Genomic DNA, 144,179 nt, shown 5'->3' with positions numbered 1-144,179 from the left:
TCAGCCTCCCAAGTAGCTGGGATTACAGGTGCCCGCCACCGTGCCCTGCTAGTTTTTGTGTCTTTAGTAGAAATAGGGTTTCGCCATGTTGCCCAGGCTGGTCTCAAACTCCTGGGCTCAAGCGATCCACCCATGTCAGCCTACTAAAGTGCTGGGATAACAGGCATGAGCCACCGCGCCTGGCCTAGTTAGCCTAAGTTTAGCAAATGCCTAGTTACTTTTCCCTTTTAATTTCTCACTTTGTTCTACAGAGAAGGCATAATTGAGGGAGCAAAGTGTTACAAAAATGCATTATGAGCTGAGCTATGAATGGGCAGTAGAATGTTGAACCTAAATTTTGCAGACAGCAAGTGTTATGCAGAGAGAGGCTAAACAAATGGTGACAATGGAAGGGAGAAAGGAAAAGGGGTTGCCCAAGGGGAAATCTCAGAGGCCCTGACTTGCTGGAGAACCTGCCTACCAGCAGAGACACTGAAAAAAAATGTTTGGGTGGCCACTTGTTTACTGCTGTAGGTGGTTGGCTGTCATGCCAGGGGATTGGGTACTCCCAGCTTCTTCAACCAAGAGGGCTGAGCAAGGCAGTTATAGGCTAGCACAAAGGAAGGGGACTGCAACTGGCTATTAGAGAAGTAACTTCTAACTTTAGGGCAGACAAAGGTGAGACCAATATTTTCCTAGAGGTAGGGACTGTAATCCACAATCCTAGAGGGAATGTCAATGCTGAAAACCCCAGAGCATCTGCCGGGGCAGCCAAAAATACCAAAACCCGGAGTACCTGAGTTTCAGCCAGCGGGGGTCTCCTCACCAAATACTGAGAACCCCACAGAGGCTGGACATGGTGGCTCATGCCTGTAATCCCAGCACTTTGGGAGGCCAAGATGGGTGAATCACCTGAGTTCAGGAGTTCAAGACCAGCCTCGCCAACATAGTGAAACCCCTTCTCTACTAAAAATACAAAAATTTGCTGGGCCTGGTGGTGCATGCCTGTAGTCCCAGCTACTCGGGAGGCTGAGGCAGAAGAATCACTTGAACCTGGGAGGCATAGGTAGCAGCAAGCCAAGATCATGCCACTGCACTCCAGCCTGGGTGACAGTAAGGCTCGGTCTCAAAAGAAAAAAAAAAAAAAAAACTGAAAACAAAACATATATTTTAGGACTGAAAATGACTGGTGGAGCAATAAAATGGAGTCAGAGGAGAAAGAACTGGGGGAAGATGTGGCAAGGATGTGCTTCAAAGCACTCAAACAACAGGGGACTTTTAACTGACCACTTATCCAAAGACTTTTACTTCCTATCTTACCTGATATTAGGGGGTGAGGTAGGGGAACACAAGGAACATTCACTTATCCTCAAGAGTCAAAATGGCTCTGACCGATCTTTCATATGGGACCCAGGTGAAAGTATCTCCAGATTTCCTCAGCTTAGGTGGGCTCAGCTGTCACATGGGGGACCAGGATGGGGCTGGTAACCCACCAGCCTGCTGGTTGGAGCAGTGGGTCCCAAATGAGGCAGCAGCATTATGACCACTTACACATCCACTTGGCTCCACCTGTCAGGGAAAATGGTGGCTCTGGAAAGAACCTCTGGTTACTGTTATAGCTCTGTGCTCTTTATTGTTAGAGCTCTTGCAGCCTCAGTCACAGACTGCTTTGCCATCTCTCCATTCACCTTCTCACCAATCGCCATCTCTCACTGGTCTCTTGCTGTCTTGCTGACTACCATCTCTCATCATCTCTTGCCAATCACCACTTCTCTGCTGATCACTGATCATCTCTTTTGTCTCGCTGTCTTCATGCTGATTGCCTCTTTCTCCACTGTCTCTGCTGTCTTCATCCCATCTAGGTTGCCAGATGATGCAGGACAGGTGAGCCCCCAAATTGGGGCTTAGATCAGGAGGGTCTTTTTTTAAATTTCTTTTTGCTTGTTTCATAAAATGTGTGAATCAATGGTTCTCAGCTTAATTCAGGAACGAATTCAAAGGTGAGCTAGTGGTGTTAGACAGCAGCTTTTATTGAAGCAGTAATGTACAGCAGCAGCAGACGTACTGCTGCTTTGCAGAGCAGGGCTAACCAATAGGCAGCACGTCCAGGGTAGTACCTCAGAATCTGTTCTGCAGCCATATTTATACCCACTTTTAATTATACTCAAATTAAAGGGCAGATTATGCAGAAATTTCTAGAGAAAGGGTGGTAACTTCCTGGTCATCAGATTATTGCCATGGAAAGGGGTAGCAATGGTAAACTGACATGGCACATTGCTGAGCATGTCCTACAGAGACGTGCTTTTGCCTCTACTCTGTTTTGGCTAATTCTCAATCTGGTCTGGTGTCAGCCCCACTTCTGGAGTCGAGTGAAGGCTCCTACCTCAGGAAGACCTAGATTCTTCAACAAATAAATGGCATTTATAAACATTCAGAGGAGAAAGGGGAACTACAGATTAAAAGACACTGAATAGACTTATCAACCAAATGTAATGGTAATGGTAAACCTTATTTGGACCCTGATAAGAACAAAACACTTGCAAAAAGACATATTTGAGACAATTGGGAAAATTAAAACACAATGATATTCAAGAATTACTGTCAATTTAGTTGTCATAATGATACTATGGTTATGTTTTTGAAAAGTCCTTATTTGTTAGAAATTCATGCTGAAGTACTTGTCCTTGTAAGCTGATATAATGTCTGGGATTTTGCTTTACAATACTCAGAAAATAAAAGAGGAAGAAAAAAAGAAAACACCACAAACATGATAATTGTTGAAGTTAGGTGAGACACATATGGGAGTTTGTCATAATATTCTTTCTGCACTTACATATGTCTGACATTGTCCATAGTAATTTTCTTTTAAATTTAAAAAATCCTACCTTCCTTCAGTCCTGAATAATTCAGTCCAAAAACCATTAGGTGGGGCCACAGGAGATGGAGGAGGAGGTGGCAGTCCAGCCTAGAATGAATTAGGACCCCAAGTCAAGTGAGGAGAGTGTCACATGGGTGACAGGAGGAAACTATGGTAGGAAAATTGACACATACATTACTACATCTATTCCACAGACCTCATTCCAATTTCACCAAGTTGTAACATTTGAGGTCGGAGCCCAACTGAGATAAGTGAGAAGGCATGGGGAAATTGATTATATATAGGAAAGATTGATCAAATAATCAGTTACAGTCATCCTTTGGTATCCTTGGGGGATTGGCTCCAGGACTCTCTCAGGTACCAAAATCTGAGGATGCTCTTTTCCCTAATATGAAATGGAAGAGTATAGTATTTGCATGTAACCTATACCCAGTATACTTTAAGTAGCTTCCAGATGTACTTATAATATCTAATACAATGTAAATGCCATGTAAATATTTGTTACAATGTATTTCTCTATTTGCATTATCTTTTTCATCATTGTCAAGAAAAAAAAAAAAAACCTTTTTATCTGAGGACTGCAAGCCCCTTTAAATGATCAGACCCAGAGAAGCACTGATATGCAATAGCACTCATGTCACACTCCCCTCTTGAGCTGAATAATTTCCTCTTGAAGGCACTTGCTTATGTGGGCTCTGCATAACTGTCCTCATTTTGGCTTAAGTGATCTCTTTAAAATAGTATTTTGTGCCTCAGCTTCTTCCTGTTAGGTCGACATTGTATTGTTATTTTCAATTTGTTTATTTTAAATGTTTTTTTTATCTGTAATTGGTTGAACCCAAGATACAGACAGCCCACTGGTCATATTAGCATCCAGGTTTCTCACTGTCAGAGAAGGGAGTTACAAACAAAAAAATAAAAGGCCAAAATGAATCCTGCAGTATTGGATTAAAATTAAAGGTGTCGGTGTGAACTCAATGTTCTACTATCTGTAGTTACTTACAGAAATAAATATAGACATAGGTATGTAGGTGTGTGTCATATATATACACACACACACACACATACACTCACACATAAGTAATTCCCACATGAGCCACAGGTCTCTTGGAAATGTTGTCCAAAAGACCACCAGAATGGCTAAATAGTAGAAAAGAGGGCTTTATTGGTTATACTAGTTTTCAAACTGGGAAGAGATCATCTCATGCGTGGACCAAAGATACCCTCTTCTAGGAGGGAAAGGACAGGTTGGGCTTTATGCTTCACAGTGTATGACAATAAAGTCATACATATTCAGCAGGTTTGGGGGAAAGCTGGATATATTTATGAGGGGAGCAGAGTTCATGTGCGGTAAGTAAACATAGATGCAACATACATCCTATGTTCACTTTGGGGTGGCGTGGGGTGGGTAGCATTAAAATGAGGGAGAACTTGGCTCTTCATGTCTAAAGGTGAACTATAGGACACAAAGACAGTTTATATGCAGCCCCTATGAGCTGGCTGAAACTGGCTTAACGTCTACAATTGCTAATCAGAAAATAATGCTTGTAAGGCTGGTCTTCTATTCAGTCGGAGTTGTAGTGCTCTAGGTTATAAATTGGAGTTGGGATTTGCCTGATAGCTCCTGTTATTAGGGCGTTTAGTAAGAATATGACTTTTCTTGTAGCCATCGGAATTTAGAAATTTGCTTTACCAGCAAGGCCCTGAACCATCGAACATAAGCAGGTATACATGAACACATGCAGCTAAGGTTAAGATTGTTTCTTAACTTTAAGGTTCATCTTAGTTGATAGAGGTGTGTCTATTTTGGTCTCTCAGATCACAGAGACAAGACTCTAAAAAGATGACAGCTTTTTAGCACTGATCAGGGTCGGTGTATCTCAGCCTTTCACTGACAAAAATCTCTTTTCCTTCTCCTAAATCAGAAGAGTCAAGGAGAGGCATTTCCAACTCTTGGAGCTACTGTGGGTTTGAGCATCACAACAAACAACACAAACTATTTGGGAGAGGCTCTTCCTAAGAATATCTCTTCTCCCCACTCCTCTCACTCCCATGTAAGACATTGTCCATTACCAATAGAATTGATAAAGGGCCTAAAAATTTGAAGAAAGGTAACAAAAGCCAGTCATCAAGACACTAAAGGTAAGGTGCTCCTTATAGGAAAAAAATAATAACAATAATAGGAGATCATTATTACATCATGCTTACTCCATGCAAGGTACTATTTTAGGGGCTTTACGTATATTCATTTAATCCTCGTAGACACAATCCTCACAGCCTTATCTAATGGGTTAGGTGATATACATTATCTCCATTTACAAAGATGTAAAATGCAGCACAGAGTGGTTACAGATTGGCCAGAAGTCACACAGTTAGCAGGACCCAATCTGACAGGCCAACTCTAAAATCCAGGCTCCTGACCAGTAATGCCAACAGTAATTTAAAGGGCTTTTAATACTGAACTTGTCTCTAAGAGCAGCAAAGATTTAAAGGCTCTCATTTTTTAAGGCCTGTGACTATAACCCAAGAATCCCGTCTCCTAACAAATTAAGGCACCAACCCAGAGAAGGGAACCCCAGTCCACAACACGGCCCTGAACAAAAAAGCTCTTCTAGTGAGCCCTCTGTGGAGACCACGGCCCAAAGGCTTCCTGGGAAGACAGGGTTCAGGGAATTGGGGAGGGTCGGAGGCAGGAGGAAATTGGTGAGGGAGGGATTCCCCCCCACCACACACACACACACACACACACACACACACACACAAACACACACACCCTAAGAACTGCATGACAGGTCAGAGAAGAGCAACCGAAGGAGGCGTGACCGCACATCTATAAACAGATTCCGCGTGAGCCCACGTCTGTAAGCGGGTTCCCAACCGGCTTCTGCCATAGACCACACTGACAGTGTCGGAAACTAACAAACCATACACACAGGACGGAACACAAAGGCCACTTCCGTTCCTCTCTAGCCACCTACCTGACAGACTCTGTGGTTTGCCAGCCCCCAACGCGTCTTCTTCCCTCCAGTGTCGCTGTTAAAATGACTTTTAAACATGATTCTTTCAGCAAAGGGAGAAAAGGATCAGAGATATGTCTATATTTTGCTAGATTTTTGTGAAGATAGAAGAGATTGATAAGACTTTAATATATATTTGTTTCGATCTTGTATATTCAGAAGAAACCCCCGAGAGATACATTACATTAATAACGGTGGTTATCTATGAGGGATACATTAAATTAATAATGGTGATTACCTATGAGGATTAGAAACTGGGTAGACTAGGGGACATAGGTAGGAGAAAGAATGATTACTGTATACTTTTAAATATATTTTGAGGTGATTGCATTATCTAATTAAAACAAAGAATGATTACACCTTTTAATATATTTTGATGTAAATGAGTGCATTATTTAATTAAAACATTCAATATAAATGAATAAACCATGCTTTAAAAAATGTGTTGTAGTTTTTGCACAGAAAGCCCAAGATAATCTAACACTTGAATTATTTTGATTAGTAAGAGAGTTTAGCAAGGTTGCTGGATGAGAAACATCAGTATTCACAATTGCTCTTCTGGTCTACCAACAAGAGTTTGAAAATGTAATTTTTAAAAGACAGTAACTACAGGAGCAATGAAATAAAAAGACACCTTAACGAAAACATAAAATTTTATTAAGAAAAGGATAAATAATGGCGGTACATACCATGTTTATGCATAGGAAAATCCAATATGGGAACGATTTCATTCCTTCCTAATTGATACACAAATTAAATGTAATGCTAATCAAAATCCCAGTGAGCCGTTCCATGGAATTTGACTAGCTGATCCTAGACTCATAAGGAAGAACAAAAGAGTGAAAAAGACCCAAGGAATTTTTTGAGCAAACAAAGGAGGTGCTGTAACTTGCCCTACCTGATATTAGGATTTATTATATATGTACAGTAGTTAGGTAGTTAAGCCAGTGTGGCATTAGCACAATTATAGACAAGTAGACCAATAGAACAGAACTAAAGGCTGAGAAGCAATTAGGCATGTATGGATGCTTGATATGTAACAGAAGTAGCATTAAAACTCAGTGGGAAAAGAAAGGGCTACTTGATAAAAGATATCCACATAGAAAAAAAAAAGTTTGGTTCATACATGCACAACAATTAATTTCTATGAAGATTTATAAGTCAAAAAGCAAAACTGGCCAGGTGTGGTGGCTCATGCTTGTAATCCTGGCACTTTGGGAGGCCGAGGTGACTAGATTGCTTGAGCTCATGAGTTTGAGACCAGCCACAGCAACATGGCAAAACCCCATCTCTACAAAAAAGGAAAAAATTAGCCAGGTGCAGTGGTGTGCACCTATAATCCCAGCTACTTGGGAAGCTGAGGCAGGAGGATCCCTTAAGCCCAGGAGTTTGAGGTTGCTGTGAGCTATGATTGCACCATTACATTCCAGCCTGGATGACAGAGTGATACCCTTTCTCAAAAAAAAATTTAAATAGAAAAATCTTGACACTTTCAGAAGAAAATTAGAGTATTTCTTTATGATCTTAAGTAAAGCAGGAATTCTTTTAAAATCCATAGCACATACTGTGAAGGAAAAAAATTAGTAAATTTGACCTCATTAAAATTTAAAGCTATATCAAAAGACACCAGAAACGTGGAAAAACCAAAAGACTGAAAGAAGATATGTGCAACCCATATAATCAACAAAGATCAATAGCCAGAACATATAATGAACTTCTATGTATGAACAAGAAAAAAGCCAACAATCAAACAGAAAAAAATAACAAGGAATACACACAGGCAATTCACAGAGGAGGAATCTTAAATGGCCAATTAACATAAGCAAAGATCCTTAACCTTGTTATTAGAAAAGGCAAATTTTAAGCCAGTTCATACCTATACCTTAGCAAAACATAAAAGTGTTTCAATAATATTTGCTAGCAAATGTGTGAAAAAACTCTTACACAGCTGATGGGTGTATAAATTCATACATTTATCTTAAAAAGCGATTTCAAAATATTTGGTAAAGTTGAAAATGATATACATATTACACATTAGGACTCAATAAGCTTTAAATTATTTAACCTTTTACAGAACAAGAATGTTGAATTACTCTTCTGGGCTGGACACTATTTTAGGTGTTCAGGATACAACAGTGGCAAAAAGGACAAAGGTCTCTGCCCTCATAGTGTTAATATTCCAGTGGAGATTGACAATAGAATAAACCATAAGCAGAATGCACACATAAACTTTAATAGAAAGTTATGAGAATGATGGTTTAAAAAAAGAAAATCAGGATACAAGATTTTTTTTTTTAAACCAGTCTATTCCTCAGACTGTTTATGCAGCTGGTGACCTTGAAAGATAATGTCTTCCCTTGTACAATTACCAGGCTTACTCAACCCCTTGCTATAAAAGCTACAGATTCCCTAAGCTCAGGCTTCTCTGGATGCAACACAAACCCACTGTGTGCATAGCATCCATCTGGGCCCATCATGTCACCTTCTTGAGACTTGGTGGCAGTGGCAACTGATGCAAATATGATAGCTGCTTGATATCTATGAGTAACAAATAGCAGACTTGCTATCTATGGGAAATAGACTGGTAAAAAATGATCAGGGACTTACATCTTTGGCACATACAGCAAGATGCGCAGAAGCACAAAAGGCCCAAAGGGGACTGTCTCTCCTAATAAGGTTTTTTTGGTTTTGTTTTTTATAGAGATGGAGTCTAGCTATGTTTCCAAGACTAGTCTCAAACTCCTGGCCTCAAGTGATACTCCTGCTTCAGTCTCCCAAAGTGCTGGAATACAGGCATGAGCCACTGGGCCTAGACTATCCTAATTGGGAAAAAAATAACAATTATAACTTTGAAATAGTAGGACTGTTTGGGGTGGGTTATTAATGCAATAGAAAAAGGCACTGAAATTCTGAAGGCAGTGTAAAAGTCACAGGGCCTCCTTGTAATCATAAAATTATTTTGTTTCTGACTTAGGCAATTTGTGTTATATGCTAGATTCCAATAACAGGCTAAGCTAGTGCCTTGTTAGTAGAGTAAAATTGAATCTCAGACCCCCAAAACCTAAGATTGCACCACCAGTTCTTGTTGAAGCCCCTCTGGTCTTGCTTGTTCTTGTGTCCATTACTCTGATGATGCATACACATATATTTCACAATTGGGAGCACTATTTATGAATTTTCCTTACACTCGTTCACTCCCTTTCAGTCTTATGATGATAGAGCTTGCATGCCTAACTATTTTTTTATAATTATAATTCCCTTAAGGCATAAACATGTACAGGGATAGTAGGCCAGTACTCACTATAGACATATTTTAACTTCTGCACAGCTTTTGCCCCTTGAGTAGTAGTTGCCTTGTTTATAAACTGCTCATCTGCTTTTTTCCACTCTTGTCTTTTACTCATCTCTCACGTCTCATCCAATTAATCAGGAAATCCATTAGAACTACTTTCCCAATATATCCACAAACTAAATCACTTCTCACCATCTCCACTGCTACCGCTGTTTTTCGTTACCATTATATGTTCCCGGAATTACTGCAGTAGCCCGCTACTGAGTTTTCTTGCTTGCACGTTTGTCTCTCATATGGTTTATTCTCAACACAACAACTACAGTGATCATTTTAAACCCCAAGCCAGATCTTAACTTTCCTCTATCGAAAAATATCAAATGGTTTCTCATTTACTCAGAATAAAAACCAAAGTTCTTACAGTAGTTTTTGAACCCCTATATAACCTGGCTACTTGCCTCCTCTCTGACCAGATTTTCCATTGCTCTCCCTCATTCACTTTGCTCCAGCTACAGCCAGTGAGCTGTTCCTTGAATGCTAGACATACTCTCGCCTCAGAGCTTTAGCAGTTGCTGTTTGCTCTTCCTGGGATTCTATGCTCCCGATAACCACATGACTGGCTCTCTCACCTCCTTCAGGTTATCAGTGAGGTCTTCCTCATCACTCTATTTAAAATTTTCACCCCCTGTTGCCTGATGGAAGTCCCTGTCCTCTTTTCCATAGTACTTGTTACCACCTATGTACTTTTTTTTAGTTGTTTGTTAATTGGCCGACATCCCATAGAAGTTATGTGAGTGTGAATGCAGGAATTTTTTCTGCTGTTTTGTTTATTGTTCTAATACTGACGGCTCCAATACTGCACATGGTACACACAAGGTAAACATTTGTTGAATGAATTAATAAGAAATTTGAGTTGATCAATGAATGATCACCTCAACACAAATCCACTTCATTCACATTCCACATTCCACATTCTCATAACACCCCAGCCAGTTCTTTTTTGAACTGACTCTCATTCTGTACTTTTCCCTCTTTTCCTTATCCTACATATATGCTTACTGCCTTTTTGCCAGTGTTTCCTCTTTTGGCCACTGGCACCACATCTTTCTCCTTTCTCATGTTCTCCTCATATTATGCCGTCTTCATATACTTTTCAGATAAACACAAACCTCATACTCATATTTTATTAGGAAGATTTTTCTCTCCTATGATAAGCCCCTTCTTTTCATTGGATTATTGTTTCCAATGGTAAGGTGAAGACTGAGAAAAGGACATGCTCCAGTTAAGGAAATTACAGAAAACAGAATTATATGGGAAGGTATGTGGAACACTCAATGGGAGCATGTACCAGGATTCTGAGTGTGGAAAAAAAATGGATCAGATTAGAACATCAGCAGGTGACTTTTACATTTAAAAAAATGACACAAATCTAATGAATTTGGGAAAAGCTTCGTCCAATACAAGCCTCATTTACGACTACAGAATTCACCTGGGAGAGAAAATTCTTAAATGTGAAGTGGACAGAGAAGTTTTCTCTTCATGATTGGTATTCTGTTATCACCAGAAAATACACTCTGGATTTAGACCTTAAAAATGTGATTAGTGTGGGAATGCTTTCAGTGGGGTTGTCAGTTTTGTTCTGTATCAGAGACTCCACAGTAGAGATACATCTTATCCATGTAAAGAATGGGGAAAGGCCTCCATGAAGAGGTCAAGCGTCATTCAACATCAGAGTGTTCTCAACAGGGAACTCTGTCTTTTAGAAAAAAGATGTCTAGATGTCTTCTAGACATCTACATGTCTTCTACAAAAACTCAGGTGTCGAAGCACTGAAAATGAACAGAAGATGAGCTAATACCAGAGGCTCCAAAATGCAGGCACTACAACCTACTACTGAAGAGGAGAGTTAAATTCCATACCTCTGAGGCAGTTTCTTGGGAATAAAACTTTCTTTTTACATTTTTTTTTTTTTTTTTTTTTTTGTGATAGAGTCTCACTCTGCTTCTCAGGCTAGAGTGTAGTGGTGTGATCATGGCTCACTGCAGCCTTGACTTCCTGAGCTCAGGCAATCCTCCCACCTCAGCCTCCCAAGTAACTGAGACTACAGGCACATCCCACCATGCCCACCTAATTTTTAAATTTTTTGTAGAGATGGGATCTCACTATGTTGTCCAGGACGGTCTCAAACTCCTGGACTCAAATGACCCTCCCACCTCGGCCTCCCAAAATGCTGAGATTACAGGCGTGAGCCACTGCACCCAGCCTTGAATCAAAGTTTCTAGAAAGCCAATTTTAAACTTCCTAGAAAGCCCATAATTAAACTTTCTAGAAATGTTTCTAGAAATCCCATAATTAAATTTGCTGAGGAGCAAACTATTCGTTGTTGGTGTTTAAACCCTACACAATTGATTATGGGTGTTAAGAGCTTCTGCCTTTTCCCACAGCTTCTCATCCTTTTTTCATTCATATTTTCTGCCACTTGTGTTCATGACATTCATCATTATATTGAATATTACACAAGATCTTTGATTAAACACTGAGGTCTCTAAAAGTCCCACAAGGGGTACATTTCTTCTTGTCTTGTGCTTAAAAGTATAAAAACTTAATTCTGACACATCCTAATATTATGATCAAATTAATTGTCCAAGTAACAGTTGAGATGTTGGCTATAAATGTTAGAGGGCATCTGATCCTTCTAGGGATCAGAACAACATAGAAGGAAACAATTCTCCCAATTCCACAGAAACTTTAAAGATGTCTAATTTTCAGGTATTTTTGACTCACTTAGTACCAATCATAGAGATCTTACCAAACTGTTACAATACAAGCTGGATATTGTTCCAACAATCCACAGCATATTTTTTCTAGTTCTGTATGTTCCTTGTGGGACTATAGATGACTCATGGAATTTCCTTTATATGTTAAATGGGGGAAAAATGGGATGATCTTTTGTCTATCACTTATCTTTAAACAGTGCTGGAAGAAGGATAAGGCAAGAGAGGAATTTAGGCCACAAAATTTAAGAGAGTGGGTTCATCCTTACACTTTGTGCCCTCAGTGCCTCTTTTGCCACACTCTAGCCCCAGCCCTGTGTTTAATTAACATTAGAGTTCATTAAAACCTTTTATATTTATCTCTTTGATCCTTACAACAGCTGCGAAATGGCTTTGCTAAGAGTTTACACATATCCCTTGACACCTGATTCTTTTTTTTTTTTTTTTTTTTTTTGAGACGGAGTCTCGCTCTGTCGCCCAGGCTGGAGTACAGTGGCCGGATCTCAGCTCACTGCAAGCTCCGCCTCCTGGGTTCACACCATTCTCCTGCCTCAGCCTCCCGAGTAGCTGGGACTACAGGCGCCCGCCACCTCGCCCAGCTAGTTTTTTGGTTTTTTTTGTTTGTTTGTTTGTTTTTTTTTTTTAGTAGAGACGGGGTTTCACTGTGTTAGCCAGGATGGTCTCGATCTCCTGACCCCGCGATCCACCCGCCTCGGCCTCCCAAAGTGCTGGGATTACAGGCTTGAGCCACCGTGCCCGGCGACACCTGAGTCTTAACTTGCATTACCACTTTCTCTCTTGAAAACTTTGTATTTAAATAACATTGTTTCTAAGTGAAAGGGTTCTTAATTAATTATTACATAATCTGCTCATCTGTGTATGTTTATTTCATACCAGATACAAAGTAGTTATAGAATCTACAAAATAAATGAAAAATGTAGTCCTCGACCTTGTGATGCCTAGAAATTTGCCAGAGAAAAGGGCAAGATTTAAAAATACAGGAAATAACACTAGAAAGTGCAGAGAACTTGAATATGACTTTTGAATTGGGTGGTGGTAAAAGAACATGGAGTTTAGAGTCATAATGTGTTTGTCTCCTCCATCCAATGTAGATTTAGGTGAACTTGGGCATATCCAATGAGATAACCCTTGTAAAAACACTTTAAAATGTAAATCAGAATGTTGAACAAATGTTAGCTGTTTTTACTTATTATCCAAATCATGAATGAGGTTATTTAAAAATGGAAAGAATTTTATGTGGTAGAGTTCGTGTTCTTCCTGAATAGGTTTGGTGTTTTTCTTTTGTTTTTATTTTGAAACAGAGTCTCACTGTGTCACCCAGGCTGGAATGCAGTGGTGTGATCTCGGCTCACTGCAACCTCCACCTCCCGGGTTCAAGTGGATTGAACCTCAGCCTCCCAAGTAGCTGGGATTACAGGTGCCTACCAACACACCCAGCTGAGTTTTGTACTTTTAGTAGAGGCGGAGTTTCGCCATGTTGGCCAGGCTGGTCTCAAACTCCTGACCTCAGGTGATCCACCCACCTTGGCTTCCCAAAGTGTTGGGATTACAGGCGTGAGCCATCGCACCCAGCCGGTTTATTGTTTTTCAAAAGTAGTGTACTACTAGTAATGCTAAGATTCCTGGTGGGAGCCTTGAAACTTATCCTATTAATATCTACTGTTTAAAAAAAGTGACCTATTCATGCAATTAAAATTAGCGTCAAGGCTCGTCAGCTTTACTTTCTTTTCCTTTCTCTGTATTAGGCCCTGATATGCACTTTTCCTCAATTTTGCTAATTCTAATGTCATGCCTTGACTTCATCCCCACTGGACAAGGAATATTTGATTGATAATGGGTTCTCATCTATGAGCATAAGCTTCCTCTCCCACACCTTTCTTACAGCTATTCTCACTTGTTGCTCACCCCACTGCTTCTCCTGGTTCAGGAGTTCAACATCGAGACTGTTCTTCCCTCTCTTTCCAGTGCTCCTCCATACTCAGGCATCTCTGATAGCTTTACACACCTCTATTAAATTCTGGGTTGATGAAAAGGCCCAAAGTAAACATGTGAGCTGGATGGGAATTTGGACTGTCTTAAATGACTTGTTTCTCAACATATGTAGACTTGCATTTTGCCCCTGAGTCTGCTACATCCAGTGCAATTAGGAGACTGAGGGTAGAGTGAACTGCAAGGGAATGGCATACAAGGGACCATTTATTTATCATGGTGTTTCTCTTAGGTGGAACAATTACATTGGCTTCATCTACTTACTGTTCTCTTCCCTAGGTCATTCCACTCTAGGCAATATGCAGGCCTAGAACTAAGGTAAGACAAGTGAGGCTTGCCTTGGGTGGAAAATTTAACAAAATGCCAAACTTATTAGTTAAGATAAATAATATTTTAATAAATCAAAATTAATGCAATGAATCCATGATAAGCAAAATATCAAAATTATAAAGTTGGAATCATTATTACTGGATTTTTTATTTTGCTTCAGGTCTCAATATAGCTAGGCAAAGCACCATTACTAATCCTGTCTTTATTTAAACTTTTGGTATTTTGTTTGAAACAGGTCTTACTACTGAACATCCTGCTGGATCAAAGCCTTTGCATTTGTGTTCCCTCCACTGGAATGCCGTTCCTGTATATCAGCAAGGGTAGCTCCCTCATTTCCTGTAGATTTTGATTCAAAGGACACTTTCTTGGTAAGATCTTCCTTGTCCATGCCACCTAAAGTTTTTATCATTACCTGCCGCCGCCCCACACATATGTACTTCATATTTATTTTCGCATTTCAAAAATTTTTCCAATATTTACTACTATCTTACATTTTATTTCAATTGTTTTGGTTTAATGGCAGAGATTTTTATTTTGTTCACCACTATATCTTCAGTGCTTATAAGTGTGCCTCCACAAAGAACACACATTTGCATGGATGCACACAAGTGAACAGATGGAGAACAGCAGGCAGCTGGTAGTATTATGGGGAGGTGATAAAGGCAACATCTGGAGCAAGCTTGTCCAAGGCATGCAGCCCAGGATGGCATTGAATGCAGTCCAATACAAATTCGTAAACTTTCTTAAAACATTATGAGATTTTGTGTGTGTATGATTTTTTCTTTTTATTTTTAATTTTTTTTTTCACCTAACCCTAACCCTAATCCTCTAACCCTAACCCTAACCCTACATTTTTTTTCTTTTAGCTCATCAACTATCATTAGTGTTAGTGTATTTTATGTGTGGCCCAAGACAATGTCTTCTTCCAATGTGGCCCAGGGAAGCCAAAAGATTGGATACCCCTGTTCTAGAGCTTTACTGCCTAATACAGTAGCCATTAGGCACACGTGACTATAGAGCACTTAAAATGTGGCTCATCTAAACTGAATGAGCTGTAACTACAAAATACACACTGGATTTTGTAGACTTAGTAGTTTTTGTTGTTGTTAAATACATAATATGTTAATAATGTTTTACACTGACTATATGTTGAAATGATTACATTTGGGGTCTATTGAGTTAAATAAAATATATTGTAATAAGTTAATTTTATTGATTTTTACCTTTTTAAATGTGGTGACTGAAAAAAATGTAAAATTACGTGTGCAGTCGCAATTGTAATTGACATTGTATTTCTGTTGGACAGCGTTGGGCAGAGTTATTCAACATTCCTAGAGAAACCTGGAAAATGGCTTAGGTGGCTCATCACTGCGGAAGATGGATAAGCTGCGGTTGCAGATCTTTTGTGGTTTGTGAAGGGTCGACGAGGCTCTGAGGACTTGCCTCTCAGCAGAAGCTGAGGCCCGGGGCTCTAGGGAGCCAGGATGCCAGGAGGGACCCTGGACAGGGACTTTGCGGAAGGGGGACCTCTGCCTCGGGGTTCGGTGGACAGTCGGCCTGAGAAATCCCCACCTCCTGCCCACCCGCGGCCCATTTCCTTTCCTGGAGTTGGGATCCTACTCTGCAGTCCGATGACTCCTGGTGCTTGGGAAACTTTGAGTTACAGGCACGGCTAGACAGAGCCGGTTTCAGAAGTCTGGCTTCTTCGACCGCCCCTGGCAGGAAAGGAACTTAAAGGAAAGAATCAAATTTCTTTTGTTTGTCTATCCAGGAACCAGGGTCATCCTGGAGAATCCATCCTGGTACAGGCTGATTTTATCTAAATCAAGATATTTTATCTAAAGCAAGAATGTTGAGATTTGGAGGTAGGATAAGTGAAAGATGATGAAAAGTGTATTCTTGTGGATTGCAGAATTATGACAAAGCTCCATCCAGCATCTCAGAGTTGTAAAGATGAACTGAGGTAACTTCTGAAAAGTGACTACACACACAGTGCTTCAAAGCTGTCAATTTCAGTATCCCACAGGACACTGTGTTTGACTACCAAATGTCCGGTCCCCTATTCTGTCATGTTAAGAGATTCTTTGTTTTGTTTTTTTTTTTCTGGATAACAATGTGCCCACTTAAAAATATTTACCTCTCCAAACACTTGAAGATAGAGGAAGCCTTTTGACCCAGTTCTAGACAATGAGATGAAAGCAAAAGCACTGAATGGAGTTTTTAGGAAAACTATATAATTTGTCACCAAAAAAGAAAAAAAGAATGACTCAACCAGCCCATACCTTTGGCCCTTCTTTCTTCCTAGAATTTAGAGAGGAATCCCTTGGTAGAATAGCCATCTTTTCATGAGGAGGCAACCATGAAGATGAAAGCCATTTGCTGGAGGCAGAAAGTTATTGAAAAATATTGAAGCAGAAAGAGAAGAAACATGGAACATTCATGATGTCATGAAGCTGTTATAATCACTTTGAACTGTCCCTAAGAAGACACAAATTTTGGCAAGGTATGGTGGCTCACGCCTGTAATCCCAGCACTTCGGGAGTCTGAGGTGGGCGGATAACCTGAGGTCAGGAGTTTGAAACCAGCCTGGCCAACATGGTGAAACCCTGTCTCAACTAAAAATACAAAAAATTAGCTGGGTGTGGTGGCCGGCGCCTGTAATCCCAGCTACTCAGGAGGCTAAGGCAGGAGAATCGCTTGAACCTGGGAGGCAGAGGTTGCAATGAGTTGAGATTGTACCACTACACTCCAGCCTGGGCGACAGAGCAAGGCTCCATCTCAAAAAAAAAAAAAAAAAAAAAAAGAAAGAAAGAAAAAGACACAAATTTTAAACTGGTTGGCTACTCCTTGTATTGAAACTTTCTCAGTAAGTTTATCTGAGTGATTCATGTTCATTGGGATACCATTTCAGTAATGATCAGGTCACTAGCAAGGACTTTTTAGAAAAAGTATAAAAATAAATGTGGAAATGTCAATGATTTGAAAGTCTTTTAAAGGAGGCATATATTACTCCAAGTTCTTTCTTAGTCTTTGCCAAAATACCCAATTTTTGCCCAGTTTTAATCACTGAACAGACAAAATATTTATGCAGTTTTAAAAATTTTTTAATAGATTTAGTGGGTACAAGTGCACTTTTGTTACATGGATATATTGCATAGTGAAGTCTGGGCTTTTACTGTACCCATCACCTTAATAGTGAACATTGTACCCAATAGCTAATTTTTTTTTTTTTTTTTTTTTTCTTGAGGCAGAGTCTCACTCTGTTGCCCAGGCTGGAATGCACAGTCACAATCATTGCTCACTGCAGCCTTGACCTCCTGGTCTCTAGTAATCCTCCCACCTCAGCCTCTCAAGTAGCTGAGACCACGGTTGCATGCCACCACACCTGGCTGATTTTTTATTTTTGCAGCAATGGGGTCTTTCCATGTTGCCCAGGCTGGTCTTAAAATCCTGGACTCAAGCAATCTGCCTCAGCTTCCCAAAGTGCTGGGATTATAGGTTGAGCCAGTGTGCCTCGCCCCAATAGGTAATTTTTCAACCTTCACCCTCCTGCCACCCTCCCACCATTTGGAGTCTCCAATGTCTATTATTCACCTCTGTACATCCATATGTACCCATGGTTTAGCTCTCCCTTATAACTGAGAATATGTGGTATTTGACTTTCTGTTTCTTAGTTATTTCATTTAGGATAATGGCCTACAGCTCCATCCATGTTGCTGCAAAAGACATAATTTCATTCATTTTTATGGCTGATGTAGTATTTTTATTTTTACCTAACCTTATGCTATAAACACTATCCCATGTCAGTTTTTAATTTTTGCTTTTGTTTTAGGTGCTTCAAAATGGTTCTCATTAGTGAATGTCTCATATTGACATAAAGCAAAATATTGCCTTTATTTATTTATTTATTTTTTTGTGTGTGGGTAAAGGTCACTAAATATATGTGTAAAGGCAGTCTGAAGTAATTTGGAAAGGGACTGAATTCCAGTTTGTCTCCAGAACTCTATAAATTTGCTTACCAGAAATTTCTTTCTTTCTTTCTTTCTTTTTTTTTTTTTTTGAGATGGAGTCTCGAGCTCTGTCACCCAGGCTGAAGTGCACTGGCACAAACTCGGCTCACCACCACCTCCGTCTCCCAGGTTCAATCGATTCTCCTGCCTCAGCCTCCCAAGTAGCTGGGACTATAGGCATGTACCACCACACCCAGCTAATTGTTGTACTTTTAGTAGAGACAAGGTTTCACCCTGTTGGCCAGGCTGGTCTGGAACTCTTGACCTCAAGTGATCCACCTGCCTCCACCTCCCAAAGTGCTAGGGTTACAGGCATGAGCCACCATGCCCAGCCAGGAATTTCTTAATAATAAGTATAGATTGGGACAAACTAATGTTAAGTGCCTCCTGGTGTAATGCAATAAGAAATATATAATATCGCCTATGTGATCAGCCAACAGGATTACCTTGAATTCCATCTTGAAGAAACCATCAGATAAATTTCAATTGTGAGATATTTAAAAAATCACCCTGGACTCTTCAAAACTATGTCAAGAAATTTAAAAAAAAGTTAAGGGGACTGTCTTAGTCCCTTTGGACTACTATATCAAAATACTATAAACCAGGTGGCTTATAAACAACAGAAATTTATTTCTTGCAGGTTTGAAGGCTGAGAGGTCCAAGATCAAGGTGCAGGCAGATTTGGGGTCCATTAAGGGCCGGCCCTCTGGTTCACAGATGATACCTTCTAGCTGTGTCCTTACATGGTGGAAGGGGCAAGGCAGCTCTCTGTGGCCTCTTTCATAAGGGTACTAATCCCACTCATGAGGGACCTGCTCTCATGACCTAATCACCTCCCAAAAGCCCCACATCCTAATATCATCACATTGGTGATTAGATTTCAATATATGAATTATGAAGGGACACAAACATTCAGACCAGGCAGAGAAACTGTTCTAGATTAAGGAGACTATAGTGTTATGATAAATGTTATGCATGATCCTTGAATGGATTCTAGATTTCAAAACACATACAAAATACCCAATCCCACCTCAAGGACATTTTTGGAACAACTGAAGAACTTTGAACATACCTTCTATGTTTTGAGGGTAAGGATGATATTGTGATTATGAAGGAAAATGTCCTTTTTATGCATTCATGACTGAAATAGTTAGAGGTGAAGCATTATAATGTCTGCAATTTTCTTTCAATTGAGTAAGAAACAAAATCTTAACAACTAGTGAATCTAGATAAATGATATATGGGTGTTTGAACTTTTCTGTGGTTTGAAAGTTTTTAAAATAAAAATTGGGTGCTGGGCATGGTGGCTTATGCCTGTAATGCTAGCACTTTTGGAGGCTGGATCGGAGGGTCACTTGAGCCCAGGAGTTTGAGACCAGCCTGGGCAACATCTCTCTAGAGACAGGGTCCAGCTTTACAAAAAATTAAAAAATGAGTTGGGCATGGTGGCACACACTGTGGTTGCAGGTACTCGGGAGGCTGAGATGGAAGGATCACTTAAGCCCAGGAGGTCAAGGGTACAGTGAGCCATGATAGTGCTACTCCACTTTAGCATGGGCAACAGAGTAAGATCCTATCTCAAAAAATAATAAAAATAAAAACTAGAGGAAAGATTTGTGAAAAACAATTTTGAGAAATTTTAAGAAAGATAGTAAAATGTTACCTGTGAGAACAATTCCATTTTAGCTGAGCATTCAACATCTGGTACTTAATGATTAAAATGTATTGTTATTTCAAAAACTGTCCCTATTTTCTTAAAGTTCTTCAAATATATTTCTATGCTCTATACAAATGAATATTTGCTCATCTATAAATAAAATTTAGGAAATAAAAGCCCATCCTCCCATTAAAAAGCTATGGTAGGCATTTATTTTTATCCCTATAAGCATACTTTTTGCACCACTGCTTTTTCTGCTAAGTCAGGGGTTAACAAACTGCTGCCTACAGACCAAAATTGCCCCATGGCCTGTTTTTTAATGGTCTGAGTGAGGAATTATTTTTGTATTTTTTAATGTCTGGGGGAAAATCAAAAGAATAATAAAATTTAGTAACATGAAAATCATATGAAATTCACTTCAGTGTCTATAAATAAAGTTTTGTTGGAACACAGCCATGTTCATTCACTTACATATTGTCTATGGCTACCTTTGACCTACAAGCGCAGAATCCTAATTAAGCGAAATGTTATTCATCCAAAAAACAATTTCATTCTTCCCGTTAGAAAATATGCATTACAGAGGTTCCAAGATGGCCGAATAGGAACAGCTCCAGTCTACAGCTCCCAGTGTGAGTGACACAGAAGACGGGTGATTTCTGCATTTCCAACTGAGGTACCGGGTTCATCTCACTGGGGCTTGTCAGACAGTGGGTGCAGCCCATGGAACAGGGCGGGGCATTGCCTCACCCAGGAAGCACAAGGGGTCAGGGAATTCCTTTTCCTAGCCAAGGGAAGCCATGACAGATGGTACCTGAAAATCAGGACACTCCCACCCTAATACTGCACTTTTCCAAAGGTCTTAGCAAACGGCACACCAGGAGATTATATCCCGTGCCTGGCTCAGAGGGTCCCAAGCCCACAGAGCCTTGCTCACTGCTAGCACAGCAGTCTGAGATCTAACTGCAAGGCAGCAGTGAGGCTGGGGGAGGGGCGTCTGCCATTGCTGAGGCTTAAGTAGGTAAACAAAGCAGCCAGGAAGCTCGAACTGGGTGGAGCCCACCACAGCTCAAGGAGGCCTGCCTGCCTCTGTAGACTCCACCTGTGGGGGCAGGGCATAGCTGAACCAAAAGCAGCAGAAACTTCTGCACACTTAAACGTCCCTGTCTGACAGCTTTGAAGAGAGTGGTGGTTCTCCCAGCATGGAGTTTGAGATCTGAGAACAGACAGACTGCCTCCTCAAGTGGGTCGCTGACCCCCGAGTAGCCTAACTGGGAGACACTTCCCAGTAGGGGCCGACTGACACCTCATACAGCTGGGTGACCCTCTGAGATGAAGCTTCCAGAGGAAGGATCAGGCAGCAACATTTGCCGTTCTGCAATATTTGCTGTTCTGCAGCCTCCGCTGGTGATACCCAGGCAAACAGGGTCAGGAGTGGACCTCCAGCAAACTCCAACAGACCTGCAGTGGAGGGTCCTGACTGTTAGAAGGAAAACTAACAAACAGAAAGGACATCCACACCAAAACCCCATCTGTACGTCACCATCATCAAAGACCAAAGGTAGATAAAACCACAAAGATGGGGAGAAACCAGAGCAGAAAAGCTGAAAATTCCAAAAATCAGAGCACCTCTTGTCCTCTAGAGGAATGCAGCTCCTCGCCAGCAATGGAACAAAGCTAGACGGAGCATGACTTTGACCAGTTGACAGAAGAAGGCTTCAGATGATCGGTAATAACCAACATCTCCGAGCTAAAGGAAGATGTTCGAACCCATCGCAAAGAAGCTAAAAACCTTGAACAAGATTAGACGAATGGCTAACTAGAATAAACAATGTAGAGAAGACCTTAAATGACCTGCTGGAGCTGAAAACCATGGCACGAGAACTACGTGATGCATGCACAAGCTTCAGTAGCTGATTTGATCAAGTGGAAGAAAGGGTATCAGTGATTAAAGATCAAATGAATGAAATGAAGCAAGAAGAGAAGTTTAGAGAAAACAGAGTAAAAAGAAATGAACAAAGCCTCCAAGAAATACAGGACTATGTGAAAAGACCAAATCTACATCTGGTTGGTGTACCTGAAAGTGACAGGGAGAATGGAACCAAGTTGGAAAATACTCTTCAGGATATTTTCCAGGAGAATTTCCCCAACCTGGCAAGGCAGGCCAACATTCAAATTCAGAAAATACAGAGTATGCCACAAAGATACTCCTCGAGAAGAGCAACTCCAAGACACATACTTGTCAGATTCACCAGAGTTGAAATGAAGGAAAAAATGTTAAGGGCAGCCAGACAGAAAGGTCGGGTTACCCACAAAGAGAAGCCCATCAGACTAAGAGCAGATCTCTTGGCAGAAACTCTACAAGCCAGAAGAGAGTGGGGGCCAATATTCAACATTCTTAAAGAAAAGAATTTTCAACCCAGAATTTCATATCCAGCCAAACTAAGTTTCATAAGTGAAGGAGAAATAAAATCCTTTACACAAAAGCAAATGCTTAGAGATTTTGTCACCACCAGGCTGCCCTACAAGAGATCCTGAAGGAAGCACTAAACATGCAAAGGAACAATCAGTACCAGCCATTGCAAAAACATGCCCAAATGTAAAGTCCATCAATGCTAGGAAGAAACTGCATCAACTAACGGGCAAAATAACCAGCTAATATCATAATGACAGGATCAAGTTCACATACAACAATATTAACCTTAAATGGACATGGACTAAATGGTCCAATTAAAAGAAACAAACTGGCAAATTGGATAAAGAGTCAAGACCCATCAGTGTGCTGTATTCAGGAGACCCATCTCACATGCAGAGACACACATAGGCTCAAAATAAAGGGATGAAGGAAGATCTACCAAGCAAATGGAAAACAAAAAAAAAGGAGGGGTTGCAATCCTAGTCTCTGATAAAACAGACTTTAAACCAACAAAGATCAAAAGAGACAAAGAAGGCCATTACATAATGGTAAAGGGATCAATTCAACAAGAAGAGCTGACTAGCCTAAATATATATGCACCCAATACAAGAGCACCTAGATTCATAAAGCAAGTCCTTAGAAAGCTACAAAGAGACTTAGCCTCCCACACAATAATAATGGGAGACTTTAACACCCCACTGTCAACATTAGACAGATCCATGAGACAGAAAGTTAACAAGGATATCCAGGAATTGAACTCAGTTCTGCACCAAGTGGACCCAATAGACATCTATAGAACTCTCCACCCCGAACCAACAGAATATATATTCTTCTCAGCACCACGTCGCACTTATTCCAAAATTGACCACATAATTGGAAGTAAAGCACACCTCAGCAAATGTAAAAGAACAGAAATTACAGCAAATTGTCTCTCAGACCACAGTGCAATCAAACTAGAACTCAGGATTAAGAAACTCACTCAAAACTGCTCAATTACATGGAAATTGAACAACCTGCTCCTGAATGACAACGGGGTATATAACGAAATGAAGGCAGAAATAATGATGTTCTTTGAAACCAATGAGAACAAAGACACAACATATCAGAATCTCTGGGACACATTTAAAGCAGTGTGTAGAGGGAAGTTTATAGCACTAAATGCCCACAAGAGAAAGCAGGACAGGTCTAAAACTGACACCCTAACATCACAATTAAAAGAACTAGAAAAGCAAGAGCAAACACATTCAAAAGCTAGCAGAAGACAAGAAATAACTAAGATCAGAGCAGAACTGAGGGAGATAGAGACACAAAAAACCCTTCAAAAAATCAATGAATCCAGGAGGTGGTTTTTTGAAAAGATCAACAAAATTGATAGACCACTAGCAAGACTAATAAGGAAAAAAAGAGAGAAGAATCAAATAGACACAATAAAAAATGATAAAGGGGATATCACCACCGATCCCACAGAAATACAAACTACCATCAGAGAATACGATAAACACCTCTATGCAAATAAACTAGAATATCTATAAGAAATGGATAAATTCCTGGACACATATACGCTCTCAAAATTAAACTAGGAAAAAGTTGAATCCCTGAATAGAACAATAACAGGCTCTAAAATTGCAGCAATAACCAAAGTCCAGGACCAGATGGATTCACAATCGAATTCTACCAGAGGTACAAGGAGGAGCTGGTACCATTCCTTCTGAAACTATTCCAATCAATACAAAAAGAGGGAATCCTCCCTAACTCATTTTACGAGGCCAGCATCATCCTTATACCAAAGCAGAGACACAACAAGAAAAGAGAATTTTAGACTAATATCCCTGATGAACATCGACGCAAAACTCATCAATAAAATACTGGCAAATCGAATCCAGCAGCACATCAAAAAGCTTATCCACCACAATCAAGTTGGCGTCATCCTTGGGATGCAAGGCTGGTTCAACATACGCAAATCAATAAACGTAATCCATCATATAAACAGAGCCAAAGACAAAAACCACATGAATATCTCAATAGATGCAGAAAAGGCCTTTAACAAAATTCAACAGCCCTTCATGCTAAAAACTCTCAATAAATTCGGTATTGATGGGATGTGTCTCAAAATAATAAGAGCTATTTATGACAAACCCACAGCCAATATCATACTGAATGGGCAAAACTGGAAACATTCCCTTTGAAAACTGGGACAAGACAGGGATGCCCTCTCTCACCACTCCTATTCAACATAGTGTTGGAAGTTCTGACTGGGGCAATCAGGCAGGAGAAAGAAATAAAGAGTATTCAATTAGGAAAAGAGGAAGTCAAATTGTCCCTGTTTGCAGATGATGACATGATTGTATATTTAGAAAACCCCATCATCTCAGCCCAAAATCTCCTTAAGCTGATAAGCAACTTCAGCAAAGTCTCAGGATACAAAATCAATGTGCAAAAATCACAAGCATTCTTATACACCAGTAACAGACAAACAGAGAGCCAAATCATGAGTGAACTCCCATTCACAATTGCTTCAAAGAAAATAAAATACCTAGGAATCCAACTTACAAGGGATGTGAAGGATCTCTTCAAGGAGAACTACAAATCACTGCTCAGTGAAATAAAAGAGGACACAAACAAATGGAAGAACATTCCATGCTCATGGATAGGAAGAATCAATATCATGAAAATGGCCATACTGCCCAAGGTAATTTACAGATTCAATGCCATCCCCATCAAGTTACCAATGAGTTTCTTCACAGAATTGGAAAAAACTGCTTTAAAGTTCATATGGAACCAAAAAAGAGCCCGCATTGCCAAGACAATCCTAAGTCAAAAGAACAAAGCTGGAGGCATCACACTAGCTGACTTCAAACTATACTACAGGGCTACAGTAACCAATACAGCATGGTACTGGTACCAAAACAGAGATATAGACCAATGGAACAGAACACAGCCCTCAGAAATAATACCACACATCTACAGCCATCTGATCTTTGACAAACCTGACAAAAACAAGAAATGGGGAAAGGATTCCCTATTTAATAAATGGTGCTGGGAAAACTGGCTAGCCATATGTAGAAAGCTGAAACTGGATCCCTTCCTTACACCTTAGACACAAATTAATTCAAGATGGATTAAAGACTTAAATGTTAGACCTAAAACCATAAAAACCCGAGAAGAAAACCTAGGCAATACCATTCCGGACATAGACATGGGCAAGGACTTCATGATTAAAACACCAAAAGCAATGGCAACACAAGCCAAAATAGAAAAATAGGATCTAATTAAACTAAAGAGCTTCTGCAGAGCAAAAGAAACTACCATCAGAGTGAACAGGCAACCTACAGAATGGGAGAACATTTTTGCAATTTACCCATCTGACAAAGGGCTAATATCCAGAATCTACAAAGAACTTAAATTTACAAGAAAAAATCAAACGACCCCATCAAAAAGTGGGCAAAGGATATGAACAGACACTTCTCAAAAGAAGACATTTATCCCCCCAACAGACACAAGAAAAAATGCTCATCATCACTGGCCATTAGAGAAATGCAAATCAAAACCACAATGAGATACCATCTCACATCAGTTAGAATGGTGATCATTAAAAAGTCAGGAAACAATAGGTGCTGGAGAGGATGTGGAGAAATAGGAACACTTTTACACTGTTGGTGGGACTGTAAACTAGTTCAACCATTGTGGAAAACAGTGTGGTGATTCCTCAAGGATCTAGAACTAGAAATACCATTTGACCCAGCCATCCCATTACTGGGTATATATGCAAAGGATTATAAATCATGCTGCTATAAAGACACATGCACACGTATGTTTATTGTGGCACTATTCACAATAGCAAAGACTTGGAACCAACCCAAATGTCCATCAGTGATAGACTGGATTAAGAAAACATGGCACATATACACAATGGAATACTATACAGCCATGAAAAAGGATGAGTTCATGTCCTTTGTAGGGACCTGGATGAAGCTGGAAACCATCATTCTGAGCAAACTATTGCAAGAACTGAAAACCAAACACCGCATGTTCTCATTCGTAGGTGGGAATTGAACAATGAGAACACTTGGACACAGGGTGGTGAACATCTCACACTGGGGCCTGTCATGGGGTCAGGGGAGGGGGGAGGGATACCATTAGGAGATATACGTAATGTAAATGATGAGTTAAGGGGTGCAGCACACCAACATGGCACAGGTATACATATGTAAGAAATCTGCACGTTGTGAACATGTACCCTAGAACTTAAAGCATAATTTAAAAAAAGAAAATATGCATTACAAAATTATTCTCAATTACAGTTTGAATAATAATATAATTATATTGCATCAATGCAAATGTCCTTTTTCTTTTGTTATATGTATGTAATATACACCATGGAATACTACACAGCTATAAAAAGGGAATGAGATCATGTCCTTTTCAGGGACACAGATGAAGCTAGAAGTCATTATCCTCAGCAAACTAACACAGGAACAGAAAACCAAACACTGCATGTTCTCATAAGGGGGAGTTGAACAATGAGAACACAAGACAGAGGGAGGGGAACAACACACACCAGGACCTGTGGAGGGTGGAGGAGGGGAGGGAGAGCAGCAGAACAAATAGCTAATGCATGTGGGGCTTAAAACTAAATGATGAGTTGATAGGTGCAGCAAACCACCATGGCATGTGTATACCTATGTAACAAACCTACGTTTTCTACACATGTATCCCAGAACTTAAAATTTAAAAAAAAGTTATCTATTCCCTGGAAAAATTGAACAAATTGTTGATTATACTTTATCCTTTAAAATAAATGTACTTTTTGTTTTTTAAAAAAGTATGTAATAATATCCTCAATTTTGCCTCTTGGCCCACAATGCCTAAAATATTTATTATTGGCCTTTTGCAGAAAAGGGTTGCCAGTCCCTAGTCTAGGTCATAACTTTTCTAAAGATCAAAAATATATTCTAACTTTAATTTTCCTGTGTGCTACCTGAAAGAAGTATTTCATCAATCAGCTTGTTAATTCAAGTCTACATCAGATATGAAATGGCTTAAATTTACAATTATCCAAGTAAGACATATCCATTTCATTGGCCTATCGAGTAGTTTATAACTCCAAAAGAAAATTTTCTTTACTTACACAAACTCTATCGTACTCACTCTATCCATATATTTTCACTATACATGTGACCATTCACATATAATACTCACAATACTCCCTGCTGTTTACCAGTTCCTAAATTTATGCATGGAACCAATTCTTATCCCCTTCAATCAAATTTACTAAAATTCTACTTAGAGCAAATGATATAATTTGGTCTTATACAATTTAATTTCCCTGATTTTGTTGTTTAGAGTTCTAGCATCAGGAAGACATCATTCTTAAGTTTTGACCTGGCTGTCAAACAACTGAGCAGATCAACTTAATTAGAGAGAACCAAGATGATGTTAATGCCTATTTACATTTTAAGATGAGGGATAAATGATCTTGCATAAAATGTTTGTCATTTCTGAGAGTGAGATATAATGTGTATTGAGAAAGTGGTTTCCAAACTACAGTTTCTGAAGAAATCTCCCTAGATAGAAAGATATCTGTCTACAAGATCGAGTGGGATGCTTCTGTGTGTTTCTAGGGTGGAAAAGTCCGTGAATTTAATAATTAAAATCATGACTCTGGGCCGGGCATGGTGGCTCACACCTGTAATTCCAGCACTTTGGAAGGCTGAGGTGGAAGGATCGCTTGAACTCAGGAGTTTGAGATCAGTCTCAGAAACAAAGTGACCATCTCTACAGATAATTATTAAAAAATCAACCTGGTGTGGTGGCAGGCACCTGCAGTCCCAGCTCCTCAGGAGGCTGAGTTGGGAGGATCACTTGAACCCGGGAAGTCAAGTCGGCCCTGAGCCATGATAGTGCCGCTGCACCCCAACCTGGGCGACAGAGTGAGATCCTGTCTCAAAAAAAAAAAAAAAAAAAAAAGTACAACTCTGGCCTGGCCTTCACCTAGCTTAGAGGGTGAGCTCAAACTGATTCCAAAAGAAGTTCTGCTTCTTGCTTCCAGTGGTAACAAGGGGGGTTGGGAAGTGATTAAATATATTTCCTCCACGAAGAGGGTGGACAACTTCCTTTTTTAGGACGGAAAAAATGAGGAGCGTAGGTAGTAGGGATCTTTCACAGAGGGGTAAAGTTAAGGAGGCAGAAATGAAAGGGAAGAACAAAGGGTGATAAGCAAAATGGTAAAAGGCGAAATCGAAAAAGAGAAGTGGCTGTTCCAACAGCAGAGGGAATCACTGACGCAAATTCGTCCCTTTATGTTCCCACACGGCTTAAGTTGGGGAATATAAGCCCTAAAAACAGGTGCGCCTTAATCCTACCCACCTCCCACAAGAAGCCTTCACGCAGCCAAAGCCCGCGCCTCACAGCACAAGCGCGGATTCTTTTTCCGACTGGTAACTGACAGGAAGCGGAAGGCGTGCATGGGAGGCCGATTCTAGTGCGCCTGCGTGGCCGCGAATCTCCAGCTAACGTCTGTGTCAGTAGTAACCGCCTACCGTTGAGGCGCGGCTCATGCCCCCAGTATCCCGGTCCAGCTAGTCCGAGGACATCCTGGGCTCTCGGAGGCGGCGACGCAGCTCCTCAGGGAGCCCACCATCCCCGCGGAGCAGATGTTCTTCTGGGGATGGCCGTTCCCGTTCTCACTCCCGCGGCCATGAGGGCCTCAGGCCTCCTTGGAGTGAATCGGAGGTGGGCGCTCTTTACCCCTTTAGTCGCTCTGGGTCGCGAGAGCGGCCCCCAGGGTTCCGCAACTACGCCTACCCGTCCTGTTCGTCGACCTCGTATAGCGGATATCGCCACCATCACCGCTACTATGCAGAAGAACGGCAGTGGGCGGAAGACTACGAGAAGGAGAAGGAAGAGAACTATCGGCAGAGGAGGCTGAAGGAGAGAGAGAGGATTGGGGAATTGGGAGCGCCTGAGGTGTGGGGGCCGTCTCCAAAATTCCCTGAGCCAGATTCTGACGAACATAACCCAGTTGGGGATGAAGAAGAGGTAATGAATCAGAAAAGCAGCAGTTCAGATTCCAATTTGGAAGAACACAGGAAAGAGAAGACCAGTCGTTCAAGAAACAAGAAAACAAGAAATAAAAAGTCGTCTAAAAGAAAACATAGGAAGTATTCTGTTAGTAACAGTAACTCAGACTCTGACACAAATTCTAACTCTAATGATGATAAGAAGAGAGTTAAAGCCAAGAAGAAAGAGAAGAAAAAGAAACACAAAACAAAAAAATACAAGAAAATGAAGAATAAGAAGACCAAGAAAGAATCCAGTGACTCAAGCTGTAAAGACTCAGAAGAGTTGTCAGAAGATACCTGGATGGAGCAGCCAAATATGGCAGATACTATGGATTTAATAGGGCCAGAAGCACCTATAATACATACCTCTCAAGATGAGAAACCTTTAAATTATGGCCATGCTTTGCTCCCCGGTGAAGGTGCAGCTATGGCTGAGTATGTAAAAGCTGGAAAGCGAATCCCACGAAGAGGTGAAATTGGGTTGACAAGTGAAGAGATCGCTTCTTTTGAATGCTCAGGTTATGTCATGAGTGGCAGCAGGCATCGCAGAATGGAGGCTGTACGACTGCGTAAGGAGAACCAGATCTACAGTGCTGATGAGAAGAGAGCTCTTGCATCCTTTAACCAAGAAGAGAGACGAAAGAGAGAAAATAAGATTTTAGCCAGTTTCCGAGAGATGGTGTACAAAAAGACAAAAGGGAAAGATGACAAGTAAGAACTTGTTTGTTGTGCAGCAGGACTTTTAACAAAGTTTTATATGACCGAAAGTGTTAAAAGGCTTTGCAGTGCTACTGTACTTACCATATTACTAAGTCCCTCAGGAAAAGCTTCTTTTGAGATACCTTTAGCAGCTTATTTTTTGTTATTTTAACTTTAAAAAGTAATATGTGCACATGGTTTTAAAAATATTCAACCATTACAGGAGGATAGTTCATAAAAAGTAAATATTTCACTTTAACCCCTGACACCTTTCCCCCAAAAAATATCTTTGTGGCGTCTTATATACAGAATATACATTCTGTGCTTATACAAGGGTATATGTTGCAGCATAAAGGTTAACAGCTATTAAAGTTTTTTTCGCCTGTTACTCCGTTTTGCCATTCATTTGTCCCAGGGGAACCAAAAGAAGCCCAGAAAGAACAAAGGATTCAACCAAGTGTATACCTCTACTTTCAGTTAACAGACTGGCTTGGAAAATAGAAAAGATTTAGTGGCTCTTAACAAAGGAAAAGTCTAGACGAAGGATGGATTTTCTGCATGGCTTTAACTGGACTTTGGCTTTCTTCTCCACTTTTTTTTCCAAGGGTCATTTTCCTTGGGCTGGTTTCCCTTATATAACAAAAGGGCTGCCAAGGCTCTTGAGTTTGGTTATCTTTTTTCTGGTCCACCTCTGAAGAGAGAACATTTCTTAGTTGCCAATCCGAGCAAGAATCCAGAGATTCACCATAATGGGATAAGCTTGGGTCACATGCCCACTCAAAACAAGTGTTGTTGCTTAGGAAATAGAATGGCTTATCTCTGGAGTCATAGACCAGTTGTAGAGGAATGGATTCTTGACTGAAAATCAGGGTTATTTTGGGCAAGGGGAATAGACAACCAAGAAATGCCTACTACAGTTTCGAATGATTTTTTAAAAACATAATGAAAGTACATGTGCTAAAAGTGAAAATTTTCTTGAAGAAAAGCTTGGCTTTGACTATTAGCCAAATTCTGATTTAAGAGGATATAAGGTTTATTCATAAAAAGAGATACAAAAGATGATGATCAGAGCGCTTGAGTAGATTAGGGCCACCTAGACTAGCAAGAGAAAGAGAAAATGATAAGGTATACAGAAGAAGACCCAGGCATGATGGCTTGCCCGTAATCCCAGCACTTTCAGAGGCTGAGGTGGGAGAATTGCTTACATCTAGGAGTTCAAGAACAACCTGAATAACATAGCGAGACCTACAGCGAGACCTACTCTCACACGTACACACACACACGCAAAGATGTTAGGTTGTGAAGGGAAGGCAAGGGTTAAAGAAAGATATACACACAGAGGTCAGTTCAACAGGAAATGCAGGCTTTATGTCCAGCATAACACCCACAGAGGTGGGGAAGCAGCCTAATGCCAGTGTCCACCACTGCTTACAGGCTGGGGTACTTATAGGCCTAGGTGGGAGGGGTCTGGGCAGTATGGCTTGCTGCTACATACTGCTATGTGTTGATAAGACGTTCCCATAATGAGGCAGTTTGGCTCTTGTTCCCGCAGAATGTGATGTTCCTTGCACTTTTTCCCAGCAGAATATGATAAAAGGCAGGCTATTTCTCACAGCCCGAACCCCCAGGGAATGTTTTACTTTGATCAAGGCCTGCGAAATTGTGGGAGACTTACAACATGATGCAATTTGAACTAACGAGAGAGAGAACTAGAAGAAGAATAAGGTAGTTGGCACAACTCATGAGGAGACCAGGTCAGGAGGGACCACAAGGACAGGAGAATTAGCATCGAGAGACTGGCTAGCACCAGTCTTGGGACTAATACTGATTAGCCCCCAGAGACATGAAGGTGAGGAAATGGGGTTCTAGAATCTGACAGGGCAGTGCGATGTGGAAGGGCATCTTTACCCTTCCACAGGATGTGACATGGCTGACACTGGACCACACCACCTTGAGATTTTTGCCAAAGGGGGTTGTGGCATATTGGTGATAGACATGCTGTTACATGTGCATATTTCAATTTTTGGAACAAACTGTACCACATTATACACAAGGATTGACGCCTTGCTCTTTTCAATTAATACATCCTGGAGATGTTTTATATCAATACATATGAATCTTCCTTTCTTTTAAATAACCTTATAGTATTCCATTATATGAAAGCACCATATTTTGTTGGATGGTTAAGATGTTTTTCTATATTTTGCTATCACAGAGCACTATAGTGAAAGCCTCTGTGGATATGTAACAGTATATCTGTAGCATATTCATCTGAAAATAGATGAATATTAGCTCAAAAAGAATCCTGTTGGTCATCTAGAAATGCTAACCTCAAAATAGAAGTATTGAAACAAAGGGAAAATATCAGGTGCTTCCTACGTATTAGGCACTATGGCTGGTACTGGGGATAAACCAAGAAACAAGTTAGACTTGCTCCTTGCCATCATAGAATTTTACATTTTACTGAGGGAGACAGACTTATAAAAGCCAATAGACAAAAATTACAAATTACAGTATGATGTGAAGAAAGTAAGGGGCTAGAGACAGTATTGAGAGGAACTTTTTTGACATAGTGGTCAAGGAAAGTCTAAGAATGTCACATTTAAGCTCTGTGTGCTTTTAATAGATACTGCAACACCACCTTCTGTGTTTACACACTCACCAACATCATTGTATTTTCGAACCTTTTGATCTTTCCCAATCTAAGGTAAAAATGGCGTTTCATTTTTATTTATTGTTAAGAGTAAGGTAGAGTATCTTTTCATAGATGTATTTATGAGTCTTTTGAAATTCTTTTGTGTGTATGTGAACTGCTCCCCTGATAACCTTTGTCCATTCTTCTATAGCGTTGTTGGTCTTTTTTTCTTACTGATCATAAAAACTCTTTAATAAATAAATTAGATCTTTATCAAATATCTTGCAAATGTATCTCCGTGTTATTTACCTTTGACTTGTTTTTCTGGGAGACACTTGACTATAATGCCCTTTAAAGTCTAAAAAGATTTTCTAACAGTGGTCAAATATCTTTATCTTTCTCGCTTGGAAGAAGATGCAGCCGAGAAACTGTGACTTCTAAGTAAGCCAAGGTAAGATTGGTGAGCTTCTTTCCCAGAAAGATAAAATAAACACCATGCAACAAATAGTATATCTAATGCCTACAGTGGAATACTCATGATAGCTTTTTTGCTGTAGTTATGCTTAACTTGCCATTTAATGTTGCTATTAGAGAGGGACTTGGCCAATAAATCTGCCTTAAAAGAGATTTCAAGAGTTGGAATTTGACTGCAGATCACTGTTGTCTCAGGGGAGATAATAAAAAGGGTTACAACTTTTCCTTTGAAGTAGTTTTGCCCAGAGTATGTAGTTATGGACTGTGAAATAGAAGAAAAATAGCACAACAAAAATTTTGTATTATGTTTACATTTCAAGAAACCATCAGAATCACTTTATTACTTCACTCTGCTCAAGCAGGAAATTGAACAGATCAAATAACTTGTCTTAGCCACTAGAGTTACACTGAGTTTTATTCAGTGCTGAGAAACAGCCTAAGAAAGCAAACTAGTGAGGCTACTGCTGATTTACAATTGACACATTTTATGAAATAGCATTAATGTTCTTGTAGACCATTATTAGATGACTTTATGGAATTATCAAAAGTAGTGTTTCACAAAATATAAAAATCTCCCACTGGCATAAGGGGTCTAATGTGTATTTCATGTTTGTTTGTTTTAAAGTTCTATAGTACAGGGGAAGGTGTTTCTTAACCTTAGCTACCAGCAATTTAGAGAGTCAGATATTATAGATTTAGCAAAATTGCTCTTTTTATTTTTAGCCTAATGAATTCAGCTAGATTTTAATCTGAATTTATGGGGGATATGTCTAAGATTTCACCATCAAATATAAGAGATGTTTTTGGTATATTCGGGATGTATTTATTTTTGCCTTATAAAGGAATCATCCATCTATTTATTTTTTATTAGGAATTTCTGCTTTTAGTCAGAAACATATGTTGAGTTTTATGAAATGACATTGTAGCATTTGTGGAGATTATATGATTTTTCTTTATCAGCCTACTAATATGGGTGACTTAAAGTTATAGGTTTCCTAATATTGAACTATAAATTTGTTAGATTCATTTGTAGGCTTTGATTGTTTAGAACAATCACGGGACAAATTAAAATTTAAAACCTCAGAGTAATGAATGAGACCTTCCTGTATAGGTACAAGGAGAGAGAAGAGCAGGAAGCATCATTACCAGAAGATAAGAACTGTAAATCTTATGCTGCAGCATGGTGGCATGACTTGTAGTGCAATAGCATCTCTACTGATGATATGGAAAAGAAAGTTCTTATCTTGAATATCCTATGAATGGATCTGGTAGAAACGTGATCACTATAGTTTACAAAAATGAGGATAATCCTAGAAAATGAAAACCTCAAGTTTGAAAATTGATTTGTATTTTAGTATTTTGTCTCTCCTGGTGATAATAGTGTTTTGAGCTATTGTCACCTTATCTACCCCTACCCCTCCCAAAAGATACAAACAGACTGTTTAAATGAAAAATGCACACCTTGTAAATTTTAAAAAACTCTTCTTTGTCTAGCTACTTTAAAGGTTTTGGTTTTCATGGGATATCCAGTGCAATGCCAATAATGTCAGCCTTGATAATAAAAGTGACAGATTTAAGAAACTAGTCATGGTAGGGAATTTTAGAGGGGCAGTAAATAGGATATAGTATTTACTTTCTATTTAAATTAAATTTTCTTTATCCCTTATATAATTTTTTAAAAAGTCCTTTTCTAGATATTAAAAAATAAGATATATGAGTTTTCCCTTCAAGAAAGAATATTGACTTCTAATTAGTAACACATTTATATTGACTAGATTTGTTGGCCTAATGAAAAGTTTTAAAGTAAACATATTTAATTTTTACTTTAAAAATATGCTTTCAAAGATACATTCAGACACCTAAGAAGAAAAGATAACTGCTTGTGATAATGAAACTGATAGCTTTTTCTTTTCTATTATGATAATTTCAATGCTTGAAACACTGAATAAATTACATGTCATAGTACAATGGTTTGTATATTTAATGATATTTCAAAGCTTCTATCAACTGATCAGTTAAACAGAAAAGTTTGTTCAGAGTTTTTAAAGAGGTTTTTTTTTTTTCTTTCTTCCAACTTTTAGGTTCAGTGGGTACATGTGCAGGTTTATTACATGAATAAAGTGCATACTGGTGGGGTTTAGTGTACAAATGATTTCGTCATCCAGGTGGTAGCATGGTATCTTATAGGTAACTTTTCAAGCTTCACCTTCCTGTCACCCTCCACCTTTAAGAAGTCCTTGTATCTGTTGTTCCCCTGTTTGTGTTCATGTCTACTCAATGTTTAGCACCCACTTAGAAGTAAGAACATGCAGTATTTGGTTTTCTGTTCCTGTGTTAATTGGCTTAGGATAAATGGCCTCCAGCTGCATCCATGTTGCTATAAAGGACATGATCTCATTCTTATGGCTGCATGATATTCCATGGTGTATGTACCACATTTTCTTTATCCAGTCCACCATTGATGGGCATCTAGGTTGATTCCATGTCTCTGCTATTGTGAAAAGTGCTGTGATGAACATACGAATGCATGGGTCTTTATGGTAGAACAGTTTATATTGCTCTGGGTATACACCCAATAATGGAATTGCTGGGTCAAATGAGAGCTCTGTTTTAAGTTCTTTAAGATATTTCCAAATTGCTTTCCACAGTGACAGAACTAATTTACATTTCCACCAGCAATGTATAAGCACTCAAAGAGTTTATCTTCTTCAAAACTATAAAAACCCATTTGTGATACTGTGGGAAGAGAGACTATTTCTGTTCTCTGTTGTAGAATTTATTTTGATAAAGTGGTATCTGTTGCTTTTATTCCCCCTAAAACTTACATTCATTGCAAAGTGTTGTTGATTTATTTTCTCTCACAGTAATAGACTTAATTTCTTATTACCTTAAACCTTTCAATCCAAACATATGTCCATTGTTTAGTTTAATTTTCGAAGTACTTTGACAACTATTTTTGCCATTGTGTTTGATGAATTTTTAAATTGGGAAAAAATGGCGAAGTGTGTGTGTTTTATTTATGTGAGCAAAGTGAAAATGTTGGTTGGTTGTATCACTCAACGGAGCTGGCCTGTTTTTACATGAATAAAATAAACATTGGCTTTAAAATGAGAAAGAAGAAAAAAAAAAAAAAAACCAGCAATCTCAGCTCACAACGAAATGACCCTCCCAGCTATGCTCAGCAGGCAATACCCATGTTAGTCTCCTCCTGCTATGCTCGAACAGTGGCACCATAGAGCCACGGTCCTCCAGCGTTCCTAGAGCGGAGAAGAAAGGCCTCCGAAGAGCTAGAGCTGACCCTCGGTGATGCGCTAAGATGGTGTTTCAGAGCGTTTGGCTCCTCTGAGGCCCCTTGGCCAGGTGAGCGGACCCTGGAGCTGGGCGGAACTGAGGCTTAGGGGCCGAGGGAGCCGCTGGTTCTCAGCGGGTGCAGAGAACCTTCCCTCTACCGAGGGGGCGGGGTTCGTGGCAGAGATATCCGCCCTGGGGCCTGTGAGAGTGATGAAGCTGTGGATCTAGTTAACCGAGTACAACCTTCTGCAGCATATTTTTCATCCACTGAGCGCAATTTTAAGTAGGTATTAAATGTAGGCGTCACCGAGAAGATTAGTAATATTTGAGCAGAAATCTGAAGGAGGTGGGTGGAAAGACCTAAGTGGCTTTTGCGGACAGGAACTTTCTAGGTAGAGGGAATAGCAAGTGCAAAAGATCCTAAAGCAAGAACTTGCTTGGCATATTTGAGGAATAACGGGGAGACCAGAGTGGTTGGAGCAGTGAACAAAGGTGACCTTTGTAGGGAATGATGTCAGAGAGATTGGGGTATGGAGAGGAAAAGTGTAGAGTAAATGATAATCGTATCGTGTAAGGAATTTTGTCTTGGTGAGGGTTTTTGGAGGATTTTGAGCAGAAGAAAACATGATCTGACTTACGTTTTAAAGCATCTTTACGTGGAGACTCATGATGATAATAGACTGTAAGTGGGCAAGAATGGAATCAAGAAAATTTAAAAGTTAAGAGTAATTTTTTTAAAATTCCAAGTAATTCAGGTGGGAGATAAGGATATCTTGAGCCAGTGGTCAGATTATTGATCTGCTTTGAAAATAGAGCCAATAATATTTGCTACTGGGTCAGATGTAGGGTGTGACAGTAAGAGAGAAGGCAAATATAAATTCAAGGTTTTGGGCCTGTGGGTACAAGAGATACTGGAGGAAAGATCTCAGGTTTAGCTTTGATACCTTGTGTAAATTCTTCAACTCTCCCCGTCTCAATTTCCTTCTCTGCACGATGAAATTAGGAATAGTATCTTCTTTATAGGGTTGTGTGAGAGTTAAATAATTAATATATGTGAAACATGTAATATAGTTGTCCTGGCTCATTGTTTTATTATGCTGAGACATGAAGTGTGAGTGGGCATTAACAAGAAGAAAATTGGAGGGTTGGAGGGTGGTCCAAGCAGAAGGAATAAGCTGTGGAAGGGCCAATGAGCAAGAAAGAGTATTGCAAATTTGAGGAAATAAAGTAGTTCATTAGATCAAAAAACAATTTAAACCATATTAAATGTTTTGAACTTAAGCCTAAGGGTAATAATCAGCCATTATATGTAACAGGCATAGCAGGGATATAATAATACTTCATATCCTCCTTAGAATGATCACTGTTTGTGTGTGGAAAATAGATTAATGTGTAGTCCAGTCTGTTTGTCACAGTAGTCTGGGTAGAAGATGATGGCAAAGGGGATGAGAAGTGGATTGATTTGAGAAATATTTAAGCAATAGAATCAATAGAACTTGATTGATCAGATACATGAGATATGAAAGGAGGAAGGAATGGTCAGTTTTCTGGCTCAAATAGCTGGGTAGATGGAGCTCCTCCCAAAACAGTTTATCAAATTATTATATATTTTGTTTGATATATTTAATCACATTATAGAAATGGACTCACCACTAATTCAGCATCATATGTGGCCAGTAATCCCAGTACTTTGGGAGGCTGAGGAATGTGGATCACTTGAGGTCAGGATTTCGAGACCAGCCTGTCCAACATGGTAAAACACTGTCTCTGCTAAAAATACAAAAATTAGCTGGGTGTCGTGGCAGGCACTTGTAATCCCAGCTACTTGGGAGGCTGAGGGAGGAGAATCACTTGAACCCGGGAGGCAGAGGTTGCAGTGAGCCAAGATCGCACCGCTGCACTCCAGCCGGGGCAACAGAGGAAGACTCCGTTTCAAAGAAAAAAAAAACACACACACACATCATACTCTATATATACATATCAACATCATACCACATATTTATTTATATACCAATACTGATATACATATCAGTATATATATATATATGTATGTGGCATAGATATATTTATATACTGATATTGGTAAGATACCTCTATAGATGTAATAATACGAATACAGGTATATATACATAAATAGTAATATGAATTATATGTATATATACACACACACACACAAATGCCTGTATTTGTATCATGCATAACTAGGGTATCTATATTGGTAAAGATAGCTAGAGATCTAGAAAGAGATTTACTATAGGGAATTAGCATAGGTCATTATGGAGGCTGGCAAGTCCCAGTATCTTCAGAGTGAGTTTTCAAGCTGGAGACCCAGGAGAGCAAATGGTTTAGTTCCAGCTCAAGCCCAAACGCTAAGAACCAGGAGAGCTGATGGTGTAGTTCCTGTCTGAAGGCCATAGGCTTGAGATTCAGGAAGAGCTGTTTTAGTTCCAAGTCTGATGGCAAGAAGAAAGCTGATGATTCAGTTTGAAGCATTTTAGACAGGAAGAATTCTCTTACTCAGGGGTGAGTCAGCCTTTTTGTTCTTGTCAGACTTTTAACTGCTTGGATGAGGCCCACCAGCATTATGGAGGGCAGTCTGTTTTAGTCTACAGTCTACCAGTTTAAATGTTAATCTGATTTCAAAAACACCCTCACAGAAACATCCAGAATAATGTTCGACCAAATATCTGAGCACCCTGTGGCCCAGGTAAGTTGAGACATGAAATTAACCATTATAATACCAACCTTTTATTTTCTGGCTAATAATCATCACTTTTTTTTGAGACAGAGTCTCACTCTGTCACCCAGGCTGGAGTGTAGTGGTGTGATCTTGGCTCACTGCAACCTCTGCCTCCCGGGTTCAAGTTATTCTCCTACCTCAGCCTGTGAGTAGCTGGCACTACAGGCCTGTGCCACCATGCCCAGCTAATTTTTGTATTTTTAGTAGACACAGGGTTTCACTGATAATCATCACTTTCTTGGACTTTTTTACTTATATTAAGAATACTAGAAATTGGCTTTTTAAAGTTTAAGTTCATTTTGACTAAGAAAAATAATTATCAGCTGGGAAGTGTTACTATGTACACATTCAGGAATATGTAACAGCAAACTATTTGAAGGCTAAGCCACTGATTAAGTGAGCCTTCCCCCGTTCTGCCACTTACCATATGCACATTGATTCAAAGGCATGTATCAGCAGCTGACAGATAGTATTTCACTGATCTATAGGGACACTCAAGCATAGTCAAAATCAAGAATGCTAAATCTCCACATACCAGGGGCCTGCCGCAAAGGATGATAGGGAATTGTCTGAGTTCATTTTTGACATGTTGGATTTGAGAGGCTTCTGTAGGGTATCCTGGTCCCAAATAGGCAGAAGGAAATTCAAGTGTGACACACTTGAGATGTCTGACCTGAAGAATAAGGAAATCATCAGCATAAGGACAGTAACTGAAGTCGCAAACATATTTATACTCTACATTAGCCCTTTCTAGTTTCTGCCCTATCTCTCTTGTTCCATTCAGTGTATTACTTTTTTGAAATTTGTCATTTATGCTCACTCTCTCCATTTTCTCATTTCCTACGGCAGGCTAGCTATTCTTACTACCAAAATTACCTTCACAGAGGTCACTAATGACATCTTTGTTTTTGAATCAAGTTTCTATGCCAGGTCTTAGATTAATCCACCATCGTATAGCATTTCACACTCTTGAACACTGTGTTCATATCATTTCCCTTATAAATCAATGAATTCCTCCATTCTTTAGAATTATCTCATTTACCTCAAAACTTCTGTGAATTAGGTATTATCTTCATTTTACAAATGAGTGAACTAAGTCCAAAAGGATAAGTAACTTGCCCCAGGTCACAGCATGTAAGTGACAGGGCTGTATTGGAACCCAGGCCTGTCTAAGGCCCAGGGTCTTTCCACCATTCCACATTTGCAGAAATAGACCTCCTTGACCTTCTGGATACTACTGTCTTTTTTCTCCTCCTACCTTTCCAGTTCCATCTCACTTCTCTTTCTTACGTGTAGATGTTTCCCAGGATTCCGGCTCCATATAACGTTTTCCCGGCCATAACTAACTACTACACTGAACAGCCAACAGCTTTATGCTGTCTTTTTCTCTGTCTGAAAAAACTTTCCCTATTTCCTTGTCTGATTTTCACTTTTTTCTTTTCTTGTCTTTTTTCTTTTCTTTTTCTTTCTTTCATTCTTTTTCTGTCTTTTCTTCCTTTTTTAATATAGGTCTTGGGGTTGCTATGGTTGCCCAGGCTGAACTCAAACTCCTGGGCTCAAGCAGTTCTCTCTCCTGAGCTTCCCGAGTAGCTGGGATTACAGGCATGTGCCACCATGCCCGGTGTCACTATGTTGCCCAGGCTGGACTCAAACTCCTGGGCTTAAGCAGTCTTCCCACCTCAGCCTCCCAAAGTGCTGAAATGGAAATGTGAGTCACAGTGGCTAGCCTCAGTTATTTTGAGGGCTGCAAAATGGTGATTTTTCAAATCTATTATTCCTTCTACATTAGAGGATATTCTGTAAGATAATTTTTTCCTTCTGTATATATGTTTAGAAATGATTGTTTCAGAGAGAAAAAAATGGGTAATAGGAAATGTATAAACCCAAGAAAATGTTACTGTTCTTGTTAGCGGTACTATTACTGTTTCTATCCTTCTTGCTACTATATTTTTAGGAGTATCTCTGAAGATACAGTCCAAAGAAAGTTCTCCAAAACAAGGAGAGCAGTCTGAAGCTGGGGATGGCGACAGCACTGGTGAGTGCCCATTCCCTGGCTCCCCTGAATCTGAAGAAGGAGGGGCTTCGGGTAGTGAGGGAGGATCACTACTCTACTTGGGAACAGGGATTCAAGCTGCAAGGAAGCAGTAAAGGCCTTGGACAGGAGCCATTGTGCAAACAATTCAGGCAGTTGCGTTATGAAGAGACCACAGGACCTCGAGAAGCACTAAGTCGGCTCCGGGAGCTTTGTCAACAGTGGTTACAGCCGGCGACCCATACCAAGGAGCAGATCCTGGAGCTGCTGGTGCTGGTGCAGTTTCTGACCATCCTGCCTAAGGAGCTCCAGGCCTGGGTGTAGGAGCATCACCCAGAGAGCAGGGAGGACATGGTGGTGGTTCTGGAGGATTTGCAGCTGGATCTTGGAGAAACAGGACAACAGGTGGTAAGGGTCAGATGTGCTCTTTTTCAGGAATGCAGAAATTGAGATCTCTGGCCAGACAGGTGGACGTGGGCTCATCAGCGGAAGGAGAATTACTAAGCTTTGATTCAGTTTTTTTCCAGTCTAGCTGTTCACTTCTATAGGTCTTCCCTCAACCTTACCTGGCCCTTGCTGGGAGAAAACAATGTGTGCCAGATTCCCCATCTTCTTTTCTTTGCCCCTCTGGGGTTTCTCTTTGTTCTCTTTCTTAACATGTAGGTGTTTTTCTGAACAGCAGTTTCCTAAACCCACCTATATCTAATTATGCCTCCATATACCTAATTGTCTCTAGGATCCAGACCAGGCAAAGGAACAAAAACTACTTGTGGAGGAGATGGCCCCTCTGAGAGGAGTGCAGGAACAGCGAGTTCCGCCTGAGCGTGAAGTTACAAAGCCCAAGAAAGAGAAGGGTAAGAACTGGATTGCATCTGCTGTGTGTGAGATGTGGTGGATTGTGCCTTTCCCTCTGAGGTTCTGGTTAGCACCCTTGTCTTTTGTTTTTTGCTTTTGTTTTGAGTTAGGTTTACTGAAGCATAATTTACATGTAGTAAAATTCACTCTTTTTAGATGTACAGGTCAATGAGTTTTCACAAATGTGAAATAATTATGGTCTAATCAGAACCACTATCAAGAGATAAGAGATGTCTATCACCCCAAATATTTTAGTTGAACAAAATAGCAAGGAAAGGGTACAAAGGGAACCTGGACCTTCACTTTGCTCTTCTTCCTCTTACTGTAGGGGTGAATGAAAAAAGTAGTGCTAGGCCAGCTACTTGGGAAGCTAAGGGAGAAGGATGTCTTGAGCCCAGTTCAAGGCTGCAGTGAGCAATGATTCCGCCACTGCACTTCAGTCTGGGCAACATCTCTTAAAAAAAACAAGTAGTGGCCAGGCATGGTGGCTCTTGCCTGTAAACCCAGCACTTTGGGAAGCCAAGGCAGGTGGATTACAAGGTCAGGAGTTCAAGACCAGCCTGGCCAAGATGGTGAAACCCCATCTCTATTAAAAATACAAAAATTAGCCAGGTGTGGTGGCGGGTGCCTGTAATCCCAGCTACTTGGGAGGCTGAGGCAGAGAATTGCTTGAACCCGGGAGGCAGATGTTGCAGTGAGCCGAGATCATACCAGTGCACTTCAGCCTGGGTGACACAGCGAGACTCTGTCTCAAAAAAAAAAAAAAAAAGTAGTGCTCATTTCTTAATCAAGGCAAAGAAAGCCATTTTAAAAAAATTTCCTTCAAATTATTGTAAATGACCACTATCTTTCATTTCTAAATGTCACCTGGATTTTTTTTTTCTATATTTTCTTTTTTATTGTTGTTTTTCTATTGAGACAGGGTCTTGCTCTGTCTTCAGGCTGGAGTGCAATGGTACAGTCATAGCTCACTATAACCTTGACCTTCCAGTCTCAAGTGATCCTCTCACCTCAGCCTCCCAAGTAGCTGGCACTACAGGTGTGTGTGCCACCACATCTGGCTTTTTATTATAATTATTTGTAGAGACAGGGTCTCCATATATTGCGCTGGCTGGTCTCGCACTCCTGTCTTAAGTATTTCTCCCATTTGGGCCTCTCACAGTGCTGGCATTATAGGTGCAAGCCACCTCGTTCAGCCTCCTTTCTTTTCTTTGTCACTGAAATTCTTCCTAATTTTTGCTCCTTACATTTTTTCATTTCTTTTTTTTTTTTTTCTGTTGTAGAACTGATTACATTATATTGTAGTTTCTAGTTTGCTTCTCTTTTTCTCTTGCCAGACTAAAAGGGAAGGGTTTTGTTTTGTTTCCTGAGTCCCTGGCCTAGCATAGACCCTCAATAAATGTCTATTTGATGAATGGCCGGTTTCATATCTAAAACCATGCTTTACATTCTACCTATTCCTCTGTTCAATTTCCAAGTCACCTTCAAAGTTACCTTTCTTCTGGGAACATTCTGAATAAAGTAGCTGAAAGAAAGGGGCCTAACTTTTCTCAATAGCCTTGTAGAAATGAATTTGTACCATGTAATCAGTGATGGGTGTATAATTTAAATACAAAAAGTAAATGTGGCTGCCGTGGTGGTTCATACTTGTAATCCCAGTACTTTGGGAAGTCAAAGTGGGAGGATTGCTTGAAGCCAGATGTTTGAGACCAGCCTGGGCAACATAGTGAAACCCCGTCTCTACAAAAAATAAATAAATAAATAAATAAATACATGATTAGCTAGGTGTGGTGGCATGCAGCTGTAGTCCTAGCCGCTTGGGAGGCTGAGGCAAGAGGATTGCTTGAGCCCAGGAGTTCAAGACTGCATTGAGCTATGTGATTGCACCACTGTACTCCAGCCTTGGCAACAGAGCAAGACCAGGTCTCAAAAAAAGTGAATGTAACATCAGTAGACTCTTGAAAATGTTCCTTACCCCCTGGATCTGTTGAAAATGTTATTTTATATTCAAAATTCAGGGTTTTTTTGGTTTCATCCTCTCTTGCTTTTTTTAAGTTGTATATGTGATTATGTCATTACTGGAAGAGTCTTATTCCTTTCCCTTAATCTCTCATTCCTGCCCCCTGCCCCCGTGTAGGACTGAATACTTCATTCTGTCGTAGAGGGTCTTTGTACACAGTACATTATTACTTTATTTAATTTCTTCACTCCCCACCTGTGACCTTCCTTTCTCTGATATCTCCTTACTAATCCCTTCACTTTCACTTTTCCTTTTGGCTGTCATCTACTCTCTCCTTTTTAATTATCTGCTGAATTAACTTGCTCACACTGATTAACCCTCTTTTGTTTGTTATTAGTGCTGCTTAGAGTCTCTTTCTTCTATTTTCTCCATCCAGCTTTCCTTCTACTCTCTCATTCTGACTTTGCGTCCCCAGTCACGCTCCCAGACTTTAAGGAGTTATCCTTAGCTACAAGAAAAACTGGTAAATAAAAATATAAAATGAAACAAAACAAAAACCTTGACATTCTTCTCACCCGTCTGCTTGTGTATCTGAGCTTAAGTTTTCTCTATTTTCATTTAATTTCACCCTTAGGACACAGGCCATTTATTTAGTAAACATTTGTTTAATGTCTGTTATGTACCAGGCTCTGTGCTAGAGAAAACAAAGTCTGCTCTGCATGTGCTTACAGTCTCTTGGGGCATTGTGTATCAGGGGTGCAGGGAGAGAGATAGACATGAATAAATTATCACAGCGTTGAGATAAAAACTCTGTTGAACCACACAGGAGAGCAGTTACTGTTGTCCAAGGAGATTAGGAAAGCCGAAGGTATTTTTTGTGAACTTCATGTTATTGTCATGGTCTTATGGTGCAATATTCTTTCTTTATTGATGAGGACGCAGAGCCCAGATAATTTACCTTACTTTTTAAAGATTACACAGTTAGTGATAAAATTGGCACCACATCTACATTTCTTCATTTTCAGTTAAAATGCCGTCCCTTTCTTATGGGCCCTGGGGGTCTCAATTAACCTAGCTTTTTTATTTTCCATGTGACAAGTTATCTTCAAGACTGTACAGGCATGCCCTTTGAGACCGTTTATTTGCTTGCTTGCTAGCTTCTCTGTGTGTGGTATCACATGATAAAATTTAAACTATTTAAAATAAGTTACCTCCCACCAGAATTCCCCATCTTTCCCCAAAGGTAGTCATAGTTAACAATGTCTTGTGTACCATTCCGTAACTCTTTTATACAGTCACAAGCATCCACAGTGTTTTTACTTTGCACACATGGCTTCGTTAAGTTTTTTTTTTTTTCCTTCTAGTTGCAGATTCCTTTCCCCAAGCATCAAAAGACAAGTAATTGGTGGTATATATTTAATATTGCAGGTGAGGAGACAAGGATTGAGAATGGGAAGCTTGTTGTAGTAACAGACTCTTGTGGAAGAGTAGAGTCATCTGGGAAAATATCTGAACCCATGGAGGCTCATAATGAGGGCTCTAACTTGGAAAGGCAGCAGCCCAAGCCCAAAGAGGAGACTGAGTATAAATGCTCAGAATGTGGGCAGGGATTCATCCAGCACTCAGACCTGATTGAACATGCGAGTACACACACAGGAAAGAAACTCTGCGAGTCTGATGCATGTCGGAGTTCCAGTCTTACAGGACATAAGAAAGTCCTTTCTAGAGAGAAAGGTCATCAGTGTCATGAGTGTGGGAAAGCCTTTCAGAGGAGTTCACACCTCGTCAGACATCAGAAAATCCATCTTGGTGAGAAGCCTTATCAGTGCAACGAGTGTGGCAAAGTCTTTAGCCAGAATGCAGGCCTTTTGGAACATCTCAGAATTCATACTGGAGAGAAACCTTATCTATGTATCCATTGTGGAAAAAATTTTAGGCGCAGTTCTCACCTTAATCGACACCAGAGAATTCACAGTCAGGAGGAGCCTTGTGAGTGCAAGGAGTGTGGAAAAACCTTTAGTCAGGCCCTACTCCTCACCCACCATCAGAGAATCCACAGTCACTCCAAAAACCATCAATGTAATGAGTGTGGAAAAGCCTTCAGTTTGACCTCAGACCTTATTCGACACCACAGAATTCATACTGGAGAAAAACCTTTCAAGTGTAACATATGCCAGAAAGCCTTCCGACTAAACTCACACCTTGCTCAGCATGTAAGAATCCACAATGAAGAAAAACCCTATCAGTGTAGTGAATGTGGAGAAGCCTTCAGGCAAAGGTCAGGTCTTTTTCAACATCAGAGATATCACCACAAAGACAAACTGGCTTGATGAGGCATTCTCTCCTTGTAGAACGTCAGAGAGGGCACATTGACTATCAAATAGCACTTTAGGAAGAGTCACCGTAGCCCACTGTGGCATCAGAAAATTCTTGGGGGCTGAGTTGGGGGCTCCCTGCCTCTATTCCCTCTCCTTTGCTTTCCTTGAAGTCAGCTTTGGACCCCAGTGATTTCATCCTAGATGATATGATAGGATCAAAGTTAACCAGCATTCTTCACTGCAGGACATCTCAGAGCTTTTAACATAACTGCATGATTATATACTCTAAGCAATAGAGAGCTTCATGACTGAGTAAGGGTTTTGAAGTCAGCTGTGAATCAGGTGCCCACAGATTTGCAGGCTTAAGCAGAACAAGAGAAGATTGATATTTTTGCATATGCTATAGCAACTTACTCCTATAAAATAAAACTGATGATGTTTGCACCTTGAGACTACTCTCAAAGGTGTCTTAAAGTACAGGTTAATGGTGAACATTTTCCCGCAGTGGCTTCACCTCATTCCTCCCACTGGCCTTACCCCTTCCTTCCCCAGTGGAAGCATTTTCAAAAGCAAAGATATTTTTCACTGGTGAACTTTAGAACTTGCCTTCAGGGTTTAGTTTCATGTAATTTTACCACTTCCCCATCCCCACCACATTATGTCAAGATTCAAGTTATAAATCAACGTTTTAGACTTTGAAAGAGATTTCATGAGTAATTTGAATGAACCTTGCTGAATTAATCTGAATAGCAACTGTCTTGACTTGATAACTCCAGTGCCAGTCTAGTGGCTGCTGCATAGACACTATGCAGTAAATGTCTGATGAAAGAAATTGGACTTTTGCCCTTTAATATTGATGATGCAATTTTGAAATGTTGCTTGTTCTGGAATACTTTGGAAGTTGAACAATAAAGTCAGCTTGGAGAGGAGATCATGATCTTTATGTTGTGAATACCAGAATGTCACAGATGAAGAATATTAAAATTAGGGGTGTCCACTCCAAAACATGTCACCAGAATGATAAACACCACCTACTAATTGTTAGTAGCTGCAGAGGGTATTCCTTTCAGGAGAAGACTTTTCGGTCTCCCAGTGTGAAAAGATCAGCGAACCCTCATGTAGTGATTGGGACTAGATTCAGCTGCATATAGTTTAAAAACAAGGCATGAGTGACTTCATACAAGTTTATTTTTCTGTCTAATAGAAAAGGGCTGGAGATAATTAGTCCATCCTTGATGGCTGCTGAAGCTCCAGTTATCAGATGTAAAATGTGGACAAAAGGCAGAGGAACAGAAAGAGGCACCTCCCAGTTCAGTCACCTCCTTTTGAGCAGGCTCCAAAAATCACTTAGCAAGTATGTCATAGGCAAAACCCTAGGCAAAGAAGGCTGGAAAGCATGTCTTATTCTGGATTGCAGAGTGCCCAGCTGAAAATTAGGCTTCCATTACTAAGGATAAAGGGAAGACTTAAGCTGACCAAAAGCAACAATCAATACAGTTTCTTGGAGGGAAAAGAAAACACATCTGTCATAGAAGCAGCTATAGCTTCTTTTTTTTTTTTTTTTTTTTTTTTTTTTCAGACTGAGTTTTGCTCTCGTTGTCCAGGCTGGAATGCAATGACACGATCTCGGCTCACTGCAACCTTCCCCTCCTGGGTTCAAACAGTTCTTCTGCCTCAGCCTCCCGAGTAGCTGAGATTACAGGCATGCACCACCATGCCCAGCTAATTTTGTATTTTTAGTAGTGACGGGGTTTCACCATGTTGGTCAGACTGTTCTTGAACCCATGACCTCAGGTGATCCACCCACCTTAGCATCCCAGAGTGCTGGGATTACACGTGTGAGCCACAGCGCCCAGCCTTCAGCTATAACTTTTTGAGACACTAAAAGATTTCATGTAAAATCAGTTGTAGTGGGTTGCTTAGAAAGCCAGAAAGCTATATATATTTTATTCTGCCTTTATAAGTAAAATTAACTTGATGTCTGGAATTTTCCCCAAAGTATTTTGAGCACTATGTTAAGATCAGTATCTAAACATTTAGCACCATCTCATAGTTTAAACCTATTTGATTCAGTTCAGTTTAAGAAAGAAAGTACATAGAATATATTATTATTATGAAAATGAAAAGATTCAAAGTGTGAAGTACTTTCCCTCACAATTATCTGGAAGACGTATATTGGCTTTCTCCATGATGATTTTGTAGAACAGATGTAAACATTCTAAATGTATCGACACCTTACACAACTTAATTCTTCCTTATAGGTCCAAAGGAAATGATGTTCTCGTTATTTCCCTTGGGTCAGACCCATATCCACATGGGCATAAATGTCAACTGGAGGTACATTTAATTAATAATGTCTTCTTACTACTTTATTCTAAAAAGTTATAGAAACATTGAACAAAGGGCAAATGTTATAACAAATCTCAAGGTTTTGCCTGCAGTGTAAGATACCCTGAAAAGTAAAGTAAAAATCCCTATTCAGAGGACACGAACCCAGGAGGGATGTATTGCAGCAATATTTTCTACTGATCAGGCATTTCTGTTTGAGTAGTATCCTGTAATATCCAAATATACAGTGAAGTGGGAAGTCGCTGTGTCTCCATTTCCCACTCACTCACTTGTTTAAAAAACTGATAAAAAGTTACTATGGAGTTTGCCATTAAAAGTAGTATGGAAAAATAGGAAAGGGAAAAAATAACCCTAATTGTCTGTATTAATATCTTCATCAATTATTAATTTATATCTGATAGAAGTTCATATCCATTGTTTAAAAAACTTGAAAAATGTAAAGAAAGCAAATCATCTTGTTCATGGTACAGATATAACCTCTTAATATAGATTTGTAGGTAACTGGTCTTTTTCACACATAAACAATTGACTTTTCTCACTAGACTTTATGTCATGAACAATTTTTATGTGTAACAGGATAGTCAATTTACCTATCCTCACACCCCATTCTAATCCACTCCTGCCATAATCCTGAGTGTGCAGCCTGCCATGTGACCTGTCCCCCACCAATGATTGGATCAGGAAGGGACCCTCAAGCCAGGCTTTAGATGCCCATAGGAATTTGACATTGGATCACAGATTCTGATTAATGTTTATTAGGCATGTGAACCCAAAAGTTATATTACTTTGGAGGCTAGGTGCAGTAGCTCATTCCTGTAATCCCAACACATTGGGAGGCCCAGATGGGAGACCAGCCTGGGCAACATGACGAAACCCCATCTCTACAAAAAAGAAAAAAATTAGCTAGGTTGGTGGTGCACACCTGTAGTCCTAGCTACTTGGGAGGCAGAGATGGGAGGCTTATTCAAGTCTAGGAGGTCAAGGCTGCAGTGAACCATGATTGTACCACTGCAGTCTAGCCTGGGCAACAGAACAGGACCCTGTCTAAAATATACATAGAAAAATAGAGAGAGGACACAGGCACACACTGGAACAATTTTTGTGGCCACATAAAAACCAAACCAAATTGAGACAAACTGAGAAACAAAAAATGAAGCGGACTCCTGAAGTGGGAATCCCATGAATCAGGCGTGGCAACTTCAGCCCTCAGCCTCTGCAATCCATATATATCCTGGTCTTGGGAGTCCATAGAATACTGTTTCCTTCTAATAAAGGTTTCAAACAAATCCCTGATTAAGACATGCTAATCATTAAAAGTCTTCATGGAAGATAATTTTCCATATAAGCTGTGCAATATTCTATGGTATATGTCCCCAGTGTTAATTATTTACGTCATTTACACTTTGATCACCATAAACAATTTTTCAGTGAACATTCTTGGAAATACAACTTTGCCTACTTACAGAATTTTTTTCTTTGTTCAGTTCCCATAATGAGAATCAATGAGGCAGAAAGCAGGCATATTTTCTAAGGCTTTTGATGTATTTGCGAGAATGCCCTCCAGAAAAGTTATACAAATTTGTATACCTTGTTAGCAGCCTGTGATAATGCCCAATTTTCTATACCCACATAAACTCTGGGAATTATTCTTTTGAATATTTGACAACTGATACATACAAAATGGATTGCTTTTTTTAATAGACTAGTTTTTGGAGCAGTTTTAAGTTCTCAGCAAAATTGAGAGAAATATACAAAAATTTCTCATATACCACTGCTCCCATTCATATATACCCTCCCCTATTATCAACATCCCGTCCCAGGGTGACATTTGTTACAATTGATGAACCTACATTGACATATTACCACCCAAAGACCACGGTTTACATTAGGGTTCACTCTTGGTATTGTACATTTTATGGGTCTGGACAAATACATAATAATGTGTCCACCATTGTAGTTTCATTGCCCTAAAAATCCTCTCTGTCTTACCTATTGTGCATCCCTCCCTTTCTCCAGCCCCTAGTAACCACTGATCTTTCTACAGTCTTTATAGTTTTTGCCTTTTCCAGGATGTCATGTATACAGGTTGAGTACCCCAATCTGAAAATCCAAAACGCATTACCATGTGAAACTTTTCAGCACCAATATGATGCCACAAGTGCAAAATTTCACACCTGACCTCATGTGACAGGTCATAGACAAAATGCAGTCAAGACTTTGTTTCGGCTGGGCACAGTGGCTCAAGCCTGTAATTCCAGCACTTTGGGAGGCCAAGGCTCCTCACCTGAGGTCAGGTGTTTGAAACCAGCCTGGCCAACATGGCTAAACCCCATCTTTGCTAAAAATACAAAAATTAGCCGGGTGTGGTGGCACGCACCTGTAGTCCCAGCTACTCGGGAGGCTGAGGCACGAGAATTGCTTGAACCCAGGAGGCAGAGGTTGCGGTGAGTCAAAATTGTGCCAATGCACTCCAGTCTGGGCAACAGAGCAAGACTCAATCTCAAAAAAAAGACTTTGTTTCATGTACAAAATTATTTAAACTGTATAAAATTAGCTCTATGTGAGTAAGGTATATATGAAATAAATGAATTTCATGTTTAGACTTAGGCCTCATCCCTAAGATATTTCATAATGTACATATATATTCCAAAATCTGAAATTGGAAACACTTCTGGCCCCAAGCATTTCAGATAAGGGATACTCAACTTGTTGAAACCATACAATATATAGCTTTTCAGATTGGATTCTTTCACTTTTTAGTATGTATTAAAATTTTCTCCATGTCTTTTCATGCCTTGATAGCTCATTTTTTTCTTGTTTTCTTTTTCTTTCTTTTTTCTTGTTTTCTTATAAATAGATGTTTATAGCAGCTTTATTCATAATTGCCAAAACTCAGTAGGTAAATGAATAAATAATGGGTCTGTTTTTAAAAGAGTGTTTTATATTTTTACTATTGAACATCTTTTCACATGTTAATTTGTCACTTACCTTGTTTTGTGTATAGTAACGTTCATATCCTTTACTGATTTTTCTACTAAAGTCTCCTTTTACTCTTAAACAGAAGTGCCCTTAAAAATCAAATAGGGAACTTGCATATCAACATTTTAAATGCATATGTCCTTTGGCTGATCAGTTCTAATATGTGGCATTTATCCTAGAAATACATTCTTAAAAGAATATAAAGGTATTGAATGATGTTCCCTCTAGCATGGCTTTTAAAGAAAAAATATAACCTAAGTATGATCAATAGGATAGTTAAGTAAATTATGGAACACCCATACAATATTACTTAGCTTTAATAAGAATAAAGCTTTAAAAGAATAAGCTGATCCGTGAAGATCTCCAAGCTGTCTTAACCGGAAAGAGCTAAGGTGCAAAATTACATTATGATACCATAAGTGTTTTAAAATGTATAAATGCTTATTCACTAAACAAAATGTTTATTTAGTGCTACTGTGTGACAGGTAGTGTCCTAGATAAATACGCACAAAATACAATGGTTAACTCTAAAGAGTGGGACACTTTTCGTTTTATGGTCCTTCTGCAACTTGACTTTTTTATTGTACATATATTATGTATACTTAAAGAAAATAATTTGTACAGATTACTATAATGGTCTTTTAATTGATATTTCACCTCCTAACCAGTGATGACCCCGAAGACATTTACCACTCTGTTGGTTTTTAATTGAAATGATGTACATAAATGTGGGGCGTGCTTGCACCGTCCGGATGGGACTGGGGTCCGTCAGCGGAGAGCGACCTGGGCGGGGCGGGAGGTGGCAGCGGGGGTCCTCCCGGATCACCAGAGAGACGAGCGGCCGTGCTCCTAGAGAGGCAAGGAACCCGCCAGACTCCGCCACTCTGTTGCGGGCGCGGCGAGGGGAGAAGCTTTTGTGCAGGCCAAGCTGCTGGAGGCGCCGGAGACACCCATCAGCCCCGCCAGCCCGCCAGTAGCACGGCCTGGGCTCTGGGGAAACCGGCGCTCCCGACTGGGCAGCCCCGGGCCTCTGCGCTCCCTCGGGAGCCTTTCACGAGGTCGGCTACGTCTTTGTTGTGCGCGTTCCTGAACTTTTGGTCCATTAACCAACAATTAGACACGCAGGTATTCAGTGTCTGGCGCGGTGGTAGATGCTGGGTGTAATCTCAGAAAAATACATTCTGGGGTGCGCCTGAGGGTGCTGGCTGTGGCATCTCAGGTGCTTTACCTGCCTTCGTGAAGAAGTCCATCAGTATTTGTTGAATACCAGGTACGTGCCGGGCTTATAGAGTCTATGCAGAGATAAACTCCTGTCCTCAAGAACCCGGGTGGGGAGGGGATGGGCTGGGTGATCTGTAATACGAGATGGAGGAGATGAAGGTTGGGTGCAGTTTTCCGTGGGAACACCCATCTCTACCTGTGTGGCTTACTTTTCCTGTCAATATGTTAGGGTTAGGGGTGGCCAGGGAAGGTTTCACATAGAACATTTGCGCTGGGCCTTGGGAATTTACCTTTAGAAGGGGGGTCCTGACTGTATAGAGTGGGTGGAAAAAAAATTGAGTACTTAGCATGACAGTGAGATGAGGAATTTGGGAAGACCATGGCTTTCTTGAAAGTAGGAACTAAGTCTTTTATTCCAGAGTTAGCTTTATGCCTGGAAAATAATGAGATGCTCCCCAAATGTTTATTGAGTGACAAACAAATCAGCAAAATCAGTAAAGATTAGATCCTGGGGAGTTTGAATGTACTTCAACGAGTTTAATGGAAACTTTGTATGTGTTTATGTGTGTGTGAGCGAATATAGTCAGAATTGAATATAGTCAGAATTGTGCTTTAGGGAATATTAATCCAGTGACCATAGAAGCAGGGAATTGGTCAGGAATACCATAACATTATTGTGACAGTGAATGAAAATGATAGTAAAATAATAAGGAAAGAATGGCTGCAAGAGGCGTTTTTAAGAATTGACTTGATTCACTGATTGTATATAGAGGCTGTTTAAAAGACTAAATGCATGGAAGATGATGGTGATGCCAGTAGAAATGGAGAAATACAGAGTGAATGCAGCTTTGAGGGACTCTGATCTTAGTTTGAGATCTGTTGAAATTATAGTGCAGGAGAAGCCCACAGCTGCTGGCATTTCAAGATGTGGGTTTGGAGTGCAAAAAGCAAGCTGGAGCCAGAGATTTGAGTCTTCTTGGGAACAGAGATATATTGAAAGTGTGACTAAGGAGATCACAAAGGAAAAAACGAAGAGAGGGAAGAAAAGAACTTGATGCATTTCTACTGTTCCATTTATGTGTTGTTGCATCAAAAATCAAACTCTAAATTTAGTGACTGAAAACAAGGATTGTTTTCAGGTTTGTTCCTCAGGATTCTGCAGGTTGACTAGGTAGTTCTACTGGTCTCACCTGGAGTTACTAATAGAGCTGCATTCAGCTGGTGAATTATTTGAGCACTAGGCCCAGCCGGGCTTTAGCTTGGTCATTTTGGTTCTCATCCACATGACCTCTGTCTAGCTAGCTTGGGCCTCTCACAGCATGGCAGTCTTATGGCAGTGAGCCAAGAGCTACAGCAGCACTCTCTCTGACAATGTCATTTCTGCCGTATTCCATTGGTCAAAGCAAGTCATAGGCCAGAACAGATTCAAGGGAAGGAAACATAGACTCCACCCCTTGATGAGAACAGTGGCAAAATCTCATCACAAAAGGTATTTGAGGATGGGAGACTTTGGAAACAGTCTATTACACCTACATTTAAAGTGGAATATTCAGTGAGAGTTACACAGACATAGATGACCTTTGAGACTGTATTATTTGCCCATGAAGGCAGCCATCTGCCTCCTCAATGGGTAAAATGATCCCTTCTCCCCAGCTAAAGTGCAAGCTACTCGAGCGTTCTTACTGCTAACGCTTCTTCCCTCATATCCTACATCCCTTACCTCTGGACTCAGACTCTTTAGTACTAGTTCAAAATATACTTCTGATTCATTTCACTGATAATTAGAAGCAAGCAGGCTCAGCTTTTGAGCATTACCTACAGTGGGACAAAAATATAAGTAGATTACATACAGTTTTGAAGCTCTTAGAATTTGTGTGTTGCTGATCAATTCTTATGCCTCAGATCTCTATTTCTGAACACAGACCCCAAGCTAAGTGAAGCTTTAGCCTCTAAACGCAACATGTATGAAGCTTTGCCAGGCCCTGTTCCTGAAAATGAAGATGGCCTTGTGAAAGTGAAGGAGGAAGATCCCACCTGGGAGCAGGTGTGCAACTCACAGGAGGGCAGCTCCCACACTCAGGAGATTTGCCGCCTGCGCTTTCGGCAGTTCTGCTACCAGGAGGCTCATGGACCCCGGGAAGCTCTGGCCCAACTCCGAGAACTTTGTCATCAATGGCTGAGACCCAAGATGCACACCAAGGAACAGATAATGGAACTGCTGGTGCTGGAGCAGTTCCTGACCATCCTGCCCAAGGAGCTCCAGCCCTGTGTGAAGACATATCCTCTGGAGAGTGGAGAGGAGGCAGTGACAGTGCTGGAGAATCTAGAGACAGGAAGTGGAGACACAGGACAACAGGTGGGAAGAGAATGTGTGTGGTGGTGCGGGAGAAGAACAGGGGGACATGTATCAGTTTATGTTTAACTTTTTATTTTGAAATAACTTCTAATTTATAGAAGTATTAGAAGAATAAAGAACTCCTGTAAACTCTTCATCCAGATTTGCCAGTTGTTAACATCTGTTTCATGAAGTCCCATTGTTGTGTACACACTTGTGCAAGGAAGTGCATTCCCCCCAATATGCATATGTACATGTATACACACACATACATACATACACACATGCAGTATTTTTTTTTTCCCTCAAACCATTTGAGAGTTAGTTGCAAACACTATATCCGTTTACCTCACTGTTGCCCAGGCTGGAGTGCAGTGGTACAATCATAGCCTCATTGCGGTCTTGAACTGCAATGGTGGAAGGCTCAAGCAATCCTCCCACCTCAGGCTCCTGAGTAGATGAGGCTACAGGTGTGTGCCACCATGCCTGGCTAATTTATTTTTAATTTTTTGTAGAGGGGGTGGGAGTATTGCTGTATTGCCCAGGCTGATCTTGAACACCTGGCCTCAAGTTATCATGCTGCCTTGGCCTCCCAAAGTGTTGGGATTACAGGCGTGAGCCACTGCACCCGGCCATTCAGTGTGTATTTCTGAAGAGTGAGGACATTCTGTTGTATAACCAGAATACAAAAATCAAGTTTAGGGAAATTAAAATTATGATACTGTCATATAACCTTAGTCTTTATTCATATTTTGCCATGTTATCCTAATAATGTTCTTTATGATAATTTTCCTCTGATTCAGGATACGAGCCAGCATCACATATTGCAGTTAGTTGCCATATCTCTAGTCTTTGTGAATCTGGAGTAGCTGCTGTCTTTCTTTGTCATGACATTGTTATTTTTGAATAGTACAGCTAGTTTTTTTGGAGAATATCCCTCAATTTGAGTTTGTCCTATATTTTCTCATGGTCAGATTCAGGCTGCACATTTTGGCTAGAATACCACAGAGGTAATGTTGTGTTCTCAGTGCATCACTTCAGGAGGTGCGTAGTGATGATTTGTCCCATTACTGATGAGGTTACAGTGGTACCTGTCAAATTTCTCCACTAGAAAGTTGCCATTTTCCCCTATGTAATTACTAAGTAATCTGTGGGAGACATTTTGAGTTGGTGTACATATCCTGTTCCTCATTAAACTTTGACCAACTAGTTTATAAACATCCACTTGTTTGTTGTTTTTGTTTTTCTGGGCTGGGATCCTTTGCCTGTCTTTTCTGCCTTGTTTGCTGCTGTATCCTCAGCATATAGAACAGTGCCTGGCTCTTAGCATGCAGTCCATATATGCATGCCTTTTCAAAATAAATCTTTTGTTTCCAGGCCTCTGTCTATATTCAGGGACAGGACATGTGCCCAGTGGTGACAGAATATCAAGGAGTCTCTTTGGAGTGTCCGAGCCTCCAGCTCCTGCCTGGGGTAACCACTCTGAAGTGTGAACCTCCACAGCTTCCTCAAGAGAACCCCCAAGAAGTGAGTGGTGAGTGCTAGAGTGAGTTTAGTGAGGACACTGGAAGCTGGCCACTGACACTTGCACAGCCTTCTTGTCCTCAAGTTTGTATACATTGTGAAATGATTACCACAAGCTAACTTACATATCTCACAGTTGCCTTTTATGTGTCTGTGGTAAGAATTCCTAAGATCTACTCTCATGAAATTTCAAATATACAATACATTATTACTAACCGTAGTGGCCATTCTGTACGTAGGTCTTCAGAGCTTATTCATCTTATAACTGCAAGTTTGTACCCTTTGACCAACATCAAGTTTTATTTTTTTGTCTAACCCTGTATCTGGACAAACTTTTAAAGACCTGCTTTATTTTACACTGTGCTTTTTAAGCTGGTTTATTTAGTATGTTTGTGTTGTGGACCAGTACATATAATAGTAAAAGTGAATTGGGGCAAGGCTGTTTTTTTTCCAGCAAACTAGAAGTGAAACAACAGCAATAAAAAGATTCCATAGTGGTCCGTTACGGAAGCAAAGAAAAGCAGAGCAAAGAAAAGTGATGTTCTGCTTTATATTTTGGGCTAGAATTACCACATGTGCTCTTCATTTGATAATTTTGTACTCTGCCATGTGCCAACTGCCAACTGTGTGACCTAGGCAAGTCATTTAATAGGTCATTCAATTAGTCAACAATTATCTGTTTGATCTCTGTGTGTACTCTGCACTCAGCTGTGATTCTTCTGAATGTGCCTAGGATTTTGGCAGCAGTAATTTGGACCTTCTTGATTATTTTGAGGATTGGAAATAATCTTTTAAGGTAACAGCACAGTGGCTGGCATTGTGCAGTCATCATCGCCATTTTGATTATTGTTGGTTCTTTGGGATCAGTACCTCCTAACAGTTTTTCTAGTTCATGGCTAACATCTCTTCTCTATTTTTTTTTTTAATATCTTTATTTTCCTGTCTCTTTCTTCATCTTCCTTTCTTCTGCTTTCCTGTTTCCCCTCTGTCTCATCTCTCTACTCTCCACATCCTTTCTTTTGCCTCTGTGTTCTCTCCTTGATCCTTCCTTTATCACCAGCTTCTTCCTCCCCTTTATTTTTATCTATGATTTTTATTTTTTCTTTATGTAAAAGTGAATGACTATAAAACATCTTATGAGTTCATAAATCCCACTCCATTTTTTGGGTGAGAGACCCTAAAGCTGTAGAATTTTAGAATTTCTGACAGAATGAAAGCAGTTGTGATGCTCTTTCTCACACAGTAAAATCTACATCTTAGTTCTTGAATGTTTCACAAACATAACATTTGGGGGAAAAGGCTGAGTCTCCAAAAAGGGTACCCTGAAGGCCATCATGTCTCATTTAGGACTCTTACCTTCTCCCTCTACAGGGCCTGTTCCCCACGGATCAGCTCATCTCCAGGAAAAAAGCCCCAGAGACAAGGCTGCAGTGCCTGTGTTTAACCCAGTCAGGTCCCAGGTAAGTAGGATGCCCAAGCTTGTAGGAATGTCAGTAGTGGTCTTTCTCCTTCATTCCATGTTCCTTGCCCTTCTCTTGGCTCACACTCATCGTTCCGAGAGCCATTCAGGTAGCATAGTCCCTCTGCCTTCACCTTGTCACAGAATATCACAAAGTGTGTTGTATCATTCAAGGAGCTTGTATTGATTACATGCCATTGTCTCATTTCATTGTTTAGGAGGCATGTCCAAATCTCAAGGCATGGGAGTGAGGGGTGGAGTGAGGCTCCTGGTTTCAGAAAGTGCTCCACTCATTTGATGTTGAGTAACTGATATTTTCTCTTTTGAAGTCTTTGGTTTATCTCCCCAGCTTTAGAACAAGGGCCCTTTCTCACACTACTTTATATTCAGCACATATGCAATTAATGCTTGGTGATAATAATGGAAATTCTATATATCCAAGGTAATACTTAACATCTTCTTCACAAAATGGACTCTGGTTTTTTTTTTTTTTTTTTTCTCATCAGTGGTTCATTCATTTTCCTAGTCATTCATTTACAAAAAAAAAAAAAAAAAAAAAAAGTCTCTCATTTAAGTCCTCTTGCATATTGCTGCCACATCAGTTTCCTCAAGATACTTGCTCAGTCCTCTTCTATGGCTTCTAATTGATTTTTAATTCTATCAGACCCAGTGCCTCCTGTTATTAACAAATACTTCCTGAGAAGAAGTGTCTAGAAAATAAAACGTACTCATGCACATTCTGAAAATCAACATAATTCCCTTAAATGTAATATAATGGTATAATGTAGAAACAAAAAAGTTATTTATTTTAAAAGTAGCATTTCAGTAGGTGGGAATTGAACAATGAGAACACTTGGACACAGGAAGGGGAACATCACACACCGGGGCCTGTTGTGGGGTAGGGGGAGTGGGGAGGGATAGCATTAGGAGATATATCTACTGTAAATAACGAGTTAATGGGTGCAGCACACCAACATGGCACATGTGTACATATGTAACAAACCTGCACGTTGTGCATGTGGACCCTAGAACATAAAGTATTAAAAAAAAAAAGTAGTGTTTCAAAATGCAAGTGCTTGACGTGATTATAACTAAGGAAATAACATAGGTGTTAGCACTGAAGTATCATTAGTAAGTTCAAATGAAGGAGGAATAAGATCAGAAGTCCAAGAAAATCAAAGGGCAATGGTGTAGGTGGACAGTGGAATGAAACTAGTATTGAGTCGGATAATACAAGACTAGACAGAGAAAGTGGGGCCCTTAATTGAAGTAGGGCTTAGATGTTGTAAATTGAATTATGTCCCTCCAAAAGATATGTGAAAATCCTAACCCCAAGTACCTGTGAATGTGACCTGATTTGGAAATAGACTCTGTCTTAGTCCATTTTGTGTTGCTGATAACAGAATTCCTGAGATTGGATAATTTATTTTAAAAAGAGGTTTATTTAGCTCAAAGTTCTGCAGCCTGGGAAGTCCAAGATCATCAGCCTGTCTGGTGAGGATCTCATGCTGCTTTAGCTCATGGCAGAAAATGGAATGATGGAGAATCAAGTGTTTGCAAAGGGACCAAACGTTAGAGGCAGCCATCCTTTAAACAGCCTGCTATTGGAGCTGAGCAAGAATAGAAAGCGTATTCAAAGAAATAACAATAGGCCGGGTGCAGTGACTCTCACCTGTGATCCCAGCACTTTGGGAAGCCGTGGCAGGAGGATTGCTTGAGGCCAGGAGTTCGAGACCAGCCTGAGTAACACAGCAAGACCCTGTATGTATTAAAAGAAGGAATAGGCTGGGCGCGATGGCTCACGCCTGTAATCCCAACACTTTGGGAGGCTGAGGCGGGTGGATCACGAGGTCAGGAGTTCGAGACCAGCCTGGCCAACATGGCAAAACCCTGTCTCTACTAAAAATACAAAAAACAAATTAGCCAGGTGTGGTGGCAGGCACCTGTAATCTCAGCTACTCGGGAGACTGAGGCAGGAGAAGCGCTTGAACCTGGGAGATGGAGGTTGCAGTGAGCTAAGATCATGCCATTGCACTCCAGCCTGGGCAACAAGAGCAAGACTCCATCTCAAAAAATTAAAATAAAATAAATTTTAAAAAATAGAGAAATAATAACAAAAATCTTCACAAAACCTGAGAAAGATATAAATGTCCAGGTACAGGAAGATCTGAGAACACGGAACAGAATCATCCCAATTAAGACTACTACAAGGCATATAATAATCAAACTCTCAACTCTCAACTCTCAAGGAAAAAGAGAGGATCTTAAAAACAGCAAGAGAAAAGAAACAAACGCTGCACCTCATCTGGCAACAGACTTCTCAATGGCAATCATATAGGCCAGGAGAAAGTGGAATGATGTTTTCAAAGTACTCCAAGAAAAAAACTGACATTCAAGAATATTGTACCCAACAGAATTATCTTTCATTTATGATGGAGAAAGCGTTTCCTAGACAAACAAAAACTGAGAGAGTACACCACCACCAGACACATCTTACAAGAAATGCTAAAGAATTCTTAATCTAAAAGGAAAGAAAACTAATATGCAAAAAGAAAACTTTTGAAGGCATAAAAGTCACTGATAAAATTAAGTACGTGGACAAACCCAGAATACTTTATTACTATAATAGTAGCATACAGTATACTCACAACTATACTGTGAAGTCCCAAGACATACCTATCAAAAACAATAATAGGACTGGACACAGTGGCTCATGCCTGTAAACCCAGTTCTTTGGGAGGCTGAAGTGGGAGGATCACTTGAGACAAGGAGTTTGAGACCAGCTTGGGCAACATGGTAAGACCCTGACGCTGTACCTGGAGACAGGAGACAGAGTAAGACCATGTCTTTAAAACAAAACAAATAATAATAGCTAGCAACCTGTCAAAAGATAGGTAATATAAAGATATAAATTGAGACAGCAAAAAGTCAAAATCTAGAGGAATGGAATTAAAGCATATAATTTTTTTCTGTGTGTTTCTGCCTTTGTTTCTACTCTTGTATTTGAGATCTAAGATAAGTTGTCATCTCTTTAAAATAACTTCTTATATCTAAAGGTCTTCTTTGTAAGCCTTATGATAACCACAATGCAAAAACCTATAATAAACACACTAAAAATAGCAACAAATGAAGGCATACTATAAGAGAAAATCACTTAGCCACAGAGGGTTTTTATTGTTGTTGTTTGAGATAGGGTCTCGCTGTCACTGAGGCTGGAGTGCAGTGGTATCATCTCAGCTCACTGCAACCTCTGTCTCCCAAGCTCAAGTGATCCTTCCACCTCAGCCTCCCAAGTAGCTGGGACCACAGGTGTGTGCCACCATGCCTGGATAATTCTTTGTATTTTTTATACACCTGGGTTTTTGCCATGTTGCCCAAGATGGCCTTGAACTTCTGGCCTCAAGCACTGTGCCCACCTTGACCTCCCAAAGTGCTGGGATTACAGGCATGAGACACCGTGCCCGGCTGTATATAACAATTATAAATACCTATGCAGGTAACACCAGAGCTCCCCAGTATATAAAGAAAACATTAATAGATCTAAAAGGAGAGCTAGACTGCAATACAATAATAGTAGGAGATTTTAATTACCCCATTCTCAGTAATTGACACATCATCCAGACAGAAAGTCAACAAAGAAACAGTGGAATTAAACTACATACTAGATCTAATAAGCCTAACTGATATTTACTGAACATGTCACTCAACTGCTACAGAATGCACATTCTTTTCATCAGCACGTGGAACATTCTTAAGAATAAACCATATCTTAGGCCACAAACAAATCTGAACAAATTTTTTAAAACTATAAATCATATCAAGTATCTTTTCTAATTGCAGTGGAATAAAACTAGAAAGCAATAAAAAGAAAAACCTTGGAAACTACACAAACGCTTGGAAATAGCATGCTTCTGAACAACTAATTTGTCAGGGAAGAAATTAAAAAGGAAATCTAAAAATGTCTTGAAACTAATGAAAATAGAAAATGTGACATATCAAAATTTGTGGGATACAGCAAAAGCAGTACTAAGAAGGAAATTTATAGCAATAAACACCTATATTAAAAAAGTAAAAAGACATCAAATGAGCAACCTAATGATACACCTCAAGGAACTAGAAGAGCAACAACTGACCAAACCCGAAATTAGTAGAAGGAAACAAATAATAAAGATTAGAGCAGAAATAACTGAAATTGAGACAAAAAAAAAAAAAAAAAAACACCCAGAAGAACAGTGAAACAAGAAGTTGGATTTTTCGAAAAGGTAAACAAAAGCCTTTAGCTAGACAAACAAAAAAGGAGAAGAGCCAAATGAATAAAATCAGAAATGAAAAAGACGTAACAGCTGAGACCTCAGAAATACAAAAAACTATTAGAGACTATTATGAACAACTATATGACAATAAATTTGAAAACCTAGAAGAAATGGATAAATTCCTAGATACATGCCAACTACTAAGATTGGACCATGAAGAAATAGAAAACCTCAGCAAACCAATAACAAGTAATGAGATAGAATCTTAACCAAAAGTTTTCCATCAAAGAAAAGCCCAGGACCTGTTGGCTTCCCTACTGAATTCTAAACATTTAAAAAAGAACTGATACCAATCCTATTCAAACTCTTAAAAAAGAAAAAAAAAAAAGAAAAGGTACTACTTCCAAATTCATTCTATGAGGCCAACCAGACTAGGATACAAGATAAAAAAGAAAACTACAGACCGATATCACTGATGAGCATAGTTGCAAAAATTCTCAGTGAAACACAAGCAAACTGAATTCAACAACACATTAAAAAGATCATTCACCATGATCAAGTGGGATTCACTCCAGGGATACAAGGATGATTCAACATATGCAAATCAATACATGTAATATATCACATTAATATCAGGAACAAAAACCATATTATTATTTCAATAGATGCTGAAAAGCATTTGATAAAATTCATTGCTTTTTGATAAGAACCCTTGTCAAAATTGGTATAAAAGGAACATACCTCAAAATTAGGGCCATATGTGACAAACCCACAGCTAACATCAAACTGAAGGCCTTTTCTCTAAGGACTGGAACAAGACAAGGATGCCCACTCTCACCACTGTTGTTCAACATAATACCCAAAGTCCTGGCCAGAGCAGTTACGCAAGAGAAAGAAATAAATGGCATCCAAACTGGATAGCAAAAAGTCAGGTTAGTCTGTTTGCAGATGATAGAATCTTATACCTAGAAAAACCTGAAGACTACACCAAAAAAACTGTTAGTGCTGATAAACAAACTAAGTAAAGTTGCAGGATAAAAAATCAACACTCAAAAATTAGTAGCATTTATATACTCCAATAGTGAGCAATCTGAAATAGAAATCAAGAAAATAATCGCATTTACAATAGCTACAAAAAATGTAAAATACTTAGGGAATTTAAATACTAAAAATTTAAACACCAAATTAAGTTAAATTTAGTGTTTAAATTCCCTAGGTATTTAATATTTTTTAGTATTTTATAATTTATAATTTAGTATTTAAATACTGAAGAAGTGAAAGACATATAAGGAAAACTAAAACTCTCATGGAACAAATTGAAGAGGACACAAAAACAATGGAAAGATATTTCATGCTCATGGATTGGAAGAATTTATATTGTTAAAATAATATAAATTATTAGAATTTATATTATTAAAATTACTTCCCAAAACAATTTACAGATTCAGTGTAATCACTATCAAAATACCAATGACATTCTTCACAAAAATCAGAAAAAAAAATTCATGTGGTGAGCCCTAAATCTAATGACTCGTATTCTTATAAGAAGTCCATATTTGCAAATTTACCAAGGGGTTGAAAAAAAAGAAAGAAAAATGCCCAAATGAAAAACACACACAGGGAAAATGCCATGTAATGACGGAGGCAAAGATTTGTGTAACACATCTGCAAGCCGAGGAACACCAAGAATTACTGACAAATGCTAAAAACTTGGAGAGAGACATGGAAAATTATCTCATAGAACTGTTTTTCTTTTCTTTTCTTTTCTTTTTTTTTTCTTTTTGAGACAGAGTCTTGCTCTTTTTCCAGGCTGGAGTGCAGTGGCGTGATCTCAGCTCACTGCAACCTCCGACTCCCTGGTTCAAGTGATTCTCCTGCCTCAGCCTCTAAAGTAGCTGAGATTAAAGGCACGCACCACCACACCCAGCTAATTTTTGTATTTTTAGTAGAGACAGGGTTTCACCATGTTGGCCAGGATGGTCTTATCTCCTGACCTAGTGATCCACCCACCTTGGCCTCCCAAAGTGCTGGGATTACAGGCATGAGCGACCGCACCCAGCCTCCCATAGATCTCTCAAAGATAACATGGCCCTGCTAATATATTGATTTTGGATTTCTAGCCTCCAGAGCCATGAGAGAATATAATTCTGTTGTTTTCTGCTATTGAGGTTGTGGTACTTTGTTACGAGAGCCGTAGGAAAGCAATATAAGTTACAAAACAAATTGTGGACAGATAAAAAGGGAGAAAATAAGGAGGTGTGATATTACAGATATACCTCCTTTATTGTGTTTCACTTTATTGTGCTTTGCAGTATTGAAAGTTTGTGATGACCCTGTGTGGAACAAGTCTGTCAGCACCATTTTTTCTAACAGCATGTGCTCACTTTGTGTCTGTGTGTCACATTTTGGTAATTCTTGCAGTGTTTCAAACTTTATTTTTATATCTGTCATGGTGATCTGTGATCAGTTATTTTTGATGTTGCTATTGAATTTGTTTTGGTGTGCCACAAACCATGCCCATTTAAGATGGCAAACCTAATCGATAAACATTGTATGTGTCCTGACTGCTCCATTGACCAGCTGTTCCCCCCTCTCTTTTCCTTTCCTTGGTCCTTGCTATGTCCTGAGACACAATAATATTGAAATGAAACCATTTATAATAATACTACTACAGTGGCTTCTATGTGTTCAAGTGAAAAGAAGAGTCACATGTCTCTCAGTTAGTTAAATCAAAAGCTAGAAGTGATTAAGCATAGTAAGGAAGGCATGTTGAAAGCCGAGATAGGCCAAAAGCTAGGAGGCCTCTTGGGCCAAACAGGCAAGTTGTGAATGCAAAGGAAGTATTCTTGAAATGAAAAGTGCTGGTGAATATACAGATGATAAGAAAGCAAAAAGCTTTTCGCTGATATGGAAAAAGTTTGAGTGGTTTGGATAGAAGATCACACCAGACGCAGCATTGCCTTAAGCCAAAGGCTAATCTGGAGCACATCTCTTACTCTCTTCAGTTCTGTGAAGGCTGAGAGAGGTGAGGAAGCTACAGAAGAAGAATTGGAAGCTAGCAGAGGTTGGTTCATGAGGTGTAAGGAAGAAGCCGTCTCCATAAAATGCATGAGCAACAAGTGCTGATGTAGATGCTGCAGCAGTTTATTCAAATCTAGCTAAAATCACTAATGAGGTGGCGACACTAAACAACAGATTTTCAATGTAGATGAAACAACCTTATATTGGAATAAGATGCCATCTAAGACTGATTGCTAGAGAGGAGAAGTCAATGCCTGGCTTCAGAGCTTCAAAGGACAGGCTGACTTGTTAGGGGCTTATGCAGTTGGCGACTTTAAAGTTGAAGCCAGTGCTCATTTATCATTCTGAAAATCCTAGGGTCCATAAGAATTAGGCTAAACCTACTCTGCCTGTGCTCTAGAAATGGAACAACAAAGCCTGGATGATAGCACATCTGTTTACAGCATGGTTTACTGAATATTTTAAGCCTACTCTTGAGACGTAGTACTAAAAAAAAACATTTCTTTGAAAATATTACTGCGTATTCACAGAGCACCTAGTCACACAAGAGCTCTGAAGGAGAGGTACAAGGAAAATTAATGTTTTCAAGCCTTCCAGTACAATACACATTCTGTAACCCATGGATCAAGGAGTAATTTTGACTTTCAAGTCTTATTTTTTGAGAAATACATTTTGTAAGGCTATAGCTGCCATAGATAGTGATTCCATAGATAGTGATGGATCTGGGCAAAGTAAATTAAAAACCTTCTGGAAAGGATTCATCATTCTAGATGCCAGTAAGAACATTTGTGATTCAAGGGAGGAGGTAAAAATACCAACATTAACAGGAGTTTGGAAGAAATTGGTTCCAGCACTCATGGTTGTCTTTGAGAGGTTTAGGACTTCAGTGGATAATGTAGCCGCAGATGTGGTGGAAAGGACTAGTATTCGAAGTGGAACCTGAAGATGTGACTGAATTGCTACCATCTCATGATAAAACTTGAACAGATAAGTTACTTCTTATGGATGAGCAAAGAAAATGGTTTGAAATTGAATCTACTCCTGGTGAAGCATTGTTGAAATGACAACAAAGGATTTAGAATATTAAATAAACTTAGTTGATAAAGCAGCAGCAGGTTTGAGATGATTGACTACAATTTTGAAAGATGTTCTACTGTGGGTAAAATGCTATCAAACAACATCGCATGCTACACAGAAATCTTTTGTGAAAGGAAGAGTCAATCAAGGTGGCTAATGTTACTGTTGTCTTATTTTAAGAAATTGCCACAGCCACCGAAACCTTCAGCAACCACCACACTGGTCAGCAGCCTCCAACATCGCAGTAAGGCCCTCTACCAGCTAAAAGATTACAACTCTCTGAAGACTCAGATGCTTATTAGCATTTTTTAGCAATAAAGTATTTTTAAATTAAGATATATACTTTTTTTTAAGTGTAAACATAACTTTCACATGCACTCGAAAGCCAAGAAATGTATGTGGCTTGCTTTGTTGTGATACTTGCTTTATTGTGGTGGTCTGGACCTGCAATATCTCTGAGGTATGCCTATGTTTAAATGAGGTGGGCTTTGCCTTTTATTATCAAAATAAATTATCTGTTTGTAGTTTGGGATATGGTGATGATGAGTTAAAGAGAAAATATCTTCTGTCTTGAAACCCCCTCGTCAAAACAGACATTCATTCTGTAAAAGACTGGCACTGTATCCTTTTTCAGGCAACAAGAAAGAGAAAGTAAGATTGGAAAATGAGAGAAAATCAAGAGGTTAATGAAACCATGTGGTAGCCCTTTGGAACAGTGTCAGAGAGATAGAAAATCTCAGACAGTTTCCAAAATAAATAATGTCAGTGTGTGATTTTTCTAGCCTAAATATCATTACTAGCTTTGAAATGTTTTTAAACAATCTTTGTTCATGAAATTTAGTGAGATTTCTGCATTTACGTTAGATTCCAAGTCTGTTTAAAGGAGTCTGAAAACTCCATTATGTATTTGTAGTCAGTTTAATTGTGTTTGTTATAACTGCAATATTATATTGAAGTGCTGTTCAACCAAATATGTAGAAAATGCTGTAAAACTGTGTAGAACAATCTAAGTGAGTCAACTTTTGTGACAATATCTTTAATCTATGTAAGCTTCCTTCTCTAACTTTCTTGAATCACTGATTTTTTTTTTTTCAGTATCATCCTATAAAAACTCTTAGGATTCCTATGTTTCAGTGCAGCTGATTTATATTGATTGTAGGTTTGATTCAGGAGGACACTCAAAAGTCCTGCAGGATGTGGAAGAATTATTTGTAGTGTGGGACTGTCCCACATATTGCAAGATGCCTAGCGTCACTGGCCTCACCCTCTGAATGGCATTGGCTTGGAGTGGTGGTGGACTTCATTGTTATAACCAGAAAGATTCCCACAAATTTACTTAATGCCCTGAGGGGCTGGAACTACTGGTCTGCAGTGTGGTATTCAACACCCTTCACAACTGGATTCCTTAACCATGTGAAAACAAAGAGGCTATTTTCTTTTTTTGACTTTTTAGACATTGGTGAAGACTGAGGAAGAAACAGCCCAGGCCCTTGCTACAGAGAAGTGGCCACATCTGAGTCTGGCTCGGAGGAACCTCTGTGGGAACTCAGCTCAGAAGACAGTTACAAGCCTCAGTCTGATGAGTAAGGCCAGGCCTCTGACTGGACCCCTGTCTGGACTCTCATTTTCCCTTCACTCACCCCGGCTTGGCCCTTGGGAGCCCACGTTTCCTTCCACAACCTTCCATTCCCTTCTTGTAGCCTGTGCCTCCAGACTTCTCCTAGGCTTTATCACCTTGCATCCTTCCCAATCACATTTTCTTCTGTTGCTAATCAGCTTACTGATTCTTGTGGTTATCTTCTCTGATCATCCCTCCCAGTTCCCTGTTTCCTTCAGTGACTCCTTTGTATCCTTTTCCCCTTTTTTCTTCCCTATCAAGGATTCCATATAACTTGTCTTTCAGATATCCCTTCATACTTGGAAGCCCCATGAACACCTCTGTCTGATCTTGTCTTTACCTCAGAGGAGGTCGTCTTCACTCTCTAAGAACACTACGGTTCATATTTATTTTATTTTTTTAGTTTTTTTTAGCGATGGGGTCTCACTCTGTTGCCCATGCTGGAGCATAGTGGCATGATGATAGTTCACTGCAGCTTCAAACTCCTGGGCTCAAGTGGTCTTCCCACCTTAGCCTTCTAAACAGCTGGGGCTACACCCAGGTAATTTTTTGTAGACACGGAGGCTTGCTATGTTGCCCAGGCTGGTCTTGAACTCCTGGCCTGAAGCAGTCCTCCCACCTCAGCCTCCCAAAGCACCCAGTCTAATTTTCTTGAAATGTGCTCTGCCCTGTTGGGATCTCTGTCCAGCTTGGCTTTGTTGCCTTATTTAACCTTTCTTACCATTTTCCCATACCATGCCACATTTTGTAGGATTGCTGAAACTGTGCACCCTTGAAACACCAATATGATTTTTTGTTTGTTTGATTTGGAACATCTGTTCCCTACCTTGGAAGTTGTTTTTTTCAAAATTCACAGAACAGATGACATTTAAATCATTAATACTATATTTTAGCTGAAGAAATTGTAACTAAAGATACATTGTTTAATGCAAAGCAAGAAACTTCTGAAGAAACGGAACAAAGTGGAGAAGCCTCAGGAAAGCCCAACAGGTGAGTGTCCATGGTCCTCAGTAAATCAAATCCTGCAGATATAAGAAACTGGAGTGGAATCAGAGAAACCAATTGGTCAAAAGCCTGCTTCCCTGGAATAAGATATGATGACTGCCACTCACTTCTGTGGTCATAGGAGGTCCATGCCAAGAAAGTGACCTATTCAAAATGTTCAGTATGCAATAAATATACAAAACCTTCAGTTGACATTCAGTTGCCTCCAAGAAGCCTGTCCTCATCCAGTCTGTCCTTGATTACCCTTCCCTGGGCTCCCTTACATTTCTGTGGAGCTATAGAGAAGCCAGAAGGCAGATAATTTAACAACAGTGAGGGCTACAGATGAAGCTGCCATGACAGTTAAGAAAGAAATGTCAGAGCAGAAGAGGACAAGCAGGGTACAGCTTGAGCATTCCAAATCTGAAATGTTCCAAAATCTGAGCTGTTTTGAGCACCAGTATGATGCTCAAAGGAAATGCTCATTGGAGCGTTTTGGATTTCGGATCTTTGGTTAGGGATGCCCAACTGGTATAATGCAAATATTCCAAAATCTGAAAAAATCCAAAATTCAAAAATCTTCTGGCCCCAAGCATTTCAGATAAGGGAAAATTAACCTGTATTTTCAACTGCCATTAGACCTGAACAAGGTATAGGTCAAAAGGAAAGTTAGCTGATGAAGTGGAAATGAATGACAGTGGTGGGCACTTCATAAGTGCTGGTTGTGGGAATGAATGAACTTGTAACACATACTCCTATGCAAATCAAGAAACTTCTGAAGAAATGGAACAAGATGGAAAAGCCTCGGGAATGCCCAATATTCTGAGGCTTCTCAGGATTGCAGAAAGAGAGGGAGCAAATCACAAGCAGAGAATTGGCTTCTGGTGAGGCCATTTGGTCCTCAGAGACTTGAGAAAAGAGAGAGGAAGTACGGTGGGATACTTGGCTAAAGAGCAGAGAATGGGGTATGAATTTTCCTTATTGACATTTGTTCAACTTAGAAAAACTGGGAGCTAAATCTCAGCTAAAGTAGAAATGTCTTAAAGCTTAAGAAGAGAAGTGACATTTTGCATTGAGATTAGTGAAGACTGAGCCAGCCTCTGCTAAAGGAAGAGAAATGATGTTGAGTAACTTAGAGCAGAGTTATACAACTGGAGAATAGGAATCTGTTGTTGTGTCTGTGAGGTACCTTTATTATCAGGCAACCATCAGATAGGCAACAGTGCCTATAAGAATAAAGATATCTTATTCATATAACAAAAAGTCTGAAGGTAGGCTATTTCAGGTGTGGTGCAATAGCTTAACCATGGTATCAAAGGTCTAGTCCCCTGCCCTCCTTCTAGTCCCCCTCCCTCACTTCCACCCCACTTTCTTAGCTCACTCTTTTTTCCCGTTTCTCACTCCCATTTCCTTTCCTCACAATATTGGGCTTAATGCACTGTAGCTATTAGAGTTTAGATGTCAACAGTAGAAAGACTCAGTGTGATCAAGGAATGCACATATCTAAAAATTAAAAAGTTTGTGTAAAATAATACTTTTCAGCCAGGCACAGTGGCTCACACTTGTAATCCCAGCACTTTGGGAGGCCAAGGTGAGTGAATCATGAGGTCAGGAGTTCGAGACCAGCCTGGCCAACACAGTGAAACCCTGTTTCTACTAAAAATACAAAAATTAGCTGGGCGTGGTGGCATGTGCCTGTAGTCCCAGCTACTCGGGAGGCTAAGGCAGGAGAATTGCTTGAACCTGGGAGGCGGAGGTGGCAGTGAGCTGAAATCATGCCACTGCACTCCAGCCTGGGTGACAGAGCTAGACTCTGTCTCAAAAAAAAAAACAACTTTTCATCTTTGTAACTTTAGCTTACTTCCTTGTAAACCCCATAAAAATCAGTCCAAGTGCAATGAGTTGAGAGTTGAGTTTCATTTGTTCTTCCCCAGAGTAGTATGTCCATCAGATGAATGTAGAACTAGCAGGGGCTAAGTCCTTCCATATTCAGAAATTCTGTGAGAGGTGTGAGGAGACCTGGTAAATAATAACCTTTTTTTCTTGTTCAGGTTCAGAACCAATTGACAGGGTTGCAGGAGTAAAATAGATGGTTCTGGAAACCTCAGTTTCTTACTGACAGAAGTTAGACCGGATAAAAACGGCTTAAAGGCAGAGCTAAATAGGCTTGTACTGGCAGAGGAGGAGTGTAGCAGATGTCCCTCTGCATAGGTCTTCTCAATGCAACTTGGGGCACCAAGGAGCATGGGATGTCTGCATCCAGCTCCTAAGGAGGACAGAGAGAGGGGTGTACCAAGGATACCCAGTTCTTTCTCCCAGGCTCAAGAGTTAGTTCCATCCTGAGGAGTGAGTAAGAGGTGGAGAGAGGCTAGAAATGTTCAATCTAGCCAAAGTCCTCCCCATGGAAACATAAGAGAAATAAGTATCTCCTCCCCAACCCAAGCCACAAAAGATTTAAGCTTCAGCAGATTTATCATGTGTGAGAGAATATGATTGAGAATTTTTATAACATGTTCTTTTTTTCTTTCTCAGAGAGTGTGCACCCCAGATTCTTTGTAGTACTCCTATCCCTACTGAAAGGACAGTTACACATTTGAACACTCTGAAGGACCGTCACCCAGGTGATTTGTGGGCCCGGATGCACATCTCATCCTTGGAATATGCTGCAGGAGACATTACCCGAAAAGGGAGAAGAAAAGACAAAGCTCGAGTGAGTGAACTGCTCCAAGGTCTCTCATTCTCTGGTGACTCAGATGTGGAAAAAGATAATGAGCCTGAGATCCAGCCTGCTCAAAAGAAGTTAAAGGTGTCTTGTTTCCCAGAAAAGAGTTGGACCAAAAGAGACATTAAACCCAACTTTCCAAGCTGGTCAGCACTGGATTCTGGACTTTTGAATCTCAAGAGTGAAAAGTTGAACCCAGTAGAGCTTTTTGAATTATTTTTTGATGATGAAACATTCAACTTAATTGTCAGTGAAACCAATAATTATGCTTCTCAGAAAGATGTCAGCTTGGAAGTCACAGTTCAGGAAATGAGGTGTGTGTTTGGTGTCCTACTTTTGAGTGGATTTATGAGGCATCCTAGAAGGGGAATGTATTGGGAAATCTCTGACACCAATCAGAACCTGGTTAGAGATGCAATCAGAAGGGACAGATTTGAATTGATTTTCTCAAACCTGCACTTTGCAGATAATGGCCACCTAGATCAAAAAGATAAGTTTACAAAGTTGAGACCTCTCATAAAACAAATGAATAAAAATTTCCTCTTGTATGCTCCCCTGGAAGAATACTATTGCTTTGATAAGTCAATGTGTGAATGCTTTGATAGTGAACAATTCCTGAATGGAAAGCCTGTTAGAATTGGATATAAAATTTGGTGTGGTACAACCACACAGGGTTATCTGGTTTGGTTTGAGCCCTATCAAGAAGAATCAACTATGAAGGTAGATGAGGATCCTGACCTTGGGTTAGGTGGAAATCTAGTAATGAACTTCGCTGATGTTCTTTTAGAGAGAGGTCAGTATCCCTATCACCTGTGTTTTGATAGTTTCTTTACAAGTATCAAATTGTTGTCAGCCTTGAAGAAGAAAGGGGTGAGGGCAACAGGAACAATTCGTGAGAACAGGACCGAAAAATGTCCCCTTATGAATGTAGAACATATGAAAAAAATGAAGAGAGGGTATTTTGATTTCCAAGTAGAAGAAAACAATGAGATAATTTTGTGTCGTTGGTATGGGGATGGCATTATCAGTCTGTGCTCCAATGCTGTGGGCATAGAACCAGTCAATGAGATAAGTTGTTGTGATGCTGATGATGGAGAAATCCCTCAGATAAGTCAACCGTCCATAGTAAAAGTGTATGATGAATGCAAGGAAGGTGTAGCTAAAATGGATCAAATTATTTCGAAGTATAGGGTGAGGATAAGAAGCAAGAAATGGTACTCAATTTTGGTGAGCTACATGATTGATGTAGCCATGAACAATGCATGGCAACTACACAGAGCCTGTAACCCAGGTGCTTCTCTAGACCCCTTGGATTTTCGGAGATTTGTTGCACATTTCTACTTGGAACACAATGCTGATCTGTCAGATTAAGACACATAAAATGGACATAGTGCAGACATTAATAAGACATAGAAAAATAATAATTGTATATGCTGTTGTACCCTCCCAAAGTAAATCTGATATATGTAATGAAGTTATTAAATAATTAATACTTTTAAAAATCAGACATTTATATAGAGTTTCAAGGACTATTGTAACAATGTTAAAAATTATCTGTGAAAATGTTGAACTAAAGTACCTTTCTGTATGTCAAATTTGTGTCAGACATGGGAAATCCTTTATTTGTTCAATTGACTATTTTGTGCATTCATTTATTTATTTTTTGAGACACAGTCTCGCTCTGTGGCCAGGCTGGAGTGCAGTGGCATGATCTTGGCTCACTGCAACCTCCGACATCCTGGTTCAAGCAATTCTCCTGCCTCAGCCTCCCGAGTAGCTGGGATTACAGGCACGTGCTGCCATGTCCAGCTAACTTTTGTATTTTTAGTAGAGATGGGGTTTCACCATGTTGGCCAGGATGGTCTCGATATCCTGACCTCGTGATCTGCCCACCTTGGGCTCCCAAAGTGCTGGGGTTACAGGCATGAGCCACCATGCCCGGCTATTTTGTGCATTTAAAGAATGAAATCCTACCTCTTAAGGCCGGGCACAGTGGCTCAAGCCTGTAATCCCAGCACTTTGGGAGGCCAAGACGGGTGGATCACGAGGTCAGGAGATCGAGACCATCCTGGCTAACACGGTGAAACCCCCGTCTCTACTAAAAAATATTAGCCGGGCGAGGTGGTGGGCACCTGTAGTCCCAGCTACTCGGGAGGCTGAGGCAGGAGAATGGCGTAAACCTGGGAGGCGGAGCTTGCAGTGAGCCGAGATCTGGCCACTGCACTCCAGCCTGGGTGACAGAGCAAGACTCCGTCTCAAAAAAAAAAAAAAAAAGAAAAGAAAAATCCTACCTCTTAAAAAAAATTCTCTGAAGACGGCCATTTTTAAGATGCAAGCAATGTCATAGTAACCGTAGAATGATGCTGACTCCTTAGTTCAAACTAGTGACACAGCTTATGAAGTAAGAATGGTCTAAACAAAATATTGGTGGTAAGAGACTAAAAACCTTAGCATTAGTGTAAAACTGGATTGGATTGTGTGTAAGTGAGAAGGGTCAGGCATGGATATTGAAGGAGAATGCTATAAAGGAAAAACCAGAGGTGAAGCAGTGCCTTTGAATATTGAAATGATAGGTGTATCCTGTGGTGACGGTGTGAGTTGGCAGCAGAAGTCAGGAGAGTAAAGAAAATCAAGGAAACATGAAGCAAATCAGGATAATAAGTAACCAGGAGAGTTAAGGAAAAGATAGGCATAAAGTCAACATAAAGACCATGTTGAAATCACCTGATTAGATGTCTAGGCTTAAGGTCGTCAGTGATAGGTAACTGAAGAAGAAACAGTTGGAAAAATGAATGATACGGACTGTAACTCCTTAGTGTTGAAGTCTAGTATTGGTGGATTACTCTGGAGGGTAGAGAAGATAGGCTCCACCTCATTTCTGTGGGCTGTAGCCACAACAGCTCCTTGCCTTTCTTTCATATCCTAATATTTACAGTCCCTTTCCTGGCTGGAAGGCAAGTGGTCAGGTTTGAATTCTTTCAACAGGTATGTTTATTATGTGGATGACTGGTGAAAGTGTAAGCCATGCGTAATGTCACAGATTCACTTATTCCATGCAAGATGTTCAAAGAAAATATAAGTTCATTACTTCCTGTAATTGATCTGATATTCTTTGTGAAATACATCACCAGGGTGGGTTGGTTTCTACTTTTAAATGATGAAGTGTCTGGTTAAGTACCTACCCACAAAAGGATATTAATAGAGTGCAGGTTTTAGTTAAATGATGTAATTGCTAATATAGGCAGATAGTAATTGCTAATATAGGCAGGAAATAGTTACAGAATAACTTCTTATTTCACTTTCATGTCTGCCCTGATGTTTAGAGCCCTCTAGGCGTCCCCACTTGGCAGTTATCAAAGGCTGCACTTTATATCTCCCACATTCTAAATCTGCTTTTCTCTTCTCCAGGGTTCCATAATTATGTAAATAATATCACTGACCACCCAGGTATCAAACAAGACACCTAAATGTTACCTGTCACCCTCTTCTACCACTCATCTCTAATATCTCTTGAATCTATTCACACCATTCAACCTCTTTGCCATCATTCAGACCACAGTTCTATGATGTTGCTTGACTGCTCACCAAACCCTTCCTTGACCCTCCCTTGACCCTCCCCAAACCTGTCTCCAAATAATGACCGTGAAAGTTCTGAAAAGCAAATCTGAGCATCAGCTATGCAGAAGATAGAAATAGTATGTTATGAAAAAGCATAAATAGTGGACTGTATGTGGGTCTTGGCACCAGAAAGTCTTTGAATTTCAGCCATGTAACCTTGGGCAGATTAACTCTCTGAGCCTAACCCACACTCTCCATGGTGCTCAATATACCACTCTACAGTTAAGAAGTAAATGTGGAGCCCAAGGAAAATGGGGAGTGATACCCTAAGACTGGAGCAGAACTGGCCCATGCTGTACGCACCAGCAGCTGCCCAGGAAGTGAAGTAAGCTGGAAGGAACCTGATTCCCTGAAGACTGGAATAGAGTCTTGAAAATTGCTTACGGCTAAGATTTACATGTGAGGGCAAAAACCTTCTATCTTGGTGAATTCATTGTTACTGGGGGTGGGGTAGTGGTATTTGTTATTCCCAGCTGAACATAATTCTAAGTGATAATCACTGATTCATGTCAGGTCTCCCAGGTTAGATGAAGTTGGATACAGGAGAACAATTTTGGATGACTCCTATTTCACACCCACATATAAATTGAACAAAAACTTGTAGCATTTGCTACATATGACTGTTCTAAGAGTTTTACAAATATTTAGTTAATATCCCCATTCTATGCATGAGAAAACAAACATAGGTTAAGTGGCATTTTTTAAGTCATAGAGTTAGTAAGTGGTGTAATCCTTGCAGCCAATATTGAGTGCCAATTTGTTTTATGGTTTTTCCTTCTAGTTTTTATTCCTTTTGTTCTTCTCTCTATAAAACCCAAAAAAGATCACACTGCAGGAGAGGTCAACACCTTTGTTATTGTGAAACGGTTAGGAAAAGACATTAAAAAAGTGCCTGGAGATCTGTACCAAGAGAATGACTGTCTACCACACAACTGTACTGAACATCTATGGTACTTCTGCACACACCATGTTCATGGTGCTCCTTAAATACTGCTGCCTTACATGGTAGTTGTTTTCATTCAGGGCATATCCTTTATTAGACAGCAAACTTACAGGGCATCTTTTTTGCAAGCCTCCTTGCAACCAAAACAGGACCTGAAATTTGCTATATTACTTATATTACTCAGGATACTTAGAATACACTGCAATTTGATGGGAAAATTTAACTATCCAAATATATAGCTTTATCTTTAAAGTGTACTATAGAACAGTGGAATATGAGAGTAACCTTGGAAACAATACAGAATAATTTGGAGTGAGAGATAATGAAGACAAATGGTGACTTTAAAACATTATTAAGTAAATTTTTGCCTTAGGAGAGGCCCCAGCATCCTTTACTAATCTGACTGGCTTCAAGGAACTGTTTCCAACTGAGTCATAGGACAGTGACTTTTTAAGGCAGGACAATTCTTGAAGGCAGGACAAACACCATGATTAAGTTCTCCTGTAGTCCTTACATTGAGGTATCTAATTAGGGATTGTCTGATTATTAATAACTGGATACCAAATTAACATCAGTCTGACTTGCATTTGTGCCTAAACATTCTGACTTAACCCCCAGGCTCAGACTGAACTTTTTCCCTATTTTAAACTATAAAGTTCATTCTTTTAAAATTTTATGTATTTCAATAGGTTTTGGGGGAAAAGGTAGTGTTTGGTTACATGAATAAGTTCTTTAGCGGTGATTTTTGAGATTTTGGTGCACCCATAACCCGAGCAGTGAACACTGTACCAAATGTATAGTCTTTTATCCCTCACCCCTGCTCCCATCTTTTGCCCCCAAGTCCCCAAAGTCTATTGTATCATTCCTACCCTTGCATCCTCATAGCCTAGCTCCCACTTATGAGTGAGAACATATGTTGTTTGGTTTTCCAGTCCTGAGTTACTTCACTTAGAATAATGGTCTCCAATTCCATCCAGGTTGCTGCAAATGCCATTATTTTGTTCCTTTTTAATGGCTAAGTAGTAGTCTATATTGTTTATATGCCACAATTTCTTTATCTACTGTTGATTGATGGGCATTTGGGCTGGTTTCATATTTTTACAATTGTGTATTATGCTGCTATAAACATATGTGTGTAAGTATCTTTTTCATTTAATGATTTATTTTCTTCTGGGTGCATACCCAGTATTGGGATTGCTGGATCAAATGGTAGTTCTACTTTTATTTCCTTAAGGAATCTCCACACTGTTTTCCATAGTGGTTGTACTAGTTTACATTCATCCACCAGCAGTGTAAAAGTGTTCCCTTTTCACCACATCCATGCCAACATCTATTATCTTGTTATTATGGCCAATCTTGCAGGAGTAAGTTATTGCATTGTGGTTTTGATTTGCATTTCACTGATAATGAGTGATGTTGAGCATTTTTTTATGTGTTTGTTGGCCATTTGTATATCTTCTTTTGAGAATTGCCTATTGATGCCCTTAGCCCATTTTTTGATGGGATTGTTTTTTTCTTGCTGATTTGTTTGAGTTCCTCGTAGATTCTGGATGTTAATCCTTTGTCAGATGTATAGATTGTGAAGATTTTCTCCCATGCTTTGGGTTGTCTGTTTACTCTGCTGATTGTTGCTTTTGCTGTGCAGAAGCTTTTTGGTTAAAGTCCCATCTATTTATCTTTGTTTCTGTTGCATTTGCTTTGGGGTTCTTGGTCATGAACTCTTTGCCTAAGCCAATGTCTAGAAGGGTTTTTAAAATATTATCTTCTAGAGATTTTATGGTTTCAGGTCTTAGGTTTAAGTCCTTGATCCGTCTTGAGTTGATTTTTGTATAAGGTTAGAGATGAGGATCCAGTTTCGTTCTTCTACATGTGCCTTGCCAATTATCCCAGCACCATTTTTTGAATAAGATGTCCCTTCCCTACTTTATATTTTTGTTTGCTTTGTTGTAGATCAATTGGCTGTAAGTATTTGGCTTTATTTCTGGGTTCTCTATTCTGTTCCATTGCTCTATGTGCCTATTTTTATACCAGTACCATGTTGTTTTTGTGACTATGGCCTTATAGTTTGAAGTCAGGTAATGTGATACCTCCAGATTTGTTCTTTTTGCTTAGTCTTGCATTGGCTATATGAGCTCTTTTTCGGTTTCATATGAGTTTTAGGATTTTTTTTCTAGTTCTCTGAAGAATGATGGTGGTATTTGCATAAGAACTACATTGAATTTGTATATTGCTTTTGGCAGTATGGTCGTTTTCACAATATTGATTCTACCCAACCATGAGCATGGGATGTCTTTCCATTTGTTGCTGTTGTCTTTGATTTCTTTATTCAGTGTTTTGTAGTTTTCCTTATAGGGGTCTTTCACCTTAGCTAGATATATTCCTAAGTATTTTATTTTATTTGCAGCTATTGTAAAGGGGATTGAGTTCTTGATTTGATTCTCAGCTTGCTGGCTGTTGGTGTATAGCAGAGCTACTGATTTGTGTACATTCATTTTATATCCTGAAACTTTGATGAATTCATTTATCAGTTCTAGGAGCTTTCTGGAGGAGGCTTTAGGGTTTTATAGGTACGTGATCATATTATCAGCAAACAGCAACAGTTAGACTTCCTCTTTATCAATTTGGATGCCCTTTATTTCTTTATCTTGTCCAATTGCTCTGGCTAGGACTTTCAGTGCTATATTGAATAGAAGTGGTGAGAGTGGGCATCCTTGTCTTGTTCCAGTTCTCAGGGGGAATGCTTTCAACTTTTCCTCATTCAGTATTATGTTGGCTCTGGGTTTGTCATAGATGGCTTTTATTACATTAAGGTATGTCCCTTCTATGCCGATTTTTCTGAGGGTTTTAATCATAAAGGGATGCTGAATTTTGTCAAATCCTTTTTCTATGTCTACTGAGATGATCATGTGATTTTTGCTTTAATTCCGTTTATGTGGTGTATCACATTTGTATATATATAACTTGCATATGTTAAACCAAGTTAACATAACTTGCATATATGTTAAACCATCCCTGCATCCCTGGTATGAAACCCACTTGATCATGGTGGATTATCTTTTTGATATGCTGTTGGATTTACTTAGCTAGTATTTTGTTAGGGATTTTTGTATCTATATTCATAGGATCTATAGTTTGCTTTTTTGTTATGTCCTTTTCTAGTTTTGGTATCAGGGTGATATTGGCTCCATAGAATGATTTAAGGAGAATTCCCTCTTTCTCTGTCTTGTGGAATAGGGTTAATAGGATTGGTACCAATTTTTTGAATGTCTGATAGAATTCAGCTGTGAATCAATCTGGTCCTGGACTTTTTTTTGTTGGCAGTTTTTAAAATTACTGTTTCGATCTTGCTGCTTGTTATTGGTCTGTTCAGAGTTTCTATTTCTTCCTGGTTTAATCTAGGAGGGTTTTATATTTCTGAGAATTTATCCATCTCCTCTAGATTTTCTAGTTTATGTATATAAAGGTGTTCATAGTAGCCTTGACTGATATTTTGTACTTCTGTGGTATTAGTTGTACTATCTCCCGTTTGATTTCTAATTGCGCTTATTTGGATCTTCTCTCTTTTCTTCTTGGTTAATCTTGCTAATGGTCTATCAGTTTTATTTATCTTTTGAAAGAACCAACTTTTTGTTTCACTTATCTTTTTATTGTTTTTTGTTGTTGTTTCAATTTCACTTAGTTCTGCTCTGATCTTTGTTATTTCTTTTCTTCTGCTGGGTTTGGGTTTGATTTGTTCTTATTTCTCTAGTTCCTTCAGGTATGACCTTAGATTGTCTATTTGTGCTCTTTCAGACTTTTTGACATAGATACTTAAGGCTATGAACTTTCCTCTTAGGACCACCTTTCCTGTATCCCCGAGGTTTTGATAGGTTATGTCACTATTATCACTCAGTTCAAAGAATTTTTAAATTTCCATCCTGATTTCATTGTTGATCCAACAATCATTCAGGAGCAGGTTATTTAATGTCCATGTATTTGCATGGTTTTGAGGGTTCCTATTGGGGTTGATTTCCAATTTTATTCCACTGTGGTCTGAGAGAGTACTTGATATAATTTCAGTTTTCTTAAATTTATTGAGACTTGTTTTGTGGCCTATCATATGGTCTATCTTGGAGAATGTTCCATGTGCTGATGAATAGAATATATATTCTGCAGTTGTTGGGAAAAATGTTCTGTAAATATCTGTTAAGTCTATTTGTTCTAGGGTATAGTTTAAATCCATCATTTCTTTGTTGACTTTCTGTCTTGATGACCTGTCTACTGCTGTCAGTGGAGTATTGAAGTCCCACTATTATTGTGTTGCTGTCTATCTCATTTCTTAGGTCTAATAGTAATTGTTTTATAAATTTGGGAGCTCCAGTGTTAGGTGCATATGTATTTAGGATTTTCCTGTTGGACAAGTCCTTTTATCATTATATAATGTCCTTCTTTTTCTTTTTAAACTGCGGATACTTTAAAGTTTGTTTTGTCTGATATAGGGACAGCTACTCCTGCTCACTTTTGGTGTCCATTTGCATGGAATATCTTTTTCCACCCCTTTACCTTATGTGATTCCTTATGTGTCAGATGAGTCACTTGAAGACCGCAGATACTTGTTTGGTGAATTCTTATCCATTCTGTCATTCTGTATCTTTTAGTGGAGTGTTTAGGCCATTTACATTCAATGTTAGTATTTAGACATGAAGTACTAGTCTATTCATCATGCTATTTGTTGCCTGAATACCTTTTGTTTTTTATTTATTGTGTGTTTTTTTTTTTTTTTTTTTTAGGTCCTGTGACATTTGTGCTTTAAGGAGGTTCTATTTTGGTGTATTTCAAGGATTTGTTTCAAGATTTAGAGTTCCTTTTAGCAATTCTTGTAGTGCTGGCTTGGTAGTGGCTAATTCTGTCAGCATTTGTTTGTCTGAAAAAGACTATCTTTCCTTCATTTATGAAGCTTATTTTTGCTGGATACAAAATTCTTGTCTGATAATTGTTTTGTTTAAGGAGGCTGAACATAGGGCCCCCATCCCTTCTGGCTTGTAGGGTTTCTGCTGTGAAATCTGCTGTTAATCTGATAGGTTTTCCTTTATACATTACCTGGCACTTTTGCCTCACAGTTTTTAAGATTCTTTCCTTTGTCTTGACTTTAGAAAACCTGATGACTATGTGCCTAGATGATGATCTTTTTGTGATAAATTTCCCAGATGTTCTTTGAGCTTCTTGTATTTGAATGTCTAGATTTCTAGCAAGGCCAGAGAATTTTTCTGCGATCATTCCCCAAATATATTTTTCAAGTTTTTAGATTTCTCTTCTTCCTCACAAACACCAATTATTCTTACATTTGGTTAACATAATCCCAAATTTCTTGGAGACTTTCTTCATTTTTTAAAATTATTTTTTCTTTGTCTTTTTTGGATTATGTTAATTCAAAAACCTTGTCTTCAAGCTCTGAAGTTCTTTCTTCTGCTTGTTCAGTTCTGTTGCTGAGATTTTTCAGTGTGTTGTGCATTTCTCTAAGAGTGGCCTTCATTTCCTGAAGTTGTGATTTTTATTTATGCTATCTATTTCACTGAAGATTTTTCCCTTCGTATCTTGTATCTTTTTTTTTTTTTTTAAATTTCATTAAGTTTGACTTCACCTTTCTCTGGTGCCTCCTTGATTAGCTTAATAATCAACCTGAATTCTTTCTCTGGCAATTCAGGGATTTCTTCTAGGTTTGGATACATTGCTGGTGAGCTGGTATAATATTTTGGGGGGCATTAAAGAACCTTTTGTATTATCAGAATTGTTTTCCTGTTTCCTTATCATTTGGGTCAGAGGGAAGATCTGGGGCTTAGGGATTCTGTTCAGATTCTTTTGTCCCACGGGGACTACTTGATGTAGTGCTCTCCCTCTTCCCCTATGGATGTGGCTTCCTGAGAGCTGAACTGCAGTGATTGTCTTCTCCCGGATCGAGCCAGGTAGCTCTGCTGCATACTGGGCTCTGGGCTGGTACTGGGGGAGTCTGCATAGAGTCCTGTGATGTGAACAGTCTTCAGGTCTCTCAGCCATGGATACCAGCACCTGCTGTTGTGGAGGTGGCAGGGGAGTGAAATGGGCTCTTGTGAGGATCCTTAGTTATAGTTTTGTTTATTGCACTAGTTTTGTGTTGGTTGGCCTCCTGCCAGGAGGTGTTGCTTTCAAGACAGCATCAGCTGTGATAGTATAGGGAGGATCAGACAGCGGGTGCGGCCGTAGATCTCATAAGAGATTATGTCATTTGTCTTCAGCTAGCATGGTGGGTAAAGACCATCAGGTTGGAGCAGGGTCAGTCATGTCTGAGCTCAGACTCTCCTTGGGCAGGGCTTGCTGTGGCTGCTGAGGGATGGAGGTATGGTTCCTAGGCCAATGGAGTTATATGTTCCCAGGGGGATAATGCCTGCCTCTGCTGAGTCATGCAGGCTGCCAGGGAAGTTGGGGAAAGCTGGCAGTTACAGGCCTTACCCAGCTCCCACGCAGCCTAAAAAGCCAGTCTTACTCCCACTGTACCCCTACCAGCTGCACTGAGTTTATTTCCAGGCAGCAGGTGAGCAGGGCTGAGAACTTGCCCCAGCCTACCAAACTCCTGACTGAGAAAGCAAGCAGTGCTTTCAGGTTTTGTGCCTCCCGACCTGCTGTGGTTTCTGTGCTGTGTCTGGACTCCCGATTCACTCCCTCCCGGGAGTTCTGTACAAGATATTTTGAATTTGGTCAAAATTGTTACAAAGTTCAGCTGGAAGTTTCCTTCTCTCTGTGGTCTTAGTTCCTCTAGCAGCCTTCCCCAAGGACCTCTGTGAGACAAAGTCAGAAATGGCTTCCCTGGGATCCAAGAGCCCACAGGGCTCTTCCCACTGCTGCTTCTACCCCTGTGTTTCACTCAGCTCTCTGATTATGTCTCAGCTCCAGGCCAAGTCAAATCCTTCTCTCGTGATCTGGACCTTCGGGTTCCCTAGTGAGAGTGGGTGATGGGGCGGATGATCCCCCTTTCACACTTTGGGCACCCACAGTTTTTCAGCTATCTCCTGGGGCCTACAGGAGCAATCCGCTTCCTTCAAAGGGTCTGTGGGTTCCCTTGGATTTCCTGGTATGTTCCTGTGGTAGTTCTTGGAGCAAAAGTTCATGATGTGAGTCTCCACACACTTCTCTGTCCATCTGAGTGGGAGCTGCAATTTAGTCCTGCCTCCTATTCGCCATTTTCCTGCTTGTCCGGTAAAGTTCATTCTTTACTGAGGTTTCACTCCCCTGTCATTCAGAGCAAAACTCAAATGAAAGGGGGACTTCTTGCGCACGTGGAGTTTCTGATGTTGGAAGTCAGAATGAAGAAGGAAGATAGCGCCAAATTCAACTGTCTGATAAGGTTTCTCTCCAGGACAAATTTACCAAAGTATATATATTTGTCTTCCAAGGTAAGGATGATGTCAGTGTCAATTCAAGCTCCAGCTCTGTTTTATTTTCCATGCTCCTGCTCCAGCTTGACACAGTCTGGGAAATAGTTGACTACTGCTATTAGTAAAGTATAGGTTCTGGTCAAAGATATAATTGGTTTATATTTTAATAGATGCACTTCTGGTATAAGAATTAAGCTCTTCATTTCTTCTTTTAATGATTCATATATTAATCTAAACTTATTCAAGTTCTGCTCAAAGGTTTTCTTGCTATCACACAACCAATTAGCATCTTTTCTTGGCTTTTTTTTTTTTTTTTTTTTTTTTAATAGAGTGTTCTTGTGCCCAAGAAGTGTTGAGGTCGTCCCAAAGCATTGCCACATACACACTGATAGGGCCTCTCGCTCCTGTGGACCCGCTGGTGCGGGATGTGGCAGGAACTCTGGCTGACAGTTTCAAGGCAGCCGCTGCAGTTATCAGGCCTGTCACCGGTGTGTGTACCTGCAGGTGCTGGAAGCACGTGAAGCTTCTTAGGAAGCGCTTGCCGCAGTGTTTGCTCCCGTAGGGCCCGCGTGGAGTAGGAGATCGAAGCTGAGGAAGAAGACGGTAACCGCCCGAGGCATGCGCACGGCGGCGCTAAGTGCTCGCTGTGGGAGTGGCCGGCGCCCCTGGGCACACGCAGTTGCTGGGTCTGGTTGGATGGAGCGCCGCTCCCACGCCGACTTCCCCTTGGAGCACTCATACGGTCTTTCCTGTGGAGGAAATGCATCCTCGGGTGGATCTGGAGGTCACGTGAACCTTTTTTCCTTTGTGGGTTTGCCCATTTACTGCTTCTGTCTCATTTAGGACTGAAAAACTTTTATTCGAGGTCTGCATAGGATTGCTATAAGGGGTTTCACTTATTCAGGTATTTCTTGCTTTTGCTTTAAGGCTAGTTCTTTTTTTTTTTTTTTTTTTTTTAGTTCTTAGCCTCCACATCTTCAACCTTAGATTCTGATCTGAAAACATACAAGAAATTTGTCAACCGGTCCTTGTCCTGGGGGAGAACAGGATGAATCAAGTGAAATAAAAGTGTAATAAGCTTGAGGGTTGGTAAAGGCGTGCAAGGGATCACTGCCATAAACTGAAGGAAGGGGACAGAGCGAGAACCTATCTCAAAAAACAAAAAAAGAAAGAAAATAAAAAAGAAAGGACAAAATATTCTGTTGAAGCTGAACACTGAATCATGAGGAGCCACTCTGGATCCTGACTCTGTGGACCCCTTACTTTCATTCTTTGCTTACGGCTGTAGAGTTAACAAAACTGACTTTTTAATCCCTGAACGATGGCATGTATATATAAAATCTAAATGCTAAGATTTAGGAATCGCTATTCCCAACTGTCCTGTTGACTGCTGAATGTTATCTAGATGTCCATGACTGAAAGAGGCACATTAATTCCCTTCAGCACAGATGCTGGGACAAATCATCAATGAACTGAAACCAGAAAACCACATATTGACTCAAGCAAATATATGTTGAACCTATGGCATGGACAAAAAGGAATTTTTAAAAATATGGATATAGTTTGCTGGTAATTCTTTTTCTTCACATCCTGGACTTAAGGAAGCCCAAGAGTTGGGGAGGGGAGCTGGTTGGTTGAAAGGGAAATAATACAGTTTATATAGTTTCACCTGGGGTCAAGGAAGAACATCAAAAGAAAATCAGGCAGAAAAGCTAACATTTATGAGAAGCTGGGGTTTGAGGTGCAGATTGGCAAGTCTGAAACTAAAACAAGTTTGGTGGGGAGGTAAGGATATCCAGGTGAAACCTGAGATTTGTCAATTCAGGCATGAGAGCTAAAGGTGAGATACAAGGCAGCTCACATTTTTATTCTAGGGCCAGAGGACTGGGAGTAAATGAAAGATTATAGCTAGGAAAAGGAATGTAACAAAATTAGGCAGATGTGAAAGGCGAAGTTGTAATTAACAAAGGAGATTCTACAGAGTAGGTCCTAGTTATTTTCTCCCCAGTGCATAGGAAGAAGCCAACAGGGAGTCTTTTAATGTTCTTTTCTTTCTTTGATGCTTATATTTTCTATATCTTGCTCTTTCCCTTTAGGGAGGTACCTGTAACACAGAGAGAGACTAACCCAAGAAAGGCAGCAATCCAACTGTGAGGGACAGTACACAGGGTTCTTCACATGGTCCTAGAGCCATGGTTGAGTCTAGAATTGTGTGTAGTGGCTATGTAATCGTGTGTACACATTTACATGCTAATGTGAAGGTGTCTTAAGCACAGATCACACATTCTCAAAAGGTCACATCAACACTCTTATGGTAAAGGCTATAGTCAATTCTATCCTGTCTATGCTGAAACACAGACTAAATGCAGGCCACTCAAATGATAGGACAAACAAGAGGCCGAACACACTTTGTCTCCAGAAGGAATGGGTAGATGTTGGTTCTGCCCACATATCTTCATTCATTCATTTAACTAATAAATATTTTGTGTGCATCAACTGGGCATGAAAAGAATGGATAGAGTTTTAATGAAAGGGGAAATGAATAAAAAGTGGGCCTGAAGATTACTTCTATGTCTCTAGCTGGCAATACTTCCATCTCAGAAGAAACTCTACTTCTCACCAGTCTTTGGAAAGGTACATGGTTTTTGAGGTTCTCATTTACTTGGGTCTTTATGGGCTGCAGATGGATGACTAAGCATGCCTTCCCTGCCCTCAAAGATAATTTTTCCTTCAAGATTATGTCGTTTTTATGGAGATGGGCTGGACCCTGAATCAGTAGGTTTCTGTAGAAATTATTATGAGAATTAGGGCTAAATCCTTAGAGAAGAGATTGCAGGACATAGAAAAAACAGTGTTTCATTAGGCCATTCAAGGGCTGCAGGGGTGATGTTTGAAAGTTGAAAAGGGCCGGGTGCAGTGACTCATGCCTATAATCCCAGCACTTTGGGAGGCCGAGGCGGGTGGATCACCTGAGGTCAGGAGTTTCAGACCAGCCTGGCCAACATGGTGAAACCCCATCTTTACTAAAAATACAAAAATTAGCCGGAGGAGGGTGGCAAGTGCCTATAATCCTAGCTACTTGGGAGGCTGAGGTGGAAGAATCACTTGAACCTGGAACGTGGTGGTTGCAGTGAGCCGAGATCCTGCCACTGCACTCCATCCAACCTGGGCGACAGAGCGAGACTCCGCCTCAAAAAAAAAAAAAAAAAAAGTTGAAAAATGCAAATAACTAATAACTTCAGCTTGGCTCAGTAAAGACTGAAGTTTCTAAGAAATAATCTCCTCACCACCAACCTGTCAGTGCCCCTCGATCTGGCTTTATACCTCCAAGCCTTCTACCTTCTCACCCGCTGTCTTAATCAATCAGTCTTTCTCTTCTACGTGGCCAAGCAGGTCACAGCCTCTTCTCCTTGCATAGCTGTTTGTTGTACCTCAGGGAAGTGGCCACAACTAGGACTTCACTTGTTCTCCAGATAGGTTGAGCCCTGAAAATTTGTAGCAGGTTCACTCTGCCTATAATTTTGGGATCTAGGAAGATTCCCATTCAGCATTTTATCTTCAGGGTTAGTCCTAATTTTTATAAAAAATGAAATTGTATAATAAATACACGTACATATACATATATGCTATATATAAATACACATACACACATATAACACAGGGTTAATATCTAAAATATAAAGAATTTCTACCCTCTGATAAGAAAAAGTTAAAATGCCTACCAGAAAATCAGACAAAGGATATGAATAAGGAATTCACAAATGAGGAAATGCAAATGGCCAATAAACGATTTAAAAAGATGTGTAGTTTCATTAGTATTCAAGGATTAAAAATAGAAGCAAGATACTTACACACTTAAAAGCTTGGTATATATTTAAAAGTTTGATAATGGGCAAGGATACAGAATAACAACCATACTGTGCTAGTGGGAAGATACACTGGCACAGCCAATTTGGAGGCAGTTTAGTGGTATTAAAATTTTAAATGCACATACGATGTCATGTTTTAATTCTGTCATTCCCCACTGTCTTTGAGAACTGGGATACTTGACATGGAAGCTGAGTGTGAGTGACAGCCTCTAAAATGTCCCCCAGTAATCCCACTTCCCAGTATTCAAGGCCTTGCATAATCCCCTCCTTTTTTTTTTTTTTTTTCAAATTCTGACACACAACTTTTATTTATTTGCTTATTTTTGATTAAATGTTTGTTACAGGCAACCTGGGGATAGCTTTCTTTTTCCCTTTAAACCAGCTATAGAAAGGTAATTGATTGTGCTTAGTTCTCAGAACTTCAGAAACAACATAATAGGTAAACAATTTCTTAAAAGAAGTATTCTAGATAACAGTAAATGGGATTCTTTCAACAATATACTCTGTTGCAGTGAGAGATGATTTTTCTGAAGAATCCCAGACCTCACAATATTCTGTATATTTCCTGGACCCTTACACACACACACCACACAAATATCGTAAAATCTTGATCTCACATATATAAAAAGGCTCTATAAATGATGGGAAAAAGTGAAAAAAAAATAACAGCATACGTCAAAGAAATACAAAATAGGCATGTGTTAAGACTATACCAGAAATTATAGAAAAACAGACTTTTAGTTAAATACCTTTACGTTATTACAACAGAACTGATGAAACCATAACTTTGATAACTGAGAATTATGACTATATCCTTTGCTTCAATACTTTTGCTCTAAAATGTGACCATAAGTAAAACATATGTACATAAATTCTTTCCATGAACAGCTTGATTGCAGAAAACCAAACGTATTTTAGACATATCTTAACTAAATACTGAACTATTTCAGTGCCTTCAGTTACAATGTGTTGCTCACACTGGCACCACGTGGAGACTGATAATCTAAAAGAATAGCATTAAGTGTTATTCAAACTGGTCCATAAACATTCTCAGTGGTTGTTAGATTCTCAAATTTGAGGATCATAGTCCTAAAGGTTTACAAGTTTGCTTAGCTGTAATTGCAATTCTAACCTGCATAACATAATGTAACTTAAAATGTTAGTCCCTCCAAAAAAAAAAAGAAAAAAACCCCAAGACCTCTTTATAAAAAATCATCAAATTTATCTGATGATTTCTAGTTTCGTTTTTAAACTGTAGCTGCTGGATAATTTTTGTAAGTTAAAATTCATTATTGGGGTATAGAAAACACTAATAAGCTGACAGTGAATTAAATACTAACAGTGAATAAAATTACTGGACCATGCATTTATAAAAGCCATATTTAATAGTAAAACATCCCAGTTATACTAAACTGAAAGAAATATCCTTTAGTTCCTTACTTCCAATTACAGTACATTCTCATTTTGAGATAATTTATCCTCTTTCACCCAATTACTACTATGCCCAACAAAATGTTTCCTAATTTTGTACCTTTCTTTACCACTTATGAAGTATGACTTCACTGTTACTCATTAAGAGTTCTTTAAAAGAAATTTGAAATTTAAAGTTTCACTTTGAACCTGTTTGATCAGAAAGTATTAAATATCACTACCACATGAGTTAAAACAAAAAATGGAATTAAAAAAGCGGTATCTATGTAATCAGCAAATTACTTGATAAGACATTTTAACTATTTTACAGTTCTGCTTAGCACAAGAATAAACTGGTTCCAAGGTACTACCATGTTTAGCATTTTTACTGCAAGCTCTAAACCATAGTATTACTCCTCTCAACAGGCTATCTCTAAGAAAATGGCAGTGTTTGAAAGTACAAAAAGTGTTCTATCCAATAGGTGGTATTCTACATAGTCAAGGTAAGAGGATTCTTTATAAAATTACATTTCAAAAAATGTGGCCGGGTGCGGTGGCTCACGACTATAATCCCAGCACTTTGGGGGGCTGAGGGAGGCAGATCACAAGGTCAAGAGATCGAGACCATCCTGGCCAACATGGTGAAACCCTGTCTCTACTAAAAATACAAAAGTTAGCTGGGCATGGTGGCCCTGTAGTCACAGCTACTCGAGAGGCTGAGGCAGGAGAATTGCTGGAACCCGGGAGGCAGAGGTTGCAGTGAGCTGAGATCACGCCAGTGCACTCCAGCCTGGCAACGGAGCAAGACTCTGTCTCAAAAAAAAAAAAAAAAAAAGCAAAATGTCTTGATAATTATGAGTTGTATCAAAGGCTAAAGTAAGAAAAATGCAGCAAATAGAAGCACTTGTTGATTAATATTATTCTGAGAAAGTCAGAAATGATTCTAAGAAGCAATGATAATAAAAGACATAATTAATACCTTATAGCTCTTTTAAGACAAAGCACATTTTTCACCTCAGACAGGATAGTTCTGACTTTTACATTCTTAACTTCCTTTGTCCAAAACAGGACCCCATTTTTTTCCTTTTTTTAAATTTATTATTATCATACTTTAAGTTCTAGGGTATATGTGCATAACGTGCAGGTTTGTTACATATGTATACTTGTGCCTGTTGGTGTCCTGCACCCATCAACTCGTCAGCACCCATCAACTCGTCATTTACATCAGGTATAACTCCCAATGCAATCCCTCCCCCCTCCGCCCTCCCCCTAATAGGCCCCGGTGTGTGATGTTCCCCTTCCCGAGTCCAAGTGATCTCATTGTTCAGTTCCCACCTATGAGTGAGAACTGAGGACATGCAGTGTTTGGTTTTCTGTTCTTGCAATAGTTTGCTGAGAATGATGGTTTCCAGCTGCATCCATGTCCCTACAAAGGACACAAATTCATCCTTTTTTATGGCTGCATAGTATTCCATGGTGTATATGTGCCACATTTTCTTAATCCAGTCTGTCACTGATGGACATTTGGGTTGATTCCAAGTCTTTGCTATTGTGAATAGTGCCACAATGAACATACGTGTGCATGTGTCTTTATAGCAGCATGATTTATAATCCTTTGGGTATATACCCAGTAATGGGATGGCTGGGTCATATGGTACTTCTAGTTCTAGATCCTTGAGGAATCACCATACTGTTTTCCATAATGGTTGAACTAGTTTACAATCCCACCAACAGTGTAAAAGTGTTCCTATTTCTCCACATCCTCTCCAGCACCTGTTGCTTCCTGACTTTTGAATGATTGCCATTCTAACTGGTGTGAGATGGTATCTCATTGTGGTTTTGATTTGCATTTCTCTGATGGCCAGTGATGATGAGCATTTTTTCATGTGTCTGTAGGCTGTATGCATGTCTTCTTTTGAGAAATGTCTGTTCAAATCCTTTGCCCACTTTTTGATGGAGTTGTTTGTTTTTTTCTTCTAAATCTGTTTGAGTTCTTTGTAGGTTCTGGATATTAGCCCTTTGTCAGATGAGTAGACTGCAAAAATTTTCTCCCATTCTGTAGGTTGCCTGTTCACTCTGATGGTAGTTTCTTTTGCTGTGCAGAAGCTCTTTAGTTTAGTTAGATCCCATTTGTCAATTTTTGCTTTTGTTGCCGTTGCTTTTGGTGTTTTAAACATGAAGTCCTTGCCCATGCCTATGTCCCGAATGGTATCACCTAGGTTTTCTTCTAGGGTTTTTATGGTTTTAGGTCTAACATTTAAGTCTCTAATCCATCTTGAATTAATTTTCATATATGGAGTAAGGAAATGATCCAGTTTCAGCTTTCTACTTATGGCTAGCCAATTTTCCCAGTACCATTTATTAAATAGGGAATCCTTTCCCCATTTCTTGTTTTTCTCAGGTTTGTCAAAGATCAGATGGCTGTAGATGTGTGATATTATTTCTGAGGGCTCTGTTCTGTTCCATTGGTCTATATCTCTGTTTTGGTAACAGTACCATGCTGTTTTGGTTACTATAGCCTTGTAGTATAGTTTGAAGTCAGGTAGCATGATGCCTCCAGCTTTGTTCTTTTGGCTTAGGATTGTCTTGGCAATGCGGGCTCTTTTTTGGTTCCGTATGAACTTTAAAGCAGTTTTTTCCAATTCTGTGAAGAAACTCATTGGTAGCTTGATGGGGATGGCATTGAATCTGTAAATTACCTTGGGCAGTATGGCCATTTTCACGATATTGATTCTTCCTATCCATGAGAATGGTATGTTCTTCCATTTATTTGTGTCCTCTTTTATTTCACTGAGCAGCGGTTTGTAGTTCTCCTTGAAGAGATCCTTTACATCCCTTGTAAGTTGGATTCCTAGGTATTTTATTCTCTTTGAAGCAGTTGTGAATGGAAGTTCATTCATGACTTGGCTCTCTGTTTGTCTGTTACTGGTGTATAAGAATGCTTGTGATTTTTGCACATTGATTTTGTATCCTGAGACTTTGCTGAAGTTGCTTATCAGCTTAAGGAGATTTTGGGCTGAGATGATGGGGTTTTCTAAATATACAATCATGTCATCTGCAAACAGGGACAACTTGACTTTTTCTTTTCCTAACTGAATACCCTTGATTTCTTTCTCTTGCCTGATTGCCCTAGCCAGAACTTCCAACACTACGTTGAATAGGAATAGTGAGTGAGGGCATCCCTGTCTTGTGCCAGTTTTCAAAGGGAATGCTTCCAGTTTTTGCCCATTCAGTATGATATTGGCTGTGGGTTTGTCATAAATAGCTCTTATTATTTTGAGATACATTCCATCAATAACAAATTCATTGAGAGTTTTTAGCATGAAGGGCTGTTGAATTTTGTCAAAGGTCTTTTCTGCTTCTATTGAGATAATCAAGTGGTTTTTGTCTTTGGTTCTGTTTATATGCTGGATTACGTTTATTGATTTGCGTATGTTGAACCAGCCTTACATCCCAGGGATGAAGCCCACTTGATCATGGTGGATAAGCTTTTTGATGTGCTGCTGGATTCGGTTTGCCAGTATTTTATTGAGGATTTTTGCATCAGTGTTCATCAGGGATATTGGTCTAAAATTCTCTTTTTTTTGTTGTGTCTCTGCCAGGCTTTGGTATCAGGATGCTGTTGGCCTCATCAAATGAGTTAGGGAGGATTCCCTCTTTTTGTATTGATTGGAACAGTTTCAGAAGGAATGGTACCAGCTCCTCCTTGTACCTCTGGTAGAATTCAGCTGTGAATCCATCTGGTCCTGGACATTTTTTGGTTCATAGGCTATTAATTATTGCCTCAATTTCAGAGCCTGCTATTGGTCTATTCAGGGATTCAACTTCTTCCTGGTTTAGTCTTGGGAGAGTGTAAGTATCCAGGAAATTATCCATTTCTTCTAGATTTTCTAGTTTATTTGCGTAGAGGTGTTTATAGTATTCTCTGATGGTAGTTTGTATTTCTGTGGGGAACAGGACCCCATTTTAAATAGAGTTCATTTGAATAGAGTTCATAATATAAAGTCATTTTTCCCCATAGGATGTTTACATTTCAGTACATAAACTGATGTTTTCATTCGGTACATAAATTACTAAGTGGGAAATGACTATGTCAGTTATAAAGAATTTGTACCATAATAAATGCTAAATACTGATTTACAATAACTGTCAATAGAAACCTATAAACTCCTACACCCAAGCCTAAAAGTTACTATAGTATTGAGGTCAGAATGGACCTGATTCTTCCATTTGGTCAAATTTCATTTACTAAGTAATAATGTCAAGAAATCCAAAGAAGAAACCTTAGTGGGTCCTTCCAAAGCTGCATAATTTTCCAAATGATTTCCTCTGGTTGCAGAGCCTGTTCAGTCCTTCAATCCTTTTTCAGTCGTTTCACTTTTGCATGTTTTCTTGACGTTTTTGTTTCTTCTTTTGCTTCTTCCCCCTGGCCTCAATCATCTTGGCCAATTTCCAAGACAGTACAACACTTGCTAGGAACAGTGGAGTAAGGGCCAAAATAACAGTTGTAAGGAAGCCATATGGGTCCTTTGCAGCCCATTCCACAACAAACTCATACCAAGCCTTTATATCAAACATCTTCATAGCAGTCTTATGAAAACTGGGGGCCAGGTGCAGTGGTTCACGCCAGTAATCCCAGCACTTTGGGAGGCCAAGGTGGGTGGATCACCTGAGGTCAGGAGTTCAAGACCAGCCTGGCCAACATGGTGAAACCCTGTCTCTATTAAAAATACAAACATTAGCCGGGGGTGGTGGCACATGCCTGTAATCCCAGCTACTAGGGAGGCTGAGGCAGGAGAATTGCTTGAACCTGGAAGGCAGAGGTTACAGTGAGCAGAGATCACGGCACCACACTCCGGCCTGGGCAACAAAGCAAGACTCCCTCAAAAGACAAAAAAAAAAAGAAGAAGAAGGAAGGAAGGAAAGAAAGGAGAGGAGAGGAGAGGAGAGGAGAGGAGAGGACAGGAGGGAGGAAACCAGGGCTTATGCTTGAGTAGTGATCTCTAACTTTGTCCTGGTATTATTAGTGACTCAATCACAATTTCAGATGACCCTTGGTAGTCTGTTTTTTTTCTATCATACACATCGGAGAGATAGTTTAAATTCCTATCAGGGCTGCTGACCCATGGGGGCCACGTTCACCCCTTCCCCTTGGCCTTGGCAAGAGTGGGCCCCTTATTGCACAGAGAGGAGGGTCCTGTGGGATCCTGGGTCGGCCCTGCCACACCTTGCTCGGCCACCATTTCTGCTGGGCACCAGGAGAAAACCATGGCAGCCGCAGCCACCAGCCTCTCCTCCATCCCCCCCCAACACCCTCCTTTTAAATAACTTGCTTCTAATTAATAGAATACAAAATGTTGAAAGGATGTTACTTCTGTGATTAGGTTACAAAGAAAATGGTGACTTCTGTCTTGCTAGCAGATGCTCTCCCTTGGGGATTTTGACAAATCCAGTTGTCATGTTAAATAAGCCTATATGACAAGGAACTGAGGATTGCCTATTGCCAACAGCCAGCATGTAACTGAGGCCCTCCATCCAAAAACTCCTAAAAGGGTTTGTTGATTTCTGACAACAATCATGTGAACTTAGAGCTGATCTCTCCCCAGTTAAGCCTTCAGATGAGATGCCAACTCTGACCAACACCTTGATTTCAGTCTTCAGAGACTCTGAAGCTTAGGACCCTGCTGAGCCATACCTGGATTTCTGACCCATGGAAAGGATAGTGTGCATTGTTTTAAACTACTAAGTTTTGAGTTAATTCATTATACAGCAATAGATGATGATAATACAAGAGGAGATACAAATGTAAAGAGAAGTAAAAACTCTGTAACTCTGAATTAGAAAGAAAAATAAACAGGCATACACAGATACATATCTCCTAGGTCTTGCTATTGAAAAGGCTTGGAAACAATAACCAGCTAAGCAGTGAGCCTTTGCAAGTGTTCAATTTGTCATCTTGAAATTCCATATCCCCATAAAGAAATCAGGATTCCTGGGAGAAATGGCTGAATCCAGATCGGAGGCAAGAAATGTATGGCATGAGACTGAAACATCTTGTCATATCATAAAGCAAGGGTCTTCAGTCAGAAGTACTCAGGTGCCAAGTTGAAGACCTTCCCACTTGAAGATGGGAAAATTTGAGCCCCAGTAAAGATAATGACAGCGAAGAGTTGAAACACTTCAAGTAGGTTTATATCCCTGAGTCTGTAATTATTCTTAAAAAAAAAAAAAAAAAATTGGTCACCATTGGAGAATGCTAGAGAGCCAAGTATTTTGAAAACACATAAATAAAGGGAAACAAGTATTTATCCTGCCTTTTCCACATGAACTGTACAACTTGGTAACCACATAGATGATAAGAAAAAGTTTCTTTTAATGTATTAAAATAAACTTTTAATATATTACAAGAAACATTACCTATGTAGCAGGGTGCCTCATGCCTTGGCTGCCTATGAGCTGTGTGACCTTGGGTGAGTGACTTAACCTCCTTGTGCCTCAGTTTCCCCCTCTTTAAAATGGAGTTGACTACACATTTAGATCATGTTTGGGGATTAAATGAATTAATACATGTCAAGCAACTAGAATAGTGCCAGGCATACGGTGTTTCAGAAGTATCTATTATCATTGTTATATTTATTCCTAAAATGCTGGCATTTATCCAACCACAGTTCTTGGCACCCCTTGCACCATACACCTCCAGTCACTCCTGGGCTTTAGCCTGGAGCCCAATGTGCATCCCCACCCTGCATCACCCCACTCACCCTAGGACTCATAACTCCACTCACCATGGGACTCACCCTGAGCTGAGCCAATCTTTAACAGAGACTCTTCCAAAGCCCTTGGGCACCTTGACATCTGGGAAGTCCTGCACCACTGACCCACCTTCTGTTGCCTCCTTAGGTGGCTTGGAGAATATTTCATGTCATTAACTTCCTCACTTTGAGCCCATCTAGGGCAAAGAGGCAAGTGGGAGACTTTTTTCCTTATTCCCCAAACATCCTGGGACCTTCTATTTAGTTCTTTTCCAATTCCTAACCACTCCGGATCCCACCCCACCTCAATACACCACTTGCCCCACAAATGGATTTACATGCTTTACCTGTATTGCTTTACCTCCTGAGATTTCTCTCCTCACCCACCTAACCTTCGTGTCTTTCCACAAGAGCACAGAGAGGTGAAGTAACTTGTGCACAGTCACACAGCTAGATAGTAACAAACTATAGCTATGCTATGCTACCAAGCAGCAAACTTAACTGTGTCTTCACTTTCCCAGCCCTTCCTTCCCATGACGCTGCACTTTCCCAATCACTGCCCAGCCTCTCACACCTGACCTGCATTAACGCACCTGCCCTACCAGAATTCTATTCGTTTCTTCCTCTTGTATACCAACAGGTTATCCCCCGCATCCCCTCCCTCCAGTGCTTTCAGGGCACAGCTACTCATTCAAAATAATTACTCAATACCTGTTTATGTGGCATCACGTTTGGCTTCTACATAAGGAAAAAAAGCATAATAATTACCCAGGTTGGAAAATAAAATTCCAACAAAAGAACACTAGATGGGGAATCATTCAGTCTTGAATGCAGACCTTTGCCACCTCACAGGCATGTGACATTGAGCAATCACTTTTACTTCACTGTGCTCAGTTTACACAATAAACACGTATGGCAAACACCTGTGCCTTCCTCTTCTAGGTTGATTGTGAGAATCTGTTGACAACCTCAGTGGGAAAACTTTTTATTCCATACCTTAGCCTTTGCACTGGCTCACCTCTTCCTGGAACATCCTTCTTCTAAATAGCATCGAGCTGACCCCCACTTCACCTCTTCATCTTAGTTTAAATGTCTCCTCCTCAATGAAGCATCCCTGACCCCGCCTGCACCATATAATGAAATCTTACTCCTCCTTACACTGCTCCACTTTCTTCTGTTTCAAAAGCACTTCATTACCTTCTAATATACTACATAGTTATTATGATTATTGTCTATTATTTTTCTCTCCTGCTAGAATGTAAACTTTGTGAGGGCAGGAACCTTTGTCGGTTGTGCTGATGTATCCCAAGTTCCTACAGTGGTACCCACTGGCCTAACAAGTGCCCCATGGATGTTTGCTGAGTGACAGAGTGCCCCCATCCACAGTCTGAGCCTCCCTTCTTTAGGTCTCTTGGTGCTCCTCTAATTACAGGGGCACTGAAAATCCTTCTTGTTACTGTTAATGAGGCCAAATGCAGGAAGTAGTGGCATCAACTACTACAACACTTTGGACCAGATCAGTGAAAGAGAATCTGGAAAACAACAACAACAAGAAAAAACAAACAAACAAACAAAACCCAAACATTCCCAAATTCTCCCTTCAATTTTCTCTTTACTACAGGCATGCCCATTCGGGCCCTTTTTACGTCCCTGTCTCTCCCCTCCTCCTCTCTTACTCATTTGGGATGTCCCTCATTCCCTAAATGTTCCTCCTTCACCCTTTTGTCTCCCATTTTGTGGCTTTTTCCTCTGTGAGTTTACTTTGCTTTTCTGAGTAGGCAAGAGAGAAAGGGACTGAGCACTGGGGTTGGAGTCACAGAAGGACCACGCCAGGCTTCAGTGTTGAAGGTAAGTGTGGCATGCCGTAGCACCCTATATGAGGAAACCTCAGCTGGGACCTTGTTGCTTTGGCCCAGAGCCCAAGAGAGGACTGGGGGTGTGGACTGGCAGGTCTGCATGGTGCTGGTAAACATGCAACAAACAGCCCCTTCCCCTTCGCCCTGCGAGCTCATGCAAGAGGCGCAGAAGCTCTGTAGAAGTAGCTTTTTCCTAAAGTAAACATTTATGGGTCCTGTTTAGATTGCCTGGATAAACATTTAGCTCTATTTGCCTATTCCAGAGCAGAGGACGCTGCCGTGCTCTACAAACTCATCTCAACCCACTTGCCCATTGCACTTCACAGGCATCTCAGTCCTCTTAGGGTGGGACAGGCAGTAGGTCAGTGAGGGGAGCACAGGTTTAGGGACTACCTACTGATGTAGAGGTTGCAAGTGGAAGGATGGAAAAGAAGCTATTATTTGCTTGGTGCCTCTAGCATATTAAAAGGACCATACTAATCCTCAGGGGAGTCTGGGACCTTGATACTCAAAGTGCATTCCATGAACCAGCAGCATCTGAGGCACCTAGGAGCGCATTGCTCATTTAAAAGGCAGGTTCCTGGGCCCCCTTCTGACCTTTTAATTAGGAATCTGCATTTTAACAAGATCTCAAGTGATTTGTAGGTATTATAAAATTTCATAAACACTATTCCAGAAAATCTGAATTCAGCTAATTGCTAATTGTTCTATTGACAAATAAAATAGTAAGTGACTTTTAAAGAATCGTTTATGGTTCCTAAGCCATGAGGAAAAAAAATACACATATATATGTATTCTTTAACACTTTAAAAATAAACTTCAAAGACAAAGATTTAGGGCAGAACAGTTTTAAGCTGAACTTTTATTTCCTCTCTTTTGAAATATTCTGATTTAGTTTTTGACTGTGGAGAAAAGAGTAACAATGTCAGCAGAGGCATTTCATATCCTAATTTTAACATGATACTTAAAATTCTACCTACATTTGCTAAATGGTATTATTTCTTATGTAAATCATAATGTACATTTATTGAGAGCTACATTTTAAGTACAAGTTTGTATTTATTTAATCTTATGTACCCTATGAGGAAGGTACTGATGTCATCCTCTGCTTTACAGATGGGGAGACTATAGCAGAGCAGCATTTAGATAAGTTGCCTAAAGTCCCACAGCTCACAAACAGGGAGGAAGGATTTGAACTTGGTGCCAGAGCATACGTTTAACCCTGACAATAAATGTCTGAGCATGTTGGTCTCCCTAGTAAGCAGCAAGCTGCCCAAGATATCAGACTTTTCTTTATAAAACTACTTCAATGATGCGGCTTGCAATGGCACTCAAAGTTGCTGACCAACCCCCCAAAAAAGAATAATGCGGACATAAAAGGCTATGAATTAAAGAGGTACCTTGTGAAGAATAGAGATTTTAAAGTATCATCTTATTATTTGTAACAAAAATGGAAAACTTACATACAGTAATGACCGGCATTGAGAATTTGATATGAATCATCAACATAGTTATGTTGATATGTATATACTACATACTATGTTGATGATTCATATCAAACTCATTAACATGATATCAACATATATATTGATGATTCATATCAAAAACATGAGTTAGATATGAAAGGAGACATAGATTTCTGTTTTTTTTTTTGAGATGGAGTCTCGCTCTGTCGCCCACGCTGGAGTGCAGTGGCGCGATCTCGGTTCACTGCAAGCTCCGCCTCCCGGGTTCACGTCATTCTCCTGCCTCAGCCTCTGGAGCAGCTGGGACCACAGGCGCCCACCACCACAGGCGCCCACCACCACGCCTGCCTAATTGTGTGTGTGTGTGTGTGTGTATTTTTAGTACAGACGTGGTTTCACCATGTTAGCCAGGATGGTCTCGATCTCCTGACCTCGTGATCCGCCCGCCTCGGCCTCCCAAAGTGCTGGGATTACAGGCGTGACCCACCGCGCCTGGCCGAGACATAGATTTCTAAACCATTAAAACTATAGGTTTTATACCATGGATAATGCTGCTTACAGAAGCTATCTATCAGATTCCTAGGGGAGACTATAGCAATGATTTCCTGTGGGAATGTGGACGATTCTTATTCCCAAAAACCTCATGTTTGTTTAAAACATCACTCTTACAGAAAAAGATGCACCTCTGAATATCCTTTGATCTTAGCCAATCTTTTTTTAAAAAGTATACATAGATACTGGTCTTTTAGAATTGTTCAATGTTCAGTATGCTCAAAAACAGCCCCTCCATAACAATTTATTTCCAGATAAGATTTGGTCCCTTTAAAGGAAATCATTAGAAATGGACCAAAGGATAGGGAATAAGAAGGCCACCCAGGAACCCCCTACAATCACAGTCACCCACACAGGAGGCACCAACACCTGGTTTGTAGACAAGTGGTTCACTGCAATGCAAAATAAATTTTATATGAACAGAATAAGCCACTTGAAAATCTTACTTTCCAAGATGGCCCCATTTAGGGGTCTGAGGGTCCACAGAATTAGTCCAGTTCTACTGGAACAGTACAGATTCTAAAATGCCCTAATAAGGTTGCAATGATGACTGAAGGCTTTCCCAAACTCATCACACTCATGTTCTCTCTCCAGTGTGGATTTTCTGATGTTTCTTAAGAAGGGTCCGCTTACTAAAGAATTTACTGCACTGACTGCACTGATAGGGTTTCTCACCAGTGTGGACTCGGAGATGCTGGAAAAGCCCTGCATTCTGAATGAAGGCTTTGCCACACTCACGACACTGATAACGCTTCTCTCCAGTGTGTATCCTCTGATGCTGAACAAGGCATGAGCTGAGAAGGAAAGCCTTTCCACACACTTTGCATTCATATGGTTTTTCCCCTGTGTGGATTCTTCTGTGTCTAGTGAGGCCATTGCTGGCACTGAAGGCTTTCCCACACTCCTTACACTGATAGGGTTTCTCTCCAGTGTGGCTCCGCCGATGTTCATTCAGGCTTGACCTCCGGCTGAAGGCCTTCCCACATTCTTCACATTCATATGGCTTCTCCCCAGTGTGGATTCTCTGGTGCTCAATGAGTACTGAACTCTTAGTGAAGCTTTTCCCACATTCATTGCACCTGTGGCATCTCTCTCCAGTGGAATGTCCCTGCTGCTTTTCTGCCCTGCTGTCTTGTTTACAAGTTTCTCTGTACTTAGAATCCAAAGATACGTCTCTTTGGAGTCTGCTATCCCCCAAATGCTCCATTTCTTTTAAGATTTCTTGCTTTGATGCCAACTCCTGGTTCTCAGGTATACTTTCACCATCTGGAATAATAAATGGACCAAACAATGTAATATCTTTCCTTTATGAAAGAACACAATTATAGGATGGAAATAGAAAGATCCATATCAAACAGACATGTTCTAGGAATGAAGAACTGCCAGTTAAGGAGGGGATTGGGTTAAACAGGGATGTTTAAGCTAGTAGAGTAAGGGGTCATCAGCACTGCTGAAACGTCTGGAGGGAGCACCCAGAGGCTCCCAAAGAGGATGTACACAAGCAGGCACTATATTATATTCATTACAAGGCAGGCACTGTTCTAAGTGTTTTACATATGTTAATTTATTAAATCTGAAATGACTCTGTGACTGACGTGCTATGACTATCTCCACTTCAAATATGCATAAACTGAAGACACTGGGAGGTTACCTAACTTGTCCATTGTCAGAGAGTTATTAAATGCAGCGTTTAAATTCCAACCCAGGCAATTTAGCCCCAGAGTCCACAGTCTTAACTATTGCCCTCTATAGACCCGCCAGAGATCTCCTGAAGGGACCTGTCAAAATCCTTACCTTGTTCTTGAAATTGGTGGAGGTGAAAAGATTCATATTTGAGCTGTGTCACCATAGGCTGAAGCTGGATGTCTGTTGGTTCCTGCTTGACCTTCAGATGTTCCACCTCCTTCAAGAGCACTTCAGAATGTCCATGTTCATGGTCTAGAGCCTGAAGGCAGGTAGGCAGATTTGGTTCATAAGAGGGGAATTATAGGAGTCCAAGCTAATATGAAATGAAAGATATCACATGGAACTATATGAAACATTTTCTAGAGAGATGTCACAGTGGAAGGTCCAGAGTTTAATTCCGTATCCAAAAGCAAAACAGGGAAGAGTGGCCCAATTTAGTATGGTGGTTTAAAATAAATCCACCAAGTAGAATCGAACTGTCCACCCCCAGCCCCCTGAATGTGGGCTGTACTTGATAACTCAACTCTACTGAATAGAAAGTGAGGCAGAAGAGATGGTATATAACTTCTGAGTCATAAAAAGCACTGTGGCTTTTTCCTTTCTCTCTCTTTCTCTCCTTCTCCTCTCTGGAGGAAGCCAGCTGACATGTTGTGAGGGCACTCAAGCAGCCCCATGAAGAATACCAACATGGTAAAGAACTAAGACCTCCTGCCAATAGCCGGTGAGTAGCTGAGGCCCCCTACCAACAATTGTACCAGTGAACCATCTCGGAAGTGGATCCGCCCACCTGAATCTTGTCTTCAGATGACTGTAGTCTTGGCCATTAAGGTTTAGGGGTAATTTGTTACACAACAGAGAACTAATACATACAGCTATAGCCAACCAACCTGTGTCACCAAACCCCACCTTTCATTTAGTATTTAATGTCTAGAAGTCCATCTTTGTCCTCTCACCTGGTTCCCTGGCTCACTAAGCTCTTGTTCCAGATCTTCGACTACAGCCACAGCCTCCTCCCCACTCTCTGGATGATGCTTCCGCACCCAGGCCTGGAGCTCCTCGGGCAGGATAGTCAGGAACTGCTCCAGCACCAGCAGCTCCAAGATTTGCTCTTTGGTGTGGATTTCTGGCCTTAGCCACTGACGACAGAGTTCTCGGAGCCGGCTCAGAGCTTCTCGGGGACCAGGAGTCTCTTGGTAACAAAACTGCCTAAAAAGTTGTCGGGAGGCTTCTTGGCCAGAAAAGTTGTTCACTCGAAGGTGGGCTTGTTGATCCCAGATAGGGTCTTCCTCCACTTTCACAATCTTAAGATCATACTGTTCCTCTGTTGAAGCCATTCCTGGGGTTAATTTAGAAGGCTTACTCTGGCTTTAGGTGAAAGGATAACTGTGATTTAAAATTTTCTGATTTAATCTTCCTTAGAAGACACCTGATGATAGAGCATTATATATTAATGGAAATAAATCATAAAGTAGTGGGGAAAAAAGCAAAGTATGGAAATATGAATGGTATTCTATCATTTATGTTAATACAATGTATATATAGTTACTGACTTACATATGTTTAGCAACTGGGAAAAGGCTCTTCCAGAGTATGTTAATGGCCTCAATTCTTCCCCCTTCCCTGTAGCCATGTATTAATATTTTGCAGTGCCCTTCCATTGTGACACTGAATTCAACAATATGACTTGATTTTGCCAGTGATATTAGCAAATGTGATGCATGCAGAGGTTTGAACAGTACTTGTGTAACTGGCTTTGCTTACTCTTGCCCTCTGAAATTGCCAGAAGAAGGATATTTTTTCAGATGATAAGAGACATGTAGAACAGAGCCAGATCACCCCAGTGGAGTAGATGAGACCATCCTAGATTAGTTGATAGCCAGCTAACTGCCAGACATGTGAGCAGGCCTAGCCTAAGGTCTGCAGAGCTGATGAATGCAGATATATAAATAGGGCCTGCCCACCCTAGGTAAGCTATGCCCCATATACTCACGTGCTATACATAAGTTTATCACTATATGCCACTAAAGTTTTGTGGCTATTTATTATACCACATTATTATGGCAACAGATAACTGATATAGAAGGGTGAACCTCTGGGAAGGAGAATTAGGTAACTGTGGAATAAAAAAGCAAGAGCTATTTACTTTTGAGCACAGACATGATGCTAAAAGGAAATGCTCATTGCAGCATTTCATATTTCAGATTTTCAGATTAGGGATCTGTTAAGTTTAATGCAAATATTCCAAAATCCAGAAAAATCTGAAATCCAAAATACTCTGATCCCAGGGGTTTTGGATAAGGGATACTCAGTCTGTAGAAGTGATTTAAAGGCCTGGGCAATATGTTTATATGGTAGATTTAAGAGGAGAATAGGATATATAAAACTAGCTATAATATCAGATGATTAATGCTATAATAGAGGCCTCGCCAGAATATTCAGGGAGTAAAGAATAGAAAAAATAATTTCTGAGTGGGTATGGAACATTGAAAGAATATGACTTAGGGGCAAGTACATTTGAATTAGGCTAAAATCATGAACAGGAATTTATCAGGCAGAGAAAGGAAGGGATCCGCCATCATAAATCAAGCAAACAACATGAGGAAAGGTATTTAAGGGCACACACGATGACGATAAGGACAGGCAAAGCTGAACTATAGAATATGAGTGGTGGGTAAAAATGTGAGAGATGAGGTTAAAAAGATGCATTATAGGGGACAGAAAATGGCCTTCAACTCTAGGCTAAGACGTCAGACTTTACTATATGGAACACTGAGAGGCATCAAGGCTTTTATTTCATTGTCATGGTGTTAGATCTGCATTTAAAAAAAATACTGAGTAAGATTCAGGATGGAAATGGTAAGAATATGTCGCAGGGTTGTGGCCTTTTAAGTTGGGAAGTTTAATAGTAGTTATACTGATACAATGTTGACTTTAGTGGTGTAATTTAAGTTTTATCTGACTTTTGCCCAATGCTAATAGAATCATTAAGGTCTGAGAGCACTTGACAGTTTTTCAGTTACACTTTATTGGGTGAAAATGCATTTATTCTATTTATTCATATATTATGTGTCTGTTAGGTGTCTGGAATAGTGTTGAGGTGCTTAGTTCAAAATGGTGAAAGGAAAGGTCTCTACCTTTATGGTATTTACCGTGGGAAAGACAGACCTTAATAAAATATTCACATAAAGTTATGTTACAGAATTGAGAATTTGAAGAGTTACAAAGACCATGGCATTTATTCTTTGTCAATGTCCAAGGCGAAATGCATATCTTTTTACTCCTTACTGTATTATCTGGTAATTTGGTTTGTTGAGTCTTCAGTTCAGGAAAACTGAAAGTCTGACAATTTCTAATTATGAATTTGCATTGGATTCCATTATTATTAAACATGTAGCTTCTCATGGCCTTAGGTTTATAGTCAAAAATTGTTCTGCAAATATGGGTTCTGCACTTTAATGCTATTGAGAAACCATGGAAATGCAGCTGGCTCTTTTTATTTTGTTTTTTTTTTGTTGTTGTTGTTTTGTTTTGTTTTCTGGATCACTACAGGCAATCTCTCACATACCCAAAGCCACAGGTGGAGTATTCCTCCATCAGTTGTATTCTTCTCCCCACAATTGGTGCTTAGGATTTACCTCCTGGTCTTATGCCACCATGAACTGTCTTTATCCTTAATGCATAGCACAGTGCCTGGCCCACTGTCAGTGCTCCATAAATGTTTTCCAGGCAAATAAATATATTCTCCCCTCCTATATCCCCTTTCACTTCATCAAGCCATGGTAAGGACAGGGAAGGGAACACAGAAGGGAAAATATACTCTTTCTTCTTGTCCTCCAAACCACCCCTGTTCCCAGGATGTATATGCATTACCCTATGTTCCCCAGTCCTCCTATCTCTTCCTATCTCCTCTCCCAAATTGCTACAGATTACAGACACTTCTTATTTTTAAAATGCCTAGAGGACTTACAAGTCTGGACTTGCCAAAAAATTATGAATGCATCTTCAATGTTTTGTTTACCTGATTTATTTGATTAAATGCAAATTTGGTGTCATCTGATATCCTAGCAGGGACCAAATACTTGATAGACATCTGACGAATTAAATGGAATAAGCTATTTAAAATCATCTTTAGTGAAGCACTGCAGTACAGTGAATAATGTTCATATCCTGTGACCTCTCTAAGCAGTAATGACCATAGCACTCCTCTTATAAGTGTTGTGATTATACAAGGTAATGCATATAAAAAGCTTAGCACAGTACCTGGCCCATAGCAATTATTACATAAATATCAATGAGCAGGTATTATTAGTAAAGTAGAATTAGTAAATTGAATATCTTCATTTCATAGAGGAAATAAACCCAACAAAATAAAATATTGACGTCATGTGTTAATACTCAGTGGACAGTTGAAAATACTAGAAGAAATATTCAACAAAATCCAGGACAGAGAGTGACCAGTGGTGACCTCCCATTTGTGTACTGAAGCCCATCTCTAGATCCCACCAGGGGTATCCCCCTGAATATCCCAACAACAGCTCAAAAGCAACATTAAAAATCGGATTCATTTTTCCAGGGTGATATGAAACAGGCCAATTTATGACTAATTACCAATTGACTCCAAACATTTGGCATTGGAAGATGATATATAAAAGGGGATAAAGAGAAAGATATGGCCAGCTACAAATACAAGACAAAAATCTCAGTGGACCAGAAACAGAAACACAGAGTAGTTAGTGGAGTTGATGCTGTGGGCTAACTGACTTGACTGCAGAAACAGTCAAAGACATCCTAGAATTCAACTCCTGGAGGATTCAATGTGGTATGTCTCAGGTTGTAGGGAACCAGGCTCACTGTTTCATGCCAGGGCATGAAAGGGGGATAAAACAATAAAAGGCAGTTGACTGCTGACTCAACTTATAACTTTATCAGCAACTAAGGCTCAGGAGGCAAGGGACAAGGAGAGACTCATTACTAGTAACTGATCCATTTACTTGCTCGTTTAGTCAGTAAGTGTTCATTGAGCACTCATAACATATCAGGTACTTGGCTGGGCACTAGGGCTACAATGGTGAAAAAGATGGGACCAGGCCCTGTTTTGCTGGAGTATATATTTTAACAGGGAAGACAAACTGAAAATAAAAGCAACAACAAAATTAAGTAAGGAGGCAAATAAAATAATTATGAGTTGTGATGATTACTTTGAGGAAAATAAACGAGGCACTGAGTTACCAAATACATGTAGCCTATTTAGATGAGGTAGTGGGAGGTGAGGTAACATTTAAGCTGAGCCCTTAAGTGCAAAGGAAGTGAGCCATACAGAGTAGGGATGAGGGAGGGGAAGAGCACTCTGGACTATCCAAAGGCCCTGAGGAAATGCATGCTGCCATCAAAGACAGGAAAGGAGGCTGGAGTGTCTACAGTCATGTGGGAGAAGAGTGGCAAAATATTAGGCTGGCAAGACAAGCAGGAGTCAGATCATGTAGGGCATAGGAGTTAGGATTTTATAAATGCAATAGAGAAACCACTGAAGGCCTTAAGAAAGGAAGTGACAAGGCTGAATTTTGTACTGAGAAGCTCTGCTACTGGATGGAGAATGAGCTGAGGGAATGAGGGTAGAGGCAAGAGTAGAAGAAGAAAGCAAGAGTAGAAGCAGAAGAGGCAAGAGTTGAAAAAAGGGTAAAGTGGAGGGGGTGAAGGCTATTGCACTGAATCTGGAAAGACTTCCACTTAGTTTAGATGTTACTGTACACATGAAAGGAGAAACAGCTTAACCTTTGTAAAAGCAGTTCAGTCACTGGACAATCAATTTATGGAGCTGTGCTAAGAGCTGGGAATACACAGGTGTTTACAGCTCATGAGGATATAATTACAATACAATAAAATAAAAGCCATAATTTGAAAAATGTATACAAGGTATACTCCTGGAGAAAGTGGGAGAGCTCATCCTAAATACAAGATTAAGTTTCTATGCATTGCCTGTAATCCACAAAGGAATTCATTTCACAGATATTTACTAAGTGTCTATGAGGTGTCAGACAGCAAAGAGTGAAACAGTGCAGAGTTTGATGTGTCCCCATTGTCCTTCACTGAAATAAAAACATGGCAGAAAGAGCATAAAAGAGAATGTTTTCATTCATGAGAACATTATCTCATGTCAGCATAATTAGCAACAGCAACAAAGAGATCATGTAAATCACAAATCATCTGTGTTGTAAAATACATCCCAAAGGATAACCAAGTACGATGACAAGAAAACAGAGGAAGAATTTAAATACCATGAGGAAACAGTCAAATCAAAAATTGGGGATGCACTACAGGAAGACTGGAAGAGCCTCCTTTTCAACAAGGCAATGGGATGGGAGGAAGGGAGGCAATGGGATGGGAGGAAGGGAGGCAAAGGGTAAAATTGCCCTAGATTAAGACTTAACTACATGCAGTGAGTGGTCTAGGATTGGATGCTAGTTGGTACAAACAGGTGTAAAAGACATCTGTGGGACAACAGGGGGTGGAGGGATTTAAACATGAACTAGGTGTTAGGTGAAGCGCCTACACTTAGTTGGGTGTGCTAATAATATTGTGGTTATGTAGGGAAATGTCCCTAATTTTTAGAGATGCATTAGAAACTAGAGGTGACAAGTTATGAGGTTTGTGGTTTTACAATATTTAAAGAAAACATTATATGCGACAAGCATTGCATAATGTTGACTTATTAAATTAAAGTTACATGTATACAGGAAATAAGGCTTTTGAATAAGGCTTTTGACAGGGAGCGAGGTCTACCCCTTCTCTACCTCTCGACCTCGGTTTCGCTGCTAAAGCTCCGCCCCCTCCAGGGGTCTCTCCCACCACCCTGTGAAAGGAGCTATCTAGCTTGCCTTAGGTAGACAGCAAGGGAAGGGTCCCTGGAGAGCCCGCCCCCGTCCATGGGTCAGTGTCTCATCTCCACATAGCATAAAACGCAGCCTGGGAAAACAATTCACGTTGCAGACACCGATAAGGGAACTAGCACAGGGTGTTGTGCCTATAGATATGCCCACGGCTGCACAGATAGAAAAACCTCGGGCCGTTTGGATAAAAACTTGCACAGAACCTCCAGGTCACTCAGATAAGGGAACAAGGCCTGGCACATAATGCCTTTGTCCTTTGTATAGTCAGCAGGTTCCCAGGAAAAGTTTCTTCTCCTTTTGTGGGTATGGGCACGGTGGGCTCTGGTAGGTTCCAGCGGGCGCTCTACTTTCCTCCAATAGCACGATAAGCCCAGCTTCTGTGAATCATCGCCTCAGCCCCTGATTGGTCCGGGCCAAGCTTTCACTTCAGATTCTGATAGGTCCTGGGCCAAGCTAAGCCGCTGCTATGAATCATCATTTCAGTTCCTGATTGGTCCCGGGCCAAGCTCAGTCAAGCGTTCGCCAAGACAGCCCGCAGACTAAGCGCATTCTCCTTTCCAGGCCACAAAAACCTCAGAACGGGCTCCATAGTGGGTACTCCCGGTCGGGACCCCTCTCTGCTGGCAGAGAGCTTTTTCCTTTCGCTTATTAAACTTTCGCTCTAACCTCACCTTTTGTGTCTGCGCTCCTTAATCGTCTTGGAGGCAGGACACAGAGCTCCGGACGTTATCTCAGACAAGGAAAGGCTGTTTAACCTTCCAGATCAGGGGCGGGACTTTCACCTACTCCGGGACTTAAGGCCAGTGAATGTGTAGGGGCGGTGGTCACGCCTGCGCAGACGTTCCCTCCCCGCCTACTCCGAGGCACAGACCTGAAATGTTCCGGGAGCCTGGTGGGTCGCGACCAGGGACCAAGACTCACCTTCGGGACACCGGGAAGCTACGGAACAGGTGGCGGGGCTGCAGCACCCCAATGACCGATCAACCGCAAAGGCCGGAAATGCGTCAGCCGTTCTGAGCCTACTGGCTGAAGCCAGGCAACTCCTTCCTTTCTAGGAATTCCAGAGGTGGCTGCATCTTGGTGACTCCCTTATTGCAAAACCCGGGACCAAAAAACCCAGCGGAGAAATGCGGCGAGGGATTTCTATGGGGAGCGGCCCCCAGCATTTAGGAGCTAGATGGTCATCGAGACGCAAAACATTAGAGCCGGAAGGTGTTAGGAAGATATAAAGGAAGAGAGCGAGTAACAGGAGGCAATTCTACGGCCAAACAGGTTTATTCACAGGAATAAGCCTGCGAAGAGTTCCAGTCAGGAATCTGGCTGATACTCTGATCGCTTACAAGCTGAGACTTTTATAATAAAGTTCCTATTGGGGAGGGGTTGGGGAAGTGCTGGCCAGTTGGAACTGTTTGCAGACTTTCCAACTGGGGACAGATGTGGTTAGGGTCATTAGGCTCTGTTGCCGTTAGGGCTGTTATGCTCTGTTGAAGCTGAGGGCAGGGTTAACATTTGCTTTGTTTCTTGAGAACACAGTCATCATCAAGGTTGTAAAATGGCATCACTATTGTTAGTCCTCACAGAAGAGACTTCATACTTTTTCTGTCTCTAATACTTACCAATGCTTCTCCTAGTCTGTCCACTTCCTCTGGTCTCTGACATCACAAAGGGGAGATGGTAATGGTGGGGACGAGAATACAGAGTTGTTTTTGTTATGGTCTTGTTATTTTGTGTTTTACTCTCAAACCTCTGTCTTCTGGAATCCCAAAGTCTAGAAGAAGAGCGTGTAAACAAGTAACTACGTAAAACTGATGCATGTGAAATGAAGTAAAATAAAATCAGTGCTTGTAAATCGATGAGGATAGTCTCTGGAACATATAAAATGCTAAGTACGTATGTAGGAAATAAATGTATGTATTAGTTTGAATTCGTGGCATGGAAGAGAGAGGAAAACTAATAGGGCAAAACAAGAAGCAGCAGGAATCTGCCAGTGTACGCTGGAAAAGGAGCAAAGGAAATAAATTTCTGAGAGAGAGAATCAAATGTACAAAAGCAGAACTGGGGTAAGATCCTTTGGTACATCCAAAGAACTGGGCTGATCAGCATGACTGGAGAGTGGAATATGTGGCAGGGGCACCAGCTCTTACTTTTTTTGGATCCCTAACCAAGGAATTTGAGCAATCTGATCAAATTTACATCTAGAAATGTTACATTGGCAGCCATGTGGGGATGGACTGTAAGGAAATGAGTCTACAAGCAGGGAGACCAGCTAGGAGACTACCACAAGAATCCAGGGTAGAGAGAGTGAGGGCCTGAATCAAGGCAGTAGCAATAGAAATCGAGAAGACAGATAATACATGTTAAGAGGTTGAATTGATTTTTTACAATTCATTCATTCATTATATAGATTTCCATTGAATGCTATCTTTGTGCCAAGGGCTTGCTGGATATAATAATAATGAAGGACACAAGGTCCTCATCCTCATGGGGTTTGTAATGTAATGAAGAATACAGACAGAGGGAGATCCAGTTTATACAATTCAAGAGAACCTATTTGAGAAAAAGAATTCAAAATTACAAGTACAAACATAGGTATGAAAATGGAGATTTAGGTCAGGCGTAATAGCTCACACCTGTAATCCCAACACTTTGGGAGGCCAAGATAGGAGGATCTCTTGAGTCCAGGAGTTCAAGACAAGCCTGGGTGACATAGTAAGACTCTGTCTCTACAAAAAATAAAAAATATTAGCCAGGCACAGTGACTCATGCTATTAGTCTCAGCTACTGGGGAGGCTGGGCAGGGAGAATCAGCAGGTGTAGTAGCCATGATCATGCCACTCCACTCTAGCTTAAGTGACAGACTGAGACACAGTCTCCAAAATTAAAAAAATATATATATATAAATTTAAAAAAAAGAAAAGAAAGAAGGAAAAAGAAAAAAAAATGGAGATTTAGAATGGAAAATGGGCCAGGCGTGGTGGTTCACGCCTGTAATCCTAGCACATTGGGAGACTGAGGCAGGCAGATTGCATGAGCTCAGGAGTTCAAGACCAGCCTGGGCAACATGGTGAAACCCCATCTCTACCAAAAATACAAAAATTGACCAGGCATGGTGGCACATGCCTGTGGGTCTGAGGTGGGAGGATTGTTTGAGCCTGGGAGGTGGAGGTTGCAGTGAGCTGAGATTGTGCCACTGCAATCCAGCATGGGTGACAGAGTGACACCCCATCTCAAAAAATAATAATAAATAATAAAAATAGAATGGAAAATACATTATTTATATCACATTACAATTTTTTTTTTTGAGACGGGGTCTCATTCTGTCAACCAAGCTGGGGTGCAGTGGTGTGATCATAGCTCACTGCAGCCTCAAACTCCTGGGCTCAAGCAATCCTCTTGCTTCTGCCTCCTAAAGTGCTGGGATTAAAGGTGTGAGCTGCTGCCACCACACCCGGCCATACTACAGATTTTAAAGTCTCCCAAACATCACAAACAAAAATCAGAAAAATAACAAAATATTTTTATTATTTAACTGCCTGACACCTATAGTAACTCTCCCCTAATTTGTTGGTTTTATGTTCTTAGACTGCTTCTTTGTATGTTAATTTCATAATTTAAATTTTTCTAGAAAGAATAAAAAGTTAATGTAGCCTTTCCTCTAGCATAGTTGATCAGAAGCTTTTTAAAATTGTTGACATTTGAGTAAACTTCTATCAAGTTTCTTTCAATTATGAGCTACAAGGTTTCAGGACATTAAAACTTTTTTATGTGGGGACTAATCTGAGAATCTCTGTGTTGATGACACATTAACTAGTTGGTCTTAGATGTCCTCATTGCCAATGGCATATTTTGTTGTTTTTGTCAATATCGGTATTTTGTGTCAAATGTGCAAGAAATTTAAATCTCTTTTCAATGTGTTCAGTGATTCACTTTTCTTCACTAGAGAATTAATCCAAGAGCCTAGTTTTTACCGTATTCAAAGTTTAGCTTTTTTTCTTAATGAGTTGCTGATTTCATATAATTTGACATTGTTTCTTTTGTTATAATTTGCTTCCTGATGTCAGAATAATTTCCATTGATTTTATTATCTTTCTTTTGTTTCTCATTCCATTAACTTTTTTGGTGGGGGGTGGGGAAGGAGTCTTGCTCTATTTCCCAGGATGGAGTGCCGTGTGTCGATCTCAGCTCATTGCAACCTCTGCCTCCCGGGTTCAAGCGATTCTCATACCTTGAGTATCTGGGATTATAGGCATGTGCCGCCACGCCCGGCTAATTTTGTATTTTTAGTAGAGACAGGGTTTCGCCATGTTGGCCAGGCTGGTCTCAAACTCCTGACCTCAGGTGATCTACCCACCTTGGCCTTCCAATGTGCTGGGATTACAGGCATGAGCCACTATGCCCAGCCTCCATTAATTTTTAAATTTAAATTTGCTCTCAGTTCTTCAATAAATTATTTCATTTTGTAATTTAGCACTTATTGCTTAAATCATGCCAAAATATCTTTTCAAATTGTAGTTAAAATGATTTATTTCTAAGATAGTGTCCCCTTACCAGATGCTAAAATTCTCTGTTGTTATTTCAGTGCCACTCAACAAGAGAAGAATAAGAGATGGGGAGTCAGAAATAGAAACAAACAAACAGTGGTTTAAACACCTGTTGCTAAAATATCCATTTTTTCCCCTCAAATTTTGCAAGTGTATGAACCATGTAAACACATTGCTAGGTATCATTCCAAGCCAGGGCATTTGAAGAAACATGCAAATGTAGAATCACTTATGCTTTATAGACTTAAAAATAAACCCACTTCTGAATAAGTAAGTGCTGCAGTGGACATAGATATGAATCTGATGACTGTTAGAGTAATTACAGTACTCATCTTTAATTTATCACAGCCTAATTGGAAATATTGTATCACTTCACATTTTAGTCTTAGTTGCATATTTAACACTTTCCATTTCACATATAGACAGAAACTTACAACACTATTATTCTTTTGCTCTTGCCTATTGATATGGTTTCACTGTGTCCCTACCCAAATGTCATGTTGAATTATAGTTCCCAAAATCCCCACATGTGGTGGGAGGGGCCCAGTGGGAGGTAACTGAATCATGGGGTGGTTTTCTCTGTGCTATTCTCATGATACTAAGGTCTCATGAGATCTGAGGTTTTATAAGGGGTTTTCCCCTTTACTCTGTTCTCTTCTCTCTCCTGCCGCCATGTGAAGAAGATGTTGCTTCTCCTTCTGCCATGATTGTAAGTTTCCTGAGATCTCCCCAGCCATGCAGAACTGTGAGTCAATTAAACCTCCTTTCTTTATAAATTACCCAGTCTTGGGTATTTCTTCATAGTAGCATGATAACAGACTAATACACCCATCTTTTGTAGTACTATTCTTATATGTTGTACCTCTCTGTACATTGTAACTGCCAGCTTAAAATGATACTATTTTTGCTTTAAATGATCCCTTGTTTTTTAAGCAAATTAACTGAAAAGCAAGGCTTTTATATTCACATACATATTCACCATCCTGATGCTCTTCATTCCTTCTTGTAGATCTGAATTTCCAGCTATCACTTCCCTTCAGCCTGAAGTTTTTTTGTTTTTCTTTAGGGTTTGGTTTTGGTTTGGTTTGGTTGGTTGGTTTTCCGTGCATGTGCAAGTCTGCTGGAGAAGTATTTTTCAGTTTTCATTTAATAGAAAATGTCTTTATTTCACTCTTATTTTTGAAGGACATTTCCACTGGATTTAAAATTCTGGGTTAGGACTGACATCAGAAAGATAGCAGAATTGGAAGTACTAGCCCTGTTCCCCTACAGAAATGCTGATTAACAATTATATATGGATCAACATATCCTTATGAGAATTCTAGAATCAAGTTAAAAAGTTGCAGTACCCCAGGTATGCTAAAAGCCAAAACTGCTACATTGAAATGGGTAAGAAGTACAATTTCACTTTACACAATGTCTTAGTCCAGTCAGGCTGCTATAACAAAATACCTTAAACTGAGTAATTTATAAACAACAGAAATTCATTGCTCACAGTTCTGAAGGCTGAGAAGTCCAAGGTCAAGGCAATAGCAGGTTTGGCATAGAGTGAAAGCTTTTCTCTACTTTATAGATATGGTGCCTTCTACGTGTCCTCTTCTGGTAGATGAGGCAAACAGGCTCCCTCTAGCCTTTTCTTATAAGGGCACTAACCCCATTCATGAGGGCAGAACTCTCATTACCTAATCACTCCCAAGTCCTCACCTTTTAATGCCATCACCTTGGGGGCTAGGTTTAAACATAAGAATTTTGGGGGAACACAAACTTCAGACCATAGAGGTCATGTCAGCCCTTCCCCCAAGTGGGCACAGCTCAGAGCTAGGTGAGAATGTCCTGGCTTATGAATTCTTTCTTGGGAGAAAGAAAAAATTGGAGCATGCATCCTCTGTTCTGGCTCTTTGGAGGGTAGCCCAAGGGACTGGCTTCTATCTTACCTCATTCGGAGAGGTGACGGAACTGTCATAGTTTGGATGCCTGGGAGCCACTAAAAACGAAGAAGAGTTGGGGTAGCTTATGAGCTGCATAAATAACCCTGAGAAATAGCATGGGCAAAAGAATGATCAGGGCCTTGCATTGTTGGCATATACTGTAAGATGTGTCGGAACACAAAAGGCCCTAGAAGGAATGTTCTCCTAATTTGTTTTTAGAATTTAGGTAGAAAACGTATTTATAATGACTTTGAAATGGTAGAGCTGTTTTTGAGGACCACAGATGCATTGGAAGAAAGCAATGGAATTGGGTGATTATTAATGTAAGGCGAAGTGAAAAATTCAGAGACATCCCTGGCACCATATAAAGAGTCTCCTTCAGCCACAGGGCAGCAAAGGCTGAGGATCAGGTCTGGGGCTCAGCTGAATGTGTAGCAGAGCTTGAGAAAAGATGTCACATCTAGCAGGCTTGCTAAGCTAATGCCAGAGAGCTAATTGGAAAGGAATGGAACGCTACAATTGAGGATACGGGTATCTAGACCAAAGCACTAAAAAGTCTTGACTCCTCAGATTCTCCTGAACCCTATGGACCTTCAAAAGTATCCCATTCCTCCCTGGTGTTCTCTACTTGCTTGAAGATGTGTGCCCGTTCAGGACACACCCCACCACCACAACTGGACACTACGTTAGTTCCTAGGGTTACATCAGAGCAAAATCTGGCTAGACAAGTACTGGGTCTGCAAAGGAAGTAAAAACACTATCTACCAAAGTTGCTGTAGGACCTAGCCAACATGTAGTGTCAGAACCTAGGATCATACATATAGAATTGGATCCTAAGAGAGCTGGGTCAACAGGAATCTGATATATAAACTTGGATAAGAAAGAGTGTATCAAGATAGAGACACTCTACTATGATTTAATATTCTGGCAAGGGCCCTGGGAGATGTTGCTTATATACAGATGAATATTATTTGATCCATAGTACTTTTTTTAAAAATCAAGGGTAAGTGATAAGGCTGAGGGCAACTATCATAATAAAAAGTCTCAAGTCCTTCTGCAGTTTTTGGACTAGAGCTAATTCTCAGAACTGGCTGTGTCCCCAAGAGGAAAGACCATGTAGCACTAAACCAAATAGCATATGGAACATTTCCCCAAGTCTTCTACAGAAAGACTGCAGTCCAGAACATTTATTTAGTTAGATATATATTGGAGAAAGGAGGAATATCCAAAGCTTTTTAGGATGAACCTTTTACACAAAGTATGAGTTGACATTGATACCTAGGTACCCAAAGTGTCATTGTGGCCCCCTGTTAGGATGTGGGCAGATAAGAAATGAAGTTCTGGCCCAGATAAGGCTCATATTGAGTCAACAGACACTCTCTGCCTGCATTGGTCATTTCTCTCATTTCTGAATATGAAACAATATATAGTACTCTCATTTCTGAATATAAAAATATGAACATACTTTAGAGTTGGAGTAACCCCACGTTGATCATTTGGGCTAGGGTTTATTATAGAGTTATTGTACTGGAAAAAGCCAAGTGGTACTTTCTGAAACTGCTACCCATTCCCCAACCAAGAGTACTCAGAAAAAAAATTTTTGCATCTCAGTGGGAGTGGAAAGGTTAATATCAATCTTAAAGATGAAAAGAATGCAAAGGTGGTAGACATGATCATCCCCCACCTTTATCTCATCAGCTCTCTACAAAGCCAGGCAGACTCTGAAGAATGACAGTTAACTACTGCAGACTCAACCAAGTAGTAACCCCAGTTGCAGCTACAATGCTATATGCAGTATATTTTCTGTAACAGATTAATATGACTTCAGGTATATAATGTGTAGTCATTGATTTGGTAAATGCATTCTTTTCTATCCCTCTTAGAAAGGAAGAACAAAAGCATGAAAAGATAGACAAAAGTTTCTATTTCTGGTTGTTTCCCAGGGGCTATGTTATCTCTCCTGCCCCCTATCATATTATAGTCAGAAGGGATGTGGACTAAAGGTACAATTCTAAGGGTGTTATATTGGTTCACTCTACTGATAATGTATTATTCAGACCACATGAGCAAAATGTGATATGTTGGAGGCCTTGTTAGGATACATTTTCTACAGAAGCAGGGAAATATATTCAATGAAGATGTAAATGGAAAGGTAGGGCTGCCACAAAGGTTTTTTGGCCTCTTTTTTCTAAGACATCAGCAGACAAGAAAAGGAGTCACTACCCTGGCAGAAGTTAATGGTTCCAATATATCTTCAATGATATATTCTTCAATGAAGAATTATTCTTCAATAATATTCTTCAATGAAGAATTACTATAATTCTATCAGATCCACCAAGATATCAGATTGGATGGGTCCAGCAACAGTGCCTCACAAGATGTGTGTGGTATGTTCAGCATTGGACATGTGCAGGACTAGAGGGCAAATAAGCTTTCTGAGTAGGTGGCCCACATGTTCCTATCATCCATCTCAACCGCACTAGCACCTATCTTTGAGCTCATCCCTGTGAGTATAGGAGTGTGTGATAATTGTGTTTGGTGGAGTTTCCTTATGACTAATTGACAGAGGAGGAAAAATACTGAGTTTGGATTATTTGGGTTAAGTATCATGGTATGTTAGTAAAGGCTGAAAATAGATGGTGGCTATCTTAGAAATCCTCTCTGATGTGATCCTGGCATTAGTAGTCAAGGGAATTCCACCCAATGGGCAGAGTTTTGAATGGTACACCTAGTTAGGTGCAGTTAGTTATCTATATGACTACAGGTAAAAATATATCTAGTATATTTAGGGTAATGATGAATATCATGTCTGGTTTTTAGGGAACTAGAAGAAAAAAGATTGGACCAGACATGGTGGCTAACACCTGTAATCCCAGGACTTTGGAAAGCCAAAGCAGGTGGATCACTTGAGGTCAGGAACTCCAGATCAGCCTGGTCAACATGGTAAAACCAGTTCTCTACTAAAAATACAAAAAGAAAAAGAAAAAAGAAAAAATTAGCCAGGCATGGTGGCATGTGCCTGTAGTCCCAGCTACACAGGGGGCTGAGGCAAAAGAACTGCTTGAACCTAGGAGGCGGAGGTTGCAGTGAGCTGAGATTGCACCACTGTACTCCAACCCAGGCAACACAGTGAAACTATGACTCAAAAAAAAAAAGAAAAGAAAAAAGAAAGAAAGAAAAGAAAAATGATTGGAAGACTGAAAACAAAGAGGTCTGGGAAAGAGAGTCATGTGGATGGACCTGTAAGAGTGGGAAGAAAGTCCAAAGATCTCTGTTGTACACATTAAAAGCCATTACAGAACATTCACCATGGAAAAGGCAATGAACAAATAAGCAGACAGAATGACCTTGCTGGTTTATATTAACCAGCCTCCATCATTAGCTACCCCAGTGCTGGCAAGATGGAGTCATGAACAAGGTAAACATAGCAGCAGAGATGGAGGCTATCTATGCCTAACAGCATGGTCTCTCCCCGCTCAGTGGCACCTGGCTACAACTGAATGTCCAACTTACTTGCAACAAAAATTAATATTGAGTATTGATACGGTAGCACATCATGAGGGGACCAATCCCATCAGTGGCAAGTGATTCATCTTGACTAGAATTAACAAATATTCTGGTGTGGGTTTGCCTTGTCTGCTCACAGGACTCAGCTAGTACTATTATCCAAGAACATACAGAATCATTGATCCACTCACATAGGATCTGGCATAACTTCACATAGGTTCAAAGAACGTGTAGCAGTGAGCACATGACCATGGGATCCACTGGTTCTATCACACGCTTAGCCACCAGGAACATGCTGGCCAGATAGAGCATAGCTTTGAAATCATAGCTAAAGTGCCAACTTACATATGATACCCTGAAACAATGGGGTGTCATCCTCCAGAGCAAAGTATAAACACCCTAAGACAATAATTATTATGTAGTGTTTGTTTCCTAGTATGCAAGTATGCATGCCTGGGAACAAAGGAGTAGAGGTATAAGTAGCTCTGAATTCCCTCACTCCTAGTGATCCACACAGGGAAAGATGTGCTTTCTATGTACCCTCTTGATTCTAGGCTCTGTGAGTCCAAAAGTCTTCATTCCTAGAAGAACATTTTCACCATGACAAATACGGAGTCCCTGTAAATGGAAAGGTAGGGCTGCCACACAGATTTTTTCGCCTCCTTTTTCTGACATCAGCAGCAAGAAGAGGAGTCACCACCCTGGCAGAAGTTGATAGTTTCAATATCAAGAGAAGGTAAGTCTGCTATTACACAGTGGGGACAGGGAAAAGTGAAGTTTGTCACTCATGTTATCCATTAGGTTGTCTCTTGCTTCTTGCTTCTCCTCAGTACAATCTTTTATTTATTATTTATTTTGTTTTTTTTTTTTTGAGACTGAGTCTCACTCTGTGTCTCCCAGGCTGGAATGCAGTATGCAGTGGCATGATCTCAGCTCACTACAATCTCTGCCTCCCAGGTTCAAGCAATTCTCATGCCTCAGCCTCCTGAGTAGCTGGGATTACAGGCACCTGCCACCACGCCCGGCTAATTTTTGTAGTTTTAGTAGAGACGGGGTTTCACCGTGTTGTCCAGGCTAGTCTTGAACTCCTGACCTCAAGTGATTCACCTGCCTCAGTCTCCCAAAGTGCTGGGATTATTGGTGTGAGCCATGGCATTCAGCCTCCTCGGTACAATCTTTATTATTAAGTGGACAAGTGCAGCAGCCACAATCTGAGAGGAACATAGTTACCAGAGTGTTTTGGTCACCTACCAGGTAAACTACCTACATGATCACAGATGATAGTAAAGGATGAGGGGAATCTAGAATGGATAGTAGAGGAGAGAGACAGTAAATATCCTTTATGACTTTAAGATATGCTACAACACTAGGAACTGTAAATCTTTTTACTAATCTATTCTTATAAATTTCCTCAGGAAGAAAGGAAATTATAAACATTACTCTGGAATAGTTATTTCCATTTCTTACTATACCAAACAAACAGGAGAGTAGGTAGCTGATGTCTCTTAATTGAGCCTGTCTCTGGGAATTTTCCTTGGTCAAAAAGTTGCCTCACAGAAGGTTACATTCCTTCCACCTCATGCCCCTTACATCAAGGCAAAGCAATTCTTAAGGACTGTCCCCTCCCTTGAGCTCCTGAGAGGATCAGCTGGAGCCTCTCTTGTAACTGCACCACAGTTCAACTACTCTGCCTAGCCCTATTTCTTTAACTTCTCTTGAGTATTATTCCTGAAAGCACAACTTACTAAAATTCTTGCTTAAAAATCCCAGAGTAACCTTATCGCTGATGCCCTCTATTGTTCACTCCACCTCAGCCAATCTGGCTCCCTTGCTGTTTCCTCTACCAGGAACACTCTTCCTTAGATATGCAGAAGCCTAACTCCTTCATCTCCTTCAGATCTTGGCCAAAATGTCACCAGACTTACACCATCTTATTTATATTGAAGTTAGCCCCCTCTCATGCCAGGACTTCTCGTCTCTCTATCCTGATTTTCTTCTTTTTCTTCCTCTCTTTCCCCTTTTTAAAACCACAGTGCTTATCAACTTCCATTCCAGTTTATGTATTTATTTATTCTGCTTAATTCTTTTCTTTGTTTTTGTTTATTTTATTTATTTACTTTTGATTCAGTCTCCCTTGGAACATTAGCTGTATGAGAACAGGGGTCTTTACCTTTTATTGCCCTTGTTATATCCTGAGCATCTGAAACTACATCTGGCCTAGACTAATCAATTAACATTTTTGTTTATGTACAAGAGCTCCTAACAGGGTAAGTCCTTTGAAGTTGCTGGGCCAATGTGTATATCATTTTCAGGTTTACCATATATTTCAACTTTACTATATAATTCAAAATTGCTTTTTTTTTTTTTTTTTTTGAGACGGAGTCTCGCTCTATTGCCCAGGCTGGAGTGCAGTGGCCGGATCTCAGCTCACTGCAAGCTCTGCCTCCTGGGTTTACGCCATTCTCCTGCCTCAGCCTCCCGAGTAGCTGGGACTACAGGCGCCCGCCACCTCGCCCGGCTAGTTTTTTGTATTTTTTAGTAGAGACGGGGTTTCACGGTGTTAGCCAGGATGGTCTCGATCTCCTGACCTCGTGATCCACCCATCTCGGCCCCCCAAAGTGCTGGGATTACAGGCTTGAGCCACCGCGCCCGGCCTCAAAATTGCTTTTTTAGATGAGTGTACCAATTTATAGTCCCAGCAACTGTGTATGAGAGTCTCAAAATTTTCACATTCTTATCAGTGTTGGTATAAAATGATTTACAATTTGCCTTTATTTAATTGCTAATGATTAACTATATATACTTATGTTTATTGGTCGTTCAAGATTCCTCTCTGGGAATTGCCTGTGCATATTTTTTGCCTTTTTTTTCTTTCTGCATGATTGTTGACTTTTTCTCTCTTACTCATTTGGAGATGTTCATTATATATTCAGTGGACTGATCCTTTGTTGACTGTATGTGTTGCAAATATCTTCTCCCAACCTTTTAATTTAATTATCTTTTCCATTAGTTTCTAGTATCTTTTGATATAGTTTTAATTTTTAATGAGGTCAAATTTATTTATTGTTTTCCTTATAGTTTGTATGTTTGTGCAGTTTAAAAGAAATCTTGCTTTACTTGAGCTCATAAAAAATGATTCTATAGAAGCAAACTTGTGAATAGAAAAAAGAGCAATGATTCTAAATTTTCTTTTAAAAGTCTGAAAGTTTGCTTACTGGAATTGATTTTTTGTGCAAAATATAAAGTAGAAACCCAATTTTTTTTTATTTAGATATCCAAATATTACAGTACTATTTGTCAAGTAGCTCCTTTCTTCCTCACTGATTTGTAATGCAATTTCCATCATATATCAAGCAGCCACCCATACATGTTTGTTGCTCAGTCCTCAGTTCTGTTTCACTGGTCTATTTGTCTGTAGTTGTGCAAATACTATATTGTCTTAGCGGCTATAAATGTATAATAAATTATATAGGGCAAGTTTCTGCAGCTCCTTCATTTGTTTTAAAAATGTCTTGGATTCATCACTCTTTAATTGTTCCATATAAATTTAAAATCAACTAGTCAAGTTCCACTGAGCATAATTGGAATCTTGATTTGCTTTGTACTGAATTTGTGTATTATTTTAGGAAGGAATTATATCTTTATGATATTGCGTTCTCATATATATAGACATGGTATATATTTCACGTACTTATCCTTAATGAATAAAGTTTCTAATGTTTCCATTCAGGTATCTTTTGTGTTTCTTTGCTTCTGTATAGCTGTCTTTTAAAAATTATATTTTTATAATTTTGATGAAGAATGTGATTGTGAACATGAATTTTAAAAAGTCCAGCCACCTTGCTAAACTCTCTTATTAATCATCATAATTTGAGTGTTAGATTATCTTGGATTTTCTATGTAAACCACGCAGCATACTCCTTAAAATTCATGTATTTAGAATTCATATTTTAATTAGGCAATGCAATCAACTCTAAAATTAAAAGTACATTTAAAACACGTACCGTAACACTTTCCTTCTCACTCTTGTCCCCCTTTTCACTCAGTTTCTGACCGTTCACCTCTCACAGGTAACCACCATTATTAATTTTCCGATTTATTTTTCCATGGCTTCTTTGTGCCACACAGGCAAACATAGTTTAGATTCTTTTTACTCTCTTCTATTCGCAAATATAGCAAATTATGGAAAGAGTTCTGCACTTTGCCTTTCTCCCTTAGTTATAGCTGGAAAAATAAAAATTCAAAAGCCTCTTTAATAGCAAAAGGGGAGGGGAAACGAGGTGTCGAGCTAGCAAACGACAGAGTCTGTCAGGGAGGTGGCTAGAGAGGCCCGGAAGTGGCTTCTGTGCCCCGCCTTGCGGGTGGTTTGCTAGTTTCCAGCACTTTGTGAGTATGGGGTGAGTAGCGGACGCCAACTGGCGTCCGCCTTCCACTGTGGGGTTAAATCTCATCCCGCGGCTCTCCTCCTGTCGGTCCAGCAGTTCTTTTGTCCCCTGGTAGAGGTGCGTTTGCAGGGGTGTGTGGGTGTGTGTGTGTGTGAATTTGTGGAGAGAGGCCCTTCCCTCCCCAGTTCCTGCAGCCTCGGCTCCCAAGGAGGGAGACCCCTGCGAGAAGCCGTGGAGGAGGGAAGGGCGCTCTGCGTCTGAACGAAGTGGTGCTCGGCGTTCCCTCGTAGAGCCCAATATGAGTGTCCCTTGTTTAGATCCGTTACCGAGTGTCTGGGTCGGTTCTTGAGGGTATCTGGAGACGGGATGCATGGGTCACATAGACTAGCCTCGAAAATGGGAGCCGTTACATTTTTGCACTGACTGGTAACAAGGTCACTTTCAAGGTCTTTAAATTATTCTGTGGTACTGGCCAAGAGCCAGAACGTTGGAGTCAGATTACCTAATTCGAATCCTGCCTCTGCCACTTATTGGCTGTGTGACTTTTCACTAGTTCCTAACCTCTCTCTGCCTCATTTTACTATTTTGCAAAATGGGGATAATATTCCCTAACTCACTGGGTTGTTGTGAGGATTGAATGCATTAATGTGTGTAAGGTGCAGAGTAAGCATGATTTAAAGATTTGCTTTAACTATGATGACACATTGTCTTTAATTACTGGCTTTTGTACGGTTGCTTTCAATTTTAGTGTCATTCATCAATTCACTTTGTAATGGATTATTTCTATATTTTAGGAGGGAAAAATAAGATACTCTGAAAAAGAGTATCCCAAAGCAAAGACCAAAACTGGTTTGTGTTGTACGTTGTGATACTCAAACTCCCAAAGGCTTTAAGATTCGGGGGTACCTTTTCCTTGGCTGGAGATTAGGAGGAACAATAGAAGTTTTTAATAGTGAAAAAGGATGAGGACCCCTGGTTTTAGCAAAAATCTGATGTCCCTATAGTTTTTGAGCTTCCAGGAACGCCCTAGCCTGAAACTGGCTTCATACTAACACCCTTCATTTCAACCCAACTTCGACAGGGTTAACTCTCTTTTCTAGACTTGTAACTCTTTTCTGTTAATGAGAAACTTTCCTTTCCTTATCGTCAGTATATTTACTGATTTGATAAATAATTTGTGTTCGCAGCCAATTTCCCAATCTTGTGCCTTCCCACTGTGATCAGTTTGGCTCAGATCCAAGTAGGGTCCAGGTAGTGAAACCTAAATGGAGTTTGTGGAATAAATGATATAAATGTATCAGTGTTGTGTTCCTGCCATAGACTTCCTCCCTTTCCCACCGTGGACACCCTCCTCATTCCACTTGGGCTCCAGATTCACTCTGGGTTGGGCTGTGGCTCTCTCTTGCCTTCTTTGACCCTACCTTAATGCTTTTTGACTGTATTATTCAGGAAGGAAGGAAGTTAGGACTTTGTTCAATTTTCTAAAATTTTGGAGAGAAATTTAAACACATTTAGTTGTAGAGAGAATGTTACCGTGAACACCCATATAACCATGACTCGGCTTCAGCCATCATCTTTTGGTCATTTTCATTCTTCTTTTCCCTCCTTTCCCCTCTCTTTCCTTCCCTTCTCCTCCTCCTTCCCTTCTGTCTTCCTCCTTCCCTTTTACTTGTTCCCTCTTTCCCTCTCTCCTTTTTTTCCCTCTCCCTCCTTTCTTTGTCTTCCTTTCCCTTCCTCCCTCTCCCCCTCTTTTTTTATTTCTTTTTTTTCCTCATTGCATTCCTCCTCTCTTTCATTTTATAGCAAATTGCAGATGGAAACATTTTAGTTCACTCACAAGTACAAGTGCTTCAGTGTCAATTTCTTATATATAGGGACTTTTATCTTAATATATAGTATCATCACATGCAACAAAATTGACAGGAATTCCTTGATATCATTATCTTGATTTTCAAATAATTCTCAAATATTTTTACAGTTTTTTTTATAGTCTTTTTACAGTTGTTTTCAGTGGGGTCCAAATATGGTTCACCATTTGCATTTATTTGATAAGTCTGTTCAGTCTCCTAATCTATGACTGTTCCCATTCCCTCCCACTCCTTTTGGTAAAAATACCATTTATTTATTGAGGAACTTGAACCTTCTGTTTTATAAAATGCCTCACATTCTGGATTTGGTCGATTGCTTCTTTTTAGTATCTTTAACTTATTAGATCTCAAACTCAGCTGCACATTAGAATCACCTAGAAAGTTTAAAAAGTTATTGATGCTGAGTCCCACCCCCAGAGAGTGATTTAATTGATTTTTTTTTTCATTGCTATCTCCACCTCCCAGGCGCAAGTGATTCTCATGCCACAGCCTCCCAAGTAGCTGGGATTACAGGTGTGTACCACCATGCCCAGCTAATTTTTGTATTTTGAGTACAGACAGGGTTTCGTCATATTGGCCAGACTGTTCTTGAACTCCTGACTCCAGGCAATCTGCCTCAGCCTCCCAAAGTGCTGGGATTACAGGTGTGAGCCACTGCACCCAGCCTGATTGATCTCGGTTGTACCCAAGGCATTAGGAGTTTTAAAAGTTCCCTAGTGATTCTAATATGTAACAAAGTTTGAAAGTCTTTAATATAATTTTTTCCTATATTTTGCCTGTACACTGGTATTTGGATCTAAAGAGTAGATTAGATTTAGGGGCACTTATTTTGGTATTATTAGCTCATGTAGCAGTGCCCCAGATCTCTTGTGGCAGCTTATTGGGAGGAAGTGTTTTCTGGTACTTTTCATTTGTAACAATCAGTGGGTTCTCTCAGTTTCCTAATTACCTTCTATTCCCTACCATCCTTTGAACTATAGAGAGTTGGACTGAGGAACAGAGGTTCAGGATACAGATTTGGAATTGTTTTTCCCTTTGTAACCTCTCCCAGCCTTACTTTTTTTTTTGAGACGGTCTTGCTCTGTTGCCAGGCTGGAGTGCAGTGGCATGATCTCGGCTCACTGCAACCTCTGCCTCCCAGGTTCAGGCAATTCTGCTGCGTCAGCCTCCCAAGTAGCTGGGACTACAGGCGCCTGCCACCACGCATGCCCAGCTAATTTTTGTATTTTTAGTGGAGACGGGGTTTCACTATGTTGGCCAGGATGGTCTCGATCTCTTGACCTTGTGATGCGCCCACCTCGGCCTTGCAAAGTGTTGGGATTACAGGCATGAGCCACCACACCCGGCCCAGCCTTACATTTTCTAGCCTCTCCATTCCACTGAGTAAAGACAGACTTACTGACATCTGAGTCCAGTCAAATAATTTTGCAGTCACTCACTTCTAGTTTAAAATCTAGTCCCAGTTGGTTCACAGGAATCTCAGGTTTCCCTTCCCTCTTAGATCAGGCCCAGGTCTCATGGCTTCTAGGATAGGCTGTCTTTCAGAATATCTTACTTTTCCCTCCTAAAATATAGAAATCGTCCATTACAAAGTGAGGACTCTGAGGAAACCTGGTGGCTGGTGCTATTGTTTCTAGAGAATACCATACCGAGGAAGGAGTAGATTAGGAAGCAAGAAAATCAGTTTGATTTGGGGCATATTGAATTGGATTTGTTTGCACGATTTCTATATAGGACTATCTGGGAGGCAGCTCAGGATAGGGATCAGGAGTCTACAGCCTAGAAATAGAAGTTAAAACCTTGCAAGTGATTAAACATAGTTCTGGGGAAGACTGTGGATAGAGAAAAGAAAAGGTCAAGAACAGAACCACCAGGCCTACTCTTATTTTAAAAAAGAAAGACCAGTGAATTATACTATTAGCCAATATGTATATGGTACTTACCACTGTCATGCCAAGTGTCAGGTTCCAGCCCATACTGAGGTCCGAGGGGAGTTGTTGGATGGGTGGCAGATAGTCGAAAGAACACTTGGGGCTGTAGACAGGTAAAATATGATTTTAGTCAGCAGGAGCTGCTGCAGCTCTCACACTGTCTGCCTCTGTCTCAGGTGCCTCCTCCGACCACAGCCCTTCTCAGCAACCGGCTCTGTGGCTTCTGCCGCTCCCACACTTACAGCTGTACTCCTTGGCACGCTTGTTAATTCCTGGCTCCCCTCTGTCCGTCTGCAAGACGGCCAGTTCTCTCTTCCAGGGTCAGCAGTTTTTCCCTTTCTCTCTGGGCATGAGTCCCATGTACAGTGTCAGCAGGGCAGTTATACCATTTACACACAATAGTGGCTGTGAGCCAAGTATGAGCTTACACAAACAGGTTATATAACAAGTGGAGTGGTGCGCCTGCGTTCGAGACTCGCTGAGTCACACTGGCCTGCATATCTGCCTCGGCCTGTTCTTGACCAAAGCACATCCATTTTTACCTTACACTCCACCCCCTTGGCCGAGGGAGACATAGGTTTTTAGGTACACAGGCCCATATATAGGTTTGGCACGCAGGCCTGACATATACACTTTCGGCACCCAGGGCTGATACATACACACAGTCTTGACTCGTAAGTCTGACACATAGGCTCTGGGCACACAGGCCCAGTGTATACATAGAGGCTTGACACATAAGCTGTAGGCACTCAGGCCACAGTAGTAATACAGGGAGCAATAATTTCAGGTTATAGTAGGCAACCACCCCATGGTGATGTTACCTCGATGTTGCTTTATATATTAAGCCAGGTTTTTTGCTTGCCTACCTTTAGGGGCATTGGGGCAGGCAACAACAGGTTACCGTTTGTCCCCATACCTGGTTGGAGGAAGTCATCTTCTCTCCCATAGGTCTGGCCTCATGGCTTGGCCCTACATGGGTCAGTGACTAACCACTTCTGTAACTTCTAGGTAGTTAGCCACAAGGTTAAGCCTTGATAAACTGCCCAGCTATTGGTGCAGATTACCATAGGTGTCACCTTCTTGGTGATCATCATTTATATTGCCCTGAGTTCAGCTTATTAGCTACTTTGTCCACACCTGGTATCAAACCGTAGGTATCAGTACTAGGCTGGGCTGCAACAGCAGTCCAGGCAGCAGTAGCACCCTGGCTAGGCCTATCTGTGTACCATGCCCTATTGGGAATGCGGGGATGCCCTTCCTTAAAAGATGAAGGCTCAGGGTCTAGGGGTGCCTCAGGTCCCATAGCCTTATCTTGCATTAGGACAGTAGGTACTAAGACTTCTTGTAATTGTGCTGCTAAGGGACTTGACTTAGCATACTTTGCTGTTCCAAGTAGGCTTAGGCACCCCACTTTGCAAACGTGGATGTCTGTGCCATCCCAGTGTGCGGGTTGTTACCCATGAGCATACCCACCCTGCTGTTGGGTAAGTCATGCGCACAGTGACTGTAGCCCGTCCTGCCAGGCTGTCATGAGTCTAAAGGGCAGCATATGCAGTTACTAACTCCTCTGTCGAGGAATACCAGAGCTCAGCTCCCTTCCAAAGTTGGGACCAAAAGTCTACTGGCATTCTAAAGAGCTCTGTGCGATGCCATAAGCCCCAGTCAAAAATATCTGTGGTCACATGCACATCAAGTTTAAACGGGTGCCCCTGATCAGCTACCCGTAGGGCTTGTGCCTGCTGAATAGCCTGTTTGGCTACCAGGAAGGTGATTTCAGCCACATCATCCCAATTCCAGGCAAGAGGCTGCGTTGCTGCTTCTAAATCTGCAAGAGAATCAGAGGTTAATATAATAACATCATTAATAAGATCATGACATATGTTGGGGCTATGCATACATCCCTGCAGCAACACTGTGAAAGTCCATCGTCACCCTCCCATGAAGGCAAAGTGCTCCTGGCTCTCTGGAGCAATGTCGATTAAGAGGAATGCATTGGCCAAGTCCACCACACAGTGGCACCATCCCAGTTCTGTTGTCAGGTGGTCTATCAAATCCATGATAGATGGCACAGCTGCTAAGCCATGCAAAACATCCACCCCAGCCTGGCCTGTCCTCAGGCATGGGAGAGACATACACAGTGCATAAGCGGGGAGCCAAGCGGCCGATGCCAAGGTCCGATGCCAAGGTCCGAAGATACAGGTTTCACTTTCACTGACCAGCTTTCATAAATGCAGCTCTGCTCGGAAACTTATTCAGGTTTAGGGACCAGTGGATTGCCGAGTCCACATACGGCCTTTGGTTGCCCGGTGTCCCCCTAAGTCCGGCACCTTGGCCAGTTCCCAATCAAACAGGAAGGGCTTTACATTTCTGCCTGACTGCAGCAGGTAATCTTTGAGCTGGAACGCTCCGGCGGGACCGAGTCGCCCAGCAATGTCCTTTTCCCGAATGACTTGCACTAAGTCTGTATACGACTGCCATCTACTGACAGTTTCTGGTATTTCACTGTATCAGTCCACACTGTAATTAAAGAAGCCAGCTTTTCCATCTCAGAGGCGGAGCAGGAAATGGATCAGCTCCTTTGTCCCAGAGAGAGAGAATTCAGGCAGGGAGGGGCTCCCCCAGATGCTGCTGGCACTGCTTACCTAACTCCTGCAACTCAGTGGGGGTACAAACACTATATGAAATGTGCTTCACTGTGGTAGGGGGTCTGTAGGCCCACCCTTGGGGCCCAGTGGCTGTTCATGCTCTATTTTCTGGCAGACTGGGTGAGCCTGTAATGGAGGTTCTTCCTCGTCCCTGCGTTGCGTCCAGCAGAGACTGGGCATGCACTTCTTGCAGCACAGTCACAAATGCCCATCTGACTCTGTTGGCAAAGGCACACTCCTCGGTGCTGTGCACTTCCAGGTGCTTCAGCTCCTTCTCCACACTCGTGGAGGGCCTGTCCAGTGTCGCCCATGTTCCCACCAGAGCCCATCCTCGCACCACGGCTGCCACAGCTCATGCTGTGACTGCATAGCCGGCCCGGGAGCCTGGGAGCTGGAGACCCACTCACCTCATCCTGCCCACTATGCCAAATGTCCAGTTCAAGCCCCAGCTGAGGTCTGAGGGGAGTAGGTAGATGGGGGGGCAGGGAGCTGGAAGAACACTCGAGAGACAGCAGGTAGATGGGACATGGCTTTACTCAGCAGCTCTTTCACAGTGTCAGTGCTGCATTCATACACCTCACAACAGTGTCTTAGAGCCAGGTGATGAACCTCCCCAGGTTATGGCTACATAACCGTGATTATATAATGCACGGAATTGTGTGCCTGCGCTCCAATCCCACTGAGTCATGCAGGATGTTTACCTCGGCCTATGCCTGCCTGATTGCAGCACAGCCATGTTCCTCATGTCCACACACCAGGCACTGTTATAAGGACGTTATACACTCACTTAATGCTTCTAATGGCCCTATCTACTATCACTATCCCTATTACAGATAAGGAAAGGGAGGCACAGAGCTAGTAGGTAGTAAAACCAGGATGATGATGACCTCAGGAAACCTGGCTTCAGAACACTTAACCAGATTATGATGGGAGCTGAGAAGAACCAGGAAGGAGGAAAGCAGGAGAAAGGAAGGTTCTTGAAACAAAGGACAAGTGAGTTTCTGGAAATGGGCAGTATCCTCAGCCCAGTTGCCTGAGAAGAGGCCATGGAAAATGGGAATTGAGGGAAGTCTCTTTGGTTACTTCTGCAGGCGAAATCTTAGTGGTGTTGGCAATTTGCAGCCTACAGTGTGTGGAAGGCTTAGTAGGAGGTGAGGACTAGAATCAGGGACTGAGGGCTTTCTTTCAAGAAGTTCAGTCTTGAAGGGGAAGAAAGAGAGTGGCAGATTGAGGAGGTGGCAAAGACCAGGGGCAGCCTGTGCTCTCTCCAGGGCAAGGGCTTGGTGATGTTTTCAACTTCCTTGATGTTTCTGAGAGAAACTGAAGGGCCTCCAGCCCATAGATCAGAAGAACCTGCAGAAACCCTACTTTCAGCTGAATTTTAATGTGAATATTTTGCCAGTTTTTTGGGCAAGTGTCACATCAGATATAACTGAGGGTCTCACTAGCAGGCAGCCAAGGTTTGTTAATTCAGTCCTATTTCTTTTGGTCCAGGGCCTTCTATCCTTCTTCTTCCCCTCACTGCAGTACCTTGACCACAGATAAGACCTGGTACAGCCATCCTTCACTATCTGTGGGGGATTCATTCCAGGATCCCCACTGATACCAAAATTTGTGGATGCTCAAGTCTTACATAAAATGGCATACAGTATTTGCCTGTAACCTACACACATCCTCCTGTATACTTTTTTTTAAAGAGATAGAGTCTCTGCACTGTTACCCAGGCTGGAGTACAGCAGCACAATCATAGCTTACTGCATCCTTGAACTCCTGGGCTCTCAGGTGATCCTCCTGCCTCTTCCTCCTGAGTAGCTGGGACTACAGTAGTGTGGCACCAGGCTCAGCTTCTCTTGTACACTTTAAATCATCTCTAGATTACTTATAAACCAAATACAATGTAAATGCTTTTTAAATTCTTGTTATATTTTTATTTGTATTTTTTAATTATTGTTTTTGTTATTTTTTTCCCAGATATTTTCCAGCTGTGGTTAATTGAACCTCTTGATGCAGAACCTGCAGATATAGAATCAATTGTATTAGTTTTCTATTGCTGTATAACATTTACCTCAAATTTATCAGCTTAAAACAAAATCTGGGCTGGGCGCAGTGGCTCATGTCTTTAATTCCAGCACTTTGGGAGGCCGAGGCAGATCTTTTGAGGTCAGGAGTTCAAGAGCAGCCTGGCAAACATAGTGAAACTCCATCTCTACTAAAAATACAAAAATTAGCTGGGCATGGTGGTACACGCCTATAATCCCAGCTACTTGGGAGGCTGAAGCAGGAGAATCTTTTGAACATGGGAGGTGGAGGTTGCAGTGAGCCGAGATCATGCCACTGCGCTCCAGCCTGGGCGACAGGTAAGACTCCGTCTCAAAACAAACAAGCAAAAAAAAAAAAAAAAAAAAAAATCAGCTTGTTTGTTCCAGTTCTCTAGGTCAGAAGGCCAGGCAGGCTCAGCTGAGTTCAGTATTAGGGTCTTCTCAGGCCAAAGCCAAAGAGTTGGTAGGGCTGGGCTCTTATCTGGAAGCTCTGAGAGGAATCTACTTATGAGGTCGTTGAGGTTGTTGGTAAAATTCAGCTCCTTGGGATCAGTCCAGTCGGTGTGGACTTGCTATCTCATATTGAAAGTCCTGAGGATTAGGGCAGGAAATCGTTAGAGTCGTCTTAGAATTTAGACAACCACAGACCTGGTTGTTAATGGGATAACTCAGCAAGTCACTGAGAGGAGCTTCCTAGAGAGACCAGGAAGTGCCCTGGATCCTCACCAATTTCAGTTTTTTTCCTGATTAGTCCAGGGTTTGGGGATGTCCAGGATCACCCCAGGACATCCTTTGGAACCTTACTGTGGGATTCAGGGTTGGGGTGGTGTAGAGGATTAAGCTGCAGAACCATTGAACATGGAGAAATTTCTGCAGCAGTTCCCCAGAGATTGTCTCTGGGCTCCTGGGCAGGAGAGAAGGGACTACTTGCAAGTTTACTGGTTAATAATTATTTCCCACCTTTCAGGAATCTCCTGCAGAAATAGCGTTGGAAGCTAGAGGGAGGCCTGAGGTACTGCCTTGGCCCAGGATGGCTAGAGAATTAAGTGAAAGCACAGCCCTGGATGCCCAGCCTACAGAAGACCAGATGGAGCTTCTGGTCATAAAGGTGGAGGAAGAAGAGGCCGGTTTTCCCAGTAGCCCAGATCTGGGCTCTGAGGGCTCCCGCAAGCGCTTCCGAGGCTTCCGCTACCTGGAGGCTGCAGGTCCCCGCGAGGCGCTGAGCCGGCTCCGAGAGCTCTGCCGACAGTGGCTGCAGCCTGAGATGCACAGCAAGGAGCAGATCCTGGAGCTGCTGGTGCTGGAGCAGTTCCTGACCATCCTGCCAGGGAAACTGCAGAGCTGGGTGCGGGAGCAGCATCCAGAGAGCGGGGAGGAGGTGGTGGTGCTGTTGGAGTATTTGGAGAGGCAGCTGGATGAGCCGGCGCCGCAGGTAGAAAGAACTTAGTATCTGAGCGCTGTGGTCTGTTTCCTCCTGAAATCTCAACATCGGAGTGAGGGGCATTCCTTTAAGATCCAGGAGTTCTCCATCTCTTTTTGTACCGTGAACCTCCTTGGCAGTAAGGTGAAGTCCCCGGAATCCTTCTCAGAATAATTTTTTTTAAATACATAAAGAAACCATTAAGGGTTACAAAAGAACACAATCATATCAACATACAGTTAGCAAAGTATTAAATTTGTATTAAAGTCATATACGTGTTTTTTTAAATTAGTACACTAAATAATAAGACCTAGGGACAGGGCTTATAACTGGCAATTACAAAGTAGTGATAAGTATCTATTTGCCTGGTTGTAATGTGATGTAAAAACATCTACAGGTTCTGTTGGTGACAAAGTCCTGGGTACTGCTTATGCTACTTTGATTTGTTGCTTCCATTCATAATTGAAGGAAATACTAACTTTCTCTTAAAGACCAGTTAAAAATAAGATTAGTTTTTGTCCTGTTCAAATTCATGGACTCCGTGGGAAGGAGTTCATGGACCACTGGTTATGAACCTATGGTAGAAAATGGGCCTACTTTTACCTCCATGTTCTTCCCTGTTTTGTGAGACTGTGTCCTCTTTGCATCATCCTGTGTCCCTGTGCACACACCCTCAGAGGACCTGTGTGGCCAGAGCCTTCTAAATGGTGAGCTGGATACCAAGGTTCTTGACTTGGGTCTATTGCACCCAAGCCCTGTAACAGTGGAAAGTCAGTTCAAGTCTCTTAGTTTCATTCTTTATAAAGGATGTGGGAAATTCTGAGCTGCACATGAGAAAGTAACTTGAAAACGGTAATTTTATAATACTATAAATGTCTGGAAGTAAACCTGCATTTAATGAGGACATATCATATGCCAGGCCATGTTAGGTGATTTCACATACTGTGATGTTATTTGGGTCCCCCATATGCTGTAAACTAGAGATTGTAATCCCCTTTTCAGATAATAAAAGGTATCAATATTCTCTGAGAATTTTGCACCAGTTTCCAATGGGTTTTCATAAAACACAAATGTATATATGAAGGAGCATAGAGTAATGGTAAGAACATGTGCTCTGGCATCATTCTACCTGTGCTCCCATCCTAGCATTGCCACTTGTTAGCTACTTAAACTGGCTATGCCTTCATTTCCCTATCAGTAAAATGAGTATAATAATACCTCCCTTATAAGATTATTGTTTTCTGCGTTAAATGAGTTAACATTTATAATGATCTTGGAAATAGTGCCAGCCACCTAGGTAATTCTATGGAAGTGTTTGATGAATAAATGAAAATAAGAACAAATGATTTCTAGGTTTCAGGTGTTGACCAGGGGCAAGAATTGCTCTGTTGCAAGATGGCATTGTTGACACCAGCCCCAGAGTCACAAAGTAGCCAATTTCAGCTAATGAAGGCTCTGCTCAAGCATGAATCTCTGGGATGCCAGCCCTTACAAGACAGAGGTAAGGATTATTTTCTAGGCAGTATGAATTCTGCAGACTTCATCCAATTTCATTTAAGGATAGCCAACAAAATTCATTGATAGGTGGTGTATATGCCCATGACAGATCAACTCTCATTTAAGACTGAGACTAAAAGGAGTATTTCCAACATAATGATGGAAAACTTTTTCAACCAAGACTGGACATAGTATATAAGATATTAGTAAAACTTAGGTTTGGAAAGAATTGGTTCTTGTTTGGATTTTGTTTTGTTGTATTGGTTTTTGTTTTCTTGAGACAGGTCTTGCTGTTTCACCAAGGCTGGAGTGTAGTGGCACGATCTCAGCTCACTGCAGCCTCCACCTCCTGGGCTCAAACAATCCTCTCACCTCAGCCTCCTGAGTAGCTGGGACTATAGGTGTGCACCACCATGCCTACTAATTTTTTAAAAAATTTTTTGTAGATATGAGATCTCACCATGTTGCCCAGGCTGGTCTCAAACTCTTGGGCTCAAGTGATCCTCTTGCCTTGGCCCCCCAAGGTGCTGGGATTATAGGTGTAAGCTACCACATCGTGCATACCAGCTATTTGTCTTTGTTCTTCTTTGTTTAACTTGTAATTATGGAGACCTCCAGTGTGGTGGCCAGTTAGATTTGGGGATGGAACTGTCAGTGAGACGGTTCTTGTTCCAGTGGAGCTTACATTTAAGTGGGGAAGATGGCAAATAAACACATTAATAATACAATTCGTATGACAGTGGGAAGTCCTATGCAGAAAGTAAACAGAATTTGTAAAGCCAGCCAGCCAATCTCATAAATTATAGGACTATTGCAAATTAAAGGGTATAAATCTTCTAAATCCTGGGTCTGTTATTAAAGTAATATGAAATTCACTGCATAGGAAATGGCTTATGTTCTGAGATGTCCTTTCATGTGTCTTAAACACATGTACAAGTTCCCAAGACACACATCACTGGGATGTTCTAGCCAACATGAGATCTTTATTTTTCAACAGAGGTTCTAGCCTAAACCACCTGTTTTGTGCCCCTTTAAAAATTTGCTTCCTGAAGTTATATAAGGAGTATATGAGGAATATATATGCTTCCTGAAGTTATATAAGGAATAATAAGGAAACCTGAAGTTCTTTACTTTCCTCTCTCTTGAATTTCAGTAGGTTGTATAAAGCCAGACCCTTACGCTGCTTTTCATAGCCCAGCTTTGTCTGACTCCTCTTAGCTTTTCAAATCCAAAGCGAAAAGCACCTTAACAGCTACTAAGGATATACTCACCCAAAATCCGATTTTTCCTCCTATATCTAGCAAAATTCAAAGGATCTTCAAATGGAAAACTTTTTTATTTTTACGTTCTTTTTATTTCACAACTGCTAACAAGGATCCTGCCTTTTTGCATTGTTTTTGTGTATCTGCAGAGCACAACAGGTATGTTTAGCTATGGGATTGCAGCGGGTAGGGACCAAGAATTTTGGAAAGGAGCACACTCTGTATAAACTTGTTTGGCAGGAATTTATTTATTTAGAGAGACAGTGTCTTACTTTGTTGCCCAGGCGAGAGTGCAGTGGCCCAATCACAGCTCATTGCAGCTTCAGACTCCTGGGCTCAATCACGTGAGACAGGAATCTATTAATCCAGTTATTTAACTTAGATTCCACAAGGCAGGGAGGCTGAATGCCAGGGTACATCTCATACAGAGCTTCTTTCCTTCTTAGTTCTCCAGGTCCCTGTGCTTGCCCATGGAAGGTGCTGCAGAGAAGATACAGTGGTAGCTTCTAGGCTTGCTCCAGAGTCCCAGGTGAGCTGGAGGCCCTATCCCTCCCCCAGTGCCCCTCACTACTGTTGAGCTTCCTGTGAAGACTCCTCACTCCCCATTCCCCTATACTCCCATCCTAGATCCTCCATACAGATCTCAAATGGGATCTGCATTTTCTCATCTATCTTGAGGTTATCATTAACTTTATTCAGGTGCCCACTCAAGAGGATTTTCCTGTTTATTACTAGCTGTTGACAGGGATGGGGGTTGGGGGTGCTTCCCAGATCTTCCCTACTCCACCAGTTTGGTCAGCCCCTTCTTCAATGGGATTACCTATTGTTTTAGGGGTTGTTGAAAGTGGAAGATGTAGCCCTGACCATCACCCCTGGATGGACACAGCAGGATTCATCTCAGGGGAATCTCTGTAGAGATGAAAAGCAGGAGAACCATGGCAGCCTGGTCTCCCTGGGTAAGACTAAATGACACTAATTTCTGTTAAGGTTTCTTGGCATTCTTTGTGCATTAGAACCTGTTGAGTTGTTGGAAGCTGTTGAGCCCTATTGTGTTTGGATTCACAATCACCATTTCTGAAAACCTGTTACTGACTAGCTCCTTACTCCTTCTTTTTTGTTGTTGTTTTTGAGAGATAGGGTCTTGCTCAGTCACTCAGGATAGAGTGCAGTGGAGCAATCATGGCTCACTGCAGCCTCAACCTTTTGGGCTAAGGTGATCCTCTCACCACAGCCTCCCAAACTGCTGGGACTAAAGGCATGCACCACCACGCTTGGCTAATTTTTTAGTTTTTATTTTTTGTCGAGATGGAGTTTTGCTGTGTTGCCCAGGCTGGTCTCAAACTCCAGGGCTCAAGCAATCTTCTTGCCTTGGCCCCTCAAAATGCTGGAATTACAGGCATGAGCATGAGCTACTGCACCCAGCCTGCTTATCCCTTCTGACCTTGCTTTCTCCTCTCCCTGCCAGTATTCTAGTTAAGTTAAATGGGTTGAAGTCAATACAGTCCCAAGTACAGGTTTGCCTCATAGGAGATGCCCAGTAAATGATGATGTACTCCTTCCTGATCCTATCCCTGACTGAAGAGGAAAGTTGGCGGGCCTCTTTAGAAAATGGGCCTTGGGACCATAGATTGTGAGAGTTAGAAGTGTTCTTAGACATTGACTGTAGACCCTGACCTCAGAGATGAGGGTGCAGAGGCTGAGAAGACGGCCTGACTTGTCTGAGGCCACGTAGCTCATTGGTGGCATAAAATTCACAGCACTGAATCCAGTTCTGTTTGGGGACCCTGCCTCTGCCTGGGATATGAGCCGAGACAACTGTCTTTATTGTTTCATTGATCAGTGCCCAATTTCTGAGTCTCCACTTTCACTGTTTCATTTCTTTCTTTCTTTTTTTTTTTGAGATTGAGTCTCACTCTGTCACCCAGGCTGGAGTGCAGTGGTGCAATCTTGGCTCACTGCATCCTCTACCTCTCATATTCAAGCTATTCTCCTGCTTTAGCCTCCTGACTAGCTGGGATTATAGGCACCCACCACCATGCCTGGCTAATTTTTGTTTTTTTAAAAGAGATGGGGTTTCACCATGTTGACCAGGCTGGTTTTGAACTCCTGACCTCAAGTGATCTGCCAGCCTCAGCCTCCCAATCGCTGTTTCTCAAAGGTATTTCAGAAATCCTTCCACTTGCTCCATTTAATGTCACTTTCTGTTCAACTCTTTTAGTATCTAATCCTAGATGCATGGCCCTGCCTTACTATTCTTAGAATGACCACATATATCCCCAGCATAGTCCTGGATCCTCACCATCTTCCACCCACTCCCTCCACTCCTAGTGTGTACCTTTCCAATGGCCCCATTCCCATTCTTAGGTCTCCCTCCTCCCCAGCACTCCTGTTCTCCCCTTTTATTCCCATTCTTATTCTAGCACTTAAATCCTCATCCCAGGCATTTATAGATCTCTGTAATTCTTGCCTCCCTGGTACTCATCACAGAGCTTTCCTTCCATGGTGGGGCATAACCCACAATTGCCGGTTGTTATTTCAGGTGGTGAAAAACAGACTAAGGGCAGGGACTTGCCTCCAGCCGAGAAGCTTCAAGAAAAGGAGCATGGGAAGATATCGTGCCACCTGAGGGAAGATATTGTCCAGATTCCTACATGTGCAGAAGCTGGTGAACAGGAGGGCAGGTTACAAAGAAAGCAGAAAAATGCCACAGGAGGGAGGCGGCACATCTGCCATGAATGTGGAAAGAGTTTTGCTCAAAGCTCAGGCCTGAGTAAACACAGGAGAATCCACACTGGTGAGAAACCCTACGAATGTGAGGAGTGTGGCAAGGCCTTCATTGGGAGCTCTGCCCTCGTCATTCATCAGAGAGTCCACACTGGTGAGAAGCCATATAAGTGTGAAGAATGTGGTAAGGCCTTCAGTCACAGCTCAGACCTTATCAAACACCAGAGAACCCACACTGGGGAGAAGCCCTATGAGTGTGATGACTGTGGGAAGACCTTCAGCCAGAGCTGCAGCCTCCTTGAACATCACAGAATCCACACTGGGGAGAAGCCATATCAGTGCAGTATGTGTGGCAAAGCCTTTAGGCGAAGTTCACATCTCCTGAGACATCAGAGGATCCATATTGGGGATAAAAATGTTCAGGAACCTGAGCAGGGAGAGGCCTGGAAAAGTAGGATAGAAAGCCAGTTGGAAAATGTTGAAACTCCCATGTCTTATAAATGTAATGAGTGTGAAAGAAGTTTCACTCAGAATACAGTCCTCATTGAACATCAAAAAATCCACACTGGTGAGAAACCCTATCAGTGTAATGCATGTGGAAAAGCCTTCACCCGAATTTCATACCTTGTTCAACATCAGAGAAGCCACGTAGGGAGAAACATCCTATCACAGTGACCCATGCCATACGTGCCAGAGTTGGTGCTCATTTGTCACTGATCTGAAGCCACTCCCCCTGGAGTCTCGACTATAGGAATTGTGGGCTGGGCTTTATTTACCACTACACATTATCAGGTGTTAGAAAATATAGACTGGGTTAGACAAATTATCTTCTAAGTTCTAGAAGGTGTTTGGAATCAAAACGTATTTGATAGGAGGCTATGGGAGAGTTGTCTAGAACAGGTAAGACCTGAAATGGTTTGTTCTCTCCCATTGGAATTAAATGGATGTTTAGACTGGCTACTTGCCCTAAACCAGCACTTTGTGGTGTCTGCTGGCTGGATGGTTGTGATTTGGGGGCTGCTTCTCTGACCATTCTTTTTGACTGTAATGAATCCTCCACAGTTGGTCAGATTCACAAAGTCTTATATCCCCCTCTGTGCCTTTTCCACAGGTGCGAATAAATGTTTATTGAATGTACCAGTGAGATTACCTTCATAGATCTGAAAATCTGATGTTATCCAGGTTTCTGAAGAACTTCTCGCCAAGGCCATTTGTGCTTGTGTCTAATTCTCTGACCTAGATTATGACTCAGTCTTACCAAGTAATTTCTTACCAAGTACATAGGCAGAGCAGAGGTGATGGCAGGGTTACTGTGATTGAAAGAATCCATTTTTATTTTTTTTTGTTTTTGAGACAGAGTCTTGCTCTGTTGCCCAGGCTGGAGTGCAGTGGCACAATCTCAGTTCACTACAACCTCCGCCTCCTGGGTTCAAGCGATTCTCTTGCCTCAGCCTCCTGAGTAGCCAGGACTACAGGCGTGTGCCACCACACCCAGCTAATTTTTTATATTTTTGGTAGAGATGGGGTTTCACCGTGTTAGCCAGGATAGTCTCGATCTCCTGACCTCGTGATCCTCCTGCCTCAGCCTCCCAAAGTGTTGGGATTATAGGCATGAGCCACCATGCCCGGCCAAGAATCCATATTTCTTTACCAGACTAGGAATTCTATTCTAGTGCAAATGCCTTAAACAGCTTATCACTAAATCATTATGAATATGTGCCATCCATGGAATTGCGTTTTTTTTTTTTTTTTTAATATGAGGTCTCACTGTGTTGCCCTGGCTGGTCTCGACATCCTGGGCAATCCTCCTGCCTCACCCTCTCAAAGCTCTGGAATTACAGGTGTGAGCCACCATACCCAGCCCAAATTTCATTCTTTAATGTTTTCCTGTTGCTACTCTTTAAGAAAAAACTTACCTATTCAGACAGTGTGAAAATCAGTCATCAAGTCAGAGTAAAATGATAAATATTCTAATGCTCCGTATCTTAGTTCTCTCCATTTAGTTCTCTTGGGCCTAACCAATGCCTGCTAAAACAATAGACACTATCCTGCCCCACCCTACTACCCAGCATACACTATATAGTAAACTGCATCAAAACATTCCTGCTAAGTTCATACTTTCTCCTGATGAATGGATTCACACCAAATATTTAAAATGAGTATCACTTATGGTTTCAGAACCCCATTATTAGTGTCTGATGTCTTGGTCTTCTTATACATTGATTCCCAAATTGCCTGTGTGGTAACAGCATCTCAATTTTTCATGATGACTGTTTTAACCATAAATTTAACTCCTCAGGCTATCTACTTTTTTGTTAAACACACTGTGTAGATCATCTTTTTTTTTCTTCTCATCATGATAGTCAAAATTTTAGTCTTGTGAATTCAAGTGAGAAAATGTTTAGTCAGCATTATACAAGTAGTATTTATTATGTATACATTCAGTGGAGTTGTTTCTACAAAAGTATTTTGGAATGACTATTCTGCTGCAAACTTTTATGTAAGTGCTTCACCTTATTCCTACAATAAGGAGAAGTGCACTAACAAAATGAACAATGCAGCAAGGGCTTCAGTCGCAGCTCAGGTCTTATCAAACACCAGAGAACCCACAATGGGAGAAGCCTTATGAGTGTGACAACTGTGGAAAGACAGTTCCTTTTTTGTTAGTGTCACTTCTCCTTATTGTAGAAATATGCTTTCATTGTTGGATCTACTCACATTTCTCACTCGGTTTCTGGCACCAGCAGTCTCTTCCATATTTACAATATCAGTCGAAAACTCTGGAATTCAAACATAACAAGATTTTTCTGGTCACCTTTAATGGTTAATGACTTGGGCATTGTGATATATTATCTCCTGCTGTATTTTGTTTAGTAGAAATTGAATCATCATCCAAAATCCTTTATAGAAATATCCAAGTGCTTGTTTTTATGCTGGTTTCTAAGGCTTGGTCCTTCAAGGTTTTCAGGGATCTAGGGGACACAAATCTGACAAATCCTAATGTCAATTATTTGTATTATAGTAATAAACCATATGGTTACTTTGTTTGAGTGGATTTTTAAATTGAGAAAAATGCATTGCATGATTTCTAAACTTTCTAAACATACATTAGGATTCTCTAGAGAAATAGAACCAATGGGATCTGTGTCTACATATGTATATATATGTACATATGTGTATGCATATATATTTGTATTTATAATATTGTTTATGTATATTATTTATTGGCAAGAATTGGTTCATATGATTATGGAGGCTGAGAAGTCCTAGGTTCTCCTATCTGCAAACTAGAGAACTAGCGGAGCCAGTGATGTGAGCGCCAGTCCAAATGCCAGCAGGTTCAAGACCCAGGAAGAGCCAGTGTTCTAGTTTGAGTCTGAAGGCCAGAAAAGACTGATATCCCAGTTCAAGATGGGCAGGAGGGATACCCCTTGAGGGAGCATCATCTTTTTTGTTTTCCTTCTGTCTTCAACTAATCAGATGGGGTCCACCCACATTAGGGGGGGCAATCTGCCTTACCTAGTCCACTGATGCAATGATTCGTCACATCCAAATTCAAACACTCAGAATAATGTTTGATCAAATATCTGGGCACCTTGTGGTTTGGTCAATTTGACATATCAAATGCCATCACAATGCTATAGTTTCAACATTAAAACTACAGTATAGTATTACAGTTTCAGTAAAGCATTAAAACATTTAATCCGTGCTTCCCCCTTTTGTCAATTCTTCCAATTGGCAGTAGGAGCCTGGGAAATAATGTTTGTAGCCTCCCTACCCCACTTACCGGTCAGGATAGGGAACGGCTGGTATGAGGCAGGCTGAGGGACAAGATAAACAACTAGATCACCATTGTATCCTCAGCATCTAGCAGAGTTCCTGATAAATGAATGATTCTGAAAATTGGTTCTACTTGTTATTTTGTTTTATTAACATAACGTAAAATCTCCTGACACTGAGTGCCAGAGACCAAAGTATTCACATTCATATTTCGAGATATAAAAGTCTTCCCTTATTTCTAAAGAAGTTATGTGTTTATAACCATTCATTCAGTAAACTTGATTGTGTTAGGTCAGGTGCTAAGGAATCAAAGATGAACAAGACATTATCTCTGCCCCCAAAGAACGTAAGACCTAAATCATCTTCTGTCTTACAAGGTATTTTGTCCATTTCTGTTCTCACTTTTGTGCCGGCTTAATAGTTCTTCCTTCGGGGGAATGACTGCACCATGGCTGCCCTGGCAACTTGCATCTCTTCATATGAGCCACATATACCACGATTTAACACCAGCTGATCTAAGCCTTATAATTCACCTAGAACATGAGTGCATGGTAAGTTGTGTGCGGAACTGATACAATGCCATTTCTCACACACCTCCCTACCTACCATGGAGGCTGTCCTGAGACAGTTTGCTCTGGTGAGGAAGGAGGCTTTCTACCTCTCCCCATTTAAGGTATAACTGCAAGCTATAAACTGCTTATCTGCAGAACAACATCAGGTTCTCAGCAACAAAATGTTTCACCATATGTGTTGCAGTCACATGACCTCTTCTGATGCCATCTTGTGGGGGAAAAGACATACAGAACTGAACTGTTTTAATCCAGAAAGGGCTCATTTCTTTTCTGATCAAATACAGTCATGCACTGCATAATGACACGTCACTCAATGATAATTTGGTCAATAACAGACCACATCTTCAAAAGTGGTCCCATAAGATTATAATGACAGGCTAGGTGTGGTGGCTCATGTTTGTAATCCCAGCACTTTGGGAGGCCAAGGTGGGAGGATTTCTGGAGGCCATGAGTTTGAGACCAGCCTGGGAAACAGCGAGACTCCATCTCTAACAAATATAAAAGTTAGCTGGGTGTGGTGGCATGCACTTGTAGTCCTAGCTACTTGGGTGGCTGAGGTGGGAGAATTACTTGAGCTCAGGAATTCGAGGTTACAGTGAGCTATGATTGTGCCACTGCACTCCGGCCTGGGTGGCAAAGCAAAACATTGTGACACAAAAAAGATTATATTTTTACTGTACCTTTTCTATGTTTAGATACACAAATACCATTGGGTTACAATTCAGTATGGTAACATGCTCTACAGGTTTGTAACCTAGGAGTAACAGCCTAAGTTTGTGTAAGTACACTCTGTGATGTTCACACAATGACAGAATTGTCTAATGATGCATTTCTCAAAACATTCACTTTCTCAAAACATGTCACTTTCATTAAGTGACACATGACTATATGCTAGCCTTTCCTTGACAAATTGGTGCCAAACACGGGGCTGGTAACATTACAATGCCTTCTCAGAAGAAAGAAAGATGTGCTCCCACAGGACTGGATAGGCCACATGATAAGATTTCCCAGGATCTGGTAGCACATGTTCTTGCCTAAGTGGTTGGCAAGAAGGAAGGAGTAAGAGTCTTCCCATTGTATTAATAGCTATACTGTGTTGGCTAGATTATAGGATGTGAATAGACTCCCCAGGACCCAGTATCATATACCACCTGCTGATGAATGTTTAGAGGTTAAGTTACTTTAGGTAGGATTGAACCCAGTTGCCCAATGCCTTAGTTGTTATTAAAAGTTTGTTGCAGGCCAGGCATGGTAGTTCATGCCTGTAATCCCAACACTTTGGAAGGCCCACAATGTATGGTTTGAGCCAAGGCATTCGAGACCAGCCTGGGAAACACAACGAGACCTTGTCTCTACAAAAAATTTCAAGAACTAAAAAAATTAGCTGGGCATGGTGGCACATGCCTGTGGTCTCAGCTACTCAGGAGGCTGAGGTGGGAGGATCCCTTGAGCCCAGGAAGTCTAGGCTGCAGTGAGCCGAGCTGTGATGGTGACACTGCATTCCAGCCTAGGCGATAGAGCAAGACCCTGTCTCAAAAAAAAAAAAAAAGTTTGTCATGACTGAGTGGATGATTTAAAAATGAAAGTGCAAATCTGTGCTTACCAGGAACAGGTCTTCTTGTGCTCCCTTGATTTCTCTCTGGCCTATATCCCAACCTCAGTTTTTTAAGGAAAGAAGATTCTCTGGTG

General features: G+C 40.7%; 6 protein-coding genes across 9 annotated transcripts; 4 read left to right on the top strand and 2 right to left on the bottom strand.

Annotated features, from left to right (window-relative positions):
* Positions 1 to 28,900: 28,900 nt before the first annotated feature.
* Positions 28,901 to 30,133, top strand: NKAPL (NFKB activating protein like). The gene has a single exon (XM_023191648.2). The coding sequence runs from the start codon at positions 29,399 to 29,401 to the stop codon at positions 30,131 to 30,133; it is 735 nt and encodes a 244-aa protein (XP_023047416.1). The 5' UTR covers positions 28,901 to 29,398.
* A 6,560-nt stretch (positions 30,134 to 36,693) lies between these two features.
* ZSCAN26 (zinc finger and SCAN domain containing 26) lies at positions 36,694 to 47,351 on the top strand. The gene is given in 4 exon segments (XM_031935679.1): positions 36,694 to 36,800; positions 41,212 to 41,697; positions 42,026 to 42,143; positions 45,533 to 47,351. Coding segments are annotated over 3 exon segments (1,440 nt in total). The 5' UTR covers positions 36,694 to 36,800; positions 41,212 to 41,277; the 3' UTR covers positions 46,435 to 47,351.
* Positions 47,352 to 48,262: 911 nt separating this feature from the next.
* PGBD1 (piggyBac transposable element derived 1) lies at positions 48,263 to 73,599 on the top strand. Of its 3 annotated transcripts, none has more exons than XM_023191566.2 (7): positions 48,263 to 48,759; positions 54,894 to 55,327; positions 56,684 to 56,840; positions 58,202 to 58,290; positions 68,094 to 68,223; positions 69,152 to 69,248; positions 71,775 to 73,599. In XM_023191566.2, exons 1-7 carry the CDS (start codon positions 48,747 to 48,749, stop codon positions 73,333 to 73,335), a joined length of 2,481 nt encoding a protein of 826 aa, XP_023047334.2. In that variant the 5' UTR covers positions 48,263 to 48,746; the 3' UTR covers positions 73,336 to 73,599. The 3 variants fall into 3 exon arrangements, with proteins under 3 accessions (XP_023047334.2, XP_023047335.2, XP_023047336.2); XM_023191567.2 differs by lacking the exon at positions 48,263 to 48,759 and adding an exon at positions 51,204 to 53,020; XM_023191568.2 differs by lacking the exons at positions 48,263 to 48,759; positions 56,684 to 56,840 and adding an exon at positions 51,204 to 53,020.
* A 19,967-nt stretch (positions 73,600 to 93,566) lies between these two features.
* Positions 93,567 to 93,770, bottom strand: LOC111525912 (small integral membrane protein 15-like). The gene has a single exon (XM_023191573.2). The coding sequence runs from the start codon at positions 93,768 to 93,770 to the stop codon at positions 93,567 to 93,569; it is 204 nt and encodes a 67-aa protein (XP_023047341.2).
* A 6,247-nt stretch (positions 93,771 to 100,017) lies between these two features.
* Positions 100,018 to 109,387, bottom strand: ZSCAN31 (zinc finger and SCAN domain containing 31). Its single transcript, XM_023191572.3, has 4 exons — positions 109,313 to 109,387; positions 102,458 to 102,930; positions 101,613 to 101,763; positions 100,018 to 101,084 (listed from the first exon to the last, which is right to left on the bottom strand). The coding sequence occupies exons 2-4, from the start codon at positions 102,836 to 102,838 to the stop codon at positions 100,396 to 100,398; spliced, it is 1,221 nt and encodes a 406-aa protein (XP_023047340.1). The 5' UTR covers positions 102,839 to 102,930; positions 109,313 to 109,387; the 3' UTR covers positions 100,018 to 100,395.
* A 13,315-nt stretch (positions 109,388 to 122,702) lies between these two features.
* On the top strand, positions 122,703 to 139,275 carry ZKSCAN3 (zinc finger with KRAB and SCAN domains 3). 2 transcript variants are annotated; one of them, XM_023191569.2, is made up of 7 exons: positions 122,703 to 122,869; positions 132,203 to 132,667; positions 134,009 to 134,156; positions 135,861 to 135,943; positions 136,247 to 136,370; positions 137,480 to 137,572; positions 137,954 to 139,275. In XM_023191569.2, exons 2-7 carry the CDS (start codon positions 132,266 to 132,268, stop codon positions 138,811 to 138,813), a joined length of 1,710 nt encoding a protein of 569 aa, XP_023047337.2. In that variant the 5' UTR covers positions 122,703 to 122,869; positions 132,203 to 132,265; the 3' UTR covers positions 138,814 to 139,275. The 2 variants fall into 2 exon arrangements, with proteins under 2 accessions (XP_023047337.2, XP_023047338.2); XM_023191570.2 differs by lacking the exon at positions 137,480 to 137,572.
* Positions 139,276 to 144,179: the final 4,904 nt, after the last annotated feature.

This window comes from Piliocolobus tephrosceles, chromosome 5 (assembly GCF_002776525.5).
Source record: "Piliocolobus tephrosceles isolate RC106 chromosome 5, ASM277652v3, whole genome shotgun sequence".
NCBI lineage: Eukaryota > Metazoa > Chordata > Mammalia > Primates > Cercopithecidae > Piliocolobus > Piliocolobus tephrosceles.
The sequence above is the reverse complement of the archived record's forward strand: the minus strand, read 5'-3'. Positions and strand labels throughout refer to the sequence as shown.

What these genes read in the sequence shown, in the direction of transcription:
- LOC111525912 (XM_023191573.2), bottom strand. Translation starts at nt 93,770, where the DNA reads ATGTTTGATATAAAGGCTTGGTATGAGTTTGTTGTGGAATGGGCTGCA.
- ZKSCAN3 (XM_023191569.2), top strand. Translation starts at nt 132,266, where the DNA reads ATGGCTAGAGAATTAAGTGAAAGCACAGCCCTGGATGCCCAGCCTACA. An exon ending in TGGCAGCCTGGTCTCCCTGG is followed by an intron (nt 136,371 to 137,479) that starts GTAAGACTAAAT and finishes TTTTTTTAAAAG; the next exon opens with AGATGGGGTTTCACCATGTT. An exon ending in CCAATCGCTGTTTCTCAAAG is followed by an intron (nt 137,573 to 137,953) that starts GTATTTCAGAAA and finishes TTGTTATTTCAG; the next exon opens with GTGGTGAAAAACAGACTAAG.
- NKAPL (XM_023191648.2), top strand. Translation starts at nt 29,399, where the DNA reads ATGAATCAGAAAAGCAGCAGTTCAGATTCCAATTTGGAAGAACACAGG.
- ZSCAN31 (XM_023191572.3), bottom strand. Translation starts at nt 102,838, where the DNA reads ATGGCTTCAACAGAGGAACAGTATGATCTTAAGATTGTGAAAGTGGAG. An exon ending in TTAGTGAGCCAGGGAACCAG is followed by an intron (nt 101,764 to 102,457) that starts GTGAGAGGACAA and finishes ACCTGCCTTCAG; the next exon opens with GCTCTAGACCATGAACATGG. An exon ending in CCACCAATTTCAAGAACAAG is followed by an intron (nt 101,085 to 101,612) that starts GTAAGGATTTTG and finishes TTATTATTCCAG; the next exon opens with ATGGTGAAAGTATACCTGAG.
- PGBD1 (XM_023191566.2), top strand. An exon ending in GTGGAGACACAGGACAACAG is followed by an intron (nt 55,328 to 56,683) that starts GTGGGAAGAGAA and finishes TTTTGTTTCCAG; the next exon opens with GCCTCTGTCTATATTCAGGG. An exon ending in GAACCCCCAAGAAGTGAGTG is followed by an intron (nt 56,841 to 58,201) that starts GTGAGTGCTAGA and finishes CTCCCTCTACAG; the next exon opens with GGCCTGTTCCCCACGGATCA.